This window comes from Cyprinus carpio, chromosome B20, assembly GCF_018340385.1.
Source record: "Cyprinus carpio isolate SPL01 chromosome B20, ASM1834038v1, whole genome shotgun sequence".
NCBI classification, from domain to species: Eukaryota; Metazoa; Chordata; class Actinopteri; order Cypriniformes; family Cyprinidae; genus Cyprinus; species Cyprinus carpio.
Window position 1 is genome coordinate 20,273,585 of NC_056616.1, and position 104,386 is coordinate 20,377,970.

At 36.0% G+C, this 104,386-nt stretch overlaps 7 protein-coding genes and 1 pseudogene across 8 annotated transcripts; 4 read left to right on the forward strand and 4 right to left on the reverse strand.

The window, feature by feature from the left end:
* Window positions 1–586: 586 nt before the first annotated feature.
* Window positions 587–30,032, forward strand: vsnl1a (visinin-like 1a). Its single transcript, XM_042746390.1, has 4 exons — window positions 587–934; window positions 7,376–7,542; window positions 27,418–27,633; window positions 28,358–30,032. The coding sequence occupies exons 2-4, from the start codon at window positions 7,381–7,383 to the stop codon at window positions 28,553–28,555; spliced, it is 576 nt and encodes a 191-aa protein (XP_042602324.1). The 5' UTR covers window positions 587–934; window positions 7,376–7,380; the 3' UTR covers window positions 28,556–30,032.
* A 2,740-nt stretch (window positions 30,033–32,772) lies between these two features.
* LOC109067956 (splicing factor 3B subunit 6-like) lies at window positions 32,773–34,281 on the forward strand. Its single transcript, XM_019084832.2, has 4 exons — window positions 32,773–32,950; window positions 33,260–33,378; window positions 33,501–33,639; window positions 33,979–34,281. Exons 1-4 carry the CDS (start codon window positions 32,921–32,923, stop codon window positions 34,066–34,068), a joined length of 378 nt encoding a protein of 125 aa, XP_018940377.2. The 5' UTR covers window positions 32,773–32,920; the 3' UTR covers window positions 34,069–34,281.
* A 293-nt stretch (window positions 34,282–34,574) lies between these two features.
* On the forward strand, window positions 34,575–44,996 carry tdrd6 (tudor domain containing 6). Its single transcript, XM_042747308.1, has 16 exons — window positions 34,575–35,034; window positions 36,063–41,603; window positions 41,727–41,851; window positions 42,040–42,120; window positions 42,194–42,224; window positions 42,383–42,432; window positions 42,521–42,575; window positions 42,751–42,803; window positions 42,903–42,951; window positions 43,293–43,348; window positions 43,434–43,497; window positions 43,615–43,685; window positions 43,776–43,827; window positions 43,928–43,995; window positions 44,082–44,136; window positions 44,249–44,996. Exons 2-16 carry the CDS (start codon window positions 36,107–36,109, stop codon window positions 44,428–44,430), a joined length of 6,489 nt encoding a protein of 2,162 aa, XP_042603242.1. The 5' UTR covers window positions 34,575–35,034; window positions 36,063–36,106; the 3' UTR covers window positions 44,431–44,996.
* Window positions 44,949–50,288, reverse strand: LOC109067952 (platelet-activating factor acetylhydrolase-like). The gene is made up of 11 exons (XM_019084828.2): window positions 49,970–50,288; window positions 49,403–49,548; window positions 49,169–49,319; window positions 48,933–49,026; window positions 48,769–48,837; window positions 47,683–47,854; window positions 47,406–47,519; window positions 47,209–47,300; window positions 46,630–46,800; window positions 46,396–46,544; window positions 44,949–45,803 (listed from the first exon to the last, which is right to left on the reverse strand). Exons 1-11 carry the CDS (start codon window positions 50,040–50,042, stop codon window positions 45,703–45,705), a joined length of 1,332 nt encoding a protein of 443 aa, XP_018940373.2. The 5' UTR covers window positions 50,043–50,288; the 3' UTR covers window positions 44,949–45,702.
* A 1,695-nt stretch (window positions 50,289–51,983) lies between these two features.
* LOC109113002 lies at window positions 51,984–55,107 on the forward strand (annotated as a pseudogene).
* A 1,903-nt stretch (window positions 55,108–57,010) lies between these two features.
* On the reverse strand, window positions 57,011–62,510 carry LOC122141106 (adhesion G-protein coupled receptor F3-like). The gene is made up of 8 exons (XM_042747252.1): window positions 62,369–62,510; window positions 62,033–62,232; window positions 61,741–61,920; window positions 58,518–59,834; window positions 58,375–58,416; window positions 58,240–58,272; window positions 58,065–58,134; window positions 57,011–57,697 (listed from the first exon to the last, which is right to left on the reverse strand). Exons 2-7 carry the CDS (start codon window positions 62,120–62,122, stop codon window positions 58,093–58,095), a joined length of 1,704 nt encoding a protein of 567 aa, XP_042603186.1. The 5' UTR covers window positions 62,123–62,232; window positions 62,369–62,510; the 3' UTR covers window positions 57,011–57,697; window positions 58,065–58,092.
* Window positions 62,511–62,669: 159 nt separating this feature from the next.
* Window positions 62,670–69,268, reverse strand: LOC109112716. The gene is made up of 11 exons (XM_042746533.1): window positions 68,811–69,268; window positions 68,210–68,270; window positions 67,898–67,910; window positions 67,627–67,767; window positions 66,548–66,703; window positions 66,402–66,451; window positions 63,959–64,017; window positions 63,654–63,790; window positions 63,331–63,549; window positions 62,921–63,235; window positions 62,670–62,701 (listed from the first exon to the last, which is right to left on the reverse strand). The coding sequence occupies exons 1-11, from the start codon at window positions 68,822–68,824 to the stop codon at window positions 62,670–62,672; spliced, it is 1,197 nt and encodes a 398-aa protein (XP_042602467.1). The 5' UTR covers window positions 68,825–69,268.
* A 1,135-nt stretch (window positions 69,269–70,403) lies between these two features.
* Window positions 70,404–94,439, reverse strand: LOC109113000 (adhesion G protein-coupled receptor F5-like). Of its 2 annotated transcripts, XM_042747250.1 has the most exons (17): window positions 94,147–94,439; window positions 93,093–93,193; window positions 92,670–92,779; window positions 92,361–92,409; window positions 86,858–86,958; window positions 86,329–86,393; window positions 86,094–86,239; window positions 85,732–85,929; window positions 74,466–74,666; window positions 74,188–74,328; window positions 73,891–74,066; window positions 73,630–73,800; window positions 72,135–73,499; window positions 71,840–71,881; window positions 71,646–71,708; window positions 71,495–71,549; window positions 70,404–71,374 (listed from the first exon to the last, which is right to left on the reverse strand). In XM_042747250.1, exons 2-17 carry the CDS (start codon window positions 93,103–93,105, stop codon window positions 71,286–71,288), a joined length of 2,985 nt encoding a protein of 994 aa, XP_042603184.1. In that variant the 5' UTR covers window positions 93,106–93,193; window positions 94,147–94,439; the 3' UTR covers window positions 70,404–71,285. The 2 variants fall into 2 exon arrangements, with proteins under 2 accessions (XP_042603184.1, XP_042603185.1); XM_042747251.1 differs by lacking the exon at window positions 94,147–94,439 and having other exon boundaries at window positions 93,093–94,029.
* Between the last annotated feature and the right edge of the window lie 9,947 nt (window positions 94,440–104,386).

Below are 104,386 nucleotides of genomic sequence, written 5' to 3' on the forward strand. Positions count from 1 at the left end.
TGTTGTCTGTATGCAAAGCATTAAAAAAAAATGGCAATTACAAACTTTATTGTTTTTAGTACATTGACACATAACCATACCTTTCATTTCAAATATACAATTAAATCCTTTCAGCAGAGTTTTAAACGTTTCTGAAACTACAAAAGTGTACAAGTAATTAGGTCTCGTATTTGACTTTTTAAATTAACGCCCGAAATAAATTTTGCAGAGTCTGCGGTAACCATAGCAACAGCGGATGATCGCTGTTCGCTCGTTTTCGATACGATCATTTACCAACAAGAATAAATACTGTGGATGTTTATCACTATTACTTTAAATTTCAGAAATATAGCCTATAATAAGGATTAGTCTAGTTGGCGCCTATATCCGCGCTGTTAACAACTATTTCCCCCCATATATCTTTAGAAATTTTTTTTTTTTTAAAAGACCCCTTGAAAGCAATTGTATAAGCAAACCGCCGGCTAATTAAAATAATAATAATGATACAATACCAAAAAATAAAATAAATACTAGAAATAACAAAGACCGAATGCGTGGATCTCAAAGACTTTCACATCTAAGTTAGCTGACTTGCTGATGTCATTTTCCATCATTGCTCTATCCGAGTTCGGTCAGAGCGAGAAGAGGCACAATTTGCGCACACTCGAAAGAGCACACACCACAGCAGAGCTCGCGGAGCACTGTGAAAACACGAGATAGGTTGGTGGTGATGAACACAGACCGACGCTGAGCTCTATTGTGTATCTATAGCGTCACATCACCTCGAGCGCTACGCGTGGACTGTCCTCGCTGCAGTAATCGCTGCGTCTCTCCCTTTCACCCCAAAGAAACCTCACCGCAGCTGTCAGCCGATTAGTGAGCACTTTCATCGCGTTTACCTTTTACAGTCGCCCGAAGCAGGACTCGTCAGACCTCCCTTTGGCTCTGCGCATCGGTAAGTCCCTCAATGACTATGTGTTCTCGCTGGAATAAGAAACCTTTAGAAAGTCGTTATGGGTTGATGGTTGAGCTGGTTCATCTAGCCTACCTGCAGCATTTCAGTGCACTGATAAATCTCAGAAGATGAAATGTGTATAATTATGAATACTTTTGTATAGACAGCCCCCTTACCCCTTTAAACCACTTTATGGTGAAGATTATTCAAATTGACTGTTAGCAATATGCATCACTGTGTGGGGATTTTACATATTCCATTATGAGTTTAAAACATCCCGAGGGGCACCAGAGGACATAGTACTAAAGTTGAGGTCAAATAGATGGACATTAGTTGACAATGGCCCCAGGTGGACACGTCTGAGACAGCTGTGTGTCTTACGTAGTTATCTAGTAGTACTGTGTCATTATAGGGGTAGGTGAGAAATGTATTTGGCCTCACAGTTTGGTGCATATCATTTATTTTGTATGCTTTTGACAGATTAGGGAGTCAAAGAACCCAAATGAATGTGAACTGGATTCTTTTTGGAATTGTATTGCAATTTTCAACCAACCCAAAAGGATTCTAAAAGAATACAGAATCTTAAGATTCAAATACAGTCATTCTTTGATTCTTGTGTCATTTCGTTATTGTGTCATAAACAGAATGCTGCTTGTATTGTATTTCGCTTCTGTACAGTAAAAGAAAACCTGGAGCTTTGAAATCCTGAATGTTTCCTTTAAATTCATTTTGACGTCCCACAGGGGCAATTGTACCGTTTGTTCTAAATATCTAGTTTTTGTTTTGTGTTATGATGGAATTCTATAGGAATTTCCCATTAATATCACTTCCAGCAAGAAATTCCAACAAGATTACTTAAGGATTTTTCAATTAGAAGGAAATATCACAATGCTGTGATATTGCTGTTTTATAGTTAAAAATGTTAAATTACTTACAGTACGTGACCAACTGTCCTCACTGCTAATACAGCTTCTTATACACTGCAGAATCTATGCACAATGTACAAGGGTGATAGAGCAGAAATGACAGCATAGTGAAATTTTAAGCATGTATTTCCTATAATCAGTTACCTACAATCTTACACTCTCAAGGTCATACTGTAAAATAATAAAATAATTGAAATGTTTGTTATATAATTTGACTGTCTGAATAAGCTGGATGTGCTAAATCATTTGGCTGGCTAAATTCACATGTGACATAATCTGTCAGGCTTGTGTGGATGGGAACACTGTTGTGATGAGTCGACTCAGGGTTTAAAACGCCTTTTGATCTCTGGACAGGGCTCAGTTTGCGTAGTCATCATAATGCCTGCTAGTCGGACACAAATGCTTGTACAACATAACACATTGTTGTGTTGATCATAACACAGCATTTTCTGTAGCGCAAATATAAGATGAGCTCAACATATACACATAGTAGATCAGATTATGCTGTGTGCTCCACCGCGGTGCTGCTACTTTGGATGAACCACTGCTAGTCCTTGTGTACACCAAAGATCAGTTTAATCTATCTGCATTACAGCAGTGTCGCGTGAAAAGGCTAAATCATTTTAAGAGATCGATTCAACCTGTGCAGTAAAGTCACAGGGGACAGAGTATTCTCTCTGCTCTCCTGTTGCAGCAGAAATAGCACTGATGCAGCCTAGATGGAAAATGAAGTGGACTATTGCTTTTTTAGGCTTTTTTCGGTTCCTTTTATAGTCTGCAGTGACCAATTCTTTTCAACATTAACAATAGATCAAATGGACCTTATTGTTCAATCTTACACTACAATTTTTGTTTGTCTAGAATGATGCAACAAGTAGCAATATCTCATTTTTGCATCTTATTATTATTTATACTAGGAAAATTAAATCCTAAACGTTGGAATCGGGTTTTTAAGGTTTTGAATTGAGTCTTAGTTTTGGACAATTTTCATGGCCCTGAGACAAAAGATTCTTATGCATCCTCGTAAAACTGTTCGCTAGAGTGCTTTTAAAAAGATTTAACAGTAGGAATTGGAAATTAGTATTGCATTTGTAATTTCTGTAGCTGTTTCTCATTGCTATAGCACATGGAAATTCCTCATTGGAGAGTTTATGGAAAGTAAATATAAATTTGGATGGCTTAGATGGGCATCTAAATTTAAAGGGATAGTTCACCCAAGAATGATTGTTCTGTCAACATTTGCTCTTCCTCATCTTGCTTCAAACCTAAATCATTTTCTTTCTTTGGTTGGACACAAAACGAAGATATTTTGGTATCCAAACAATTTTGGTTACCATTGACCTCCATTTTATGAATAAAAACACTTTGGCAAGCTGTCTCAAAATATCTTCTATGTTAAACCGAAAAAATAGAAATTATACATGTTTGAAACAACATGAGGGTGTGTAAACATTGACAGAAGTTTCGATTTTGTGTGAAATATATAGGTCAGGCATGAAACTCTAGATGGCGCAGGCTGATGGGGTGTTAAAATAACTGATGATATTCAGAGAGTTTTAAACGACTTAGCACAAGCTGATTGGTTCATGCTGCATATGCAGCCAATGAGCTTACTGCCTTTCATTTATATGACTGGCTAGCATTCACTTGAGATTCCTGCAGCACGCTTTCAGAGTTCTCTGAAACCCTCTACCTTCCCCAGCTCCACCTGTATTGATCTGCTACGGGGTTATTTTAAATGCTATTTGTGCAGCAGCAGTATGTCTTAAATACTCATGGCACCGTATCGCCATATGCACTGCCAGTAGCAAGTTCCTGTACTTGCTTGCAGCAGCAGCAATAATCTACAACTACAGCAATAACCAACAGCAGCAGCAATTCAGCAGCTGTGTAGTCTATTCCGCAAAGACAAAATACATTAACATTGTCATATCCATCACCATGATAAAATGTTCAGAGAGTTTTCATGATTGAACCAACCCTCAAGAATGAACTTTCTGTCATTATTTCAAACATATGACTTTTTCTTCAGTTGAACGACAAAAGAAAACAGTTTTGACCTGTTCTTTTCTATACAGTGAAAATATAGATGTGACCAGGGGCTGTAAAACTCCAAAAAGGGGAAAAATCCCAAAAGATAGCTTTGTGTGCAATTGAAATTTTAGAAGAAAATTACGTTCACATGACATCAGTAAATGATGATTGAATTTTAATTTATGAGTAAACTATTCCATCCTCAACTGGTAGAAATACTGTAAATCAGTGAAATGAAGAGAACAAAACGTTTCCACCAATCCTGTTGACCAATTATTGGATCATTTGAACCTTCAGTTTTGTGGCTGGACAGAAATCACTTAAATCTTTGACATTGGAGGGATCAGCTGGATGAGGATTCAATTAGTAATGATACTGATCATCTAATTAGTTTGTTATCATAAATCACACTCACAGAATGGGAACAAGCTATATGGCAATGCATTACCGCTGACTCATAGTCAGTTTCAGCGCAGCTGTTTTTAGCACTCTGAATTTGCTATGCTGTGCTTTTTTCCCTCATGGGTGGATAAAGAGAGGTATTCCCCAAGGACTTGGGCCTCCAATGCAGTCTGCAGCTCAAGACAGGTTATGCTCCCACCTTTAAAAGCACACCGGCTCACAGTCTGGGCTTGAAGGCTTCATTTTCGCCATGTTAAAATGTGTAAATGTTTGTTTAGTAGTATTTTCTGCATTCCTGTCTTTAGAGAACAGTCAATATGTGTATTTTACTCAGCCATTTGACTGAAAATAAAATGCAGTTGTGTGGGAAACTAAATTAGTACTCATTATCGTCAGCATCGCTGCTCTTTTTTGTCAGTCTCAGACTGAAAATTAATTGTAATGAACTTTGAAGCACAATGTTCTCATTGAGTGTTTACGTGAGCCTCTATGAATATGATGAGAGCTCGTCTCTATGATTTAGTAGTGGTGAAGAAATTAAAAAGCAGCATAATTACTCAGCATTTCATCCGCAGCACTGCTGCCATGCTTTCCATCTCTCTCTGTGCTTTCATAGTATCCTTTATTAATGTAACAGAAGGATGGGCTTTTTCAATTTGTAAAAAAATCTAAATGTCACGTTGAAGCTTAGGATGTGATGACCTTTTGGTAATTATGCGTATGATGCTTTGTTTAATTAACCCATTTCCCTGACAGTAACGCACACACTGTGTGTGACAACCATCTAGGGGGAAAAGTGCTAGGGACCGCTCTTATAAGCATTTGGGCAGGTTAAAACACTGCTTGTCCTCCAAAGGGACAGACAAATTTATAATAATAATTATAAGCTGAAATGGGGATTTCTTATGAGAACGCTCTCATGCCTAGTGAGATATTATTTACTGACACAGTCTATTCTGGAATATTCTCTAGGTGCTTTTTAATTTTCCCTGTGCTAAGACAACTGTATGAATGGCTTTGTGTTAATGAAAATAATGGGATCTTTCAAGAAAAACACTGTACTGTTTGTCCCACTGATCTAAGCCTCCTTTAAATGTAATCAGCCAGCATGAAATGATATAATCCACAATGACTCACTCAAGCCATCATATTTATTCAACTGCCCGGCTTGCTTAGATTTATTTTAGCCATGATATTAATTATGAAATGAGTATTCCCGCTTGCAGTGTACCTTTAGTATATCAGTATTTGTGCGCTTACCTTAATATCCCATTTTCTCAAATTCAGTTCAATTTCTGTAGTACATTTACAGTATATATTTACTGTATACTCCATAGGATATTTAAGATAAAGAAGAAACCTTGAATCTAGACTTAGCTATAAAAGAACGCCTTCTTGAGCTGGCACTTATTTAAACAAATGTATGGTGAAACAGGTTCCTTTTCATGTTTGATTTTGTAGGTGATTATGATGTGGGAAATGAACGTTGAGTTTTATAAGGGTTTTAAGTGTTCTGTCCGGGTTTATGAATACAAAAGTGTTTATATTTATACTAAAGTTTGGGGTCAGTAAATGTTTTGTATTTTTGAGAGAAATTGATAATTTATACAGTAAGGATGGTTTAAACTAGGGTTGCAAAGGGGAGGAAAATTTCCAAAGAATTTCCAGAAGTTTCCAAAAAAAAATTTAAGTTTCCAAAATTTCTGGAATGTTTCCAAAATTTTCTAGAAATGTTCCACCTTTTTGCAACCCTAGTTTAAACTGTTCAAGGTGCCACTAAAAACATTGTTTTTCAAAATACTGTTCTTTTGAAATTTATATTTATCAAAGAATCCTGAGACAAGTATCTCAGTTTCCATAAAAATATTAAATGGCACAACTGTTTTCAACATTTATAATAAGAAATGTTTTTGAGCACCAAACCAGCATATTAGAATGATTTCTAAAAGATCACGTGAAACAGAAGACTGGAGTAATGATGCTGAAAATGAAACTTTGCCATCACAGGGATAAATTGCATCTTAAAATAATAATACTTGCTGCATTTTTGACCATAAATGCAGCATTGAGCCCTATTCGTCAAATGTTTCTCATGGGGACGTAAGTGATTTTCACCATTTAAAGGGGGTAGTTGGTGATTTAATTGCTGTCCGAATCCAGAATGCCGGGGTTTATCTCTCACCACACCTGTAAAAATCCCCGGCTGAATTGCCTACTGTTTTTTGACAAACACCAAGGTCATGTGGTAATTTAATTGCTGTCCGAATCCACATCTCTGAGTTTACGAAAAGAAATTGATTCAAAATTCAGTATTTAAATCCTTTTTGAGCACTCCCGAACACCGTATGGTAACTGTTGTACTTGCAACCATATTTATTTCTGAAATGCTGGAAAGTATTTAAAAGAACAATACTTCATAACTGGTCCACCACAGCGACTGGGGGCAGAAAAAGAAGAACAGCACGTAAACATTTGAAATAGGTCTTTATTATGGCAGCAGCAGGTATGCAATAAAATTTTAAAATGTGCATTATAAACATATATATATACATAACTATATCCAATTTAACTATAGCGTGTCTATTTTCCTATTTTTAAACAGGAGATTAAATATTCAATTAATAAATAGGATTATATATTATAAAATATGCTTGGAATAATAAGAATACATTTTACATAAGTATTTTTTTAAATACATTTTACACAACAACAAGAATAAATTTGTGAATAAAATTGATTTTATTTACAGCAGACAATCATGTGACTGGGCATGTGAGCATCTCGATCCTCCACTGTGAATAAATCACCATCCGAATCCATGAGTTTTATCACTGAGGTGATATGTAAATTTATTTTTTCAGATGTCAATATGAGAAACAATTACCGTCTGAATCGGGCTTTGGACAGCATAAGAAATTTACCAACCCCAACCTTTTGAATGGTAGTTTATGGGAGGGACATAAATGGCCTCAGTTTTGTAGAATAATCTTTATACAGTTTATACAGTTCCCGCAGTTAAAATGAACTACAGCTCCAGGCAGAGTGAGATCACAGCTATTTTGATTTCTGTGCCTTGCAGACACCATGGGGAAACAGAACAGCAAGCTGACCCCTGAGGTAATGGAGGACCTGGTGAAGAACACAGAATTTAATGAACATGAACTCAAACAGTGGTACAAAGGCTTCCTGAAGGATTGCCCCAGTGGCCGACTCAACCTGGATGAGTTCCAGCAGCTGTATGTTAAGGTAGGGATGCTAGTCGCTCTGTGATACACTGGCTTTTCGTTGGTCTTGCTCTAGACTGAAGAGGTCACTGAGGAGTGCATCAGATGCGCCATGTGATTTACAAGTGACTGGAAGAGCCCTCTGAGTCATTCAGTTGGATAGTCTGATGTATAATGTATAACTGGCACCATTCAGATCTCCAGGGCTACGATAGCTGGCTATATGGCATGTCAAGCACAAACAGTTGCTGTCATAAGGGGTTTGCTCTCTTTAGTAGTTTAGTCATTTAGATTTGTGAGGATATATATTACAGATTTGACTGTCTGGCAAGGAAACATTTTGCTGCAGATAACACTTTGTCTGCTGAGTGTATCTACTGTACAGCCTTGCAGATCCAATTATAACATGACACTACCTGCTGCATAATATGAATATGAATTATGTAAAGACATTATGCAAGATCAGTTCTACTAATAGCCAAAGTAAATAACCACACACATCACAGCTCTGCTCAGAAACCACAATGCTTTCAGATTGGCTTTAAATGAAAATAAATAACAGAAACCTGCTATAGGCCAAGCCTTTTAGTGATCAGGGATGGCGGGTTTTACAGCAAAAGGATATCAATGAGATAGTTTTATTACAATCCAAGGGAGAGGAAATGGATGGCCTCGCATTAGCAGGGCACTGAGTTCCTGCGGACTGAATGATTGTGTGTGTGTGTGTGTGTGTGTGTGTGTGTGTGTGTGTGTGTGAGCTGACACTTACACTGCTTGTGGCATAGCGATACTGGGAGGAGGTGTTTTGTAATTGGCTTTGGTCAGTGATGAATCATCCTACTTGTTTTTTAATTTAACTAATGTGGCATAAGCGTTTTTAAATTTATTTATTTTTGTAAACAATGTAGAATTACTGTTAATTTTTGACTTTTATATATATATATATATATATATATATATATATATATATATATATATATATATATATATATATATATATATATATATAATATGAATCTTTTTATTTACAATATCAGCATGAACCATTATGTGTGTGTTTTTCAGATATTTTATTTAGAATCTTATTTAGAATCAAAATTTATTTGTGGATACATTTTTTCCTTACCACTTATCAAGTTTAAAGTATTTGAGATGCTATCTTTGTACCAGTATAGTTTTTCTATAAATTAGGAGGCAATAATCTGAGCTCATCTATATAGAGTTATAGAGGTAATAATTTGAGCCCAGAAATAAGCGTGATTTGTATGGGCAAAGCTGGGGAGGCTGCTGGCATTGTCTTTCGTTCTGTTTTTGTGGAAGCCATATTGGTTGCTAAATTTAGCATCTTTTCAATGATTCATGCTTTTTCAATAATAGGTTGCCAGACTAGACTGGGGATCATGAGATCAGTTCTATGGATAAATGAACCGCTCTCTGTATTATCTGCAGATCTTTGATACAGTTTGTACGATAATCTTTGGGGTCAGATAGTGTTGATCACATAACTCCACCTGTTGATAACAAGTGCATCTTAAACAATAGTCATACAGAAAATATCAGGACAGAATATGAACTGGAATAAGATTACACTGCCTTATGTATTGATACAGGTGAACTTACAGAAAATTGTCATTAATGGAATGGAACATGGAGTCGTAGAAAAGGCTGGCTATTTAAAGAGACATTATGTGTCAAAGTTCCCATTCTGTTCTTAGCATTTTACTCCATGGTAAAATACTGCATTGCATATCCCTTCAGACTCCAGCAGTGCCATACTAACTACAGCATATGGGAAATTATTAACCTTAAAGTAGGGATGGGGGATATCTTATCGTTTGCGATATACCGGTAAAAATTCTCCCCACAATAAAAATGAGTCTTCCCACGATAATAACGATAAAGTCTAGTGGATGACACATTTCTGTGTGCGACTGTGTGGAGTGATGTGAAGGAATGCGGACGTGAAATTGAGCAGCTCCTTCTACAATCTGGAACAGGTTTGAATTAACGCTGTACAGTGCGACAAAAATCGGTCTGAGCCTTGAGTAAATGTACTACAGTAGCACGTGTGCAATACAGTTTTACATGTGTATGAGTCGTTTACAAACCTGTTGTCCAACAAAGATATTATTTATTGACGTGCTTTTTCTCCATATAACTTCATAACAGGTTTTAAATAACTTATTTTTGAGATCAGATGTGGTTTCGTATCACAGAATAAGGCAGAAATCATACTATTTTATAGGATTATATACAGTGATAAAGGCTATGTCGATTACCATTGCATTATAAATATACTTTATTCTTATGAAAATACCCAAGATTGCTATATATATTTTGACCATATATTTTGTGCAATTGCATGTTTATTGTCTTCAGGTTTCCTCAAGATTTCTCTATCTGCTTTTATTCAGCTACAGCGTTTACTGGATACCTATGTCCATATCAGTGATTTCCTGGAGCATTACTTCTACTATGCATATGTGGAGTTTCTGCGCGAGGGTGTCCTCCGGCTTCCAGTATGAAATAAATAGTCATGTGTACTGCTCACAACACCCTATTTTGGGTAAAACTAGGAAAGATAATACTTTTCTCTAAAAAAACAGGATTCCCTAAATTATCGTCATTGATATCGTTATCGCAGTAAATATCAGAAGTTATCGTGATACATTTTTAAGCCCATATCGCTCATCCCTACCTTAAAGATGCAACGCCTCTGTGATTAATCTGCCAATAGTATCCAGAGGTGAAGGCTGTACATGGTGTCAGTAAAGTGATCCCTTTGTCTGCTGGTGTTTGATTGTTTTCTATGGTTTCAGATGTTAATACTGTGACAACAGTGATGAGGTGCTGTGTAATGGACTTTAGGTTTGTGCTGAATGAAGCACTTGAGTGCTGCATGTTCAGATCTAATTGCCAGTAAAAAAGATGACATACACAGTGATGAGGAGGTTGGCAGGACACAAAAATGTGACAGTAAATCTCTCGAGAAGAAGGGGGATAGGGGTTTGCAGTGGACATTATCTTTACCAAAGGATTCCAGGGTGCTCCTGTTTGACACCAGTTTGTTACATCACCGTCACCAGACAGCTCAGACCTTCATCTTTCGGCCAAACGAAGAGCTTTGGTGGATCGAACATCGGCCCTGATCTGATCTCACAGCACATGAATGTGGAATGACAGGATGACGTCTGGTTTGCAGCCCTGGTGTGGCATAGACAATGATGTGGCTAGACATCTTAAAGTCAAATTCTGGGTAAATTACTTTGATTACTTTGATTTGATGGATGATAATGTGAAGGTTTCAACACATTAATGTGTTGATCTTTTTTTTAATTCAAGGTATAATATTCAGTCATAATTCAGTTTAGTTTAAAAATCTGATTTAAAACAATTGTAACATTTAGCAGTGTGATTCCATTTGTTAACATTAGTTACTAAGAATGAAAAATACTCCTAAAGCATTTATTAATCTTAATGTTAATTTCGACATTTAATACAGTACATTTTTTTACAGCAAAATGGACCATGAACTAAATATTAACAATTGTATTAACAAAGATTAATAAATGTCACAAATGTATTACTTGTTGATAGTTAATGTCAGTTAATACAATAATTAACATCAGCTAATGGGACCTTATTGTAAAGTGTTAACAACAAATATTCGTTTTCCAGAAAATGAGCCAAATTGATGAATTGATTCATTCATAATCATTTGTGTAATTTTAATATGATAATACTTGTTACTTGAATTTAATTGTAATAATATTTTTTTTCTTCATGCATTATTATTCATTTTTAGTTTTACTTGTTATTCTATCAGATAAAGAAACAAAATAATCACAGACGAACTCTTGCAATGTTCCACCATACATCCTCGTACTATGAAGAAACTATATCAATACAACTAGAAAGAAACTGCTCATCAAGACATTTGATGGGGTTCTGGAAGTTATTTTATGTTTGTCTGTCACGGCCCTCTTCTTTCGATCAACCACACAGTCAAACACACACATACACACACACACACCGTCTGTTACAGCAGGCACATCATTGAAGTTGACTTCCAATTGCAGTCACAACCAGCAGATTTTCTAAAATTAGTACACTTTCATTTTCCCATGCTGAGCATGACAAACATGCATAGGCTGTCTGGACCTGTTTCTTTTTTGCACTTGTTTTGTGTGTACAAAGATACCAGAAAAATCAAAGCAGGCTTCTAGAGTTTCTAGTGCTTAATTTCTAGCACAAAGAAGACATAACTTTAAATAGCATGTTATTTTAACGGTTTCCTGGGAATTTTTCATCACTTCTTGTGTTTAATTAGATTTCCTGTCAAATATAGACCTAAAAGAGAGGACATTTTGATTCTCCTTTTTTTTTTTTTTTTTTTTTTTTTAACATGGCACCACCAGTGGTCTTCTTTCGTAGGTTTTGGTGTGAGGAAGTTTGAGGAAAAAACTAATGGGACTGATTCATGGTTTTTGCTGTAAAGTCAGATTATATGCAGTAACAAAGTTAAACCGACCAAAAGTGCACTCTCAGAAATAAAGGTACAAAAGCTGTCACTTGGGCGGTACATTTTCAAAAGCTACATGTTTGTACCTAAAGGGTCCATTTTGGTAACTTAAAGGTACATATTAGTACTTAAAGTGACAATATTATAACCTAATAGGAATAAAAGTGTATCTTTTGAAAAGGTACCACCCCAGTGAGAGCTTTTGTACCTTTATTTCTGAGAGTGTGGCAAGTGAGGCTGAACGACTGTCCATGTGTCTTTAAGTACATAACAGACGGGGGAATCGTCCCTTGTGTCGGAATGCAATAATGAATGACCTATGTACTCTGGATATATTGAAGTATCCATTTTGTTTAATGATAGTATTGTGGAGAAGATGGAGGACCTCGGTGTCACACAAGGTTGTCTTGGATAAGGAGACAAATTGCCTCCCTGCGATCAATAGGACACCATCTTATTCCCCATCCACAGTTCTTGTAAGATGACCTATCAAGGATAACAAGCCTTATTATTCAGTTCTATTTTTTTCATATTTCTAGTATCATTATTATAAATCATTGTTAATTCTGTCTGTTAATTCATTTCCTTTTTTTTCACATTGATGTATTTAATAATAATTATCATCATAATAATGGCTTTTTTAGAAGAATAGTTGTTGGTCTCACAAAGGCGGTGTATGACTCACACATTAAAAAGGCTTTAATGTTATTGGATTTTTCAAAAATAATTTAGCTTTATTTTAGCTAATGACAGTGTGCTTAATTTTGCAGAATGAACATAATATCAAAAGTGATACTCTTGAGTCATTGTGCATAACAAGAGTGTATCAGTGATATGCACAGGGTCCGAGGTTTCTGCAGTTAACTCTTATTAATGAAAACGCAACTTAAACATATCTAACTAACTCCATTTACATAACTTTAAGGTATAAACTTTTTTGCTCCTATGTAGCATCACCAAACTGATTTACAAAAAGAATTCATTGAACTGAACACACCCCCGGTTTTCCATTGGTCAGTCAAACAGATAGACCCACCCCAAACTCACACCATTGGTTGAGACAGTGTTGTTGTATTGGGCCAGTCAAAACCAGCTAAACCCAACTAAAACCTAAAACCAACAGAGCAATGTCTAACGACCACAATATCATATGGGAGGCTTCTAGCTGTGTTGTGTCACTCGGTTTCAGGTATACATGACAATTTATGAAAGGCATCAATGTCCAGATGTTAGGAAGGCATCTTCACCCGCCATCCTAGTTGAATTAACTGAAAACATCCTTGATTTTACATAACTGTTTCAGTATGTCTAAGACTGCTGTATTGGTCAGCACAACATGACAATATATTATTTTTATTATTATTATTAATTTTCATTAATGACCTTTTATTTTATTTTATTTTATTTTATGTTATAGATTGGCTTATCCTGATTTGTGGAATAAGAATGGCTGGGGCTCGAACCCCTTCTGCCCTCCCACCTTTTGCACACACACATTGCATCCATTTGAGAAGCTTTTCTTTACCATCAATGGAAGGCTAGCATATGTGTTCATGTGTTGACTGCAGTCTGCTTCATATGACTTCCTGTGACGTGCGAGGGCTGAATGGGTGGAAAATGCTCTGATGTTTCTCTTGATTAGCTGGCGGTCACTAAAGCTGCCCAGTGCTTCTCTTCCCAATGTCACCTCAAGGTCTCCTGCTGGCAGAGTGCAGTGCTTGCCTGTGATCTATGGTCAGTTGAGATGAGAATGCGTCATACATTATTCAGAAGAGGGCTTTGATTGGCCGGACATGTGAAGGGGGCTTGTGTTTCCTATTTTATCTGACATATTCACCTAGGGTTAAGTGCCTTGCTCACGGGCACAGCGGCTATGGCCAGTTCAAAGGTCACTCCCAGTGGGGTCAGAACAAGCAACCTTTGGATAACCAACCCTGAACACTCCACTGCAATCACTCTTCAAAGGGCAAATAAATCGCAGAGTGTAAAAAGTAGCCATACACAAATATAGTGTAATTCAAGCTCAAGAAGCATTTGCATGAATTGATTGTTTTCTTGTTTGTAGTTGTGAATGTCACTGAAGCAAAACTATTATCGGGTGCCATTGATTCAACCCTCATTACAAATGGTGAACTTATTGAGTCCTCTGCTTTAAATTAAAAGTTTGATTGCACTGAAAAGAAAAGCGGTTCTCAGAAACGTCAGCAAATCTGCCATTTCGAGAGAATTAAGGAAATTGCATTGCAGCAGCACTCTGTATTGGTCTTTAAATCAACCCTGACCTTTCATTAAAATAAATGAACTGTTTGTTTTTCTTCCCGTTCAGAATCAGATCCGAAGTGAACAGTTAGGAATAAAAAGTGTTTACATAATGCTATTGGGGACTGTTGTAGTAATGGAAGGCTAGTGCTAGCCAAGCTCAATAATCCCTTGGGCACATTGCCCATATAATTCAATCAGTAGTGCAGGGGGGAGGGTGATTATCCATGACCCCTGTGTTAGTGAAGTCAACTCAGTTTGTGGTGCTAACCCACCTTTTCAGGATATTGTGTTAACTTAGTCCTATTCCTTTGAGACCTTATTATCTGCTTGTTGAAATGCTTTGCGCTGTAGAGGCCTAAGGGCTATCTGGAGCTGCTCTGATACACTGGATCACAGGAAGAATGTATTAGGCTGAAAGGTTCGTTTGGACTGGCTACAGCATGCAGCTATATAATAATACAGTGTATTAAAAGGATAGTTCACCTGAGTCATTAATTACTCACCCTCACGTCATTCCAAACCCGTAATTCCTTGAACCACTGATTTCACATGGGCTATCTTAACGAAGTCCTAACTACATTTGGGCCTTGAACATGGTAGTTGCGTTGCTGTCTATGCAAGGTCAGAAAGCTCTCGGATTTCATCAAAAATATCTTAATATGTGTTTTGAACATGAATGAAGCTCTTGTGGCTTTGGAACTACATAAGGGTGAGTAATTAATGAGAGAATTTTCATTTTTAGGTGAACTATCCCTTTAATAAGTATGTTGTATCTTGCAAAACTCACTAATAATAATTGAATTTGTAGTGCTTTTTATATATTACATGTGAACTTTAATAAGGGTCCAAACTTGGTATATAAAAATATTTTATTGTTCCTAGAGGTTTCAGATAATGCGCTGCCATCTAAAATTGCAGCAAAACCACTGAGGCAAAAGTCAAACTCAGATTGTAATTTTTCTCTTCAAGAGTGCTTTTTCTTTTTTATACTTAATGCAATTAAAAAAAAGGTTTAAAAAGGTGAGGGTAAAACATTGGTTATATACAGAGTACACAGAGTGTATCTATTATGCTCATAAAGGACACATTTATTAAATCAAAAAGGCAGTAAAAACAATAATATTGTGAAATATTATTATAATGTTATAATTATAAATTATAAATATAGTAAACGGTTTTGTATTTTAATATATTCTAAAACAGAATTTATTCCTTTGATGCAAAGCTGAATTTTCAGGATATTGTGTTAACTTAGTCCTATTCCTTTGAGACCTTATTATCTGCTTGTTGAAATGCTTTGCGCTGTAGAGGCCTAAGGGCTATCTGGAGCTGCTCTGATACACTGGATCACAGGAAGAATGTATTAGGCTGAAAGGTTCGTTTGGACTGGCTACAGCATGCAGCTATATAATAATACAGTGTATTAAAAGGATAGTTCACCTGAGTCATTCCAAACCCGTAATTCCTTGAACCACTGATTTCACATGGGCTATCTTAACGTAAACGGTTTTGTATTTTAATATATTCTAAAACAGAATTTATTCCTTTGATGCAAAGCTGAATTTTCAGCAGCAATTACTCCAGTCTTCAGTGTCATATGATCTTTCATAAATCATTCTAACATGCTGATTTGGTGCTCAAGAATCATTTATTATTATCAATGTTGGAAACAAGTGTGTTGCTTAATATTTCTGTGGATACAAAATTATACTTGATTCTTTGATGTATAGCAAGTTCCAAAGAACAGCATTTATTTGAAAACAAAGTCTCTACTGTCACTTTTTATCAAATTAATGTAGAAAATGAAAAAAATCATAAAAAAAATTAAAACATGTCTTGAGGCCCCTTCATTGTGCTCCATTTCATTAGACTCTGCCTAACTGCCAGCCTAATTTATTCTGGGCTCCCTTAAGCACAAAAAATCGACTAGTTATGTAGGCAGCCCAATGACTAGATGGTTTTGAAAATATTTAATTATGTAAAGTGTATCTGCAGTCACTGTAGATTTCCTGGCTATTGAAAATGTAATTTTCATAGTTGCACCACTTGCACACATCACGCACACTAATCACATCAAATATTACAGTACTCTACTAACTGAGGAAATCCAGATAAACTACTGGGTTCATCTGTATCATGACTTGCATGACATGATATTGCAATTGCCATGCCAATGCCTGAAACAAACCTCCCCAGACAATTTAAACAGCCTTGAGAACCAAACCTAAAACTTTATAGACAGCAAAGAGAAAAAAATATCATAGGAGATATGCATACAGTTTATTTGATAATTTGCATGAAATGACTCTAGATAGATATGTAAGGATGTGCATTATGTCCCAAAAATGGCTAATTAGACATGTATTGCCATAACATGTTATTACTACTCAAGCATTTCCAGGCTAATTAGACAGTTATTAGCAATTCAATAGGTACAGTTGATCTGAGGAGCTTGAATTTGCTTTGTAGCTCTAACTCAAGTGTAAAAGCAGGCCAAACCCAGAACAGCATGCCACCATCAGTTTACATAATCCATATCTGAGCTCAGCGATGCTCGTTAGCATGCTAATTTAAATTTAGTGCAGATGGCACGCTGTCTTTTGCTGAATAAGAGAGTTTTTAACTTCACTCATTTCTCAGCAGGAGGATGACATGATGTCATGGCATTCACCTTCTGAATTCTTTCCTTGGCCTGTCGTGAAGTAACTTGTGTATGTTGGGGGGAAAGGAAAGGTTGCATAAATTATAGGACATTGTTTATTCATGATTCATGGGCTTGAAGAGAAGCACTTTGCTGGAAAGGAAGAAAGAGGCTTTTAAAATGTTCTCCTATAGAGGAGTGGATGAGAATCAGTCATGTGTAATACATTTTCTTGGTACATTTCTTGGGTTGTGAAGTTTTATATTCTGTGACAAAGTGGGTCATTTTTCATCTTTAAAGAAGTAATTTTTTTTTATGTTAAGAAGGTAAGTTTTTGTTTTAGCTTTAATATTTTCAGTGATAATACTTGAAAAAGGATACATTTAGAGACAAACTTATTTTAGCATGCTGACAGCATGTGCTGTTATCAGTCATTTTTTTGTGTACTAGTTTAGAGACAACTGTAAATAAGCCATTCTTAAGTTGACTTCATACTAAAGAAAACATTGTGATGTTTTCAAAACACTGAAGCCTGACGTGTGAACCTCTCAGTCAACCAGCAGCATGAAGTTGGGCCTTTTTATCGAAGGCAGTTAGGCCAAGACAGAGGAGGTGGTGGATGAGTTTTTTTAATGTGATTATTTTTGCAGTACCTTTACAGAAATACAGATAAACTAATATAAAATATAAATATAAGATGAAAAACACTTTAAAAACTTAAATGAAAATGAGAAATGTTACTTTGGAAACTAACTGAAATAAAATAAGTTTATGTTGAAGTACTAGAATTAATAAAATTATAATAAAAGTCATAAAAAAAGCACTACAAAATGACTAGGATTGAAAATATAAAAAAGCTAATTGAGAATATTAATAATTACTATAGGTCTAATAGTATATAACCAATAATAAAATTAGACTGTAACAAACGCTACAATTTAATTGTTGTCTTTTTTTTTGGTAATTAACAGTTTTAGTTTTTGTTGCATTTAAAGGGTTAATGTCTGGATGGTTAGCAAAGCACCGTTACCCCCTACTGGTGGATACCGTAATTACACCACTTGGAAAAAGGCATTTCAAAATTAACTGTGTAACCTTACCAAAAAAATGTTTGCAGTATTTCATTATAGTATGCAGTAATTGATGCTTTATAAATGTCCAGTTTCTTTTTATTGAGCTCTTAATACTGACGTATAATTGCCAACTCAGAATTAGCATTAGTCAAGGGTTTGAGACTGTGTGCATTGCAGGTATCTTCAAAAGGTATTCTGATGAAGAACTTAACAGCTCAAATAAACAGACATAACGTATTGATTATGATTGTCAAAATGAGTGCTGCCACAATGTTGTAGCTGTTTCTTATAGTAGGCGTCTGATTGTGTTGACCACTGTACAGCACGTTTAGGTGTGTGTGTGTGTTTTGCTGAGAGATATGGCAATCTTCCAGCTCAGGCATTACCATCCACCCAGTTAGTGTTATCACCGCTGAGGTCAGCCCTGCTGTAGAAGCCAGTTGATTTGAACTGCATGCTGAGCCCTCAACAGCTGTCTCTCCTTCGCTCACTGTGGAGGTTTATATGTGCGATGACAGTGTTGACAGCTTGCATGGTGACTAAGATGTTGTAGGAATGTGCTTTTGATGCATGTCTTGATGGCAAGTAGAGGAATCTGAATCTGTATTTCTTGCTGAGCGCACTTTTACCCTGCAGTGCTGCCTTCTGTAGAGCGTATTGCTAGCAATGCCACAGTTCCTGGGTTTGACTCACGGGTATCACACATACTAATAAAGTCATTATAAGCATCAAGATGGTAGATTAGTCAATTAGTGAAGTTGATTAGTCAAAGATATAAAAAATCTGGCCTATTAGTACCAATAAGTCACATTTTTTTTGCAGTCTAAATCCCCCCCCCCCCCCCCAAAAAAAAATTGATTTACTGCAAAGGAATTTGTCCAATATATGTACAGTATATGTACAGATATTAATTTTAAGTTATGGAAAAGATTATGTTGAATTATTTCAAAAGAAAAGAAAAAGAAACTAAATTAAAAAGACTGTATGAACTATATATATATATATATATATATATATATATATATATATATATATATATTTAAGAATTAACATTTTATATATAACATTAAGGATCAATTAAGTGATTGATCATTAATATAAATACATACAGACAGACCCTTTTTACAGAATTTTAAAGTAATATACATACTTAATAAACCTGTAATTGTAGTTTCCTCCATTCATAAATGGTAATTCAATAGCATCATAATAGAATAATGTTTGATTCTATTAAAGAATTAGTTCATGTGACATCAGTGGTTCAGCCGTAATTTTATGAAGCTATACGAGAATACTTTTTGTGCACAAAGGCAAAAATAACAATTTTATTCAACAATTTCAGCTTCATAAAATTAAAGTTGAACCACTGATGTCACATGGACTGTTTTAACAATGTCTGTACTACCTTTCTGGGACTTTTTAATGTTTTAGTTGCTTGGTAGTTCCAAAGATGAACGAAGGACTTATGGGTTTGGAATGACATGAGGGTGAGTAATTACTCACTGAATTTTCATATTTGGGTGAATTAATATTATAGTGTTCTTAATTTTATTAATCAAAAATCGATAAGCTAATCGCTTAAATTATTAACAACAAATCATTTTATTTCCTTATAGATAGTTTTCATCTTGTTCTTTAGATTTCTTCAGATTAGCCAAATAGTGTAAGTTATGTGTAAGTTATGCATTGAAAGTCTTTTAAAAGCATTGTATTTTTAAATCTGTAAAAATAAAGTCAGGTTAATTAGACAAACAGTCAATAATGTTTCATTCACTCCACTGCTGTTTGCACCGTCCTGCATATTCAGGCATTAGATTCCGCTGTGCACATTTAATAGGTTTGGGTTCTCTGATATCCTAGGATGAAAAATCCATGACTTTTGCATTGTTAAATGGCTTGCATTAAGAGTAGCGTGACAGGGATGGTGTAGACTGGCTGAGACATGGAAAAGGCTGGCATCAGCTTGTGCTCTGATTACGCAGGCTTTTAGCGGCTGGAGTCTGTCTGCAGGGCGTTTCTGTGATCGTGCAGTTTGCCTCGCACCCTACATCAGTTTAATTCAACAGCTGTGTAAGGGCAGGTTGTCTCTCTCACCCTTGTATTCTCACTGGGAGTCTCTCTCACCTCTGTTTTGTTCTTCTCACTTATTTTATTTTAATTAATTTAGCATATCTATTTATCCAAAGTGATTTTTTTTTAACTACAGGAACAGTCACCCTGGAGCAGTTTGGCGTTAAATGTTTTATAAACACAGTGGTAGCTAATAATTCAGGGTTCAAACCCACAAAGTTTCAGTTACCATCCTAGATCTTTAACCATTAATATAGCCTCTCCTCTAGAGCAGTTTGAAAGTGTGTTCTTAGATGAAAAGGTTTTAATGTTGTCATTATTTTGGTGTTTTGCGTTTCAGAGTTTTAAATTATTTAAACTGTGTTTACAGTAGGGGTGCTCCGAATTATCGGCTACCGATCACAATCGGCTGATAATCGCTTTGGGATGATTGATCGGCGGTCTCTAAAAAGGCCGATCTCATAAAACCGATCTCAAGCTGATGACGCGCCTGCCGTGAGAGGTTTGGCGTGACATGCAGCGGCACCATCTCAGTCTCTGTCCAGCGCGGGTGAAATAATTAGAATGCTTTAGGTGAGGTACAATTCACATTTCTTCATTAAATAACTGATAAAGTAATTTGAAAAAGTTTCTGAGACATAATTTTACAAACAGCGTTAATGAATCACCGTGCACTCTCTTTCTCTCTCAAATTACAAATGGCCTCAAATCACATCGCGTCTGCACTATAAGTGAGCTGCATGCTGCACAGTTGACACAGGAATTGTCACTTGCACTATCGAGGCAGTGTCGCATCGTCACTAATGTTTATAAATTGCATTTTTTCTTTTTGATTCTTGGCAGTGTTTAAACCATTCAACGCTCACTCGTTTTCCTGAAGGCCGTGCGCTCGTGCACACTTGCAGCTCACACACATAATGCCAGGTTCACATTACTCTGTTTGCAGTGCGTATGTAGTGAGTATTTTTCCGCGCTCATGTTAACGGATTAAAGCGTTCACAATGCACACACGGTTGTGGTCTGGCAGTGTTTAGGTGCGGTGCGGTGCGTCTGCAGTAGTGCAGAGATAGTTTCCACACCGAGTTTATTTTTTGCTGCGCTGCACGCGCTGAAAGTAACAATTAAAGTAACAGCGCATTGTTTGCAGTAAATGAACATGCATTGACACAAAAATGGACTACAAACGCACTGCAAACAGAGTATATGTGAACCTCACATACAGCTCACAAAATCAGGCTTGCACTGTTGTGCAACAAATATATGATTGTTAAAACAAAAATACAGTGCATGATCAAACATTTAGGTGAGATAAATATATATTTTTGAAAAATGTCCCCCTTCACCCCTCACCTAAGAGAGGAATTAATTTTCATGAATGAAATTCAGGCCCTGAATAAATGTCTAAAAATCTTGATTGGATTATCACTATAAATAATTCTACATGGTAAAAAGAAGTTCACCAAAAACAGTAAAAACAGTAATATTACATACTATATATATATATATATATATATATATATATATATATATATATATATATATATATATATATATATATATATATATATATTTATATATAATTTTGAATTATAATCTCAAGTAACTATTCTCTATTTGAATATATTTTATAATGTAATTTATTCCTGTGATGGCAAAGCTGAATTTTCAGGAGCCAGTTTCAGTATCACATGATCCTTCAGAAATGCTGATTTTGTGCTTAAGTAAGATTTCATTATTATCAGTGTTGAAAACAGTTGTGCTGCTTAATATATTTGTGGAAACCGTGATGCCTTATTTCCAGGTTTCTTTGATTAGTAAAATTGAAACGGAAATATTTTGCAACATTGTAAAAATCTTTACTGCCACTTTTGATCAACTTAATGCAACCTTGCTGACTAAAAGTAATATTTTCTTTATAAAGCAAATCATCCTTACCCCAAACTTTGAAATATAGTGTGTTACACACAAATTATGTGATTCTTCACATTTATGGTACTTTCTGGAACTTTGCAGGATAAATTACCATCCACTTTCCTTATGGAAAAGAGCAGATTGTACAGTCTGTATCTCCTTTTGTGTTTCACAGAAGAAAGAAAACAATTATATGGAAAGTTATGAGAGTGAGTAAATTATGGCAAATTCGTAATTATCTTTTTATTTGTTTCATTTCACACAAACCAATTTACTATAAAAAGAGATTATAAAAAACAGAAATAAGCTGATATGATATTCTGCAATGTCTTGAATATGGCAAATTATTGTTCTTCTCCTTTATTTTCCCATCAGAGAATAGATACTTGGATCTTGATCAGGTGGCATTCCCACGTGATAGCATGTCTTCTGACACAGTACACATGTGAAGATCTATTTCTACATTCGGTTCTTGGATCCAAAAGAAAGTAAAAAGAAGAATATTAATGTAATGTGAAAGTTGAGAATTTCTCACAGCCATGCCCTAGATAGTTATTAAAAAAAACTCTCTTTTACATAACAAAACATTTCATAACCTGCCAGATTTGCACGGAAGAACTTAGGGAGGGGGCCGCACAGCACAGCAGCAGCTCTCCAGTTCTTCATGACTTGCACTTTGTTTTCTTTTGCTCTCCTCTACTTTGGTGAAGGGCAAGGCCATATGGAGCAGAAGGACCAGCCCCATGAGAGAATCATTTTGCATGTGTGCAGGGTACATCACAGTGTGCATTACTTCCCGTCTCAGCTCTCTTTTCTCTACCCAGTGCCAGTCTGGCAGGGGCTTATGACCGGACCTATGCTACCCCAGAGGGCTTCTGCTGTCTGGAGGAGTTTGACAGTGTGTGAACTCTTTGATATATGAGAGCACTCTGCATCTTCACAGGGTGGCGCTGTGTTCGGTTGTTTGATTTTGTGCTGGCTGAGTTTAGATGAGATCAGAGACAGCTGCCGTCCCATCAGCCTTAGCTAGTGGGGAAAAATATTTACTTGGAACTATTCATCCTTAAAACCAGATAAATTTACCTGAGAAACAAAAAACTGCATGAGGTGTTAAAGGGATAGTTCACACAAAAATGAAAATTATGTCATCATTTACTCATTTTCCACTTGTTCCAAACCTGTATGAGTTTCTTTCTTCTGTTAAACACAAAAGAAGCTATTTTTAAGAATGTAAGTATAGTAACTTAACTGTTGACGGTAGCCATTAATGTATGGAAAAAAGTACACACACATATATATATATATATTGCAGGTAGGTCTCTTGAAGCATCTTGGAGACGTTGCCACAGTTCTTCTGGATTTAGCCTTTCTCAGTTTGTTCTGTTTCTTCGTGTCATTCCAGACAGACTGGATGATGATGAGAGCAGATATCTGTGTGGGGCACTGGCTGTTGTCAGACTCTTTGTGCAAACAAAAATCTCACTGGATTATTACAAGTAATGGCAAAATGAATGTTTGGAAATATAAACTGATATTTTTGACACACTACAGCAAAAGATGGAAACAACTGACTTAAAACCATTTTTAGCTTGTGAAAATACTATAATTTTGGCCAACACTATATATGAACTTTGTTATATTTGGTAAATGGAAATGTATCTTGTTTTAAAGGGGTCGTAATATGCGATTTACATTTTTCCTTTCTCTTTGGAGTGTTACAAGCTCTTGGTGCATGAAGAAGATCTGTAAAGTTGCCAAGACTAAAGTCTCAAATCCAAGGATATATTTTTTATAAAAGTTAGGACTCATTCAAACACTCCCCCACATATCTACTTCACTATGTAGAAATATTTGTGTAATTCCGCCCAAATGTTCACGCAAAGAAAGAAGGCGTGGTTTCAGTTCAGTGGTTTCACCGCAGTTAGTGTTGAAGCAGCAATGTCAGGGAGATGCTGTGTGTTTCTAGGTGAAAGAAAGTAGATGCATTTAGGAATCTTTAAGATTACTTACAACAGAACAGCAACACATTTTATGTTGACCGTTTCGTGAACCTAGGAGAGGAGGTAATTCTGACTTTGCTACGACAATCTGGCGCTTCTGAGTCAGCTACTGTAAGTATGGTCTGTTATTAGTTTAAGTACGCAAAGAAAGAAGGCGTGGTTCAAGTATTAGCCAATAGTATCTGCGCATGCGCACGCGCGCGCGTGTGTGTGTGTGTGTGTGTGAGAGAGAGAGAGATAGAGAGAGAGAGAGAGAGAGAGAGAGAGAAAGAGACAGGGTCACACAGTGGAGTCTTAACCGTCCATGGCTTGTGTACTGCAGACACATAGGAGCATCATCACTGTGTCTGTTACGCGACTCTGTTCCTCTTTCGGGCTTGAAATGATGGTAAATCTAAGGATATTATTAACTGTCTTTACATTTATTTTGAAAGATGAAGCTCACGATTATGGAAAGGGATGAAACATTTCCGACGAGTGCTTGCGATGTTCGGCCAATCACAATGCACTGGGTCAGTTCGCCAATCAGAGCAGACTGCGCTTGTCAGAAGGAGGGACTTTGTAGAAAATTAGGCTTTTGAGAGAGGCGGGGCATAGAGGACCTACAATAATGTACAGTATTTTAAAAATAATGTGTTTTTTGAACATTGAAGCATGTCAACATATTCTGTTAAACCAAATACACAAAATAATGATCTTTAAAAAAGTATCATATGACCCCTTTAAATATATTCACATTTGCAAAAACAAGACCAAAAGCTGATTAAGGAAATTATGTATTAATTTATTTAACCCCTTAACTGTCACTCACATTTTTGAACATAGACTTGAAAGTGCACTTTCCAAACTAAAATTTTTATAATTCATGAACAAAAACATTTTATAACATGATATTGGTGTACCCTTTTTGTGGTAAAGCAATGTCTGATTTTAAAATGGGTTTTTAAGGATGAATTTTGAGATTTTAAGTTTTCAGTTGATATATCATTTCTGTTTATTTCTAAAGTGTGACAGAGAAAAAGGCAACGAAGAAGACTTTTTTTTGACAAGGTCAGAACTCCTGTTATGATGTAGATTTTTGAGGGTACACTCTTGTCATAAATTAATCTATTACTTTTCCTTTATAATTTTTAACATAAAATATTGGTAAAATATCTATTTAGGAGTCTTAGACCTTAGAGGGACGGGGTGACAGTTAACAGGTTTGACTTGCATTGTTAAAATGATCTTTTAGCATTTAAAGATTTTATTTAATTAATTTACATTTTTGCATAACCAAATAAAGTTAAATTTAGTGGCATGTGAGTGGCGCAGGTGTTTATCACTTACTTCAATGGCCTCGCTCTGTTCCCATCGGCCCCGCCCCACTCATCACAATAGAGTAGTATTAAATATTCAACTCATCATTAACCTTCTTGAACCCCCTGAAATACAAATAATGTCATGGTGGCGACTTTCCATTGACTTCTGTTGCTTTTATACTGAGCTAATGACATGTTCTATCATCTATCTCAATCCCTAAACACACAAGCCTTTCTGCATTTTTATATACATTATTTAGTTTGTTTATTATTTCGCTTGAGGAACTTCGGGCCCTATTTTAAAGATCTAAGCGCATGGTGTAAAGCGCACGGAGCAGGTGCACTCAGGGTGTGTCCGAATCCACTTTTGCTAGTTTAACGACGGGAAAACGGTCATCACGCCCAGGCGCATGATCTAAACGGGTTGTCCCTATTCTCTTAATGAGTAATGGGTGTTTCATCGCACTTCAACACACCTCTTTTTTAGACCAGCACACCCATGGGAGCACAAATGGGCGCAAATGCATTTGCTATTTAAACAACGCGGCGCAGGACGGAAAAATGAGAACTGCGTCGGGCTGAAACTACCAAAAACAATTGCGCCGGGTGTATGATCGGGCCCCTTGTCTGCTCCTGGTTATGTAGGTGATTTCAGCTTTTGTCGTCCTTGTGGCACACACACTCTCACACACATACACTTTTCTCTAATTTGCTGAAAACTATGAGAGTCTCATTTCCCAGTCTTTGAGCGTGGCATCTGTTCCTAAGTGCTCAGAATTTATTATTAGCTTAGTTCAGCTCTGCCATCACACTCCAGTGATTCTGTCGTTTAATATTTAGCAGCCAAATAACTCTTCACTCAAATGTGAGGTTAGATAACGTTTAAAAACCTTACAGTGGCTTCTCAAATACCTAGTGAAAAAATAGCAATTCTCATCTATTGATTTTGCTCAAAAAGGGCCTTCTTGTTTACTTTCAAATTGCTTTTTGGCTTATAAAACATGATATATTATATCTATTGTCCATGGTGCCTATAAATCTTCACTTTACTTGAGTATCTGCAGCTTGGCGCCAGCATAAAAACCCTTTATCCACCCCTGTTGCTCATTAGATTGGAAATCAGTGGTGTTTTGGGCACAATAGGTGACAAATAGCACTTTGGCTGGGATGACATTGGGAACAGGTGAATGTAATTTTTGCCCTCAGTCACTGAGAGGGTAACAGCATTAGGAGGGGAATGATGCCCTCCTTCAAAGGGGAGCTACGTGCTGCTCTTGTAGTGGCACAGAACGATTACACTGCTCACGTCCGCATTGCAGCCCTCTTCTGCAAAGAGGCAGGCACTGCGCTGGGTGTTGATGGCCTTAGTTAACAGACACATACACACATACGCTCACCCACCACTAAAATTTCATGCATTCATAGTGCTATCTGTGAAGTTCCTGTTTTTACCTTGATGCAACAAAATGATAGTTGAAAAGGCACTAAAATGAAGCAGGTTTTTAATGTGAGCAAATGTAAAGATTAGCATTTCTGACCAACGGAAATAACAGTCATGATACTGTTCCTAATATGCAGTACCATTTATGCAGTACTCTGCTGCTCAGAAAAATGCAGATGTGTCTCTTAAGTCTTAAGTCTCTTATGCTCTTCAAGGCTGCTTTTATTTGATCAAAAATATAGAAAACAGCATTATTGTGAAATATTATTACAATCCAAAAAAGTTTTAGTTTTAATATATTTTATATTTGAATGCTGTTTATTCCTGTCATGGTAAAGCTGAATTTTCAATAGCAATTACTGTTCAAAGCATTCATTTTGAAAAAAAGTTGTGCTGTTTTTTGTGGAAACAGTGATACTTCTTTTTTTCACTGAATTAAAATAACATTTATTTGAAATTTTTGTAACATTTCAAATGTTTTTAATGTCAGTTTTAGTCAATTTAGTACAGATTTGCTGAATAAAATTTTTAATATATGTTTTTTTTTTTTTGTATCTTTCCAATCCCAAACATTTGAACAATAGTGTATTTCTATAAAAGTGTTTCAGACATATCAAAAATATTTTTTCTTTGCATCAACCTCAGGGACTTTTTGTATTGTTTTCCTCTTTTTCAGTTTTTCCCTTACGGTGATGCCTCAAAGTTTGCTCAGCACGCTTTCAGAACCTTCGACAAGAATGGAGACGGCACCATCGACTTCAGAGAGTTCATCTGTGCCCTTTCCATCACATCACGAGGCAGCTTCGAACAGAAACTCAACTGGGCCTTTAACATGTACGACCTGGACGGAGACGGCAAAATCACACGAGTTGAGATGCTTGAGATCATTGAGGTACTCGATTCAGTCAGTTCTCCTGTTTACTTGCATAAAGCAATAAATAACTAAAAAGACTTCTTATTTCAAGAATGATTTCAACTTGGCTATTACTTAATTTTTTACTAATTAAAATCCCATTCAAAATCCGTCTTCTTGAATAAGCTATATTAGTTATTCTATATCAGTGGTTCTCAACCTTTTTGAGGTCCCCTATTTAAAGGCCCACTGACTTTTCCAGTTTTTATACTTTTCTGCATAAGGATAAAGTATTTTGAAAAATATGTTTTACATATCCACAATTTCTTCTCTAATAAAATATTTTAGAGCTTGGCATAATTAGAAAAATGAATATTAATTGTAAAAATGACTATAGCGTGAGTTACATGATTTTGTTAATTTACATGACCTTTTCAGGTCTAGAAATCTCACTTTGAAATTATTTTATGTTTTTTCAAGACTTGGGGAATCCTGGTTATAAATGTCTTGATTTTTATTTGTTTTGGTTTGTTTTAACCCCTGTTTTGCCTTATTTTAAGTCATCTTGAGACCTCCCTAGAAGTTGAGAACTGTGGTTCTACTGTATATATGGAGTGAGTCGCCCTCTCATGGTCAGAAAGAGAGTTGGCAAAAAAATAAGGATTGAGATTTGAGTAAAGTTGCCTGTATTAGCAGCACAGCTCAGTGTGTCTTTGACTCTTCTAAGAATTTTAACCCATCTTGTTCTATTTTTCTCATAAAGGCAATCTACAAGATGGTGGGGACTGTTATCATGATGAAGATGAATGAGGACGGCCTGACGCCCGAGCAGCGGGTCGACAAAATCTTCAGTAAGATGGATAAGAACAACGACGACCAGATCACATTGGAAGAGTTCAAAGAAGCAGCAAAGAGTGACCCATCCATTGTATTACTGCTGCAGTGTGACCTGCAAAAATGAGCATCTCGGGAAAGAGCAAGGAACTGCACAAATGATTAATGTTCCATTCAGTTTGCAGCTATTTCCACTGATAAAAAAATTGCTTGGACTACCTTTCAATGAATCCGCTTCCTGTGTTTGAAACACTTGTGTGCATGAGAATGTTCTTTGCTAACGAATTTCACATACGAATACCTTTGCACACACAAATACACTCTCACACACACATACATGAATACACTGCAAATGCGTACACACACACACACACACACACACACACACACACAGACCATGCCATGCACAAATAGAATTATATGAATATTAATATACATATATACTGAGTTGTCGAAATTAACTGCCAAAATGTGAAGAGCGTGCAAAGTACCTTCTGAATCCACTGGAGCTTGCGCATCATTGATGTGCTGTATTAAATCGAGCTACTATTTATTGTACTTATGCTAGCTATGTGTACCATATACTGCGTAATGTCAACCGAACCGATTCGTATGGTAATCGTAACTGTTCCGGATTTACCCACTCATCTGGATGGACAAAAAGATAAGCTCATGTCCATCAAACTTTTCCCTTCAAATGTGCTTGTACTATTGGTGAATATAAATGTAGTTTATTTGCATGCCATTAGGTTTGCCTTAAGAGTACTTCCCTCATTTGCATCCTGCATAAAGAATGATAACAAGCCTTATTTAAAAGAAACATTTGAGATGTGAAATAGAATTAGATGGATAATTCGTTGGTTTTGCAAAGACTTGTGATGCATTGATGGGAAAAGGTTAGTTTACTACACCTTCAATGTCTAGCATGTACATCACACGAGAGGGATTCAATGTGGCCGAATGTAATCCGTCGGAGAGCATACATTCATTCTCATGGTCGAAATATTACGCCATAAAAAATATTCCCATATTAAACCTACAAGCTGTGCAGTTTCAGATAGTCATCAAATGTAATAAATTGCATATCAGTGTGCAGATTCATGTGGGGCCTGAGCATGGAATGAATTTATGAAGATAATTTTTAGGGTTAAAGTGATATAAAATAATGATTTTGCCTTTAAAAATGTACCTGTTCAAACTCGTTCTTGACAGCTAAAACGTCTAAGACTGTATTTATTCCTACTTTTTACGGGCTGCTCTTACAGGAGCACTCCAACAGAGGGTTTTAAAGGTTAGCCCTGAGGATATTACGTTTTAAATCCAGACATTTGCACCAACTGCACATTTTGAGCACCGACTCGATTTCTAAATATGCACATTTCTGTGCTCCATTTGAAAGTACATTCTGCCAGTGTCAAGAGCTTTACAAGCATAACCTTTGTCATTGTAATGTTTACCTACGTAGGCACCGCACCAAATTCATGCAATGGCAAACTTTTCCGATTTAAAAGTTATTTTGTACATGTAGCATGTATTGTGCCCCTGATGCAATGGCTGCACTACTTCTTGTGTTGTGGTTTAAACTAATAAAAGAGTATATGGGATTTTTTCCTCAATGTCAGAGTTTGATTTGAAAGGAATGGAGCATGTAGATACTGAACTGTATTACCTGCAATTACAATATAATTTGTTTATCAGCACATATCAGGACTGATTTTATGTAGTTCTGCATTAACTTTTAAGAAGGAATATCCTTGTACTGTAATTTTAGGAAGAAGGTGAAAGCTATCATTTTAATAAGAGAATGAAGAAACATCATTTTGCAAAAACGGTCAGATTTCATGTTAGAATCGTCTGTGGACACAGCATCGTCCACTTGAAGTAATGAAATTCCTGCATAACAGGAATGACATATGTATGGTCGCTGTGATTTTGCCAAGTAAGACATTTTCCTGGATCAACATAACTGTCCAAAAATATAGATTTAACCCAATCCCTACCCCTAAACCTAACTCTACCCATAATTTAATCCTAAAATTAGCTGATTAACAAGGGTGGAGAAGCACCTAAACCTGATCCTAAGCCTAAAACAGATATTCCTGAAAAGTTATCCCTCAATTCTGATTGGTTGATAGGAGTCAACAATGATGTTGATCCAGGAACATGTAGTAAGTTACTTGGTGAAATCAGGTTCACCAGATAGGTCTATACATATTATATAAAATGAGCGACTAAATATTGAAACATTCATGCCAATTTTGGTGGTTTTGTTGTTTATTTATTCGATCAGTTGGATGAATTGAATTCCGTTAATTAAATGAAAAACTGGTAAGTATTAAATATTTTTTATAATTTCTCTCTGCTGTTTAGATATTTTACATTTATATTTACATTACATTTAGTCATTTAGCAGACGCTTTTATCCAAAGTGACTTACAAATGAGGACAATGGAAGCAATCACATCAACAAAAGAGCAATGATATACAAGTTCTATAACAAGTCTCTGTTAGCCTAGCAAGGTCTTTTATTATTGTGTAATAAATAAAAAGAAAACAGATAGAATAGAAAAAGAATAGAGTAAGCTAGTGTTAGAGGCGTTTTTGCTTTTGTTAGTTGTATAATAAATAAAAAGAAAACAGAATACAAAAAAGATTAGAAAAGCAAGTGTTCGTTTTTTTTAAAGAAAACAAGCAGTTATTAAATGAATAGAGTGCAAGTCTAAAAGGGACAATTTTTTTAAAGAATAGAATTAGAATAGAACATGTTAGAGTTTGAGGGTCAAAGAAAGGTGGAAGAAATGTGTTTTTAGCCGATTCTTGAAGATGGCTAAGGACTCAGCTGCTCGGATTGAGTTGGGCAGGTCATTCTACCAGGAGGGAACATTTAATGTAAAAGTCCATGAAAGTGATTTTGTGCCTCTTTGGAATGGCACAATAACTTGCAGAACGCAAGCTTCTAGACGCACATATTTTATATAGCCAAGATATTACAAAAATATATACATGAATAAAGAACAAATTAAAATGTACAGATTTAATATAGTAAATTAAATATAATTGAAAACAAAAATAAGATGTTACATCTTAGCAATATGTATTGAAGTCTATAACAAAATAAATGAAAAGTCTGCACAGGTGTAGCGTCTTAAGAGATTTTGAGTTATGAGGAAGAAATAGTTTGATATGGCAAGTTGCAATAAAAGGATAATAATAAAGGGGGCCTTTTAATTTCTTGTTTTATTCATGTTATAGAAACCAAATAACATATTTAAAAAACCAAAAGCAGATTTTGGTCAATAAACAAATTATCTAAAATTATTGCTTACAAGGACAAAAACTATTATGGAAATCCCGTTTTTATAGACAATATGAAAAAAATAAGAACTTTTGTTTTTCTAATATATATATATATATTTATATTTAATTTCAGAAAACATATAATACAAACAACATCAGGGAATTTTTTTGACAACATTTACACTTACATCAACAACAAGATAAACCTGGGTTTATGCTCACATGAAGAGAAAAGCATCATAATAAAGTTAATGTGTCTTTAAACACATCATAAAACATAAAAAAAACTTTTTTCACTTTTTTTATTTTTATTTTTTATAAATATTAGAGATTAAATTACAGAGTTGAATTCAGCAAGGAAAAGTGTAAGACACAACGACGACTTGCACCATTTTTGCTTATGGATAGAGAATTTTGCATAAAAAATAGAGCAATTAACATCATATTCAAAAGAAACGTGTTTTGGGTTTTCCATAATAACAAATAATATATTTGAAGGGAAATGGTACACCTCATTCATAGGGCCAAAAATATAAAAATTTAATCAACCCAAAAATGTGTTCGTAATGCTACATTTAATATTTTAAATGTTTAATCTTTATTAAATCTTTACGATACAAACAGTAAGAACACACAAATAGAGTCATTAATACAGAAACAACAAATAATAGGCAAGAGCAGAACCAGGGGGAGTTTCAAATAAATACATTAAAGATAGAGCATTACTGAATGCTTTTAACAGCCTTCTTATTTTTTAAATCATGGATGGATTTGATGTACTGTTCCGTCTCCTTACCAAAAGCAATAAAAGAAGGTTTAGAATTACTTAATTTGGCTTTTTGAATATGATATTTCCCTAAAAAAATCAATAGATTAATTAGATATAATTTTTTTCTGTTTTTTACTCTTGTTATCATGGAAACCAAACAGTACATTTTTTCATAACAAAGAAAAATCAGCAATAAGTTTAACAGTAATGTATTTAATATTTTAATAATGAAGCGAGTGGAATCGCCGCTTGACGTCACCTCAAAGGAATCTACCCGGAGCCTTCCCGGAAGGACGTCATCGCACTGCGCCAACAAACATTGTGCAGTGCGGAGCTACTTAGCTTGTGCTAGCTGCTACTTGTTTCTACTTGTAAAGGTTTTTGTTGTTGTAAAGTTTGAGTTGTTTCCTTTAAAGAGATCCAGCCATGGCGATGCAAGCAGCTAAACGAGCGAATGTAAGTCCAGAATTGGTTCAAACGTATCGTGATGTTGGTAGAGTTGGGCTCAAAATGGCTAATCAGTACACTAGAGATCGATGTTCATTGTTGATTTCCTGGTATAAACATGATCAGTTAGCTCTAAGACAGACTATTTGCGTCTATGTTGGAATTCTTTAAATCCTCTTTCATAATTAAATGTCACTCGAAGCACTTGTGGACGTTCATATTCTTTAAATGGCCGCGTGGTTTGTGTTTTACTAATCAGAAACTATTAACATTTCATGTATGTGTATGTTAATATTTGTCTTTGCTGGCATGTTTCAGATTCGTTTACCTCCAGAGGTGAACAGAATACTGTATATACGTAACCTTCCATACAAGATCACCGCAGAGGAGATGTATGACATCTTTGGAAAGTATGGGCCAATTCGTCAAATCAGAGTGTGAGTATCCGTGTATTTCTCACATTTACATTCTATTATCCATAACGGACACCGATGGACCGAAGTACTGATTATGTGTCTTTTTGTAAGCTGAGTATCTGATTGTTCTCTGATTGTTTTAGTGGCAACACACCAGAAACAAGAGGAACAGCCTATGTTGTATATGAAGACATCTTTGATGCCAAAAATGCCTGTGATCACCTTTCTGGATTCAATGTTTGCAACAGATACTTAGTTGTACTGTACTATAATGCAAACAGGGTGAGTGGAACTGATTTGCCTTTGATTTGGACGCTAACTTTATCCTATGTAAAATTAAAATGTTTTCATTATATTTCATTGTATGTTAAAGAAGTAATTAACCAAAAAGTAAGATTCTGCCATTTACTGCATTTCTGTTTCAAACATTTATAATTTTATTTCTTCTGGGGAGGACAAAAGGAGGTATTATGCAGAATGTCCAAAACATTCTTTTTCATACAATGAAAGCAGTGACTTTTGTCCAGCTATTCATTTTTGGATTAACAATTGCTTTATTGATGTTAACTTTGATTGTGGTACAAAACTCTTTTAACTCTGTAATGATTTTTTTTTTTTTCAGCTTTCCAAAAAATGGACACAAAGAAAAAGGAAGAGCAGCTGAAAATTCTCAAAGAGAAGTACGGGATAAACACAGACCCACCGAAATAGTCAACATTTTCTTTATTATTTCTGTTGCTCTGTTGTTCTGTCTTACACCCATATCCTTCTCACTTTACCCCATTAAGTAAAGATTGTTTTACAAAAAAAAAATACCTGTTGAACAGTGTTCATTACTTGGCCTGAAGTCTTATGTATTGACCTAATGTCTTTTTCATTGATTTTTCTGTTAATATTGAATAAAATAGCATTTGTTTTACTAAATCAGTGATTTTCTTTTTTAATATAATTGCCTGGTTTCTTATTTGCACATTTTGTTTTACATGAAAACTAGTTATAATCAGCTAGGTTTTATAAATTAAAATACATAATGATTCGACTGGTAAACATTTTATTTTGCATTCACATTTCAATGGTGATCAATATTATACTGCATATAAGTTCGTGTATTGCATATTACTTTTTTTAAAGACCGACATTTTTTTCAGTAACTGTATTTATATGATTTTGGTTAACCAATAACATTGAAGTTGTTTTAGAAATGAGTAAAAAAAAATGCCTTATTAATATAGCCCTATATATTTTACCTGAAATTAATTTGATTACAACATCTCAATTTTATAGAAATGCACTACTTAAATCGTTAATAATTAAATATCTTGCATTGGATTAGGAGTTAAACTTCGTTAAATATTGTCGCCTCCGTCTTTTAATGAACTTCCGTCTGACCATAAATGAGCCAATCAGCTGAGCGCGCGAGAACAAGGCGCGAAACAACATCAGCGGCATCTAGTTACTTATCTCTTAAGTTCTTCGTTTAATTATACTACATATAAGTTGGACGTTTTCTCGATTTTTTTGTATAACCGTAACTTAGTTGTTCTCTAAAACTAATTTAAGTTTCACGGGGTGAAAATCCATTCTCGGTTCTTCGCCATTAGTCCTCCTCGACGGCTGATCAGAAGCCAAGATGTCGTTGGTCCACACTGAAATAAAAGCGGAATAAACGCTGAAGTGGTGAGTGTTTGTCATAAATGTTTATTTCATGTAGGCTTTATCTATTAAATGTGTGCTAGTTAAAATGATTGACATTACTCGAAATGGTCGCGTTTTAGGCGTTCGCATCTGCTAAAGGAAAGCTTAACTTTGAAACCATGAATGGTTTACTGTTGAGTTCATTAAATCGAATGTAAAGTTACTTTATTTTTTGAGCGAGTAACGTTAAGCTGAACGTTGAAAACACAAGTTTGTTGTGAAAGAGCCTAAATCCAGTTAACTTAACGCTACTGCGTTTTATTCACGCTGTGCTGCATCCTGACAGACCTGATGATAACGTTAAGTCACCTTCTCTGAAGTGATTTTTGGGAATTGTATTTATTTTTGTTCATCGGTGAACCTATAGTGATACTATGTTAGTGATGTTTTTCATGGTCTGGCAATCAGAGGCTGCAGCTGTCGCCTGTAAACTCCGATTTCACCTGTGAGAGAAGTCCGTTGACTGACTCAAACATATATTTTCTGATCTCTATTTACACTTGGGTAGTTTTATAAATTTAACGTTTTATACTGTATATGGTATCTTGAGGTAAGCAGGGTTAGGCTAATGTTCATACTGTGTATTGTCTCGTGTCATGTTAAATGGTTCATAAATAAAAATTGTACAGTATAAAGTGTTTCTGTAAAGTATTTCCATAGTGCATTGTCCTATTTCCTCTCCTTTAGTGTTATATTTAATGTAACCTTGAAAAACCTAAAACATAGGCCTACTTTTTTTTTAGTTGTAGCCTAAAATCTTGACATTGGTTGTCTTGCACTGTTGAATGTTTCTGGTCTAGTGTTGTACAATTTAGTTTAAAAAAACAACATTTGGTAGGAAATTTGTGTCCAGAGTAAGTAGCTATAGGCTAATGTGAAACTGTCTAGTTTTCACCTCTATTTGGATATATATGTGGACCGAGGTTTTTTTTTTTTTTTTGTTATTTTTTTTTTACCTTGATTATGGACCAGTATAATTTTTTTTTTCACTCTCCCCCTTTTCTTTCTAGATACACCTAGTCACAGGAGCGAGTGAGTCACGGAAGAAATCACAATGTGTTCTATTCCAGGACTCCCATCTACGGGTTCAAATGTACCCGTACTCATTACCAAAGTAAACCTGAACCCGGCATGTGTTCTGGTAGAGTTTTGGGGGAATTTCGATCAAGACCGAAAATTTGCTTATCAGCAACTGAAAAAGGAGATTCAATACCCCAGAGAGGGTTTTGGTGAATTGGAAGGAAACCCTGGTGACTTGTGTCTTGTACGAGTGTATGAAACATGGTACAGAGCCCGTATAGTGTCCAGAGATACTGACGAGTACAGTGTGTTTTTAATCGATGAAGGCAGAACACTGCGTGCCACTGTAAACACTTTAGCATGGGGCAAAAGTGACTTTTTCTATCTCCCCCCTGAAGTTGAATTCTGTGTTCTTGCCAATGTCCTGCCACTGTCTCCTGAAAACAAATGGTCAGCAATGGCCTTAGAGTTCATGAAGACCTTCTGTGGTCGAAGAGTCAATGCCACTGTTCAAGATGTTCTTGTGCCCCATCGAACGTTCCTACTTGACATTCCTTGCCTGTCCAGACAGATGTTTGAAATGGGCTTTGCCAAGAAGTTGTACAGTGATCGGTTTGAGGAGTTTGTTGCCAGATCTCTGCAGGCCAACAGTGGAACTGGAGAACCTCCGAAAATTTCTTCCATTAGGACCAAACCAATTGAGATCATTGAGCAAATAGAGAAGCAGCAGGCCTACATGTACCCTGAGCTGCAAACCGATACTGTTGAAACTGTTGTGGTCACAGAAGTAACAAGTCCATTCCGAATTTTCTGTCAGCTTAAGGTTTTCTCTCAGGAGCTGAAAAAGTTAACTGAACAGATAACTCAGCATTATGAGGGAAGAGTTGGATGTAATTTTGCAAGACCTGAGAATTTAGGCAGCCCGTGTGCATCAAGAGGAAGTGATGGCAAGTGGTATCGTTCTGTGCTGCAGCAGGTCATGTCTGCCAACAATGTGGTTGAAATTTTGCAGGTGGATTATGGGAAGAAACAGTTTGTTCAAGTTGAGAACATCAGTCCACTTGCCCCAGAATTCTTCAGGATGCCTGTCGTAACATATGTGTGCTCTCTTCATGGAATAGCTGACAGAGGTATGGGTTGGACAGCTTCACAGATTGATTATCTGAAATCTCTCCTGCTCAACCGCACCGTGATCGCCAAGTTTCAGTATCAGAGCCTTTCTGAAGGTGTCCACTATGTCACGCTTTACGGAGAGGAGAACACAAATATCAACAAACTGTTTGAACTGAAACAGAAATGTACACTGGATTCTGATATGACCCTTACAGACATTGCTGTTCAGAAGTGCCCATCGTCTCAAAAGAGCAAGATTTCGGAGACAACTGTTGCTGCACACATTGATGAAACCTACTCTGACCTTAAAGGGAACAAACCAGTCTTTTTCACAGAAAGTCTCACACCTAACACGTCGCATCTGGCTGTTGTACAGCATGTTGAGAGCCCTGGAAAGTTTTGGATCCAAACTCAGCGATACGCAGATGAATTCAATCAGCTAATGGATGGCCTCGGAAATCTGTACAGTGATCCCACAAGCACTGACGGATTGATAAGAAAGCCTGTTGTTGGTCTCCTCTGTGCAGCTAAATCCCAAGATGCTGTGTTCTATAGAGCAGCTATCTATAAGGTAGTTGACAAGAAAGCAGAAGTTTACTTCCTAGACTATGGCAACACAGAACTAGTTGATTGTTTCGATTTGCGACAGTTGCCTCTGAGATTTCAGCAGCTGCCTGCTGTTGCAGTAAAGTGCTCCCTCTATGGCATTAAACCCAGACTGAAACATTGGGATGAGAGGGCTACATTGTTCTTTTTGAAACTCGTCGAAGACAGAGTACTTGATTTGCATGTAAAAGAAAAGCATCAAGACACTCACATGGTCCAGTTAGTGGATCCGAGTTTAGATGGAGAAAATGATGTGAGCAAGTTGTTGTGCAATGCAGATTTTGCAGACAGTGAAAAGAGCTTTGTGGATAATTCTGCCACAAGATCCTTTGGTTTAAAACCCACACACACCTCTGGTGTATTCTTGACAGGAGCTCGGCCTCAAATGCCTTCCAGTTCTTCTGCCATAACGGACAGTGCACCTGGCTTCAAGGAATACTTGTTTCCCATTGGAAGCTCACTGGAGGTAACCGTATCCTACATTGAAAGTCCAAATGACTTCTGGTGTCAAAAAGCCAGAAATGCAGCATGTTTAGAAGTGCTAATGCAAGACATTCAGCGTTTCTATGGTCATAGTGAATTTCAGCCACCTTTGGAAGCTGCTTGTGTTGCCCGTCATCCTGAAACTGGGATATGGTACAGAGCCTTGGTCATTCAAAAGCACCAAACACCTCATGTTGATGTCTTGTTCATTGACTACGGACAGACAAAGAAGGTTGCTGTTGAAGATCTTCGAAAGATCACTCCAGCATTCTTGAAGATGAAAGGACAAGCCTTTCGATGCAGTTTGTATAACCTGATCCACCCAGTATCTCACTCAGCTTTAGACTGGAGCCCTGAAGCCACATTGCAGTTTCATGAGTTTGTTGACACGGCATCGTCCATGAATGTGCCCCTAAAATGCACCATATTTGCTGTAATGTATGACTCCCAGAAAGTCGTGTTCAATGTGGTAGACTTGGAGACCCCATTTCAAAGCATTTGCAATCTCCTTGTCCAAAGACGTCTAGCTGATCGTGCACCCTCTAAGAAAGCTCCTCTTCCACCCTTTCGCCTGGACACCTACTATTACTCCACACATGGAGTCAAGACTGGATGTGAAGAGGAAGTGAGTATCACCTGTGTGAAAAGTGTCACTCAGTTCTTTTGCCATCTTGCCAGGAATTCAGAGGAGATTGAGAAACTATCAAACAAGGTCAACTCCCTATGCCGTCAGCTAGAGGCAACCAAGTGTCCTCAGACTTTTGGAACAGTTTGCTTTGCAAAGTACACAGATGGACTTTGGTACAGAGGCCAAATAAAGTCTACAAAACCGTCAGTTGTGGTCAATTTTGTGGATTATGGCGACACATTGGAAGTTGACAATTCAAACTTGCTTCCAGTTCCAATTGAAGCAGGAGAGATCATGTCTGTCCCAGTGCAGGCAGTTGAATGTGGGCTCTCAGATATGCCTGAAGATGTGCCGTGTGAAGTGGGAAATTGGTTTCAGAATTTTGCGGACAGTCATTGTTTCACTGCTTTGATCGTGGCAAAAGACCCAGGAGGAAAGCTTTTGGTGGAACTTTATGAAGGAAAAACTCAAGTGAATGCACTGATCAGACAGAAGTTTCGCAATGAAATCCATAGAAATGAAACAAGCGCATTCAAAGGATTTAGTTCAAAGAACAGAAGTGCACAAAGTGGGGCAACCCATATGCAGGAAAGTTCCAGTGGTCTAAAGCGAGATTTTGTGGAGCAAGTTCCACAGTCCCGTGTAAGTCATGCAGCACAACAAGGTAACGTTGAATCAAAACAGCCACGGAGCAAGTGGGGATTCCATACAAATGGTGGACTAGAACCAACAAGAGATTTTGGGACACTGCATAATTCCCAGAAACATCTTGAACCACAAAGAAAATCCAGTGATAGAGCTGATGTGCATCGCCCTTGTACATCTGACAAAACTGATGGTGTTAAGGCCAAGTCTCAGGCTCTTCTTAATGAATCGGCGCTCCCGGTGAAAGTAATAAAACCAGGTCTAGAAGCTGAGGTATTCATCTCTCATTGCAATAGCCCTTGTAGCTTCTTTGTTCAGTTTGCAGCTGATGAGGATGAAATTTATTCCCTCGTGGAGAAATTGAATGCTGACCAGTCAAGGTGTGCCAACATTGATCCCAGTAATATTCATGAGGGAGACATGGTTTGTGCAATGTTTTCTGAAGATAACTCCTGGTACCGTGCAGCAGTAAGAAAAAACCTTGGTGACACAATCAACGTCGAATTTGTTGACTTTGGAAACACGGCTACAATTTCTGCTTCAAAAATATGTTGTCTTGATCAATCATTTGCTTCATTTCCTAGGTACAGCATCCACTGCTCTGTACATAAACTGAATGTTGAGAGTGGAGACCAAGAACTTGCACCCAACTTCAAACGGGTGATTGAGCAAAACATTGAAAAGGTCATGTGCACATTTGTGAAAATGTCAGGCACCATTTGGGAAGTGAAACTTGATGTTAATGGTGTAGTGTTGGGATCCGCCTGCAGGGGTGATTCTGCACCAGCAGCTGAGCTTACGAGCCCAGGTGTCAAGCAGACATCTGAAATCATGGTCTGTACACATTACAAGAACCCTGACCTATCAGCTGGTCAAATGATCACTGGATACACCTCACTCATCAAGGGTCCTCAGCTCTTCTGGTGCCAGTATGCGGCAACGGACAAACTTCAAGAGATTTCAGACGTGTTACAGAATGCTGGTAATGCATCAGAAGAAACTTTGAGTGAGGAATATCTGCCAGTTGGAAGTGCTTGCATTGCTCTTTTCACTGAAGATAATTTGTGGTATCGAGCTATAGTTACATCTAGGGACCTTGACACGCTCTCCATTACCTTTGTTGACTATGGAAATGAAGCAAAAGTCAATATCGGTGATGTTAAAGCACTTCCACCTGAGCTATCAGACGTGCCCCCTCAGGCTTTCGACTGCCAGCTAGAAGGTTTTGATCTTTCCAAGGGTTTCTGGGCTGAAGAGGCAGATGATGTGTTCTTTGAGCTAGTTAATGACAAGCTTTTAAATATCACTGTTGAGAAAATGGGGAACTCTGAAATGCCACACATCATCAAGCTGGATTGTAATGGTGTTGTCATCAATGATGCCATGAGAAGCTATTGGAAAATTCAAAGTCCTGAAACTCCATCTGTTGAACTCTTGAGTGGAGCAAATGTGGTGTCCATCGATGCCTATGTGGCTGCTGAAGTTAATATTGACTCAGTAGTTATCCATGATTCAGACACTGACCATGCTGACAATGAAACCTGCACTTCACTTCTCAAAATGCAGCATTCTGAACAAGAGCAGCTTGATTTATTGACAGTAGTTATCCATGATTCAGACACTGACCATGCTGACAATGAAACCTGCATCTCACTTCTCGAAATACAGCATTCTGAACAAGAGCAGCTTGATTTACTGACAAGTACAAAAGTTGGAAATGAAGCTCAGGATGAGCCACTTGAGATGATTACTGAAGATGTTGTCTCACCTGATACAGTGAGTATAGTGCCCTCTGATGCACAAGAGGACCTTGAAACCACATGTGTCATGGAAGGTGCTTCAGCTTTCACAAGTCCATCAGACACAACAAACCAGCATGCTTTTGCTAAAGAGACAGACCCAACTCCTTTTCCTGTAGTTTTGCCACAGCACTCCGAGGGAGCTACACCTAGTATTTCCTCAGAGAACATAGATAGCTTCTTGATGAATAACACAGATTCTCAATTATGCATCGTTGAGGGACCAGAGTTGCCATCATTTGAGATCATTCAATCGGGTAAGCCTGAATTTTGACATTTTGTAGTACAACTTTTGGAGATACAGTGTTAACTATATTGAAGAGGTCTTCCTTCTTTCCTTTTATTTATTTATTTTATTTTATTTTTTCAAATTTTTAAAGACTTGGGCTATTTAAGGCGAGCAACAGAGAAAAGGCCTGCTGGGTCAGAATGTGTGATATGGTGTCACGTAAGAAGAAATTGGTGCAGAGCACAAATTTTAAAAAGTTCTGAAGATGCTGCATTGGTGAGTGTATATATCTTCTCATTCACACTTATTTTTTTTTTTTTTTTTTTTTTTTTTTTTTTTTTTTTTTTTTTTTTTTTTTTTTTTTTGCTTTTGTTTTTCTGGTAAAGAAACCAGGTTTTGTTTTGTTCAACTTCAGATCATCTTCAGACTTATGTTGTTGTGTTTTTTTGTTTTTTTTGGATCAGGTGTTGCTTGTGGAACATGATTCTGAGGTGGTTGTAGATCCTCTCAACATCTTTGAAATTCTGCCAGACGAGCAACTGCAGGTGTGGAATGCTGGAATAAATTTTTGCTTATAGTCAGAAAGCATTTTTTACTCATGCAGTGTTTTAATTTCAGACTTCATGCATTGAAGCTGTAGTTCCAAGTGGTAAGTATTATATTTTGTTATATTTGAAAGAAAAATGTCAGTGAAGTCCTACTTATTTTATCCCGCCCGTACCTCAGAATTCCACAGCTTTTTTTCTGATCACACTTTTCACCTGAAATAACCATTTACAATCCTTAAACATGTAATATGTTTTGTAGATGAAGTAACCAAGGAGAGAAACACTGGATTTAAGAATAGTCCTTCAAAGGTAAATTGATATTTAACTGTGAAACGCAGAATGTTTCCAGCCATTGAGAACCAATTCTAACAACCAATTCTATCTCTGATCACATCAGGCAGAAGATACAGAATATGAAACTGTTGTCACCTCAGAATCAGAAGAACCAAATGGTAAGTGTTTTGTATACAGTTACAAAATTACTGCATCACATACTGCCAAGGTAGAGGACAAAATGTATACACTTTATACACATTAAAATATACTATGGTGTTATTAATTGGTGGCAAAGTAGTATATAAATCATAAGTGCAAAATTGTTCAAAATTGCATTTTTAATATGTAAAGGTGAAGAGAAACAAATTGACCAAATGGATCCAGGTGATGAACATGCAGACCAGGTACACTTTGATGCTGTTGTACCAATCAAAAGCAAATAAAAATTTAATTGACAGATAGTAATCACATAGCCCAGTGTCTCAACATGTGTTTACTTGCAGCCTCAAGTCACAGGGTTTGTGTCCTGCTCCGCTGTTGAAGACTCTGAGGGTGAGCGAGCTTAGTTAATTTACCTTCTTTTTAAAAATAGTATTGGGACCTCAATTATAAATGGTGCGTAGTGCCCTTATTCTATGAATGTACGGTATAATGTCTGTGTGAAATGATTCTTAAATCTATTGAATCTGCATTCGAATGAATATCGATGTTCAGACAATGAAATGTCAAATCCATGTGGCAAATTTTGCATACATAATGTGTGGTTGGCTAGACTTATTTTCAAACAAAAACAGAAGTGTGTAATTCCATCAGGGTTATAAAAAAACAAAACAAATGTCCTGCTTTATCTTTGACCTCTATGCAAATGACAGGGTTGTATTATGTTTGTTTAGCTGTGCACCTTCCCCCAGCGTGTCTACAAGTGCACGATCTTGTTCAAGTACTGAGTGTAAGTACACACATAAGACTGTTGAGATGAGATTCACAACTACTTAATCTTATTAACCCACTCCTTCAACTTATTTGTACTTCAGCCTGAACCAGTAGAAAGCAAGGATCCACAAGAGGATTTAAGTACTTCAGCTGGAGAGCAAAGAGGTTACACTTCATACTTCATGGAGATAAAAACTCCAATAAACTTAAAATAGTAGTTGACTGAATTTTTTTTTTTTTAATTTTTGTTTATATTGTAATTTGTAAAATGTGTCTGTTTAGAGGATCCTTCCAACGTGAGCACTGGAGTGGATTTGCTGATGGATTTCCTTGATGTGACTCCCCATGATAAGGTGTTTTGTGTTTTCTCTCATTAATCTTAAAGGCCTACACCACCTAGTGGCTAAAAATATATTCCTTTCATATCATGGTTTTGAAAACAGGGGGTGTGTGAGACTGAGCTCGAAACGGATGACTTGCTTGAGGAGTTTAATAGTATGTTATTTTTTTGCATTCTGTATTCAAATGAAATTCTTTAAATTTGAACAAATATAGTGTAGATGTTTAGCTTCTGTTATTTTTATTTTTTTTGTAGATGTTACTGAAGATCTTATTGTCCTTACCAGTGATGGAACGGAGTCTGACACTGCATCCGATGGCACGGTATTACAAGCTTGCTGTTAAATTATTTTATTCATTAACCACAAATGTGAGGCGTTTATTGATATTCCTTACTTTGAAAACTTCAGCTTCACGGAGATCCAGTTACTCCAGAAATCCATGCTGATGCTGAAGAATCTTCATGTAAGTCATTTGAGTGCAAATATAAATGGGAAAATCATTAACATTCCTACTGTTTTTATTTAAAATCTTAATTTCTGGTTAAAGTTAGAACTGATGGCAGTGTGCTTCACAGGTTTACAAGAAAAGTCAGATGCAGCTGATTGCACCAGCGCCGAGGATTCACGTGTAACTCATCTGACCCTGAAGGTTGAGGATGCATCTGACGATGATGTCATTTTTGTTGGTGTTTTGCAAGAATCCCAGGCAGAAGTATATGAGCCAGAGAGTGAAAATGAAAAACAGAAGATTGACTAATATAAACCTCTCAGGAGATGGTTGTATCCTAAGAGGCAAGTTACTTATGTAATGTGGTTTTTTTTTTTTTTTTTTTGTTTGTTTTGGTTAATCACATTTATAGAGCCAACAGCTTGATGTATTAAGTGTTTTTGTCTACCTAATACCATAAACCACATAATAGCAACAATAAGCACTTCTGCTTGTTCATAGAGTAGAGCTGTAGTTTTGTTTTCTCCTTACATCACTGTTTAGTGATTTCTCTTTGCAGATGAAGGCTGTTTTGTTTTTTCAGTTATTACACAGCCTTTCGTTGTTTTCCTTATTGCATTTTGAAACAATGTTTCTAAATTGTACTTTATCCAGGAATTTTGTTGCTTGTTCAAATGCTCTTAAATGTTTACATTTGTGGTGAAAAAGCAATTTGCTGCACTTTGTGGAAACTTGAAATTTTCTTTAATAAATATGCAACTTTTGTGTCTTGTATGAACATTACTTGTTATGTTGACTTTGTATGAGGGGGAAAAAAAACAAATACCAAAGGTCACATATTCTGTTTAATAAACAAAATCCCATATACATATAAACAACTTGTGTGGCTTTACTCATAACCATAGAAATACTGAAATTTCAATACTGAGTTTTTTTTCACTGACCAGAAATTAGTAGTGTAAAAACTGATTCTATTGCCTTACAAATCAGGAACTTACAGGTTTTAGTTATAGATTCAGAGAAAACTGAGGTTACTTTTTACTTCTCAGATGTAAAAATCGTTAGGAGTGAAACAAGGAGACTATGGTGAATATATTTCACAGTATGGTATTTCATATTTCCAAATGGTTGTCTGTTAACTGTCCCTTTGTATCATCAGTCACAGTTTATTGAAAACACTGCGTTGATATAAAAACCCACTTTCTATAACTCTAAAAACATTAAGGCACAACAAAGAACGGTGAAGTGTTAAAAAAAAGTTAAAGTCTATGGCACTGTCTGTTTTGTAAATATGTGGCTGTTACCAAGTGGTACATTTTAGAAGTCATCCTGTATAGATTGTGTAGTTTGCCATTTAAAAAAAATACTAAATGTAATTTACATCAGATCACTGTCTAATCCATAGTGCAAATTCAATCGTATTCATACACAGCAGTCCAAAATTTTGTCTTATGAAATTTCAAAAAAACAGATTTTGCATAATGATTACTTGGCCCTTTCTCAAATACCTTCTGTCTATTTGTTACGTGCATTTGCAAGATTACAAAGTCATTGTACTGATACACTTTTCATGTTGCTTGATTAAACAGATGACTGTGGTATAGTAATGTTGGTTCCTGGAATCAAGTTGTCATCTTTTCCATCAATTAGTGGATCCCACTGATTAAAGTCTCTGTCCATATCTAGAAACAAAGAGATAAGTTAGATATTGCAAAAACAAGTTTACATTATTATGTACACTACTGATGTAATTTTTTTATTTTTTTTTATGTGGGGGGGGGGGGGGGGTGGTTATGAAGTTTAACAAGGCTGCACTGATTTGATCAAAATACAGTAAAACCGTAATGTGGTAATAAAATGGCATTTGTTTTGTGATGCAAAGCTGAATTTTCAGCAGCCATCGCTCCAGTCTTCAGTGTCACATGAGCCTTCAGAAATCATTCAATGCTGATTTGGTGCTCAAGTAACATTTGTTATTATCAATGTAACGATGCAGTGTTGTGCTGCCTAATATTTTTGTGGAAACTGTGATTCTTTTTTTTTTTTTTTTTATTAGGATTCTTTAATAAAAGAATCAAAAGAACAGCATTTGTGTTTAAATATTTGAATTGAATTTTCTGTAACATAACAGTCTTTAATGTTTGATTAATTAAATTTATCCTTGCTCAGCAAATCTATTAAAACTTGTTGACCCCAAACCTTTTGAGTGTTGTTAACAAATAAATAAATAAACAAAGTCTGGAGCACACAAACCCAATAAGGTAAATAACTTACTTAAGCAGCGTTGAAGAAAAGCCAAAGTTGCTTTGTTGGAAAGATCCAAGGCTATGTGTGGATCAATCTCTCCTTTTAGCTTCATGAGCCTTCCAATCCAGTTCCCAGTAAGAAATGTGAAATCTGGGAAGCTCTGATGGACCGTCCCTCTGCCAAAAATAGTACAGAACAATTAAACAAAACATTTTTCAGATTGAATTACAACTTGACTTGAAATAAAAAAAAAAGACTGACTTGATGGTTATCATTTTTCTAGGAAAGATAGCAGAGTCCAGCTTCTTCATGCGGATGATATTCCCGATCCACTGGAATTTTTCAGAGTTTATAAAAAAGATTGGTTGCTTCACTCCTGGGAAGATCTCCTCATCCAGAGGAAACATCCAGGTATCAAGCGCCACACCACACCTAGGAAGCAACATTGATGCCAGGATGATTACTTCTTGCAAACTACATGGTGCTACCAATATGCTACTGTAATTAGTTTACCAATGTCTTTCTTGGCTAGTTCAATTTTTTTCCTGAAAACTCATGCAAAAAAAAAAAAAGGTTTTTCTTAAATTATTCTCCCTATAATGCTATTTAGAGTGCATGACAAGATTTCAAGTTGCATCTCAGTATGTATGAAAATGCATCTTAACAAAAACAGGAAACTTGCAGAGGTTTCACAGACAACTGTGAAGGATAAAGTAAAGGCCAACCGCACTGAGAACATTGTTTTTTAGACAGCTTGATAAATGTTTATCTACCCACAAGATCTCATAACTCATAGTTGTCATAATATGTACGGGACATCCTAATCAGCTCAAAACATACTTGAATTTGACTTCCTTGCATAAACATTCGATCACCGTCGCGCCTCCAAAGGAATGTCCCATAATCGCTATTCTACACAAGTCCATGGAGTTCTGAAATGCAGGAAGGCTCTTTGTCATCAGCACTCCACAGAACATGATTGAGCAGTTCTCAATTTTAACTAAACTAACTGAATTTTAACTTATTGTAAGATTCACCTCCATTGTTGACAAATCAAAGTCACACTGTAAGACGTTCTCCACAGACTTTCCTGAATTGATGTCAAAGAGAATATCTAAGGCTCTGATGCATTCGTCTGCTCTTTGCTTTACCTGAAACATAAAGGAAATTGTATTCGTTCACATGGAGCACAGACAGTTCCTTCAATGGTGCATTAGCCAGGATGCTAATATCAGAAAAGGTCCTAGGAATGACTAGCATAGGAAGACTATGTTTTGGATATCAGATGAGTTACGAGTAAGGTGATTTTCTCACTTGCTTGTTTCTCAGAGGAAACTCACTCTCGCCCGTTTTCAGCGGCCTGTAGTACATCCAAACCTCCTCCAGATTATCAGACACAGGCTTGGCTATGTCACATGATGGATGCTTTTTTGTTGCTGGCTCAGTATGCTCTCTGAAGTAAAAAGTTGCAGAAGAAGATTCATCCCTGAAATTAAAAAGACATTTTAGTAAAAGAAGAATACACCAGACAAAACACAACACATAAGTGATCTTGAGACTTTTAACACAAGTGAGGATGTATAATGTTTTATAGATGCAAAAAATCCAATTTCTAGTTAATGGACACTTTTCACGGACAAGTTTTTTTATATTTTCATTCTCATTAAATGTACATTCATAACACTATACTATACTTACATGAAACTAGTTAAAGTTAACACTGATGCAAGAGTGTTTCAAATACAAAGACTGAGGGAGTGACTTTTACATTTTTCTCTCTTTTAAATTTTTTTTTTATTATTATTGTTTTTTTTTTTAAATAATGAAAATGCTAACCTGTTTTGTTTTTGTTATTGGAACAAATGAGATTGCAAAAAAATATCATTGTAGTTTACGTTCACCACTATTGAAGTTTACTCAACTATGACAACTTGCGCTTCTGAGAACCCCGGAAACATTAAAGTGGTTCCATAGTAATAACTGTAGTTATATAAAAACAAATTAGTTACCTTCTTACTTATAAACTTAAGAGTTCTACAAAAAACACTATGAAGTATTTCCAATGTTTCATTTTGAATTCATTTTAACGACAGGTGTATTGAGATCCTAGTTTTATAATCTGAAAGGCAGTGTTTGACCAATCCTGCTGCCCTGTGTTAAACATTGTTAAGAATGTGATGACCTAGTTCATACTATTGTTTGCATTCTTCTCACACACTTTGACTATTACAACATACAAAACCTTTCACTGGTGTGGGGCAAGGAGAGTTACTGTACAGCAGTTGTAATTGTGTCAGTTTGCGGTTAGTGGCTATCTCTTATCTCAATGTACCGGTCCAGTTCCAAAGAAAGAAAAAAAAAAGCTTTTACAGCTAATACAGTCCGACTGAAAGCAAGCACCTGTGCTCCACGGCTGCAACAATGAAGCCCTGTGATGCCAATTCAACACATATGGCCGAATACAATGTCCTGCAAATACAACACACAAAAACACAGTGGCACTGTAAAACACTGAATCAAGGATTGAGGACACGTTTACACCTGAAACTTCAAATCAACCACACCTGAAAGCTCCAAGTCCATGGGAGAAAATAATAACAGGATATTTCCCATCTGGTTTAAACGATGCATTCCAGGCTGCTGGGATTTTACAAGACCCTAATGCAAACAAACATACATTAATGTCCATAGCATGGCAACAGTGGCAACCAATGTTTTAACCACATCTCAGAATGATGCATGCTGAGGAAGTGGCATGGTTGGCTGACATTTTCAGCACTCAATAACCAACAATTCTTACCAAAGAGGTAGTTAAAAATTCTTTCACTGAGTGCTCTGTTCATCTTCATAAAGTCTGCGAGGCCATTGAAATACTCCCTGCACGGGACCCACTCTGGCAGCTGAGGGTTCTCGGATGCTTGGCACGGATAGTAGAGTCTCAAGAACGTCCCCTAGAAGAAATATAAATACATGTTTTAAATCTGCTGATGACACACAAACAATCTGAGTGCACACAATTCAAGTGCACACTTACATGGACTGTGTGGCCCACCATCAGGTCAGAGCATCCCACTTGGTGGGGTCCTTTTCCTGGCGGGATACTCATAGTGTTGTTGTGCCCACACGAATTACCCATTGTGAAAACAGCCAAACAGTTCCACTTAGGAATAAACTTTAAACCTGAAAAACAAGACTCCCACCCACATTATCATACCAGAGCATGACATGTCATGACACTTTCAAACAAGTTTGTTGAATCTCTCAGCTGGCACGGCTTTTGTTGCCTTTTAGTTATCTCAGCACTTGTCAATAGCCACATTTGGGTTTATAAGTCATATGAATACAGCTCGTGAGAGCTCATCGTGCTTGTAAGTGTTATAATAACTGCACACACTGTTATGGTTAACATAAATACAATACAAAGGCAGTTAACACAATGGTTTGACAATAGAAAAATATGCAAAATCGGTATGAAAATAAGTGACGAGATAGGAAGTTACCATCAATAGCGAAACCAGTGACAACGACCAACTTGTTTACAATTAGCAGACTAGCCACTGCTATGGCAAAGCGTGGAACAACTTTTGAAAAACTGACTTACCCGACGTTGACTTTGACCATTCATATATCTTCTTAACCAGAGTCAGCTGAACGAGTCTGTAGACAGAATACATCGACGTTAGCAGGACTAACGTTACATAAAGTGGCAGCTGAAGTCCCCGCTGAGCAGGCGGAGCCTCATCCTGACCGCGACTCGATACATATGTGTCACTGTCACAGATCCTGCTCAGTTTGGATCGGTGTGGAAAATGTGCTGATTTTTGTGTGAAAGACTTTTTGTGGAACAAAACTTCTAAGTGAACGATTCGTCGAAAGAACGATTCATAAACACATCCCTGCTTTCGTGCCTTTAATGACGGACTGTAGCGCGAGCCAATAGCATTCGAGTGTGGGATGTGAAGCAGCATTTCATTGGTTGGACTTTCTGAACGAACACGCCCCCTTCACTGAACAAATGAGTTCGGTTCAGAAGTTAAGAATCAAACTAACGTGATGGAGTGAGATCAATGACAGAGAGATCAGTTTTAAAACAAGGAATCATAAATGTATTAAATAAAACTTAGTGATAAAACATAGTAAATATGAAAATTATAAATAGGAAGTTTAAACAAAATTAAGATCTTTTTCAATAATTTGTACTAAGAGTATTCCAAATTATTATATCTAAGGGATGAAGTAGTGAATATTAGAAGAATAGCCCAAAGTAGCTATAAGCAGAATGCGAGGAGAGGGGAAAGCAGAGTAAAGAGTGAAGAGTAAAAGAGTAAAGAACCAAAGTAGGGACAATTATTATATGTACTGGAAACCTACATCCTCCCAAACTGGTGATTATGTCTAATAAGAAAAGGTTAAACAGACTTATCCATTATGTCACTCATCCATGGTGTCATATGTTGTCCTAATGACTGTAGGTCAGGTAAGGTTCAGTCATTGTGACCATCAAATGTTGTTGCGGTTAAATATAGACATGGTTTTCAGACCTTTAGAACAAAAACCGCAAAACAAGCAGTTTCAAGTGTCATATCTTAAATTACAAAAACACAGTGTCTGGAAAAGAACATCTAGTAGCCTACTGTTAATGACTAATTCTGAGAAACATTATTACTCAGGCAGTAGTTGAAAGACGTCCAATATCTAACAAAACACCAGTAAAAAAAATATATATGTGTGTGTGTGTGTGTGTGTGTGTGTGTGTGTGTGTGTGTGTACTACAAATACTACAAATATTACATATAACATAATGAGTTACAGTAATGAATGAGTAAATAATTGAATGTGAATATATGATGATGATTAAAATAAGAAGCATAACTCAAGTAGTAATAAATCATAAATTAATACATGGATATGAAAATCAAGGAAAAATATAACAACACTGATTATTTGGATACACCAAAATGAGAATATTTTCATGAACAATTAAAATATTTTATGACTCTCTGAATTCAGTTTCTAGAAATAAGAAGTGTACAAAAACATCACTTTTAATGAAAGAAATAATTTATAGAATTTAACACTTTTTCATGTAGTGAGATCTGATGTCTATGCATTGTATGATCTTTTAAAGTATAATAATAATAATAATAATAATAAAGGACTTTAATAAACATGAAGGACTTCGGCTGTGAACGACTCTTTGTTTGGTAATGATTCAGTTGAGTCAATCAGGGCAAGTGAACAAAACTGATGTATCAAAAGACATTCATACAACTCCATTTATGAATCTACTGTATACATCATGTGTTAATTGAATGCATTTAAATGCACCCATTTTGCTTTTAACAATATTGCTTTCCCAAAGTTTTGCCACAATTTAGCACTGAATTGGCTATCATCTTCATTTATCTAAAATTATTTCAGTTTTTTTGCACTTTCTAAATAGCCCAATTCTGTTTTTTCATTCAGTACATCCTAATTTAAATTGAATGAGACATTGCAATACCTTTAAGTGCACAATCACTATTTATAAATATGTGTGTGTGTGTGTGTTTGTGTGTGCAGATATGCAAAAATCTTCTTGATATATATTTCAGTATCAGTTGTCGACTTTAGAAATGTCCTATATCTCTTTACAGGCTGGTCACGTTGGGCTTATTGACACAACATACAGATGGAAGTTCCCTATTCCATACATTCTGTCTGACAGCCTGGGTAGGTGGTTTTCAGTTGCTTACCAAATCAAGTACAAAAACTGACAAGTTTGTGTTTTTATTATGATGATTTTCTTTATGGATAAATTATTATCTTTTTACAGACCTTAATGCAAAAGGTGCTGTTTATCAAGCATTTGAAATGTACCGTCTAAAGTCCTGTGTTGATTTTAAAACCCTAGGAAGGCGAGAAGACATTCATCAAATTTGAGAAGAGAGATGGGTATGTGTTAAGGCAAACATTGCAAAAACTATTTCGGTTATAACACCAGCATATTAATGTTGAGCATAAGCAGGTTCAAACAGAATTTTATCCCAAAATCAGATCAGTTCATCTGGTGTGCTCATGGTAATAAAAAGTTTTACTAAACTAACCATTCACTTCAAATAATGGTGCTGCATAGGGAATTCAGCCATCAGAAAACACCAGTCATCTTATAAAACAATTCACATAACAGGACTTGCAATTGCCGCTATGCAGGTGCTGGTCTCATGTTGGAGAACTACAAACTGGACAGGTGCTTTATCTGGGGCCTGGTTGTGATCGTAAGGCGTGATTGAGCATGAACTGCTGCATGCCCTGGGCTTTTATCATACACAGTCTCGTCAGGACTGAGATGACTATGTGAACATCTTGCTAAATCAGGTCATTGAAGGTTAGTGTGTCAGTTGCTGTGTAGTTTAATATTCATTACTTAATCTTACAATTTTGCATGTGCCTTTTATATATCATAATGTTTTTTTTTTTTTTAAGGCATGGAGCATAGCTTTAACAAATATGATGATAGTTTTGTCACAGATCTAAATACTCCATCCGTATGACTATGAATCTGTCATGCATTATCATCCATTCGCTTTCAACAAAGACCCAAATATTCCTACCATCACCACCAACATCCCAGAGTTCTTCAACATCATAGGGCAATACCTGGACTTTAGTGAGATGGATATTGTCAGACTGAATCGAATGTACAACTGCTGTATGTTAATAATGTTAATATAATATGATGTAAATATGTTAATAAAATATATTTATATATAAATACAATTTATTTATTTAATTTCTGCTTTTCTTCAGCCTCTTCTCTTACCCTGCTGGACCAGTCCACTTTTGAGAACATAAACATTTGTGGGATGATACAGAGTTCGACTGATGATGCTGATTGGGTCCATCTCAAAAGCTCTCCTGGTGTCGAGGATCATACACACAGTTGACAATGCAGAGGTTACAAATCTCAATCACCTGTAATATAGATGTTCCAAAAGTGGTTGCAGTTTGACCAATGTAAATAACATTTTTGCATTGTGATTTTTAGATTTAGGATATACTATGCACTTTGACACCTCCACTGGAAATGCAGAGCAATCTGCTCTCCTCGAGTCCCGCATCCTGTATCCTAAGTGGAAGATACAAGGCCTCCAGTTTTTCTAGAAAATGACAGGGAGTGTAAAGGACAGGCTAGTAATTTGGACCAAGATGGATGACAGAACAGGAACCGTTCATAAATTTAAAAAACTCCACACAATCTGGGGTAATTATTTTCTTTTTTTAACTACTTGTAGCCTACACTATTAAAAATAAGGGTTCTTTATTGGCATCTGTGGTTTCAACAAAGAACCTTTAGCATTCAGGAAAACTTTATAGTGAAAAGAGATTCTTTAGATTTTGAAAATGTTCTTTCCAATAAAGATGAGTCTGAAATGGCGTACTGAATAGTATGTACATTTAGTTTTATATGTAGTAAATAGTAAGTCATCTGAATATTTTTACCTACTGTTTAATGAATACTATGAATTTGGACATACTCGGCTGTAACTACTGTTTTTCACATTTGTATAAAAGTAGGCATATTTAAGCTGAATCTTCTGCACCAGATCCAGCCGATCTCACCCACAGCCAAGTTTGCCGACTCCGCATAAAGAAAAAAAAATATTTTAAGAATTGTTTATTGAAAGGTTCTTTGGGGAACCAAAAATGGCTCTTCTTTGTCATCAGTGTGAAAACCCTCTATATTATTAAGAGTGTCTACTGCAGGAAAGTTTTAAGATATGAAACATGTGAGATTGTAAAATAATTGTAAATCAAACTTCAATGTCCACGCATTCATTTATTTATTGAGTAGCCATATAACAATCAAAATAACATACTCAGTCATTTATTATCCTTTAATTGATCCCTTATGTAATCGTTTATCTTAAAATGAATGTGGTGATAACGAAAGGTTTTCCTTTCCCAGCTGATGAAGACAAAACATGGAAGATTGGTCATGTGCCTATGCAAATAGGCGCAAAATTCCACTATGCATTCCAGGGAGTAAGAGGAGACCCCGGTAACTCTGAAGGGGGCATATTCATTGATGATATCAGACTGACAGAGACACACTGCCCTGCCGCTGTCTGGTGCATCCAGAACTTCTCGAGCATCCTGGAAACAGCCGACTACAACACCGTGCTGAACAGCCCTTGTTTCTACAGCCCTGAGGGTTACGGTTTTGGCGTTTAAGTATGACTACTGTCTGATTACTCTGATTACACAGGTGACTACACAGGTCTGTACTTCCATCTGGCCAGCGGTGACAATGACATTGTGATGCAGTGGCCTGCTGTGAACCGCCAGCCCACCATAGTGGTGATGGACCAGGATCCAGACATCAAACTGAGGATGTCCTCTGCTCGTAGCCTCACCACTGACATGAGCACAGGTATCTCCTGATGGTTATAAAGACTTGTATTGTGACTAAAGTTTACTTAAACTAAACTTTTTGTCTTCCTGTTCCCTAGTCAGTCGAGACTAATACTAATACTAAACTAATATGGGACAATCCAAGAAATGTTGGGACCTTTGACCCAAGTTGCTGAATCACTGAAAGGGAGGGAGGGTTGCGAGCAGTTTGAGCATACTTACCGAGCAGTAATGCCACGTATATATGTCCCGTGTCTAATAGGAGAATGGTAGTGATTGGAGCGATTTGACAGCTGACCGCATCAGCTGGTCGCAACACTATGCCTACATGGCCTGACTGAACTAATGCTGCGCTCGATTAAAAACATCCTATCTATAATGATAATATCTTAATCTTATCTGAAAACTCCCTGATATGATATGACTCTATTCACCTATGTTTCAAGGCTGATGTTATATTATGGCCTGTAGTAAAGCTAAAATCTATATTTGCGGATCAAATATTAAAAAGTCAATTTACATATGAGCCTTTGTACTTGAAACAAAAACTTGCAAACAGCAAATCAATTTTACTAATTTAATTTAAATAGAGAAACATGTAACGGCTTCATTTACTTTGATTTATTTGTTTCATCTCATATTTTCATTTACATTCCAAATTAGTTTTTTCATAAAATGTCATTAAAGTTTTTTTTTTTTTTTATTGTAGCCCATTAAATACAACACTGCTGCTCACATATGTTCTATTAAGTTGAAATTGCATTTTGTTTTTTGTTGCTCATCAGATGCTATGAGTGACTCTCTTTTGTAGCAACGTAACCCTAACCATTCTAAACTGATTTAACTTCTGATATTGTTGTCATAAAGAAGGATACAGATAAATAAGATTAAAAAAAATAAATAAATAAAAACGAGATAAAGCGTAAAGAAGAGCAGATGCATGCAGTATACTGACACTTCACTATACACATGACAGGCCACTAACTACCACTACCCATGTGTGTCACTTCACTTGGTAATTGTCTCAGCTTTTCAGAAGTTCTGAAGTTTTATTCATATGTTCTGGAGTTAACATGGGCTCTGTGTGGAGAATCATTCCCTTCATAGTACTTCTCATGCTCAAGATATTTCAAACCTCATTATTATTAATATATATATTTTTTCAATTTAAAATACATTTTGAACTATGGTAAAGAAAACACAGCCTGTAAAGCATGTAAATATATTAATCTAATCTATAATCAGTATACCTTACAGGCGCATGGCCTTCCAACTCAATATAGTACAATATTTTGGACATTTTATGATCATGTTCAATTTAAATGTTATATATAGTATTGAAAAAACTCTTACATATATTTATGCTTTATTAAATGTTAGGTGAGGATGCAGATGCAGGTGAATTACAGGAGGACATTCTTGAAATCAGTTTAGGTCAGTAAAAATGTATTTGTAAACTAAAATTAGCAAAGCTAACAGTATGCCAAAAACCTTTTATGCTTTATATTATTATACTGTATGAATCAAATGCCATATTATACATGTTTTTTTGTCAGTTCAATAAGATAAGATATAAGTTTCATTTATATATTCAGATTTACAAAGAGATTTGTTTGAAGGAGATTTGCTGGAGATCTAAGTCTTTCCTTTTAAAACAAAAATCTATTATACAAATCTCTACTGCCTTTTGTTTTAACTAGATTGTATTTACTATGCAATCTCATCATCGCTATTTTGATCATATCTTTAATGAATTCTTATCTGACAGCTACGAAGAAATTTAATATTAGATGAAAAAGCAAGATGGGAGTTTCCCATTCCATACAGTACATCCTCACAGATAGTTTAGGTGAGATTATTTTCTATTACAGCAAATGCAAAGTTAACAAACTAATTTCCAAGATGAGAAAATTCATTAAGCATCACTTGTTTAGATCTTAACGCCAAAGGAGTGATCCTTCAAGCATTTGAAATGTATTGCCTTAAGTCTTGTGTAGACTTCAAGCCCTATGAAGGAGAAAGCATCTAAATTTCTTTCACAAAATTGGATGGGTAAGCAAAATTTAGCCTGTCTGACATGTCAGAAAAGTTGAAATGTCACGTGGCTTATATGGTGACAGTTTTATGCCTTCTGCAGATGTGCACATTGATGGAGGAATTCTGGGAACTATAGCTCTTACTGTTGCCATTATTGCTGTGATCTACAGGCAGAACTAAACCATCATATTTTACATCTGAAAAACATTACTCTTTGATAAGCAAAGTATTTTATTAATTAACCATCTTACAATAAACATCTTTATTAACAATCTCATCCCTCTATTTTCCATATCCCTTTAAAAGAAACAAGGAAATGGGTCTAACAAGAGAAAAAAAAAAAAAAAAAAAACAACAACGACCAAAAATATATATTGTCAATCTCAAGAAGAGTGCTTAAGATGTGTTAAATTAACTTCAGATATTTTGTCAGAATTACTAAATAGTACGCAGAAGTTGATGTAATAGTTTTTTTATGTTTTGCAAAATAGAAGCAGAGCTAAAACTAATCAGCTTACAACCTAGGTAGGTGACCACTTTTTACATTACATGTAGAGAGACAGTGTTAAATAAAAGACAACAACAATCAGAGTAGAAAACTACAGATAATTGCTACATATATACAGCAGTACTTATATTGTTCTTTTAAAAACACAAACATTAACATTTATTATATATATATTTTTTATCTGTTTCTCACTGTTTGTTCCTAATTTTATACAGTAAATAAAAAGGGATGACAACAGCCTATACTTTGTTCCAAAGATGTCGACTTAACGTCTTTTAAAGTACAAGTACTTTTAGGTCTTCAGCAAACAGTTGCGCTCCCTCTCCTATTTTTGTTGCTTCTGTGGGTTCAGAGGTGGATCAATGTCCTATAATTTTTTACATGCTCCTTCTGCAATACACATTGGAAACAGAACATTTATTAAAGAAATTTCTTAAGAATTTTTATTGTCTTCTGTAGAGCTGCCTTTGAAGTTGTTTAATGGACACTGACTCTGTTATAGAAGTGAATATTGAACTGAACTGAATCAACATTTGAACTAAACTGGGCTAAATAACAACGAAAGTCGTCTTTTGTAGAGCTGCGATACAACTGGAATGGAAGTGCTTTTTTTCCGTTTATTACCATGGAGCTGCTTCGAAACAACCTGCATTATATCAAGCACTATATAAATAAATGTGGCTTGACAAAATAAAAAAATACAAAAATAAATAAAATAATAAAAAAAAAAAAAATTAAGGTATATTCAAACACATACCTTGTGTGCATTCATTTATATGGATCATTTATTTTGTGGTTGTTACTGTTCCTTGATCTTTTCCTGATTTCTGGTGGAAGGAAATCATAATTTTGTTTTTTAAATGTTTTTTTTTTTTTTGCTTAATTCAAATCATTTTAACACATTTTGAAATCAAGAGTTTCCCAGAACTTACCCCCAGAACTATTCTCAATATTTCATCTCGGACCTGAAGAAAAAAACAAGAAACATGTCAGTGTCCTGTGGAACTAATTAAACTAAAAAAAAAAACAAAAAAAAAACAATGTTTTGAAGTAAACACAGTGCATACCCTTTTTTCTGCAAAACATCCTGTCAACAAGATGAAGAAGCCCTGGAAGTATAAATGATACAGAGGAATCAGGTATAAATTATTAAATATATCTATTGTATTATTTAAAGTGTTATCATTTGCATAGAGAGACTGGTTAATACCTGCAGGGAGTTGACAATGGTGAATGAGTAATGCACTACGTATGTAATAAACTGTGTAAAGTCGTCCATCAGAAACACAAAAAGCCCCAGAATCCAAGTCCCCCCAAAAACTGGCGTGAGAAAGATAACCACTTTGATGATGCTTTTCATAGCTTCTTTGTCTCCCTTTTTGTTGCTCTCAGCTCCAGATGGCTTTAAAACAGTTGCAATGACCACCATCATGGAAAACAGGTTCACCAGAATAATGGTCCCGACTGGGAAGAGAAATGCGTGGATGGATCCCTGCATTGCTGACTTATAGGTAAGCCAGCACGTTTTGGAGCTGTAGTATGGAATGTCACTTGCTAGGTCGTAGTACACGTATGTAACAGCCACAGTCACTGTCGGACAAACGTAACCAATGGTGAATCCGAGGATCATGTACACCTTTTTCCCAGTGTGGCTGAAGACGAAAATGAGCTGGTGGACCAACATGATGCTCAGACACAGCATCCAAAAGAACATTGCAAGGAAGAAGTAATGCTTCGCCACCACCAAAACAAGGCACAAGGTTTCATTTAGGATTGATGGGAAGGAGGAAGCTAAGAAGCTGCAGTCGGCCAAAAGCAGACACAGAGAGATGTTGAGGAGAGCAGTGTGCCGGAAATGGGAGAGGTTGGATTTGACTACAGCGCTCCAGACCAAACACTCGATGATGATGTAGACGATAAGAGAGCATATGGAGACTCCCAGTCCGACATACGTGAGCTGATCTAGAAAAGGCATGCTTACTGCATGCTTAGACATGAGCATGGAGAAGGAGGTAAGATGGTTGCATTCACAGTAGGCAAGGTTCCCGGGGCCTTTAACGTATTCACAGCCCTCATTTGACCATCTTTGCTCAGTGACGTTCCAAAAAACGCAGGTCATCGTGGCCTTGCTGTCCACTTCATTTGGAAATGCCATTCTGATGTTCACCGACGGCTGAGTGTTGTTCTCAACTGTGCTGGATACGACTATGCTAGGAAACGATGCACCCTCGTAGCCCAGATTTGGCAGACGGTTGGCCAAGCTCTGCAATCCTACTGTTTTCACCATATCTGCTGTGGCATTCAGCTCAACGTCCACGTTGAAAACGGTTTTGTTGCAAGAGCTGCCGTTTCGGCAGATCTGAAGCTGAATGTTTGAGGAGTTGTAACCCTCACTAGCATTTATTCGGATGCTTTTCACAAGGCCTTCTACCGATGACAGATATTGTGAAGCCAGTGAACTGCTCTCTTCCTTGTCTCCCACTTCCCAGGTTACGTTCAACATGCTGCTAGCGGAGTCGATGAAATCCTATAAGAGAACAGATTTTTTCCTGTAACTGATAAGTGCAAATATGGTAAAGCATATGGCCATTTTGACAATGTTAGAGCCTGAGTTACATAGTGAAATTATATTGATGTAATATACTGTATGCATATATATATATATATATATATATATATATATATATATATATATATATATATATATATATATATATATAGATAGATATATACAGTGCCATGCGAAAGTATTCATACCGCTTCATTTTTTTCATGTTTTGTTATGTTGCTGCCTTTTGTTAAATTGCTTTAAATTACTTTTTTCCCCCACATCATTCTACACTCCATACACCTTAATGGCAAAGCAAAAAACAGGTTTTTAACATCTTTGCAAATTTATTCAAAATAAAAAACTTAAATGATTCCATTGCATAAGTATTCAAACCAATATCTGGGACCGTTGAAATTTATCTCAGGAGCATTCATATTGCTTGTAGATGTTACTACACTTCAAGTGAAGTTAACCTGTGGCAAATTCAATTGAATGAGTATGATTTGGAATGGCACACATATCTTAATAAAAGGTCTAACAGCTGAAAATGCATATCAGAGCAAAAACCAAGTCCTGAGGTCAAAAGAACTGCCTGTAGAGCTCAGAAACAGGTTTGCGTCAAGCCACACATCTGGGGAAGAGTTCAGAATAAAATCTGCTTCATTGAAGGTTCACGGAATCATGTAGCCTTTATTATCCATAATGGAAGATTACTGAAACAACTAGAATTCTTCCTAGTGCTGGCCTCCTGGCCAAACTGAGCAACTGATGGAGAAGGGCCTTATCTAGACTGGTGACCAAGATGCTAATGCTCACTCTAGTTGAGCTCCATGATCATATATGCAGATGGGAGAAACCAACAGAATGACAAACATCACTGCAGCAGCAACACTCCACCGATCTGGGCTTTATGTCGGTGTGGCCAGACTCAATCTTCTCCTCAGTGAAGAGAAACAAAAAACAACTTGGAATTTGCAAAAAAAGAATATGGTTTGAGGTTCATCAAAAATAGATAGCCTTAGTCCAGAGCATTCAGAAGCTCAGACTAGGCAGAAGGTTCACCTTCCAACAAGACAATGACCCTAAGCACACAGCAAGAGTGGCTTATAGACAACTCTGTGGATGTCCTTGAGTGGCCCAGCCACAGCCTGGCCTTGAACCCAGTCAAATATTTCTGGAGAAACCTGAAAATGTGCATCTCCCCCCATCCAACCTGACAGAGCTTAACAGGTGAAGAGGTGAGGAGAAGAACGGCAGATAATTGCCAAATGCTGATGAGTAAAGTGTGATGGAAATATTTTATGTAACGGCCTCAGAAGGAGTCAAAGGGGTATGTTCATACATCCTTCTGTTCAGGAAGTCTCTCTTGGTTATTGTGACCAATGGGCTCCCGAGACCACCGCAAAGACAGTGGTAGTGTTGGAAGACTATAGAGATGTCCTCGGGCTGAGGTGTGTGACTGAGGTAGTAACAACTGTAGTTGTTTGAGTTGTCCGTGGTGAAGTCAGATTAATATTGCGAATTTCCAAGACAAAAGCTTGTCGCATCATACGCAAAAAGACTTGAGGCTGTTAAGGTGCTTCAGCTAAGTAATGAGTTAAGGGTTTGAATACTCATGCAAAGTATTTATTTCAGCTTTTTATTTTTAATAAATTTACAAGTTCTGTTTTTGCATTGTGATTATGGTGTATGGAGTGTAGAAAAAAGTAATTTAAAGCAGTATTTTCACAATGCACTGTATATAAATATATAAAAACTTGAATTTAAAAAAAATTATTTGAGTTATTTCATTATATATAATACATAATACTAATAAATAATGTATGAATGTTTGTGTGTGTGTGTATGTATCAAAAGTGAGTGAAGTAGTTGAAATGCTTACTGCAAGAAGGTTCTCGCCTAGTGCCATGTTTACTGATGCCTTGTTCATAGTTTCGAAAACAGAAACAGCAGTCTTGACGTCACCAAAAGTGTTCTCATCGTCTTCAGCTGTGTTATTTTTCAAGCTCTGAAAGATAAACTGAGCGCCTTCTTGTGTTGCTCCAAGTCCTTTTTCAAAATCCTGGAGAGAGATAAAAATGAGACATTTCCACATTAAAGGCACAGTTCAGATGCCATAGTAATGTCTTCAACTCAATACCTCAATATCAGTCACCTCTTCTAAATGTGCATACCTTTGCTTGCGAAGCTACACTATTCAGGACTACTTTAACACAAAGAGAGAGTTCTTCCCCCCATGTTTTTCCAGTGCATTTGCGTTTCATTAAGCCCTGTCTCCCTGTTGCAGTACAATCTATAATGGCTGTTTCATTATTCTTTGTTTTTGGCCATTTTCTCCCTTGAATTTCTTCCTCTGCACAAAACAGGTCACTGGCTGTAAAAACAAACAAACACACAAACAAACAAACAAATGAATCATCCAAACATTAGATTTTTACTTTACCAGTCACCAAGGGGTTTTGTACAATGGTATTCTTTTGCAATAGCAGAGCATGATTTTCAGTACTTACGGTAAATGATTGGTACTCTTATTGTGTGATTTCGCAGCTGATTCAAAGAGTTCTCTAAAGTGCAGCTGGCCTCAAGTGAACTTGGTTTGCCTTCTGCCTGACAATCAACAGTGAAATCTGCTGTATATTTGATTATTCCATTGTTCTCGCAAAAAAAAAAAAAAAAAAAAGAGAGAGAGAGAGAATTTTACACATTTTAATAATGCTTGACTTAGAACAGGTTTACATTTGCAATACTTGGTAAATTGCTCAATTACAAAAACTGTCAATTATATATGTTTATATAAAAATAATATAAATGTTATGTGACTTGCAGACTCAGTTGATTATTTGCTTTATAAAGATAATGGTAGCACTTTATTTTACAGTCCTGTTCCTCATGTACATACTATGTACTTATTTTAGTAATTACAATAACTATGTAATAACTAGGTACTAACCCTGAACCTACCCCTAAACCTAACCCTACCCCATGTACTTACCTTGTATTACCATAACGTTCTTAGATAAATACATTGTAAGTACACTATAAGTACATGTAAGTACACGTACTGTAAAATAAAGTGCAGCCAAGATAATAAGTAGTTGTATTTTTGTTTAATGTAAAGTGAGGTTTATAAGATATTTTTTTAATTATATTTTTTAAGTGGTGGTTTTTGGTCAGGATTAGTTTTAGCATGGCTTTGTAGGTTTCAGTGCTGTTTTCGATGGAACATAAGATGCTAACTTTGGTGGATGATGATGCAGAACAATCTGCAGTTTGTGGATTGCTTGTCACATTAATGACCTCTGGCAGAAGTGCAATTTGAATGGGTGCCATGGCCATGTGAGCTATGTTCCCAGCGACGAAAAGGCAGATGTATGTTCCTGGAATATAAAGAAAATGATAATTGAGAACAAAAGGTCACAGTATCATAAATGGCATCACGCTTCACTCATATATATGATTACATTCAACACACCTGACCAGAATCCATTTGTCTTTAGAAGAGTGACTGTTGAGAGTTCTGTACAAGTATCTGACAGCTGTACTTCACTCCCTGGTCCCAGAGTCAATGTCGCTTCATCATCTCTGGACATCTGCCACACGCACTTGCTCATAGCCTCTATACTGGTACAGTTCAGCTGTTGTCTTGAATTGTAACACACTTTTCCTGTAGGTGCCTCCATGTATACCATGCCTGCAAATAAAAAAATAAAATACTGTTAGTAAAAAGATGGGTAGGAATGGCTGGATAGATCAAACATATTGACCAAAAATATTGGTGTGGTTGCAGTGTTTTACCTAGTGACTTAACACTGAGACTGTAAATGGTTCGATTTGTCAACAGCGTAGAAATTATGCTTTGAACTTTGAGGGTGGAAAACACAGAACTAAGAGAGACTGTGAAATTGTGAGCGTATGTACTTATGCCTGTGTAACTGTGTGACAAAAGAGAAGAAACATGAAGATCTTGGTTACAAATCATTGTAAATCTTATCAAATAAATAAACAACAAAAAAGTATTTCAAGTCTTTATTTTTTACTTTATTTACATTCAGATGGTCAAATAAAAATCTAAGATAAAAATGATAAGGAGAATATCTTACAGGCTGCCTTGCATGGTCAATGAGTTGAAGGCATTTAGCACATTAAAAGCATTCAGCAGCTGAAAAGCAAATGTGTTAAGATGATGAGTAAGGGTTTTGTTATAACTGAATAAATAACCGCTCTGTAATTTTAGTTACGTTTTTTTTTTTCAGTTCAATAATACTATATTTCTTTATTAAGTGGCTCTCTCGAATAAGTGAATCTGTTTAATTAATAGTGCCACCTAGTGGTCTGCTCATCACTTAAAGGGTTAGTTCACCCAAAAATTAACATTATGTCATTAATGACTCACCCTAATGTCGTTCTGAACCCGTAAGACCTCTGTTCATCGCTGATGTACGACGCTGCTGATGTGTTTTCTGGTGCGCCCAATAACAAAGATAACACATCAGCAGCATCATACGTCAGCGGCGTCACTGCACCCACAAATGAGCCGGAAGAGAAGACAATGCTGAATAAAGTTGTAATTTTTATAAATGTATAATTCCATGGTTTGTAAATTTATAATTGTAAATTTTTGGACCAAAATGTATTTTTGCTGCTTCAATAAATTCTAACTGACCCTCTGATGTCCCATGGACTACTTTGATGATGTTTTTAACATTTCTGGACATGGACAGTATACCGTACATACATTTTCAATGGAGGGTCAGAAAGCTCTCAGACTAAATTTAAAATATCTTAAACTGTGTTCCGAAGATGAACGGAGGTCTTACAGGTAAGGAACGACATGAGGGTGAGTCATTAATGACATAATTTAAATTTTTGGGTGAACTAACCCTTTAAGACCCGCGCAGCCTGTAGCACGATAACGTAGCTGGACTTTTGCCTTGTCCAAATACAAACACTTGCAGTCTTGCCCACTTGAGAGCGTGTGCGCGCTACAGGAAGTAAGTGTGCAAGACTGTCCAGATCTTAAAAACGCCAAAGCGCAGTGCCCTTGACGCACACTAAATCCACACAATCTCGAATACCACTCCAGAGCGGTATTCAAGGCTTAGTGTATCCCATCATGCATCATGCTGTGGAAATAAACTGCGAGACTTTTTGGCAAGATCGCGAGAGGTCACGGAAACCTTTCCAATGTAAGTTAAAGGTGCTGTATGTACGATTGACACTGAGTGGTTGAACTAGGTATTGCAGTCCAAATTCAAAATATTGGAGAGGGTTTTTTTCACCCGGCCCCTTCTCCATAGACTTGACGCACACACAGGTTGCCAGATTGACGACACAAACAGGAACGAGCGCACTTGATGATGAACGAAACGAAATACGCTGTGTTTTCCGCCAACTGGCAACCCGGGGTACCGAAATACAATTGGGTAAACTGGCAGTGTGCGTGTTTCACAAAACAAATACCGACATTCCGGCCCAGAACGCACATTTTCAAAGGAGAATAACTGACTGTAGCATTGTTTTTTCAGATAAACTAGTATGTTAACTTACCATGTATCTTAAATATCTGCAAACATTTTATGTTTTTTTTTATGATTTAGTAGAGTCAAAATCTTACATACAGCACATTTAAATATTAATAATAATTAGATATTACATATAATTTGGTAGTAAAACAAAGTGCTGCACGTTTTGTTGATGCAAAGTTGAGTAGTCTGTATTTATTTTGTACATCATTTGCAACTGCTATTTATCACTTAATTAGAAGCACCAGAAATTAAAGTGTGTCCCATCAGGTAATGAAAAGTTGTACACACACTTGTGGTCTTCATCACTTGAACACTTGGGCCAAACACAGGAAATATGTCATATAAGTAGTCAAGTGATTAAGTGCAAAGACCACAAGTGTGGGTATTTGGACAAGGCATTAGTTTTTTTTTTTTTTTTTTACAAACCTATTGCAAATGTTTTCACGAAAGAGTATCTTTTAAATATTATATACAAATAATTAAACACTATTAAAAATAAAATGTGTTTTTTTTTTCATATGCTTATGAAGTGCTTTTTTTGAGCAGAGCTAGGCAGAGTAAGTGGGGGAAGGTAAGAAGAACGAATCCAAGGGCCCAACAAGAGAGGGGGGCCCCTAACGCGATATCTGAGTTCAAAACTGTATGATGTAGCCAAGCCTCGTTTGCTGAAATCACGTGATGCTACAAACTCCAAACCACTGATTCAAAATAAAAGATTTGTAAATGTTTTGTGGCTTCAGGAGATAGGTAGAATTATAAACTAATTTAATCACAAATCAATATTTAATGTATATTAATGTATATTTAATGTATATGGCTGTTCAATAATTGTTATAACGTACAGTCAGTGTGTCAGTCTTTATCGCAAAATGGGGGTTTATTTGGCTATAATCACCGACTGACTGTACATTATCACTTACATTTTTAATTATACTATGCATTTCTGCAGCTGCTTACAGATAGGCTACTGCATTTTAGAATGAGTAATCATTTACCAAATAAGGTGATGCACACCTACCAGTGTTTGGACGTCTGGGGAGCTCCCAGTGAGTACACCAATAAGTGAAACTATAAGGTTCACAGAGGGAAACAATCATAAATAACGTCCAGAATTGCACGTGATGCCTGACTTTTACTTCAATTTGATATATTTTTACAACTTACCATTCACTTTTGGCAGACACAGAGGTGTGTAGTATGAAACATTTGCCACACATTTGTCCACATTGCAGCATTTATTTACATTGTCACACACAAGATTACTCCAAACATAGTCTGGTCCACACCAGCATGTTGAATTTTGGCCAATTATCTCACACTCTATAACAACATACATAATCATAAAGATGTATCATATTTATGCTGTTTTAATATGTAATCTGTCATTATTTTTTAATGTTTATTAATGTTAAAACTAAATGTTTTTATATACATATATATTTGACCTATCGGTAAGTCCCTCCCCTTGAACGCAGATGAGCCAATGACAGTCGAGCATCAGTTGCACGGGGAGCCGAACTCGGACATCTTTTGGTTTCAGCGCCATTGAGAAACATTGGAAGATCAGAAGCGCTCAACGGTTTGATGTTTATGCTACAAAAATGGAAAAACGATGTGCTTGTGGTACTTGTAACACTGATTCCATTAATGCCATCTTGTGCTACAGCAAAGTATATCTGGCTAAAACTAGCTAACATTAAAGTTAGTGAGTCCATTATATGTTGTTACAAAACTAAATAGCGACGTATTCTCACATCATGTACAGTGTAGGTCAAAAACACATAAACGAAGGCCTACATTTCAGGGCCTCTCCATATTAAGCTGGTTAAATGTACATTAATTTAATCGTACCCTACGATACATGAACAGTGTTGATCCGGGGTCTTGTCATCTGCGATCGTGATGACCTATGAGACCTATCCCGCTTGCACTGTGATCTGTAAACCCTCGCTTCGAGTTACCCACCATATTTATTTTAAAATATTTTATATATCCCTCCATGGAATATTTAATTCCCACTTGAATGGTGGCCCTTCTGTGTCCAAAATTGTGCATAACATCGTGGGACAAGGTTTTCACACTGACAGCTGTCACTGTAAGAGTGAGCAACTCCTTTGTTTGTCCGAGGGAGCAACAGTAACCAAGGGGGCGGGGCTTACCGGTAGGTCAATTGTGAATTTAAACAATTAAATCAACATCAGAAAGAAAAACCTATTACTCGAATCATGGTATGTTTAACTTACCTGCTGCTATTTCAGCATCTGTGATAGTTACCCCTGTTGTATCCAGAAGAGTCCCTATAAGTCCAGGCAGATGGACTGCAACATTTAATGTTTTATTCCCCTCAATCATGATCTCTGCCCATTGGGTCACCTCTGCGGAAGCTGAAAACATACACATTGTAAAATTATAAATTTGCTGCATGTTTTATTTGTGTGTGATATAACTACATAGTGGATTTTAAAACTAGATTTTGGAAAGGACAGTGTCTAGTCAAATTTACTTAAAACTTACCCACATATGAAGTCTGTTAGGTAACAGAAGAAGAAAACAGTCAGTACTTTTGTTTTTTTAGTCAAATGATAACGTCTAACAAAGAGAATGGGATTCTTACATTATGTATTAGAAAACACATAAAATACTGTTAATATTAACATTTAAATGAATTTGAAGCATAAAGGTGATGACTAGTGTTAAATTAATTCAATGGCATGATCATCAGTCAGAGCAGTAGTAGTACAGTATGTGGCAGTCAGGCTATTACTATTCATGATCTATAATTATTCAGGATAAAATCTTATATATATATTGCCTTTATGAACTTACTTGGCTAAAAATGAATAGCGCAGCAAAAAGCAGCATTCCTGCACCAGACAGTGTCTTGATCCTAAGGAGATTGCATTGAATTTTTAAAAAGACAGTCACAAACGTAGGTCTTTAAGTGAAACCTTTCTCTGAACTTAAGTGAAATTGTTAAATCTAATTATTTTTATATTATAATACTATAAAGTGGGATATGCCATCTCTCAATTTATTAAACCTCATCAAACCATGGAACTACAAAAAACTTTGCCAAAGCTAGATGCTGCCTTTCAAAACACCGGCTAAATAAATTCATATGGAAACATGTTATTTTTTTTTTTTTTTTTCAATAATTGCCATAAACTGAACATATAAGATATAACATATTAAGAAACAAAATTATGAAACATTGTTTGAAGATCAAATATAATCATAAAAATTCACAATGAGTTTTAAAATGGTTTGGTGAACATATTCTGTGAACACCAAATTATACACATACTGTAGGATAATAGTATATATGTATTTTAAGATGAAACTTTAAAGATTTTTTAAAATAAGAACCTTAATAATCTTATTTGACCGCTTTTCTACAAAAATATTAACCAAAGACAAGCATACTGACCTTACAATCTGCATTTTAAAAGAGAGGATCAACAAGTTTTAGGCTATGTTATCTGTCATAACAACATGTTCCCTGTGAACCAGTTTCCAAAGTGAAAGGTGGTGCTGAATGAGAATTAAGGAAAGTTGACGAATGCAGCGGGGCAGGCAAAAGCTAATTTACAAAGCCCTCTCTCACATTTGCATTTCACATTCCCCAAGTCCATAGGCCACCTGGAAGTTAACACACAATAGTCATGGCTTCAGACTTTCCATTGAAATTTGGCTAACAAATGTAGCTCAGAGCTGCATGCTTTGTCCAACTATGTTTGGTTAGATTGTCCTTTGTGGCTGATTTAGATAAATCATTTTCATTTTTAAATCTTGCTGTACTTTTAGATATAAGACTTTTAGACTTAAGAAGTTCTGCTGTTTTTGAATGTTGAATGGCCTATGTACGAATTTGTTTCATTTCAAGCTTCTAAACTGTGTTATAGATAAAGCTATTCAAATGAACTTTCGGTTTATTGACAATAAACTCAAAGTGCCCATTTCAGCCAACTGAAGTAAAATCTTACTTCCAGTCTGAAAGATTGTATTTGCTCTCAAATTAAATGGAAATAATATCCTCAGATTTTAATCTTATTATGTCTTGTTTCATTTGTTGTTTTAAACCTCAAGTGATGTGGTTATGTTTCCCTGTTATGTTCCCTGTTATGGTGACCACTACCGCATCCAGCTCATCTAACCCACATATGACAATGGAAATATGTGGTAACATACCATGTTTATTCAGCATGAGGTGAAATCACTGAGCCTCATTATTTGGTTGTTGTGGAGAACATGAATATGGACAGTTGCATAATGTTATGGTAATGTAATGAAAAGACAGAATAAAAGTGTATAATGATTATAACATACACTTTATAACTGTTAAAGTGTATGGTTTTTATTGCACACAATACAAATTTAAATCTAGTTTATTCCCACACAACATAAAATATTATGAGTTTAAGTACAACTATACAGATTCAAAAGATTTTTTTTTCTATTCGAAAAGTTACTGTAAACATGATTACTGTAAGTGCTGTTTACACTACTGTAAACATACATACATTTAGTAGAACATTTAATGAAAGTTAAGGTTTTTAAAAAAGATTTATTGTTAGGGAACACACTTGCAAATTAGTGTCTTGTTTTCTTCAAACGTATTTGTTAGTTAAATAAGCATCCATGGAAATGTATCTGTTTTGCATGCTCATTCTGAATGACAAAACATGCCCATGAAGGTTAATAGTTCCATTCAAGAAACTAAGTTAAATGTAAGCTGGTATTTTGTTGTCATTTGTTTATTTCCTATTATTTGATCCTATTCTATTTATAATATTCAAAGGCAAGGTTGCATTCCATTCAAAGCTGCAGCATGTGATGAAGCTAAGTGAGAATGTCTTCTTTCTTATTTATTAATTTTAATATGGGTCATTTTTCTGTTTTTATTTATTAGTGTTTAGTACATAGCAATAACTTGTATGTTAAATAAAAATATTAGAAACTGTGCTTGTACAGAAATCAACTTCAGTACTCAGATCATGAGGGAGAGTTTTTATTTTTTATTTATTTTGGAACATTTTCAGGAAGTGCACCAGAGCAACAACATAAACAAACCCGCAGCACCACAATTTACATCCTTAACAGTAAATTCAGAAATTGACGTCAAACCAGTAACTAATCCAATGATGATCATCTAAAAGTGTCCTCAACAAAATGAAAGGCACACAGCAAACATATGCAAAATTCAGACTGTGTGGTCATTCAAATTCAAATAAAATCAGCTGTGGATTAGGAGTTCCTGTAAAGTAAGTAATTAATATAACCAATAATAATAAAAAAACACCAATAGCACTTAATAGCAATTAATATTAAAAACAATTCATTCAAATTCTTCAGTTAAAATAATCATATAATAATACTTCAAGAGATTTGTGTCTATACTTCCAGGAATGTCTATTATGTTAGTGAGGTTGACATTTAGCAGTGGGAGCTAGGTTGTACAGGCCAAAAAATAACATTACATCATGACTCATACTGAGGGGGAATAAAATAAAATAAATTATTTTTAAACATTTAATTTACCATTATGGTCTTTAACTCTGCATCTATGAAATTGAATAAGGTACCAGAGAGCAAGTTATTTAATTATTAATTTCAAGTAACGAGGTGTTAGTGAAACAATGAAATATATTGTTTTATTTTTTTATTTTGTAAATAAATCAGACAGAACAGAACAGTGTATAATATAATAATACCAAATGGACAGCCAATCTAGACCCATCCAATCACACCACTGTTATAATTATAAAATGTATCCTTAATTAAATATCAAATCTGTGAATTTTTCAGTGAAGTTCATATAATTGCAGTTTAGGAAATGCTTTTGGAAAAGCTAACATCGTTTAACATTTAATAAACTAGACTATAGTTAATATGAAGTAGCTGATCAAGCATTCATAAAAGTATCTGAGGAATAGGAGCTGTTTGAAGATGCAGTTGTGAAAATGCTGGCTGTAGTAGATAAGTTGCACTCATCTGCAAATGGTTATTTGTATGTTACTTAAAATATATAAACACACATTTAATATTATGACCAATTTGATAGTTCACCAAAATGTATATTTCATATATACAGTTTATAATTTATTCACTTACTTCTTCTCCTTAGAAAGAAATCCTGTCCACTTGAAGATGATGGTGCATTAGTAATCTGTAATTTAGAGATTTAAGATATCAGCTGTAAACTGTGTATATCTATCACAAGGAAGATCTCATGGATCAGATGCATTGTTTTGCTCTCATTTACCCTGGTTCGGTTAGAGCTGGTAAGGTTCCTTAGTGACAGTTTTCCTGCCAGAGCCTCACGGATCTACAACCATATATGACAATATGGGTTGAAGCACTGAAGTAGTACTAAAGTATGACTCTAAAACAGTTTCGATAAAATTATTCTGACAAAATGGTTTGTCAAATTGTCAAGCAACAAAAATCAATTCATACCTTGCTGTCTAAAAGCGTTCCAAACACCAAAATAAAGAATCCCTGCACAAATGATACAAATATATGAGGAAAATGTTACTAGTAAATAATACTAATGCTGTTGAATTTCATTGGAAAAACTTATTTTGCATTACAATATGTTGTTTTGAGGCTTTATAAAGAATAGTTAGAATTATAGAATTATAAAATATAATAATTATTGTATTATTTGCATTGCAATTACAGTTTGCATTTTAATCAAGCACACAAAATATAACCTTAACATAAAGACAAATACAAAGACAGAAAGTGATACCTGCAGTGAATTGAGGAGTGCAAACACCACATGAATGCCCAATTCCTGTGACACCATGGTTCCAATTCCAAATCCCCATGTTAGACAAAAGATAGGAGTCAAAATGGCCACACATCTGGCAATGACCACCAGGGCATGTTTCTCATCTGGTTGAGTTGCGGCACCAACTCCTCTCCACAAAATCTTGTACAGAACCACGATCAAAACCACAAGGTTTATGGCTACAATAGTGAGAGCTGGAATTACAAATGCCAACAAGGCTTTTGATTCATACCAGTTCAGCCAGCATGCGTTTCTTTTAGAAATATAATTTTCTTGTCCAGCTGTTGATGCAACTGTAATGACCGCTATGAGCAAAGGTGCACCATAACCAACTATGAAGGCAATGGCCATCATTTTAGCCCTTGACATTTGAGACAAGACCATGACTGTACGGTAAAAGAGCAACAGTGCTGACATTAACATCCAGAAGAAAAGAGCCAGGTAAAAGAAGTGCATGAAGAAAACTGCTGGACTGCAGTGATCCACTGAGGTTGGCTGCTCTTGTTCTGCGATTGCAGCTCCAATGATAAAACAGATGTTTGCTATCAGCAGAGACACAGCAATGTTGACTATGGAGACATGTCGCATGTAGGATGTGTCATTTCTTGTTATTGACTTCCACACAATAGTCTCAATAATGAGGCACAAAATCAAGTTGGCCACTGAAATAGCTACACCAATGTTAGTTATATAGGCTAAGGCTATGTGATAAATAGAAATCGGTGACATTAGGATTGAAAAAGAGGTTGTGTGGCTGCATTCACATGTAATCTTGCCAGTTTCAATCCCTTCACTTATATAGGGCTTTGCTTCACATCCAGTGGAATCCCATGCGTCAAGATCAAAGTTCCAAAACACACACTGAGGATTTCCCAAAGACTGGTTAGTAATGTCAAAAGCGAAAGTTATGTAGTTAATTGTTTTGTCAACTTTTACTACAACCACATCTCCATTGATGCGCACATCTGATTTGCTACTGCCGCAACTACCAGTATCTCGAGTAGGTAGGATACTGTCAAGAGTTGTGAAGACTATGACGGTTATAGGAGTGTTTACAGGAATCTCTGGTATCTGAATCTCAGTAGTTGAGTTTGGCAGGCTCGATATTCCACTATAAAAGGTGCTGTTTGTTACAGTTCTGTTCAACTCAACAGATGTTTCAATAAAAATCCTAAAATTGGCATTTGTGAGACGGCTACTTATATTCTCAATAGCACTCAGAAGTGCTGTGCTGGTGTAATCTGTCCTGCTGTTATTGTTCAAAATTTTCCAGGTTTCAATGGAAGATGTCGAAACAAGGATATCCACTGTTTTAAGGAAATTCTGAAAAATGACAATTTTACATCAGATGGGAAAATGAAGATAATGTACAAATATTTTATCTTGATAAAGTTTTGATTAGCCACAATTTGACTGATGTCTTTTGTGCATATAGACACTGTAATGTACATACCTCCATCACCGGCTTATTGATGATAATGTTTTGTGAGAGATCAGCAACTTTTACAAGTATTTCAACAATGGTTTGGACATTCGCAGAAGACTGTGTTATCGCTTGTGTATTATTCTCTGTAGCAGTACTAAGCTGAGCCACAAATACTGGTATGTCCTGCACCACCAAGACCTAAATTAAAAAGTAGAGAAGAAATGTGAAAATCAGAAATAAAAAAATAAATAAATGGATTTATTTTTATAAACAGATAATGGCAATTACCGCAACATCCTTTTCAAGGTCTTTGATAACTTGAAGTACACAGTGTGACTCATCAGTCTCCCATTTACCTGAGATACATCTATATTTTATGGTGCCTTCCTTGCCTTTTTCACAGGGTCCTGTCAAAGTATCACCTTCTTTCCCATCTCCAAGTGTTCCATCTTTACAGCTAAACACTAGAGTAAATATTTGATTGAGTTTCAGAAAAATAGAAAAACTATTTCTTCTCTTTTAGACAGCCAAAACAGAAAAAACACATGGCTACATCAAAGGATAAAAAATTTAAAAAAGATTTACCTTCGTTGACTTTATTAACAATAACATTTTTACTGCTGTAGGTGAAACCTTGAAGCACCGGGTTCTTGAGTCGACATCTAAAGGTTTTACTCCCACAATCTCCACTTTTGATTGTATGTCTTAATGTGATGCATTTATCCTCTGATTGCATGAAAAAAGTAAATACAAATAATTAAAAACATATTATAACATGGTGAACTGAACAAAGCAATTCACTGCAACTGAAAACTCCAGTCAGTAACTTTTGTAAGAATATATTGCCAGTCACTATGTACAACCTGAAATCACTTCATCATCAGAGGTTGTCTGGGTCCACTCCACACTGTACATTTCTTCGCAGCATTTCAGTGAAACAGTCTGGGTAACACACTGAAATGTTCTTACATTTTCACCCACTATGATATTGGGAAGTGGTTCAATAACTATATCTTGCCATTGAACGTAAGGTATTGTCCTGTCTATGATACATGCATATCTACCTGCAAATAAAATAAAAAAGATTATATACACACAAGTTTATGCATTATTATTTAAGTTTATGAAAAATGAAAGACTGGTTTATTGAACAGTACTTTTTTAATAATTTTCCTTATATATGCTAAAGTTAAAGCAATGTATACAATTGTTGTATCTAGTATAGTGCTATAGCATCATACTAATGGCACACAAAAGAAGAATTTTTTTTAAAGAATGTATTGGTCACGCCACTCTTTTGCATAAAAAGAGAGTGAATGAGGAACCAGAATGAAATAGGAGTATTTATGTCATTAATTTTGTTATTAATCACTTACCCCCATGTCGTTCCAAACTCGTAAAAGCTTTGTTCGTCTTTGGAACACAATTTAAGATATTTTGGATGAAAACCAGGAGGCCTGTGACTGTCCCATAGAAAAAGATATAGTTCATCGTAAGAATACTCCATCTGCCATCAGACGTGCAATCTGGGTTATATGAAGCGATGGGAACACTTTTTGTAAACGAAGAAAACTAAAATAACGACTTTATTCAACAATTCCTTTGTCAACAGTCTCCTCTGTGTCTCTCCATATCACCATATGCTGCGTATGCTCTTCTGTATCATCTGCGCCACAGGGATGTGCTGTTTTCTTTCAAATCAAAGCTAAATACACATAGAAACTGTTGACAAAGGAATTGTTGAATAAAGTCATTATTTTTGTTTTCTTCACTTACAAAAAGTGTTCCCGTCACTTCATATACCCCAGATTGCACGTCTGATGGCAGATGGAGTATTCTGACAACGACTTTCATAGCTTTTCTGGACCTTGACACTGTTATTTACTTGGCAGTCTATGGGACAGTCAGAGGCCTCACAGATATTTTCATCCAAAATATCTTAAATTGTGTTCTGAAGACAAACAGAGCTTTTACGGGTTTGGAACGACATGGGGGTAAGTGATTAATGACAAAATTTTAATTTTGGTGTTAAGTCCCTTTAAGTTCTCTTTCCCAGAAACCCTCAGTCAGAATGTTTGAATACTGACGTACCGCAAGTGATTTCTAAATGATACTGACTACATCTCTAGAAGCCATACTAGAATCTATCCAACTTAACATAGAATGAGGAGATATATTAATCGACCAGGGTACTCCATAAGCTTTCAACACAGATCTTAATCTTAAATGCAGGAAAATGGAGAACCCTTGAAGAGAGAACTCATCCTTTAAGATATGAAAGGACTTGAGCCCATAATTATTGTACAGGTCTTTTAAAGTGTAAATACCACATTCAACCCAGCATTTGGAAACAAACGGTTTGTTACCAGTACAAAGTTTATTATTATGTATTATTATGGTAGAGTCACTGTAAGAATCTGAAGCTCCCATAATCTTTTCTGCTGCTTTCCAGGTTTTAATGGCATATAATTGGACCAAACTTTTCCAGAACTCGCTTAGATATTCCAGTAAAGCATAAATCCTGTAGATGCAATGGGTATATAATATTAGTTTCTAAAGCCCACTATGGGACAGGGTAGTCAACGTCTAGCCACGTCCTAAGTGTCTCATCTGTTATGCTAAACAATAGGACCAAAAATCTAGTAGGGATGAGCCACCATAAGGTTAATATGTAAATATATGGATTTTAATTCTGATTTAAGAACATTTATTATTAAAAATTATCATTTAATATTCTAATTCCTTCTCTAGTAGAACAATTTGCTTTTCTAATTCAAATTTACGGCTCTCCCTAAGCTTTTTATTAAAGGATGAAAAACTTATACATTTACTCCTAATAGAACATTTAGTGGTTTTCCATATTACTTGGGGGTCAGAGGCTGAATCTCTGTTAATCTGTAAAAACTCAGTGAAAGAGCTGCGTAAATAAGCCACAAATGTACAGTCCTGCAACAGGGAGGTATTAAATCTCCGTTGTTTGCATTTGGCGTCCAATGATGCGGTGGTTTAAGATGTAATATCGGAGAATGATCAGATAAAAGAATTGGTAGAATATTAACTTTACTTAAATTTACATTTACATTTACATTTAATCATTTAGCAGACGCTTTTATCCAAAGCGACTTACAAATGAGAACAGTAGAAACAATCAGATCAACGAGAAAACAACAACGGTATACAAGTGCTATGACAAGTCTCAGTTAGTCTAGTACAGAACACGTAGCCAGGGTTTTTTTTTTTTGGCATATGATAGAAGAGAAAAAGAAAAAAAGGTAAGTACTAATATTAGTTAGTTAAGTGCAGGTGAAAAAAAGATGAGTCTTTAGATGTTTTTTGAAAATGAGTAAAGACTCAGCTGTTCGAATTGAGATCGGAAGGTCATTCCACCAGCTGGGAGCAGTCCAGGAAAAAGTCCGTGAGAGTGATTTTGAACCTCTTTGGGATGGCAACACAAGGCGTCGTTCACTTGCAGAGCGCAAACTTCTGGAGGGTGCATAAGATTGAACTAGTGAGTTTAGGTAAGTTGGCGCCGTGCCAGTGGTCGTTTTGTAGGCAAGCATCAGTACCTTGAATTTGATGCGAGCGGCTACTGGTAGCCAGTGTAACCTGATGAGGAGAGGAGTAACATGGGCTGTTTTTGGCTCATTGAAGACAACCCTCGCTGCTGCATTCTGGATCAGTTGCAGAGGCTTGATAGTACATGCAGGAAGGCCCGCCAGGAGAGCATTGCAATAGTCCAGTCTGGAGAGAACAAGAGCTTGGACAAGAAGTTGGGTGGATTGCTCTGACAGGAAGGGTCTAATCTTCCTAATGTTGAATAAGGCAAATCTACAGGACCGGGTTGTTGTAGCAATATGGTCTGTGAAGCTTAACTGATGATCCATCACAACTCCTAGGTTTCTGGCTGTCCTGGAAGGAGTTATGGTTGACGAACCCAGCTGTATAGAGAAGTTGTGATGAAACGATGGGTTAGCTGGAACCACCAGCAGTTCAGTCTTAGTAAGGTTGAGCTGAAGGTGATGGTCATTCATCCAGCTAGAAATGTCACTCAGACAGGCTGAAATGCGAGCAACTACCGTCGGGTCATCTGGTTGGAATGAGAAGTAGAGTTGAGTGTCATCAGCATAGCAGTGATAGGAAAAGCCATGCTTCTGAATGACAGATCCTAATGACGTCATGTAGATGGAGAAGAGAAGCGGTCCAAGTACTGAGCCTTGAGGAACCCCAGTAGCAAGTTGTTGTGACTTAGAAACTTCACCAACTTCTTAAATAGGGAATAAGTGAAGGGGACACAAGTAGATAATCAATCCTTGAATGACTCTTATGATGAGCTGAATGTATAATCCCTAGCACCGTCATTTTGTAAACGCCAGATATCGCATATATTGGAATGTCGCAAAAAATAATTAATACATCCAGAGATCATTGAATTGATCATTGAAGACTTAGATGCATGATATCTATCTTACTGGGGATCCAACACAACATTAAAATTGCCCCCTAAAACCACAAGACAGTCCTCTAAACTCATAACTAAACAAAATAATTATTGAAAAAATGAAATTACAGACATAAAAGCATATTTAGTATTATTTAGGGAAACAACAAAAGTGATTCGGCCTTCTGTATCATTACTGGATCTTGTAATTGAAAAAAACAATATTGCACGTAGGCACTATCTGCACCCCTTTAGTTTTGTTGACAGGCGAAGAGGAAGAGATCACTTTAAAGTATTTATTTTGGAAGTGATGCATGTCTACTGATTTCAAATGAGACTCTTGTATGAGGGAAATAGAGACCTTTTTGCATTTTAGGTAATCTAAGGCTTAGGTTACCTAAGATGCAAAAAGGTCTCTACAGTATTGTGACTGCCTTGTGGAGTTAGGGGGCAATATTAATGCTGTGTTGGATCCCCAGTAAGATAGATCTCATGCCTCTAAGTCTTATTCAGTGATCTCTGGATGTTTTAATTATTTTTTGGTTTGCTTAATAGGGCTATTTAACCCATTAATGTTCCATGATAAAATATTTATAGCCATATATTAAAAAGGAAAAGCAATTCTACACCAACCAGAATTAATGCGGGAGGACCATAAAGTAATCCCCCAAAAATACAGTATATCGGTGATCAGAACATATGCATATACAACTTGATTTCATGATAATTCATATGTATTGTATTTTATGTAAAATGTGGTTCTATAAAACGTACATTTACTTACATTTTTACAGGCACTAAAACGTACAATACTGGCGTATTTTCAGCATCTAAACGTACAAATACTTACATATTTTCAGCATTTAAACATACAAAATTTACATAACGACGACACATAAAAATTAATCCTTATTAATATAGAATAAAATTAATTTTATTTTAGTTGTTTTTAGTTGTCATATCCATTAACTTGTTTTCAATTGCTTTAAAAAAAAAAAAGTTTACTCGTTTACTTCATATGAAATGATAACATTTAATTTTGTTGTGATTTCTGCTGCCAGCTCCTTTCCAAGAATAGGCCTACATAATGTTAAACAAGACTTCACTTTAAACCTTAAAATAAATAACATTTCTGCAATCGTTTAACCTTTAAAGTTACTTGTCATGTAATGTTTGTTTGCCATTGGCAACAGAAGGCATTTTCTCCGACATGCTGTGACTGACAATAGAACTATAAAATACACCGAAAACGCAACATTACGAAATGAAACAATTTTATTTGTGTGCTGTAGGCTAATCCAAATCTTCCGAATCCATACGACTGCGAGAAACAGACCCAAATCCAAGCCTTTATTCGGCGATCTTCAGCCAGTCCAGTGACCGTAAACAACAAAGTCGGCACTGACTGATGCGCTCTTTACAAATTCAAATGTGCCGCTTCAAGCTACAGGTTTTACGGCAGGATAATCGAGGCTCTAGTCTTTATTCGTCACAGATTGCAACATGCTGTGTTCAGTGTTGGACGAAGTACACAAATAAAGTACTTGAGTAAAAGTACAGATACGTATAATAAAATATTACTCCAGTAAAAGTACTACTTTTTCAATTTTACTCGAGTGAAAGTACAAAAGTACTAAATTTTTTATGTACTTAAGTAAAAAAGTACTGATAGATAGATTTATTTAGCAATTTTATATAGGCTACTTTATTTAATTTTATATTAGCACATATTTTTAATAATCCCACTGCTCAAATGACGAGTTAAATGAACTGGTACATCTCAGATACATTTTCTACTAACCCTACATGTTTGCTTCCTTAACTTTTGCTGGTCTGCGTGGCACATGCACATTTGTTTAGTGAAGTTCAAAAAAGACTCATTTAAATTGTTCTGCATAATGAAATGTTGGCCTTGAATTAATTAATTAACAACTTAATTCATTTACTTAAGTAGGTTTTCCAGACCTGCAAATTAGCCTACTTAAGTAAAATCCTTTTTCAACTCTGTAGGAACCGGAGAGCCAATGGAAATCATGTTGTTTTACATAATCCTTTAAAATTACAATGCAGTAACAAGTGTGTCAAGTAGCTACATGAGTTTATGAATGAAATAAGTGCAAATAAAATAGCAGTGCTGCAGTTGCCTTATTCCATGTATTTCCTGGAAATGACTTAAATCAATTTCCATATTTCTAAATTGCGTAGGAACCCTTACTGTTTTAATTTAGATACTTAAATATCTATTTATTGGATCACAAAAGGTCCCCAAGCTGGGACTCGAACTCACGTTGCTCAAAGCACAACCGCACTACATCTCGAAGCACCACCTATACAAGGAAATCGGCTCCGACTGTTAGATGTTTAAATAGTCGAAATGTTGTAATCATAAAAAAATTATTATTTTAGTTAAACACTAGATAGGTGGTAAAACCATAAACATAATGATCTTATCAAATATTGTATGAAGTTCTGGTTCAAGTTCCGCCTACTTCCGGTTTTATTTGAATACAGATACGAATAATTTTGTGATTGATACAGATACAAATGCTGGCTTCTCTGCACACCCCTACCACACACACACACACACGCACACACACACACACACACACACACACACACACACACACACACACACAACACACACACACACACACACACACATAATATATATATATATATATATATATATATATATATATATGTTATGAGTTGCCAAGCAGGAAATAATTATATAACAATATGGATATATAGAAGTAAATCTGAATATATAAATGTGTGAAAAATTGTGAATATATAGCGGTACATTTGAATATATAGTTATAAATCTGAATATGTAAATGTAAATCATTGATATAAATGCATATCTTAAAATCTTAAAGTATTTATTAATCCTGCATATATAAATGCAATAAATCCATCCTGTATGTAGTTATCAATGTAAATATTTTATTATACTAATTATTGTAAGTGCATCTCACTAATCTAAACCAAAAGGATTATTTCCATCTCCTAAAAAAAAGGCTGGCTGGGGTGTCAAAAGGTCCTCACAGTCAGTGACAATGCTAATACCCATCTTTTCTACACAGTTCAACATGGCTGAGAGGACTAGGGAAATTGTCAACAACATCATATGTTTACAAATAGTGATGGGAGTGAATAGAAACAATTGTAGCAGCATATGATAGACAACAATAATTCAAATAATTAATTTAGTACAATATCTGCATTGATACATGTACAGGATACATAGGCATACTGTTTTAATTAAAAAAGCAAGAACATATGCCTATTGATAAGCCTCATAGTAAAGATATATTTATGTTGAAATGTAGACTGTATATATATTCAGATTTTAATTTATATACTAAAGATTAATACAAACCCGATTCCAAAAAAGTTGGGACACTGTACAAATTGTGAATAAAAACAGAATGCAATGACGTGGAAGTTTCAAATTGCAATATTTTATTCAGAATACAACATAGATGACATATCAAATGTTTAAACTGAGAAAATGTATCATTTTAAAGGAAAAATAAGTTGATTTTAAATTTCATGGCATCAACACATCTCAAAAAAGTTGGGACAAGGCCATGTTTACCACTGTGTGGCATCCCTTTTTCTTTTTTATAACAGTCTGCAAACGTCTGGGGACTGAGGAGACAAGTTGCTCTAGTTTAGGAATAGGAATGTTGTCCCATTCTTGTCTCATAAAGGGTTCTAGTTGCTCAACTGTCTTAGGTCTTCTTTGTCGCATCTTCCTCTTTATTATGGTCAGGTGTTTTTTATTTGTGTAAGATCTGGACTGCAGGCTGGCCATTTCAGTACCCGGATCCTTCTTCTACGCAGCCATGATGTTGTAATTGATGCAGTATGTGGTCTGGCATTGTCATGTTGGAAAATGCAAGGTCTTCCCTAAAAGAGACGACGTCTGGATGGGAGCATATGTTGTTCTAGAACTTGGATATACCTTTCAGCATTGATGGTGCCTTTCCAGATGTGTGAGCTGCCCATGCCACACGCACTCATGCAACCCCATACCATCAGAGATGCAGGCTTCTGAACTGAGCGCTGATAACAACTTGGGTTGTCCTTGTCCTCTTTAGTCCAGATGACATGGCGTCCCAATTTTCCAAAAAGAACTTCAAATTTTGATTCGTCTGACCACAGAACAGTTTTCCACTTTGCTACAGTCCATTTTAAATGAGCCTTGGCCCAGAGAAAACGCCTGCGCTTCTGGATCATGTTTAGATATGGCTTCTTTTTTGACCTATAGAGATTTAGCCGGCAACGGCGAATGGCACGGTGGATTGTGTTCACCGACAATGTTTTCTGGAAGTATTCCTGAGCCCATGTTGTGATTTCCATTACAGTAGCATTCCTGTATGTGATGCAGTGCCGTCTAAGGGCCGAAGATCATGGGCATCCAGTATGGTTTTTTAGGCCTTGACCCTTACGCACAGAGATTGTTCCAGATTCTCTGAATCTTTGGATGATATTATGCACTGTAGATGATGATAAATTCAAACTCTTTTTTTCTCTGAGAAACTCCTTTCTGATATTGCTCCACTATTTTTCGCCGCAGCATTGGGGGAATTGGTGATCCTCTGCCCATCTTGACTTCTGAGAGACACTGCCACTCTGAGAGGCTCTTTTAATACCCAATCATGTTGCCAATTGACCAAATAAGTTGCAAATTGGTAATTTGGCTTTTCCTTATATGTACATTTAACTTTTCAGGCCTCTTATTGCTACCTGTCCCAGCTTTTTTGGAATGTGTAGCTCTCATGAAATCCAAAATGAGCCAATGTTTGGCATGACATTTCAAAATGTCTCACTTTCAACATTTGATATGTTATCTATATTCTATTGTGAATAAAATATAAGTTTATGAGATTTGTAAATTATTCCATTCCTTTTTTACTCAAAATTTGTACAGTGTCCCAACTTTTTTGGAATCAGGTTTGTAAAAATATATTATGATTTACTATTATATAATTAGAATAAAAATATAAATTAACAATTTACATTTATATATTCAAACATTACAACTATATTTTCAGATTTACCTTTATTCAGACTTTTAACTTTATTCAGATTTTCTTCTATATATTTACAATTTACATTTATATATTCAGACTTATAACTATATATTCAGATTTACTCCTACATATTCAGACTTACAAGTATATATATTCAGATTTTCATTTATATATTAAAGATTAATAAAAATATATTGTAATTTACTATTATATAATTAGAATAAAAATATATAAATTCACAATTTCCATTTATATATTCAAACTTTACAACTATATTTTCGGATTTACCCCATTCAGACTTTTAACTATATATTCAGATTTTCTTCTATATATTTGCAATTTACATTTATATATTTAGACTTAAGTATATATTCAGATTTACTCATTTATACATTTACAATTTACATTTATATATTCAGAGTTATGACTATATATTCATATTTAATTCCATATATTCAGACTTATAACTATATTTTCGGATTTAATTCTATATATTCAGACTTATAACTATATTTTCGGATTTAATTCTATATATTCAGACTTATAACTATATTTTCGGATTTAATTCTATATATTCAGACTTATAACTATATATTCAGATTTAATTCTATATATTCAGACTTATAACTATATATTCAGATTTAATTCTATATATTCAGACTTATAACTATATTTTCGGATTTACATTTATATATTAAGAATTTTAAGTATATATTAAGATTTACATTTATATATTCAGAATTCTAATTATATATTCAGATTTGCATTTATATATTCAGACATAATATATTCAGAATTATAACTATATATTCAAAATTTACAATTACATATTCAGGCTTATAACTATACTTTTTACAATTTACAATTATATATTCAGATTTACATCTACATATTCAGATTTTTATACAGTTATTTCCTGTTTGGTACCTAACAATACACACACACACACACACACATATACATATATACATATTCCTGTGATGCGCAGCTAAATTCTCAGCATCATTACTCCAGTCTTCAGTGTCACATGATCCTTCAGAAATCATTCTATTATGTTGATTTATTATCAGTGCTGGAAACTGTTGTGCTGCTTAATATTTTTTTGGAACCTGTGATACTTTATTTCAGGATTCTTTGATAAATAAAAAGTTTAAAAGAAGAGCATTTATTTAAAATCTTTTTTAACAATATACACTATAGTTCAAAATTTGGGGGTCAGTACATTTTTATTCTTTCTTTTTTTGAAAGAAATTAAAACTTTTATTCAGCAAGGATGTGTTCAGTTGTTAAGAAGTGACAGCAAAGATTTATATTGTTAGAAAATATTTATATTTTGAATAAATACAGTACTGTATATAAAAACAATAAAGGCATAACATGAAAAACCATTATACTTGTGTATTATATGGAATAATATTCTAAATATTTTACAGTTGGTTTGATACCTTTATATCAAACGGTGTCAGAGTTGAATTAAGTGGATACAGTATATTAAACAAATGTAAAATATGTTTTCAGTACTGTATATAAAAACAATAAAGGCATAATATAAAAAACCAAGCCTTGTGCATTATAGGGAATAATATTCTAAATATTTTACAGTTGGTTTGATACCTTTATCTCAAACGGGGTCAGAGTTTAATTAATTTAGGTGGGTAAAGTATATAAAACATGAAAAATATGGATTCAGTACTGTATATAAAAACAATAACGGCATAATATTAAAACCAAGCCTTGTGCATTATAGGAAATAATATTATAAATATTTTACAGTTGGTTTGATACCTTTAGATCAAATGGTGTTGTCGTTTAATGCATTTATTTTTTGTTGTAAAGTTGTAAGTTGTAAAATTATTATAAAACACATAAAATGGTAATTCTAAAAAAGGAGCTTTGTGCAATAACAGGGATGTTTTTCCGAACATTTTTGTATTGTTTTTATATTATAATGTCACATAGTTAAATTGTTTAATTAATTTAAATGGTCAATTATTATTTTTTTTTTTACATTTTTCCTAGAAATTAAGCCTTGTCCAACGTTAAGGGCATATATTTATGTCTGAGTTACTTTGGGCTCAAAACATAACAGCCACAAAGAATTTAATTGGCAAAAAAAAAAAAGAATGTCTAATGAATATCAAACTTCAAACAAACTTTACCGCCGTGGCACGAAGAGATCACCCTTTCAAACTGTCAGCATGAAGTTCCCCCTTAGGAATATAATTAGGGTCTTTAACTTGCATTTTCTCTGGCGAAGCCATTTTCAATTGACGTTTGCCATCTTCATTCATAGCTCCGTTAGAAAAACTGTCAAAAACTAACCAAATGTTGATAGTTTTACTGAGAAAAACAGATTAAGGATACCGAGTCAGGAATCGAACTACACCGCCATTGCTATCGGTGGGTCACTTGATCTCAAAACTTATATTTCTTATAATCCCAATACATCTGTGCACACTGGTAACTGCTTTTTATCAAAAAAAGATGAAGTAATGTTAATTCTAGACAATGAGCATCCCATTAATATTAAATTGCAGCCAGCTGGATACACTTAGTCCCATAGCTTTACCAAACAGCTTTAATCTTGACCTTACATGGACAGTCAATATGTAAGATATCGTTGATAGGACAAAGATATTTTTGGCTCACCGTTGTCACGCTCGTTGATGTTGTTTACAGTGAGAGTGCTATTGTCATCTGAAATGACGTATTTAACTTTGTTTAGTGTAGGATCTTGGTCGTTCACTGTCCATCTCATTGTACTCACAACAGACTCTGGGCGTATGCATTTCAGCACCATATTTTGCTCTGGATACCAATTTTTTGCAGTGGACAAGGTTTTTGGTTCTGAAAGTAAAGTCCACAAACCTTATTTTACCCTTCAAAATTTTTACAAGCAATATTCATGCTTATAACAAACCAGCATTTTGTAAGCAACTGATTGTAATCAAGAATAAAAAGGCTAAAATTAAGAAAATTTGTTTTTAAGATTAGATACTGACTACCCTTACCACTTTGAGCAAAAGCATTCTGAGCTACAGTGATTCCTTGATCTCTGAGAGCGCTGATGACCTGTGTGTTTGCTTCTGCAAATCCAGGGCTGTTGGGACTGCTGGCTGTTGATTCAATCTGATAGTCTGCTATAATGCTACCAGGCCTACGGAGCAACACACAAACCACAACAATGATACAACGCTTTTTTAACACAAGTTAAACCAAAACGGACCTTTGGTTTGTAGACCTTACCTGAAACCAGTGACTCTCACTGAATCTTTTATGTAGGCAGACACATATTTGTAACTTTCTTCAATCTGTACAAAGAGTAACTGATGTAGATTAGGAAGTGAACCTTACCTATGATAATACTGAAATATTACTGAAGTATGTTGTTTTCAAGATTAAATTATTCTATGGCAAGCAATATCTGAGCATACAGAAAATGATCTTTTTCTGAGCTGCTTTACTCTCATTAAACAGACTGTATCTTTATTGATAGTTACTTATTTATCTATTGTGATTTAGAATGACAGTAAGTCAAAAATCAGGAAAAAATTTTTTTTAATGAAAATCAGGAAAAGGCTCTATTCTGGCCAACACTGTAAAGGTGTATTAACAAGAAATAGAAAGATTAGGTAAAATAAATAAACATATTTGTCAAAAAAGTACTGGAAAGATACAATCTGTATTACAAACCTTGTATCATTTGCACAGTATCTTTTTTTTTTAAGCAAAAAACAATCAGTACATTTTATTCACAAAATATGAAACTACTCACAGCTAACTCAATTTTACTGGCATAGAGTTTGAACTTCTCATTATCTGGGTTGTTTAGATTGGTATCAAAAACATCATCTATTCTCATTGACATTTGAAGAACTGAAAAACAAACAAACAAAGAAAACAGAAAGCAACTTATAGAACAATTAATAATAATAATACAGCAATAATAGAGAGAGAGAGAGAGAGACAGAGAGAGAGAGTGTGTGTCTTGGTTGTGGATATAATTTGTTTTCCTGAACAATCAAAGCAATAAATCCATTTCAGAAATATTTTTATTTGTATGTGTTTAATCTCCACAGTTTACATTAAAGGGGTCATATGATGTTGCTAAAAAGAACATTATTTGGTGTATTTGGTGTAATGAAATGTGTTTATGCCGTTTAAGGTTCAAGAAGCACATTATATTACACATACTGTACATTAGTGGGAAGTCGTGGCCTAATGGTTAGAGAGTCAGACTCCCAATCGAAGGGTTGTGAGTTCGAGTCTCGGGCCGGCAGGAATTGTGGGTGGGGGGAGTGCATGTACAGTTCTCTCTCAACCTTCAATACCATGACTTAGGTGCCCTTGAGCAAGGCATCGAACCCCCAACTGCTCCCCGGGCGCCGCAGCATAAAATGGCTGCCCACTGCTCCGGGTGTGTCTTCACAGTGTGTGTGTGTGTGCACTTCGGATGGGTTAAATGCAGAGCACGAATTCTGAGTATGGGTCACCATACTTGGCTGAATGTCACGTCACTTATTGTTATCGGTCTGAAAAGCGAGGTGTGCTCTGATTGGGCAGCTATCCAGTGCTTTGTGATTGGCCGAATACCTCAAGCATGTGACGGAAATGTTACGCCCCTTGCCATACTATTGCCTTGTCCAAATACCCACACTTGCGGTCTTGGCCACTTGAGATCACGTGATCGCAACAGGAAGTAAGTACTCAAGACTGTCCCAGGTCTTAAAAATGCTGAAGCGCAGTGCCTTTAACACACATTAAACCTACATCTCGAATACCCATAAGCTAAACCTATGCTGTCTGAGCTAGAAAGAGAACGGATTAGGTTATCTTTCGAGCTTTTTAAGTTGTTCATTATTTGTCACCTGACATGACAGCACTGGATAGAGAAATTAATTTCCTTACAAACGGGTGCAGAGTTATTATTATTATTATTTTTTTTTTTTTTACTGTTACAGTTACGTGATGCGTTTCTGTTACAATTCTCAAATTGTAGCTTTTTATTTCTTACAGTTAATAAATATGTGAATTTCTGTCATGATGGTTCTCTTCCATAACACCGATTGTGGTAACAAAGGTAATAAAGAGTTGGTTATTATTATTAAGTCTCTTTACGGCTCAGACTGCATAGGTTAAACTTATGGGGCTGTCATGTGATGAACAAATGACTCAAATAACCAGAAGACTCGAGAGATGAACTAATCAATTCTCTTTCTGGCTCAGAATGCATTGGTTATGCTTATGGGACTGTCAGGTGATGAACGAATGACTTCGAAAAACCCGAAGACTCGAAACAGGTGAACTAATTTCAGTACAGAACCCATATGATGTTGTGCATGCGCGACTGAACAAATCACTTCCCAAGAAGACTCGTTCGTCCTGGGCCACATTAAAGTTTCATTCAAAATTAACAAATCGTTCAAGAATGACCCATCACTAGACAAGACAAAAACGATAAAACCCATTACAAACGAGGCATTGGTTGCATCCAGTGGGGACATAATTACAGATTATAATGACTTATACTGTTTTAACGCGTTGTGTTGCATCGCGCAGCGTAAACATAAAACCATGTCTGCATTTGTGATCGGAGAAACGACAAACAACAAGCGCTACTCTACACCAGCAGTTCTCAATTCCAGTGCTTGTGCCCCCCAGCTCTGCATATTTTGCATGTCTCTCTTTGTTAACACATGAACTGTGTTTTCATTGACATGGTCCCTATTCAGTGTTTATTGCTGAAGATTTGAACTGGAATCATGGTGGAATATCCTGTGATGTCCACTTCACAGGGCACTTAGGTTCGAATAGAACAAACGTCTGAAGTGATAAGAGAAACATACAAAATGTGCAGAGCAGGGAGGAGCGAGGACTGGAAATGGGAACCGCTACTCTACACTGCTCAAAACTTATGTTTGAATCATCAGTGGCAAATCCTTTACATATGTAAACGTACTTATAGACTGTGAGTCAGAACAGCCAGCATTGTAGTCTTCTCTCCTGGGATCAGGAAACAGTCCTCTATTAAATGTGCTGCACACATATGAATATTTGGGTTGAAATGTTCTGGAACAGTGTTGTAAAGACAACTTATGTCCTCTTGATGTCCTCTTTTGGAAGGCCAAACAAAGTATTTTCTCTTTCACAACAAAACAGCATCTCCACGAAATGATGCCAGCGGCCACAGTGAGAATCAAAGGTTATGCCTTCTTTCTTTGGTGAACATTTGGGCGGTGTTATGCAAATCTTCCCACATCGTGACATAGACATGTGGGGGCGTGTTTAAATGAGGCGTTTTAGGAGGGCGTGGACGAGCCTTAACTTTTATAAAGAATATCTCTTTGGGTTTGAAATAGGGCTGTAGTACTTTAGTCCGGTCTGGGACTCGAGTCCGGACTCGAGACATTTTTCTATCGTCTCGGACTTGTCTCGGACTCGTTGCGTTTGCACTCGGACTTGTCTTGGACTTGGCCATTGGACTCGCCAAATGTTCTCGTTGGTCTCGACCAAGTCCAGCAAAAAAATTAAAATAAAAAATAAACAAAAATATTTCTCCTTCAAAACAAAACCACATTTGCATGATGTCGCGACTGAAAACGTGTGGAAAACGCTATGCGCGCCGCTTTCTCCTTTTTTCCAAAGCACTCTGTAGCCTGCTCTCTATGCTCGGGCTCCAGTGGCGTCTGCTGTTGCTAGGCAACCATGACCTGCTCTCCATGAAGACGCAGAAGTTTCAGCCAAAAATAAATGGATTTCCAGCACTAAAAATCCCTTGCAGTAGCTCTGCTGATAAATTCATTTAAAAAATGGCTATCCTTGTACAGCTATGATCAGCTGTTTCTCCATCTTGGCTTAGCTTTCAATTTTGTTACGGGAAAGGATGTGCATGACCAGCGGCGCACTTGCTGCGTTCTGAAAATTTAGATGTTTCTAATGTAATTTTCTACCTGTTAGATTGTGTTTTATTTACGTCTACACCTAGATAGCCTTAAACTTACCATTTACAATAATGAAATACTAATTAATGTTGTACAGTATAGGGGTTGCAAGACCACTGATTGCTACTAGTCGATTTTTTATTTAAAAAATACTTGAGTTGACTACTCGTGGTTCATTCTATTGTAAATGAAAACACATTAAATAGTTTTTTTTAATCAATAAACGCTTAATATGTATAGCCTTATGCAACAATTACATATGTAAATTTTAAAATCTTTATAATTATGACATTACATATTTAAATTTTCATGTAACAGCCAGTATTTGTATCTGTAACAATCACAACATTTTTCGTATCTGCATTCGGATACAACGCCGTACAGTTACCTGATAAGACCGTTATGACTTTTTACCTTTTTTTCATAGTTATCACTGAACAAGTATGTCGTGTTAAATTAAAATAATTATTAATTTCTAAAATAATATTTAACATGCAAGCAGAGAGATGTCATGACAAACATTTAGTGATCATCTGAACACTACTGAATCCATTCAATGCGCACATTTTCATTACGCAGAACTCTTTTTTAAGGTATTATTGTTGTTTGGTGTTCTTTTATTAAATGTTGTTGTTTTGTGCGGCGAAAAAGAGAAAGATATAGATGCAAACATGTAGGCCAAGTAGAAAATGTATCTGTATCTAAGTTGATTAGTAGCCTACTCTTGAGAGAGAACTGGTTTGGTTTTTGAAAGACTGAGACGCGTTTATTCCATTCATTCGTTTCATATCGTAGCCTAAGGTTTAAATCATTGCCTTTTAAATATATACAAATAATATAACGTGTATGATGTATTATTATAGGTGATATTACTCTTGCAAAGCTCTGATATCTGAGAGATGCACGGAGAGGCAACACTAATGCGGTGTTTGATTTGCGCTCTTTTCATTCATAAAGTTTACATTCATTCACTTCACACTCGTGACTTTAGAGGTCTGTGTATAATATTGCTCTGATCCCCTGGCTCAACTGTTATCTAGCAAACACCGGAATGTGTCAGCTTCAGCTGAGTACTCAGGCAGAATTATTCCTTGTCCGTTATTCGTTTTTGAAGCCATTCCGAATAAGGTATTCGGCTTCAGGCACAACCCTAATTATTACATTACATATTTTATTTTTACATGCAACATAGATAAGGTCATAGAAAGTAACCAATATTGTAATCCTAATATTCACGTTGTACTTGCAAACTTTTTGTATGCATTATGGTTAATACATGCTGGAGTAGTCGATTGTTTTCGACAGCGCTCGACTAGTCTATGCAAGCCTACAGTATGACAAAAATGTCGCTGTATTTATGTGCGCATGCCCAGTAGAGCCAAACGTATCCCTTCTAGCCTTAACTGCACGCATTTGTCATATCCTGAGCTTTGCGTGCGTGCGCTGTGCCAAGGCATCAGTCATTTAAATTTTTGACCACAGCCAATGTCAGCAACAGCAGCATTATAAAGTAAATAAAATGTAAATAAAGTACATAAAAATAATTTGACCCTACAGCTCCAAACTCGGTTCTAGAGGGCCAGTGTCCTTTAGAGTTTAGCTCCAACCCTAATTAAACAGCTAATCAAGCTCTTACTAGACACACTAGAAACTCCCAGATAGTGTTAAGGCCAGTTGGAGCTAAACTTTTCAGGGCATTGGCCCTCCAGGATCTAGTTTGGAGACCCCTGTCCTACAGAATTGTTACTTTGCACATGCTTTTTGATCATTACAAATAATAATGTAAAATTATTTTCTTAGAATAGGAGATATGCTGTCTCTCGCATCACATACATTATCAGTAGTTAAGTGGTCTTGAAGAGGATCCTTTTTTTCTCTCATTTGGACTCGGTCTTGACTTGGACTCGAAACTTTTGGACTTGGACTTGACTTGGACTCGAACCTCTTTGGACTCGGTCTTGACTCGGTCTCGACTAATCCTGGACTTGGACTCGACAAAGCTGGACTTCTGGACAGCTCTAGTTTAAGACTTTACAGATCTTCTTTATGCACCAAGAGCTTATAACACTCCAAAGAGAAAGGAAAACTTGAAATCGCATCATATGACCCCTTTAACTTCAACCATGGACTCCAATTACTCTATAAAATTTGGGCAAAATTAATGAGATTTTAACAATCATGCAGCCATCAGGAGGTCAAGGACACACACACACACACACAAATAAATACATAAATAAATAAACAATTAAAAAAAAATAAAGCATATTAAGTTAATGTAGCAAACTATTATTAGGACATTGTGGATGAAAAGTTAGAGGACAAAACTGTGACTCATACCCATACTTCTTGGTCTTCTATGATGCAGGTGCACATTTATGTTGCTAAACTGAAATAAATTAACACAAAAATACATTCATTTATTTTTATAATGTTTATTATTTTAGAATATGTGATCAAGGCTACATACTATAACATTGTTTTATTACTATAAACTTAAAATAGCCTGTTAAATAGGCTATTTAAACATGCTTTTATTGTGTAACTATTTAATTCTTTAAAAAAATATATTGGAATTAAAAAAAAAAGACAGGAATTATGGTTTGTTATTATGTTCCTGCAGTATAAATAAAACTTCAACTAGCTTACCTGTAAATCTACACTTGTTTCTGGGGAATCAAGTGTTTCCACAATATTTTCATGGGTCAGCAGGACAACCATGATGATTCCTATGCAGTAATTTAATATTTGTCCTGTATCTAAGAAAATGAGAAATTAAAGATAGGCCTATAGCTACATATAAACATACTATAATATAAACAGATATCAGGGAAACCACACATCTATTAGCACTTAATATGGAAATTAAAGTTCTCAGAAAAAAGAAACAAATGTATTGTATAGGTAGGCTAGGTATACAAAAAACATATGTCACTGTTTTAGAACCAAACCTCTGTCAGGGCTTGGTTTAAGATGAATGAGTAGCCTACAATGTCTTGCATTAGCATTTTTTTTTTTTTTTTTTAATGGCAGTAGTTATAGTGAATCAAGAATAATTTGATTTTATTGTACCTTGACCAGCCATGTTTCTCACTGATTTATGTCAATCAAAATCACTTCAACAAATTTCTTCAGAACAAAACGCAACTATACGGCTCCTCCAGACCTTACATCTGGAAAAACAGTAAATTCTGTTAAAACAATGAAATTCTGTCACAACAATGATACAATTGAAAAGTGGTTGTTGAAAAACTGCCGATGATCAATGCCAATTCTCTTGTCGGTCAACATGGGGTGGAAAAAAGCATTGTGCAACTAGCCTACTGTGTGTAAAGAAAATCCATAAAGAAGTCTACCGTTCCGTTGCCATCAGACCGTTTCTCTGGAACGCAGCTATAGTGTGAAGCTACTATCTCATGTCAAACTTAAAACATTAAGTTTATAAAATTATACCACAATTATTGCTTTTCGTCAGCTCTTTTCAAAATGAACGGCAGCAGTCTTTTTTTTCTTTTTCTTTTCCTGTTTTTGCCATAATTGACAGAAATGGCGACATCGTGGTCAATATGTTAACATGACGTGTGATTTACTGGTACTGAATTCGAAAGTGGGACATTTCAACTCAGATTATCCCACTTTCGACTTCGTCTCGACTGGGGCATAGTCAACACACACACACACACACACACACACACACACACACACACACACACACACACACACACACACACACACGGCAACAGTGAATAATAATTTTTAGTTTATTTTGTTTAATAACTTTTCTGTTTAGCTGTTATGTTGCTGTTGAAGTAGCCTACAACATGAAACATGTCTATATATTTGAACACTACAACCATTACATTAGGGTCAATAAAATAAAATGGGATTATTTCATAATAAATTACAATGCCACAAACTACAAGCACAAATAAGAATAGCACACTAGTCAACTGCAACCTTAAGTCAAATTCCTGTTCATTTTTTACTTCAGCATGACAAGAAAGCTCAACTTTTAAAGTACAGAAATTTAACTGGACAATTTAAAGTCAAAAGTAAGAATTTCTTTCTATTATTTGTACTACAGTTTGCAACTGTTTCATATTTAAAAGAATAAACACATTTTTACCTTCTCCTTTACCGTTCTGGAAATAACCATGAAGAGATGTCTTGTTTTTCAGTGTATGAGATTTTGTTTTCATTGTCAGATGATCTACCTACAAAATCTTCCTGGAATTAACATGTCTTTGTTTAGTGTGACTGTGACCTGCTAAACAAGTTTGATTCGCCCTATTATTTCCTTGTTCACCTGTGAGACGAGAACAAAGAAGATGGCAGTATTTCAAAAGAAATAGTGTAAGGCCTTGTGTGCTACATTATCAGGAGTAAATTAGGTATTATACACTGAACAAAATTATAAACGCAACACTTTTGTTTTTGCCCCCATTTTTCATGAGCTGAACTCAAAGATCTAAAACTTTTTCTATGTACACAAAAGGCCTATTTCTCTCAAATTTTGTTCACAAATCTTTCTAAATCTGTGTTTGTGAGCACTTCTCCTTTGCCGAGTTAATCCATCCACCTCACAGGTGTTGGCATAACAAGATGCTGATTAGACTGCATGATTATTGCACGCATAACCAAAGAATTTCTGCACAAACTGTCAGAAACCATCTCAGGGAAGCTCATCTGCATGCTCGTCGTCCTCATCGGGGTCTCAACCAGACAGTTTAACGTCGTAACTGACTTGAGTGGGCAAATGCTCACATTCGATGGCGTCTGGCACTTGTGGGTGAGCTGTTTGCTGATGTCAACGTTGTGGATTGAGTAGCCCATGGTGGCAGTGGGGTTATGGTATGGGCAAGCGTATGTTATGGACAACAAACACAGGTGCATTTTACAGAGATATCGTGACAAATCCTGAGGCCCATTTTTGTGCCATTCACCAATGACCATCACCTCATGTTGCAGAATGATAATGCACAGCCCAATGTTGCAAGGATCTGTACACAATTCCTGGAAGCTGAAAACATCTCAGTTCTAGCATGGCCAGCATACTCACCGGATATGTTTGAGCATGTTTGGGATGCTCTGGATTGGCGTATACGACAGCGTGTTCCAGTTTCCAACATTTCACAGACCACAATCAACAACCTGATCAACATATTACATATTATAAAAGGAGGAGGCTGGAACTTGGAAGTGAAAAACACCTTATATTCAGGTGTGCATAATTATTAGCCAGATTTTCTTTTACAGATAAAATGAGCCAAAAAAAAGATTATATATCACTTATAATTAAATACAAAATTAATAGTTATTAGATTGATGTGGTTTGGAATTTGGTAAAATATACTTGGGAAAAAAAAATATGATCAGAAAATCAACTTGCCTAGTAATTCTGCAAACAGTGTATATGCAAAAGGTAAAGTAAAGGTAAGATTTGGTATAGGTGTACATTAAGAATAACATTAGGTTATTTTGTTTTAGAAAATGTAAAAAATATAAGTTGTATAAAATCAGTTGTGATTGGTTGATCATTGTTTGTAAACGTAGGTCAATATCTGAATGAGAAATGTAGCTAGCTGGCCTGCTATCATCTGCAATCTCTGTAATTTACAGGAATAATGTGAGCTATTGTAATGTACCATAATATCTTGTACTATCGTAAATATGAGATTAAATAGGTGGGCAATGGTAATCAAGCAAAATTCTTTGTACTTCGTTAACTGCGCATTACTGATCTTACATGTATTCATAGAACGGACTTCATAAATCTAACACTAGGCGAACAAGCACATGGCTAGCTATGTTAACGTTAGTTTACCTGAATCTGACAACCTTTTCAGCACCCTGCGTGACTTCTTTACGGGAACTTCATAGCCAAGCCATTTCTCGGGGTAAGGATGTTCGTCACTCGGCTTCCCGTCCATGAAATGGTATGAACACACATAAGGGCGCTTAGGTGGGCGCTTCAAATTTAGCGCCTTAAGCCATTGCCTCAGGTACTCCTCTTCTTTAGGTGGTGGCACCACAACACTCCGACCGCTTCACGTTGTGTTCGTAACATCGTTGGTGCAATTGTTCTTCTTTCTTCATCCAATTGTTATGGCAGCCCATAACTGAGCATATAATAGGCTACTTTACATATTTGCGTTCTGTTATCTAGCCACTAGTTTTAGGTAGGTCCCTCTCAGCCGGAAGTAAGATGACAAAACGAACACAATGGTGGCACTTATTGTTGCCATGGAAAATAAGGTGAATAAGCAGATGCAACAAAACAACAAATATTTTAAAGAGCGCTGGTCTGAGTCCTGCCACAGCACCACAAGCAACAAATTACTATAAATAATCTTTTACACCGATTACAAACCTTGACGATGCATATCCATTTATCTTTAAACATGATTTTTGAATCGTGATTTCGGACAGTTATCGATTTATAATGCTAAGAATCGATTGAATCGCGATTTCTATAGCCGATTCAATGATTTCAAAATATATATACTTTAAATTAATACAAGCACGAATTATTGGAGACATTGAACAGTGTTCATGCCTCGCATTTATCCTTCACACGCTCGATTCACTATTACCGCCCGAGACTGTCACAGGATTGCGCTCGCGCTCCGTACGTTCGTCTCACTGACAAATTTTTTGAGCAGCTGATATGTGATCTCTCCTTAGGACTCGTGGCCAGTAATGCTAAAGTGAAGGAGTTTTATTTTTCTGTAGTTTTTCAATGGCTCTCGACATCTTACCGACGGCGTTAACTGAGCAATCGAAAGCTTCGTATTTATTGAATGGGTGGAGCAGAAATGTAGGCTAAGTGTCTAAAGCATACGCACAGTTCTACTGAATGATAAATGTGTTTTAACAATGTTGTTGAACCGAACGTACGAAGGAAACTGCTAAAATAACCACAGCATTAACAACAACCTTGAAATAAGAGCGTGAGGTTTATCTGATAATCTGATGCACGAAAGTAGTTTTTGTTGCTATTATAGCAGACAGACATTGGGCGCGTTTTCTTTCAGAATCATCATTCGCTGATGGAGAGGAAGTGTTGAATACTATAGCATTTTATTTTATGAAAATTAAATGAATTTGTCGCACTTAAAGTGAAGTGATCTCGCGCTCATAGACGTGGCAGACTATATCTGCAGCTAAGCTGAATAAAAAGCAAAATGAACTGATGAAACGAAAAAAAAAGTTTAGTAAATTTTAGCAAAATATAATTAAAATGTCACGTGTTACATCCCTAACACGTCGAGAAGGGTCTGGCTGCAGACTTGCACTTGCACTCTCAGACTTGCACTCTCAGACTTGCATTCTCAGACTTGCATTCTCAGACTTGCACTCTCAGACACTTGCACTTCTGGTAGTGACAGTCTTTTTTCTTTGGAGCAGCAACACTGAAGAGGGTCACACACCAGATCTAGCGTTTTGATATGGTAGCCAGGTGGTGAAGACAAGAAAAAAGAAACTAAATTGCGAAGTCACTTGCAATCATCACTTGCACTCTCAGCTACCTGCGAAGTCACTTGCAATCGACACAAATCGTGTGTGTTGCCAATGGAGACAAGAAACTGTGATGATTGAATGATTAAAACTAAATTAGTACTGTAACGTACAGGGGTCCTGCAAGAGATAGACAAGACCCGCAAATCCGCTGCCACAAAACAGCAGAATATGAACGCAATGCACAAAGTCTCTCATTAAGGGTTTCATTTCCTCCCGTAGAAAATCATTATAAATAAAACACATAATGTAGCTTAATGGACAAAGACAATGAAATAAAAGCGCTGTAGACAGTTATTCTATATGGAAAAACGCTTAACGCGAAACTTTGCATGTTGCATTTATTCTGGGCTCACCTGATTGCCTGTACATATATTTTAATAATGAAGAGGAGCATATTGAGTTTCTTCTTTATCATCTTAGTCTATTATTATGCCACATTATGCCATGTTTTGTGCATGTTTGCATACATTATTCATTATATTAATAAACTATATTGAATTTGATATTTGAATAGCATCTTAATACATTAAGCCATATTAAGTGTTTATGTTTTCTACGGGAGGAAAACGCTCAGCGAGAGACTTTGCGCTTTGCATTCATATTCTGCTGTTTTGTGGCCGTGGATTTGCGGGTCTTGTTTTTTTTTCTTGCAGGACCCCTGTACGTTACGGTACTAATTTAGTTTTAATCATTCAATCATCACAGTTTCTTGTCTCCATTGGCAACATGCACGATTTCTGTTGATTGCAAGTGACATCGCAGGTAGCTGAGAGTGCAAGTGATGATTGCAAGTGACTTCGTAATTTAGTTTCTTTTTTCTTGTCTTCAACACCTGGCTGGTGTTGTAAAATGTTGAGAGATTCAAATAAAAAAGAATAAATAAATAGAACAAAATATAAAATAAAGACTGCAAGTGATGTCACTACCGGAAGTGCAAGTGTCTGAGAGTGCAAGTCTGAGAATGCAAGTCTGAGAGTGCAAGTCTGAGAATGCAAGTCTGAGAGTGCAAGTGCAAGTCTGCAGCCAGACCCTTTTGAACACGTCTACTAGGCTACTTGTGTGAGAGTTGATGTCTGTTAGTGCAATTGAAAGTTTTAATGCTGTAAGTTTTAGACAAGATTAATTAACTGTTTACCTGGGTCTTCAGTCTATGATTAGCTCATCTCACCTCTTATCTGACAAGTCCTCGGGTTTGAGTTGTTCGTTCATCACATGACGGTGACACCCCCATAAATGGAGTCTGAGCCAGAAAGAGAATTGATTAGTCCAGGGGTGTCAAACTTAATTAATATTAGTATTTTTATGCTGCATTAATCAGTGTCTAGCACACCTTGAAAGGATATGGACCAGAAGACATTGTGATTACTAAATTATATTTAGACAGGCTTAAATAAGTTCCAGATCTATACATGTGCTCTTATTATTTCAGTTATTTTGCCTTTAATGTAAATAAGCATGTGCAAACAATATACCTGCTCTTGTGAATTTATTTTGATGTTAATTACATTGTGTGAGCTGCTTCTTTAATACCGCGTGGTTTATGTTGCTGCTGATTGGGCTGACATTTTTGACAAACAAGAGAAAACGTATCTCAAACCCTGGTGCACACCGGTTTGAGCTTGAACTTGCCACAGGTGAACTACTGTTCTTGACTAATTCCAGTACAGAACCTATAGGATGTTGCGCATGCGCGACTGAACGAATCACTCCCTGAGATGACTCGTTCTTCCCAAGTTACATTAAAGATTCATTCAAAATTAACGAATCATTCAAGAACAACCCATCACTAGTACAAATGCTGGACATCCACACACCACGCCACAGTATTGTCCACACCTCCATAACAATGTGTATGATACAGTACTCGTCAAACAATTAAGCACTCAACTGTCACTTGTAAATAAAGTCCATGCGTCTGTCATTCCACATCCCTTCACTCATATTAAAAAGTAAACATGGCCAAATAACTTGTTGTGCTCGGTGCTAGCTGTTAGCCACTTATAGCACTCATACCCACATAGCAAATGTCTTCTGGCCCAGATCCGGGCCACACTATCACTTTTCCCTCGGTCCAAGTGCCGCAAAGAATGACGGCCCTGAAGTGGCCCAGAACTGGATTACAGACAAGGGTGGCAAATGGTGGGTATTAACCAGGCCGAATCTCAGCCAGTTAATCACCCTAAACTGTCCCTGAACTGGGCCAAAACAGGTTTTATTATTGGTGCCAGTTCTCAGCCTTAAGTAAACCAGAATCTCCAAATCTGAGTCACACCTGAGTCTTATATAGCCCAGACCCAACACAGACAGCAAGCAGTTTGTTGGATTTCATGCGGGCCGGATCTGGACCAACACTATATTGCTGTCTGGGAATACAGAATCTTAATATTTCAGATTATTGCCTTGTATATTACTATAATCACAATTATTCATTTTGTGACATGCTTTGGTAAACCAGACAGCAACATAGTTTTGGCCCAGATCCGGCCCACATCTGTACATTAATGTACACACAAACTATGCCAATAAAGTACATTAAACTGAATAGAAAATCAGACTTAAAACTCACACATCATGTAACTGTGCAATTAAAAAAATAAATAAATAAAAAAAAACCTTTTGCATTGATTTTTCTATTTATTTTTATAAATAACAAATCAACCAATAACGAGTGAGTATATAAAGAATGCATTCTATAAGAGAAATGTAACAGATAGACACATGTAACTTAATCATAATAATTTATTACAGGTGTTTCAAAGAGCAGTACCACAGTAGTCCAAGTGACGATACATTGCAGTTGTAGTCCTCTCTGGCAGAATATAATAGTAGTGCGAGGAGCAGGGAATAATCTAAATTGTTAAACGCTGAAAATACTAACAGTTATCCCGATCCACTCCGTTAAGGCGCGCGTTTCTCATTCAAAACACGCATCACCGGAAACACGGCATGTCGCAATCTATGACGAAACCGGCGAGAGCCAATGAGCGTTTTGATATCGCTGCCGTAAAACTTGTGGTAAAACTTATTAACGGCACATTTTTCAATTGTTCTATAGCTACAGAGGAAGGAGATACATATCGCCGATGAATGCGGTTTGAATTTGGATCTGTTCTGTTCCTCACACCAAGCATCACATGGATACAGAGGATTTAAATAAAAAATTAAAATACTTTCATGATCATTTTATTTAATGCTTGTGCATGACAGCATACTAATAATAATGATGTGCCTCATGGTAAACCAAATAATTATTACATGATGGTTAAATGATCTCTCTCTCTCTCTCTCTAGCTCTCTCTCTCTCTTTTTATGTAAGGATTCTAAGATTATTTGTACCAAGAATAATAATATAAAATTTAATAAAATTTTAATTAAGTGCAGTTTAATGCACTTGACTAATTTGCTTAATTTTGAAATGATAATGTTTCATTCTGTTTTGACTTGCCATTTCAAAGACTACATATTAACAATACTACACTTCATTAAAAATGTATGTGATCATTTAACCATTATCATGCAAAATTGTATTTATCTTGTTTATCATGGGTCACATAATATGCTGCCAGATCATAGCCTGATTTGGGCCACATATCATCTGACTGATCTGGGCCACATTCCTCCCACCAACAATCGGCCCTCATATTGTTTGCCGGATCACCGCCCTGCCGTCATTGCCACATATGGCCCAGCTCTGGCTGAAAGGGTACATGCCATTGCCGACAGGAGGCCAGCAGTGCCAGCCTGAGGCCACATTTGGGCCAAGTCCGTTTGCTATGTGGGTAGTTGCAATCTTTGAAATGGCACGCAAAACTTTTCAAAAACAATTCAGTTTGAGTAGTTTATCCTTTCTCAGTTAGGCTACTCCTCTTTTTTTCTGCAAAAGCGTGCCTTGAAAAAGCAAAAAGATCTGAGTGCAGGCACCAGCGACTGCAGCTGTCATTTGAATTTTACTTTCATACCTTGGAAATTCCCAACTAAACGCTGCGGGTAGCACTAGGCACGTCGCTGGACCCAGAGGGCGTGCTGTCATTGAACGTCAAAATTTGATTGGCTGATGATTCTGTCACTAAAGCTCATTACAAATCAGATGCGATGTCTTTGAACAAAAGCTGCATCACAATCTGCCAAGCTAAAGGTACAATGACTTCAGAAATATCCCTAAAAAGTACTGCTGAAAAAAAGAGACAAGTGTTTATATATATATATGCAACAGAACATTCTGTTGAAATGATGAAACATAATAAGTTTGCTTTTGATAATCAAGTGATGCAGGCTGGTGCACACTGGATTACTTTCCTGTTTACTCACCCCATGTCATCCAAGATGTTCATGTCTTTCTTTCTTCAGTTGAAAGGAAATCAAGTTTTTTTTTTTGAGGAAAGCATTCCAGGCTTTTACTCCATAGTGGACTTCAATGGTGGCCAACAGGTTTAATGTTTAAACAGCAGTTTCAGTTCGTCTTCAAAGTACTTTACACAATCCAAGCTGAGGAATCCAAGGGTCTTACCTAGTGAAACGATAGGTCATTTAAAACAAAAAACATTTATATAATTGTTAACCACAAATGCTCACCTTGCACTAGCTCTGCGATGTGCATGCGCATCTTCACATATTGTGTAATCACGTTGAAAATGTCATGCGTGGTTAGTTCTTTGTGTTCAAAAAAGGCAAAAAACTCTAATTTTTCAACATCTCATTTTCTCCTCTAACTTCAAAATTGTCCCACATCGTTGTTTTACCTTTTTTTGTAAAGGGCATTTGATTTTCTTTGCACGTTTACTTTGTAAACACTGGGTTGGTACTTCCGCCTGCCCTGCATGATAACGTAAGGCTTGAGGTCGAGTTAGTGCAAGAATAGCATTTGTGGTTAAAAATTATATATATTTATTTATTATTATTATTTTTTTTTAAATTACCAATCGTTTCACTAGATAAGACCCTTACTCCTCTGCTGGGATCGTGTAGAGTCCTTTGAAGCTGCATTGAAACTGCAGTTTGGACCTTCAACCCGTTGGCCACCATTGAAGTCTACTATATGGAGAAAAATCTTAATTTCTTTTTGACTGAAGAAAGAAAGACATGAACATCTTGGATGACATGGGGTGAGTAAATTATCAGGAAATGTTCATTCTGGAAGTGAACTAATCTTTTAAGTGGAAGTCCTTTTTTTACTGCACTGGTCAAAAAGTAACAACACCAATCTTGGTCTCAAAAACCTGGTCGAAAGATGAGTGGGAAAAAAAGAGATTGTATTTATAGTATAACATAGAATTCAAAATATCACATGAACAATAGAGCTACAAAGTGATGCTGATTTTATACAAACATTCAGTAAACACTTGATGTGATGACACTTGAAGTGACACATTCTAGACATAATTTTCAACACACAGAAGGTAGCTCCAAACAAATTCATAAAAGAATGGTTCTGTGTTCACAAGCAACAGTAAACTTTTGTTGGTCACAAAGTTTATTTACTGCAATAATCCAAAAGCTATTGAAAAAAAGGGAATCAAGAATTAGCCAAAGCTTCACATCCAACTAACACTTTAATTCTTAGATCATTTTCCTTAAGGGGTGGTTGACTGTTTTTTTTTTTTTTTTTTTGTTTTTTTTTTTAGGATTGATTATGTTTATGGGGTGCAGTCTAACATGTTAATGCTTTGTTTAAAAAAAAAAAATATATATTTTTTGGTAAGTTGTAAGGAACAATGTATTGTGTTCAACGACCTTTAGTTTAAACTGATTATCATTTGTTTTACTTGTGTTTGCGCAGTTTCCATTTATGCAGCAGGCTCTTTAGCCACTCAGTCTGGCTGAGGGGGTGTATTCCAGTGGGAAAGTGACATCAATGTATACCCTCTATTGTAAAAAAAGGCATTGTCAATATTGCTTATCAATTTGAGCCCAATTGAGACCCAGAGAATATTACTTTAGAGGATCACGCAGAACCTGTGCAAGCACAGCTCTTACAGGACGTTTCAGAATGGTATGTTTTTTGTTTATTGTGGTCTCATACTTTTAGATATGCTGTTATTTGTAAATGCTACTGCTTATGTTAGCTTCTAATATATGGTTTTATTCATATTAAAGCTTTAATACAGCAGAATACATGGTTGCATTTTTGTAAAGTAATTCTTTATTTTGTAACAGTAAGAAGTGTTTGCCAGCAAGTATTGCTTGCAACCACGGCAACCGCATGTGCATCCATGTTTAATGCTTTTCATAGCTATGTGAAAAATATCTGTCTGTCTATCTATACACATAAAGTGTATAATTGGAACACAGTTCATTGATGGAGCTGTGACAAGCTGATGATCTGAATGAGAGAGCAAGAGAGAGAGAAAGAGAGAGATGCAGAACAGAGCATGGGCAGAGCAGGGGTACGTGAGGAACAGGATTAAGAACCGTTGCTTTAGAACATTGATTTTGAAACTTGTGAATCCATTAGAATTGTTAGAAGACATATTCGTGATCCTGGGGGCGGAGTTTATGTAAATTTCAGGGTTTGCGACATCACAAACCCGGGAAGTAACTCGTAGTGCCTACGAGCCACTTTTGTAGGCATTAAACTCATGATTTTAAAAGACAATATCTCCGTTTACGCTGAACTTTCAGCGGCATGACTTTGCAGATATTTATGCTCAAACAGCAACGTTACACACTAACTAAAGTTAAAAAAGTGAAATCACAATCAACCACCCCTTTAATTCAAATTATACAACATTTCTTCGGTATTTGTTAAAGAACATCCAATCTCAAGTAGGAAATACAAAAATAATTATTTATCATTAAGGTTTCTGTGAGGTATGAAGAGTGTTGGTAACTGTACACTCATCAAATAG

Bases quoted from the DNA above. Each gene is read 5' to 3' on its own strand.
- LOC109067956 (XM_019084832.2), top strand. From the start codon at position 32,921: ATGGCGATGCAAGCAGCTAAACGAGCGAAT. The intron at 32,951-33,259 runs GTAAGTCCAGAA...GGCATGTTTCAG, and splicing joins AAGCAGCTAAACGAGCGAAT to ATTCGTTTACCTCCAGAGGT. The intron at 33,379-33,500 runs GTGAGTATCCGT...TGATTGTTTTAG, and splicing joins CCAATTCGTCAAATCAGAGT to TGGCAACACACCAGAAACAA.
- vsnl1a (XM_042746390.1), top strand. From the start codon at position 7,381: ATGGGGAAACAGAACAGCAAGCTGACCCCTGAGGTAATGGAGGACCTG. The intron at 7,543-27,417 runs GTAGGGATGCTA...CCTCTTTTTCAG, and splicing joins TCCAGCAGCTGTATGTTAAG to TTTTTCCCTTACGGTGATGC. The intron at 27,634-28,357 runs GTACTCGATTCA...TTTCTCATAAAG, and splicing joins AGATGCTTGAGATCATTGAG to GCAATCTACAAGATGGTGGG.
- LOC109067952 (XM_019084828.2), bottom strand. From the start codon at position 50,042: ATGTATTCTGTCTACAGACTCGTTCAGCTGACTCTGGTTAAGAAGATA. The intron at 47,855-48,768 runs GTGCTTGCTTTC...TTTTAATTTCAG, and splicing joins GTTGCAGCCGTGGAGCACAG to GGATGAATCTTCTTCTGCAA. The intron at 47,301-47,405 runs GTGAATCTTACA...CCTGCATTTCAG, and splicing joins TTGATTTGTCAACAATGGAG to AACTCCATGGACTTGTGTAG.
- LOC109112716 (XM_042746533.1), bottom strand. The intron at 66,704-67,626 runs GTAAGTTAAACA...ATGTTGTTATAG, and splicing joins AGATGCTGAAATAGCAGCAG to AGTGTGAGATAATTGGCCAA. The intron at 63,236-63,330 runs GTGTGTTGAATG...TTTATATTCCAG, and splicing joins GACAAATGGATTCTGGTCAG to GAACATACATCTGCCTTTTC.
- tdrd6 (XM_042747308.1), top strand. From the start codon at position 36,107: ATGTGTTCTATTCCAGGACTCCCATCTACGGGTTCAAATGTACCCGTA. The intron at 41,604-41,726 runs GTAAGCCTGAAT...AAATTTTTAAAG, and splicing joins ATTTGAGATCATTCAATCGG to ACTTGGGCTATTTAAGGCGA. The intron at 43,686-43,775 runs GTGTTTTGTGTT...TTTTGAAAACAG, and splicing joins ATGTGACTCCCCATGATAAG to GGGGTGTGTGAGACTGAGCT.
- LOC109113000 (XM_042747250.1), bottom strand. The intron at 92,410-92,669 runs GTAAGCTAGTTG...AATTTATTTCAG, and splicing joins AAACAAGTGTAGATTTACAG to TTTAGCAACATAAATGTGCA. The intron at 71,375-71,494 runs GTAAGTGAATAA...AACCATTTGCAG, and splicing joins TTTCTTTCTAAGGAGAAGAA to ATGAGTGCAACTTATCTACT.
- LOC122141106 (XM_042747252.1), bottom strand. From the start codon at position 62,122: ATGAAACGCAAATGCACTGGAAAAACATGGGGGGAAGAACTCTCTCTT. The intron at 59,835-61,740 runs GTAAGCATTTCA...GTTCTCTTATAG, and splicing joins TAGGCGAGAACCTTCTTGCA to GATTTCATCGACTCCGCTAG. The intron at 58,417-58,517 runs GTATTAACCAGT...TTATACTTCCAG, and splicing joins CCATTGTCAACTCCCTGCAG to GGCTTCTTCATCTTGTTGAC.